Here is a 137,975-nt window from a genome sequence, read left to right on the forward strand (position 1 = left end):
CCAAATTTTGGGGTTTTTATCCTAATTCCCTTTTTTTGCCCCAAATTCCCATTATTCCACCCCAGAATTTCATTTTCCCATCCCAAATTCTCATTTTTCCATCCCAAATCTCTCTTTCCTCACCCAAAATCTGCTTCACCAAAAAGTGACCCAAAAATACCTAAATTCACCCCAAAACCACCCAAACCCTCTGTCCTTCTCCGTGCCCCAGGTAAGTCTGGCTCTGCTCTGGGCATTGAAAAATTCCCTTTTTTTGGCCCAAAATTCACTTTTTTCCCCCAAAATTCCTTTTTTTATTCCCGAAATTCCCTTTTTTCACAAAAAAATTCCTTTTTTTGTTCACCTGAAATTCCCTTTTTTCACCCTAAATTCCCTTTTTTCGTCACAAACTTCCTTTTTATCATCACAAACTTCTTTTTTTTCACCCTAAACTCCATTCTTTTCATCCAAGATTTCCTTTTCCCACCCCAAATTCTCATTTTTCCACCCAAATTCTCCTTTTATCCCCCAAAATCTCCTTTTTCCACCCCAAATCTCCCTTTCCTCACCCAAAATTACCCAAAATCCTTTTTCCTCTTTCCCTGCCCAGGTCAGTTTGGCTCTGCTCTGGGCATCAAAAAATACTGATTTTTCACCCAAAATTCCCTTTTTTTGTCCCAAAATTCACTTTTTTTCACCCTAAATTCCCTTTTGTTCCACCAAAAATCATCTTTTTTTGGTTCTAAATTGCCTGGTTTTGGCCTAGAATTCACTTTTTTTTGTCCAAAATTCACTTTTTTTGGCCTTAAATTCCCTTTTTTTGCTCCGAATTTCACTTTTTTTGGTCCAAAATTTCTTTTTTTTGATCACAATTTCCCTTTTTTATCCAAATCCCCTTTTTTCACCCTTAACTCCATTTTTTTCATCTCAAATTTCCTTTTTTTTATCACACATTTCCTTTTCTTCATACTGAATTCTCCTTTTTCACCCCAAATTCTTCTTTTCTCACACAAAAGCCCCCAAAATCACCCAAATCCTCTGTTCTCCTCCCCTCTGCTCTGGGCATCAAAAAATTCTCTTTTTTCATCCCAAAATCCTCTTTTTTTTGCCCTAAACTCACTTACTTTGCTCTGAAATTCACTTTTTAAAATTGGAAATTTCCTTTTTTTCACCCTAAATTCCTTTTTTTTGCCTAAATTCATTTTTTATCCCCAAATTCCCTTTTTTCGCCCTAAATTCAGTTTTTTTAATCTGAAATTCCCTTTTTTCATCCTAAATTCCCTTTTTTTCTTCCTAAATTCCATTTTCTTCACCTCAAATTCCCATTTTTCCGTCCCAGATTCTCATTTTTCCTCCCCAAAATCTCCTTTTTCACCCCAAATTAGCATTTTTCCACTCAGTTCACCTTTTTTCACCCTAAATTTTCCTTTTTCCACCCTAAATACTCTTTATCATCCCAAATTCTTCATTTCCACCCCAAATTCCCATTTTTCCACACAGAATTCCCAATTTTTTGCCCAAAATTCCCAATATTTTGGGAGTTTTTTGGGGGAGGTTTGGGGTTTTTCCAGAGTCTCAGCAGACATTGCACCTGGAATTCCTCTAACCCCAAAATTCCCAATTTTCCGCCCAAAATTCCCAGATTTTGGGGTTTTTCCGGAGTCTCTCGGCAGACATTGCACCTGGAATTTCCCTGACCCCAAATAAATCCCAAATAAATCCCAAATAAAATCCTAATGTGAATTCCCAGCTCTGCAGTGATTCTTTTGGGGGTTTTGGGGCATTTTCAGGTTTTTTTAGGGGTTTTTTGGGGAGGTTTTGGGGTCCAGGGGGGCAGGAGGGGTTGGGGGTTTGAGGATTTTGGGGTTTGAGCCCAAAATTTGGGGATTTTAGGGAATTTTACCCCAAATTTGGGGATTTTGAGGGGTTTGATCTCAAAATTTGGGTGCTTTGACTCCAAAATTGGGAGGTTTTTGGGGTTTTGACCCCAAAATTTTGGGATTTTACACCAAAATTTGGGGATTTTGGGGAATTTTATCTCAAAATGTGGGTATTCTGGGGGTTTTGACTCCAAAATTTAGGGGATTTGACCCCAAAATTTTAGGATTTCAGGAGTTTTGACCCCAAAAATTAGGCATTTTGGGGAATTTACCCCAAAATTTTGGGATTTGACACCATCTTTGGTGATTTTGGGTGATTTGAGCCCAAAAATTGGGGATTTTGAGGGACCTGACTCCAAAATTTGGGGATTTAACCATAAAATTTGGGAATTTTTGGATATTTAACCTCAAAATTTGGGATCGGAAATTGTAATTTTGGCTCCAGGATGAGTTTTTGGGTTAAAAAATCCCAAATTTTCTCCTTTTAGGTTTTTTTAATTTCATTTCCAGCTGAGACTTCGCAGAATCTTCGATGGTTTTAGATTTAATAAAAAATAATTCAATAAAAAATCCAAAATTGATCAAAATCGCCTCAATTTTTGGGTGGGGGAGGGGAAAGAGACCTCCTGGGTTTTCCCTTTTTTCCTTTATTTTTTGGGGTTTTTTTCTCCCATTTTCCTCCATTTTGCCCCATTTCTTTAATTTTTCCCAAAATCCCCATTTCCCCCCATTTTTCCTGATTTCCCTCATTTTTTTCCTCAATTTTTCTCCTACTTTCCCCATTTTTCCTCATTTTTTCCCATTTCCCCCAAATTTTCCATTTTCCCCCATTTTTTTTCCAAATTCCCCCATTTCCCCCCCATTTTTCCTGCTGTTTTTCCCCCCAAAATTCCCATTTCTCTTCCATTTTTTCCCGAATTCACCAAATTTTCCCCACAATTTTATTCCCATTTTCCCTCTGTTTTTTCCAAAATTTCTCCTTTTTCCCCATTTTCCCCCTTTTTTCCCCTAATTCCCATTTCTCTTCCATTTTTCCTGTTTTCCCCCAAATCCCCATTTTTTCTCCCACGTTTTTATTCCCATTTTCTCCACCATTTTCCCCAAAATCTCTTTGGGTTTTCCATTTTTTCCCCAATTTCCCCATTTGTTCCCAAAGTCCCTTTCCCCCCCATTCTCCCCATTCTTACTCAATTTGTTCCCAAATTCCCCATTTTCCCCCCATTTTCTCCCCGTTATTTTCACACCTTTTTTTCAAAACCGAATTTCCTGGGGTTTCCTCCATTTTCGCCCCATTTCTCCCAAATTGCCCTGGGTTTTCCCCAAATTCCCCTTTTATTGGTTCTATTCCCATTTCCCCCATTTTTCACCCCTTTTTCCCTGGTTTTTTCCGAAATTCCCCATTTTCCCCATTATTTTTCTGTTTTTTCTGAAATTCCTCCATTTTTTCCCCCATTTTTTCCCAAATTCCCCCTTTCTCCCCTATTTTCCCCCATTTTTCCTCGTTTTACCCCATTTTCCCCCCATTTTTTCCCCAAATTCACCCATTTTTCCCACCTTTTCCCTGTTTTTTTTCCTCATTTTTCCCCATTTTTCCCCCTTTGTTCCCTGTCTTTTCCCAAATTCTCGTGGATTTTCCCCATTTTTTCCCCAATTCCCTCATTTTCCCACAATTCCCATGCTTTTCCCCATTTTGCCCAAATTCCCTCATTTTTTCCCAAATTCACCCTTTTTCGCCCCATTTCACCCCTTTTCCCCCAAATTTCCCCATTTTTCCGCCTTTTTTTCCCCAATTTCCTCATTTTCCCCTATTTCCCCCCCTTTTTCCTCCCATTTTCCCACACTTTTCCCGTTTTTTCCCAAATTCCCCCATTTTCCCCCCATTTTTCCCGTTTTTCCCATTCTCCCCATCCAGCCCCGCCGTTGCCATGGAAACACGCCCCTCCCTCCCTTAAAGGGGCCGCGGCTGCATTTGGGAGAATTTGGGAAAAATTTCGGGATTTGGGAAAATCTGAGAGGAATTTGGGGGGAATTGACGGGGATTTGGGTTTTTTGGGGGAACTGTGAGGGGATTTTGGGGAGAATTTGGAGAATGTGGGGGATTTTTGGGGGATTTGGGAAATATTGATGGGTTTTTGGGGAGTTGAAGGGATTTGGGGGATATGGCGGTTTTGGGGGTTTTGGGGTCTGTGAGGGGATTTAGTGTGAAATTTTGGGATTTAGGGGCTCTTGAGGGAATATGGGGGTTTTGGGTGGAATTTGGGGTTTTAGGGAGGTCTATGGGCAATTTGGGGGACTTTTGGGGGGATTTGGGGTGATTTGGGGGGAATTTTGAGGGAATTTGGGGATTTTTGGGGTCCACGAGGGGATTTTGGGGAGGGTTTTGGGGAATTTGGGGAAATCTGATGGGATTTGGTGGTTTTGGGGTTTCTATGAGAGAGTTTTTGAGAGATTTATGGGAATTTGGGGAAAATGTTGATGGTTTTGGGGGGATTTGGGGTTTTTTGGGAGGTCCAGGAGGGAATTTTGGGAAGGCATTTGGGAATTTGGGGGATTTTGGGGGGATTCGGGGGGAATTGGGAAATTTGGAGTTTTTTCGGGGATGTCTGTGAGGGGATTTTGGGGGGAATTAGGGATTTGGGGGGATTTTGTGGGATTTTGGGGGATCTATGAGGGGATTTGGGGGAAATTTTGGGGGAATTCTCCCTAATTCAAAAAAATTCCCCCAAAATTCCCTCAAACCCTCTACGAAATTCCCACGAATTCCCAGAAATTCCCCCAAATCCCCACAGAATTCGGTGAATTTGGGGGGATTCTGTGGATCTTGGAGGAGCATTTTGGGGAGAATTTTGGGGAATTTCAGGAAATTTTGGAGAAATTTCTGGGAATTCCTAGGAATTTGTGGGGATTTTGAGGGAATTTCAGAGAATTTGGGTGAGTTGTGGGAATTTCGGGGTGTTTTGGGGGAATTTGTAGGAATTGCAAAGAATGTTGGTGTCTCTGAGGGAATTTGAAGGGATTTTGGGGGAATTTCGGGGAAATTTGTGGAAATTTCGAGGAATTTTAGGAGGTTTTGTGGTAATTTGGGAAATTGTGGAGGATTTTCGGGGGATTTGTGGAGATTTTGTGGAAATTTTGGGCTATTTTAGGGTATTTGTGGGAATTTAGGGGTATTTGGGGAAATTTTCGGGAATTTTAGGATGTTTCCTTTGGAATTTGGGTGAATTTGGGGTATTTTGGGGGAATTTCCGGGAATTTTTTGGCAATTGCGGGAGATTTTGGGGGAATTTTGGTGGATTTTGGGGAGATTTCTGGGAATTTTGGGGAATTTCGGGGAATTTGGGAGAATGTGGGGGGGATTTGAGGTTATGTTGGGGAATTTCGGAGAATTTTGTGGAAATTTTGGGGGAGTATGTGGGACTTTTGGAGAATTTGGGGGGATTTTGAGAGTGTTTCGGGGAATTTGGGGGAATTTTGGTGTCTCTGAGGAATTTTTTTTGGGATTTCGGGGAATATTTCGGGGGGTTGGGTGGATTTTGTGGGGATTTGGGGGAATTTCGTGGGGATTTTGAGGGAATTCCGATAAATTTCGTGGGAATCTTGGGGAGATTTCTGGAATTTTTGGGGAAATTTCAGGGAATTTGTGGGAATTTCGGGGAAATTTGGGGTGATTTTCAGGAATTTGGTGGAATTTTTGCGGCTCCCTCAGCCCCCTAGCCCCGCCCCTGTGAATGATTGACAGCCCAATCAGCCAATCGCCTCCCGCGCAAGGCACGCCGGGAGCTGTAGTTCCTCTCCCCTCCCGGGACCTGTGGGGATTTGGGGGGAATTTCGGGCTGTTTTGGGGGCATTTTTGGGGAATTTTGTGGGAATTTTGTAGGAATTTCGTCGTATTTTGTGAGGATTTCGAGGGAATTTCGAGGGATTTGGGAGAATTTCGTGGCAATTTCCGGCGATTTTGGGGTCTCCCAGGGAATTTGGGAGTATTTGGAGGGAATTTCGGAGAATTTTGTCGGAATTTGTGGGAATTTTGGGGAATTTTGTGGGAACTCTGGGAGGATTGGGGAGGAATTTGTGGGAATTTTGGGCTATTCCTGGGGTTTGGGGGGTATTTCAGGGGATTTTGTGGAATTTTTGGGAGATTTCGGATAATTTTGTGGCAATTTCGGGGGATTTTGGGGGAATTTGGAGTCTCTGAGGGGATTTTGGGGAATTTTGAGGGTTTTTTGTGGAAATTCTGGGGAATTCGTGGGGGTCTTGAGGGAATTCTGGGGCAATTTTGGTGGAATATGGTAGACTGTGGAAATTTTGGGGAATTTAGGGGGATTTTGTGGGAATTTTGGAGTATTTGGGGGAAATTTGTGGGAATTTTGAGGGAATTTGGGGAATTTGGGGGGAATTTTGGGAGCTTTTGTGTGGATTTTGAGGGATTTTGGGGAATTTTGGGGAATCTTTGTGGATTTTTGGGGATTTCTGGGAATGTTGAGGAATTTTGGGGTCTCTGAGGGAATTTTGAGGGATTTTGGGGGAATTTTGGGGAATTTCGTGGTGTTTTGTGGGAATTTTGAGGGAATTTTGAGGGAATTTTGAGGGATTTGGGGGAATTTTGTGGGAATTATGGGAGAGTTTGGAGGATTTTGGGGTGATTTGTGTGTATTTTGGGAAAATTTGGGGAAATTTGGGGAAATTTGGGGAAATTTGTGGCAATTGCGGGGCTTTTGGGGGCAATTTCGGGGTATTTTGGGGAGATTTTTGGGAATTTTGTGGGAATTTCGGGGAATTTTTGGAGGTTTTGTGTGGATTTAGGGGGGAATTTGGGGAATGTTGTGGGAATTTCAGGGAATTGAGTGCATCTGGGGAGAATTTGTGGGAATTTTGGGGAAATTTGTGGGGAATTTCGGTGTATTTTGGGGGAATTTCGGTGAATTTCGTGGAAATCTTGGGCTGATTTGAGGAACTCCTGGTGGTCCCTCAGCACCCCTAGCCCCGCCCCCTGTGAATGATTGACAGCTCCCTGCTCCAATCCCCTCCCGCGCAAAGCACGCCGGGAGCTGTAGTTCTCTGTAGTTCCTCTCCCCTCCCGGTTACCGGCGGGGATATGTGGGAATTTCGGGCTATTTTGGGGAGATTTGTGGGAATTTCGATTAATTTTGGAGAATTTCAGAGGAACTTGGGGGAATTTTGGGACATTGTGGGGAAATTTGTGGGAATTTGGTGGAATTTCAGTGTATTTCGGGGGGAATTTCGGTGAATTTGGTGGAAATTTCGGGCTGATTTGTGGAATTCTCGGTGGTCCTTAGCCCCGCCCCCTGTGGATGAGTGACAGCTCTCCCCGCCAATCGCAATCCCGCGCAAAGCGCGCTGGGAGCTGTAGTTCTCGGTGGTTCCTCCCCGCCCCTCTCCCCTCCCCTCCGGTTACCGGCGGCGCGCGGGAGGGGCGGGGCGGGGCGGGGGGGGAGGGGCCGCCGGGGCTCCCGGGGGTCTCGGGGGGGTCAGAGAGACCCCCGGGGGGGGCAGGATTTTGGGGAGGGGGAGGGGCAGCCCCGTCGACTCCCGCGGAGCCAAAATGGCCACGGCGCTGCACAAACCCCTCAAATGGTGAGTGGGGGGCGAGCGGGGCTAGCGGGGGGCGACCGGCGTGGGCTGCCGGCTACCGGGAGGCGAGCGGGGCTAGCGGGGCTAGCGGGGGAGGGAGGGCATGGAGCACCGGGAGCGGGGGGAGGGGAGGGACGATCCGGTACCGGCAGGGATGGAGGTACCGGTAGCGGCAGGGGTGGAACCGGTTGGGATGCAGGTACCGGTAGCGGTAGGGATGGAGCTCCGGTAGCGGCAGGGATGGAGGTGTCAGGGTGGAGGATTCGGTACCGGTGAGGGATGGAGGATCCGGTAGGGATGGAGGTACCGGCAGGGTTTGGTCTCCCGGCACCGGCTGGGATGGAGTCGGTGGGGATGAAGCTCCGGTAGCGGCAGGGATGGACCCGGTGAGGGTGGAGGATCCGGTACCGGCAGGGTCGGAGGCACTGGGGTGGAGGCTCCGGTACCGGTAGGGTTTGGTCTCTCGATACCGGTAGGGATGGAGTCGGTAAGGATGGAGGATCCGGGATCGGTACGGTTTGCTCTTAGGGTGCCGGCAGGGATGGAGGTGTCAGGATGGAGCTCCGGTCGCGGCACGGATGCTGTCGGTGGGGATGGAGCTCCGGGAGCGGTGGGGATGGAGCTCCGGTTCGGGCAGGGATGGAGCTCCGGGAGCGGTGGGGATGGAGCTCCGGTACTGGTGAGGGTGGAGGATCCGGTACTGGCAGGGTTTGTTCTCCCGGTACCGGTAGGGATGGAGGTGTCAGGATGGAGGCACCGGTAGCGGCGGGGATGGAACTCCGGTACCGGCAGAGATGAGGCCCCGGTACCGGTAGGGATGGAACCGGTGGGGATGAAGGTACCGGTAGTAGCATGGATGGAGGTACCGGTACCGATAGGGATGGACCCGGTGGGGTGGAGGATCCGGTACCGGTGGGGATGGAGCCGGTGAGGGTGGAAACCCTCGGTACCGGCGGGGTTGGAGCTCCGGCAGTGACAGGGATGGAGCTCCGGTAGCGGTATGGATGGACCCGGTGCGGGTAGAGGCTCCGGGAACGGCGGGGATGGAGGATCCGGTACCGGCAGGGAGGACCCGGTGAGGGTGCAAACACGCGGCACCGGTGGGGATGCAGCTCCTGCAGTTGGAGCTGCCGGTAGCGGCGGGGATGGAGCTCCGGTAGCGGAGAGGGGACTCGGGGACGGTGGATACTCCGGTACCGGTGGGGATGGAGCCGGTGAGGGTGGAAGCTCCGGTAGTGACGGGGATGAAGCTCCGGTAGCAGAGGGGTGGACCCGGTGGAGATGGAGGTGCTGGGACCGGCAGAGTTTGGTCTCCCGGTGCGGGTAGAGGCTCCGGTCCCGGCAGGGAGTGACCCCGTGAGGGTGGAACCCCCGGTGCCGGCGGGGATGGAGCTCCGGTACCGGCAGAGGTGGATCTCCGGTACTGGCGGGAGGGTCCCGGTGGGGATGGAAGTGCCGGGATGGAGCTGCTGGTACCGGTACTGGAGCCAGCGGGGTTGGAGTTCTGGTACCGGTGGGTTGGCGGTTCGGTAGCGGGGTTGGAGTTCCGGTACCGGTGGGTTGAAGGTTCCGGTGGGTTGGAGGTTCAGTACCGGTGTTGGAGGTTCCGGTACCGGTGGGTTGGAGGTTCCCGTTCCGGTGGGTTGGACTCATCTGGGGCACGCCCGGTACCGGCTGGGATGCTGATGAGGTCCTGGTCCAAACCCGGTCCAAAGCTGACCCCATCCCGGTTCCGGTTCCAGTCCCGGTCCCGATCCTGCTCCCAATCCCGGTTCCGGTCCTGACCCCATTCGGGTTCCAATCCGAGTCCCAGTGCTGTTCCTGACCCAATCCCAATCCTGGTTCCGAATCCCAATCCTGGTTCCAGTCCCAGTCCCGACCCCATCCCGGTCCCAATCCCATCCTGGTCCCAATCCTAGTTCCAGTCCTGATCCCATCCCAGTGCTGACCCTGACCCCAATCCCAGTCCCAGTCCCATCCCAGTTCTGATCCCAGTCCAGATCCCAGTCCCAGTGCCGGTCCTGGTTCTGACCCCAGTGCCGCCGCCGTCCTGGTCCCTGTCCCAATCCCATCCCGCTCCCAATCCCACCCCAGTCCCACCCCGGTCCCAATCCCACCCCGGTCCCAATCCCACCCCGGTCCCAATCCCACCCCGGTCCCAATCCCACCCCGGTCCCAATCCCACCCCGGTCCCAATCCCATCCCGGTCCCAGTTCCAGTCCCAGTCCCAGCCCCATCCCAGTCCCAACCCCAATCCCGGTCCCAGTGCTGCTCCTGACCCAATCCCAATCCTGGTTCTGGTCCCGACCCCATTCCAGTTCCAATCCAAACCCCGTTCTGGTCCCAGTTCCAGTCCTGACCCCATCCCAGTCCCGGTCCTGGTCCCAACCCCATCCCAGTGCCGATCCCAATCCCAATCCCAACCTCATCCCAGTCCCAGTACTGCTCCCAGTCCCAATTCCGATCCCGGTTTGGACCCCATCCTGGTCCCAACCCGACCCCATCCCAATCCCAATCCCAATCCTGATCTTGACTCCCATCCCGGTTCTGATCCCAGTCCCACTCCCAGCCCCATCCCAGTCCCGATCCCAATCCCAAACTCGGTTCCAGTCCCAGTTGTTGTCCTGACCCCTTTCTGGTCCCAGTCCTGATTGTGATCCCAATTCTGGTCCCAATTCCAGTCTCATCCTGGTTCCAATCCCATTATCGATTATGATCCCAATCCCAGTCCCAATTCTGGTCCCAGTCGCCACCCCATCACAGTCCCGATCTCAGTCCCAGTCCTGATCCCAAACTCAGTTCCAGTCCCAGTCCCGACCCTTTTCTGGTCCTATTCCTAATCCCAGTCCCATCCCAGTCCTGCTCCCAACCCCATCCCAGTTCTGATCCTGATCCTAATACCAATCCCAATACGAATCCCAATCCTGCTCTTGGTTCCAGTCCTGACTCCATCCCAGTCCCAATCCTAATCCCGGTGCTGGTTCCGATCCCAATCCCAGTCCTGCTCCCATCCCAGTTCCAATCCCAATCCCGGTTCTGACCCTGACCCATCCCAGTTCCTGACCCCAATCCTGGTCCTGATCCTGGTTCTGGTCCCAACCCAATCCCAATTCCAATCCTAATGCTGGTTCTGGTCCTGATCCAGTCCCCATCCCGATCTCAATCCCAGTCCCTGCCCTGGTCCTGACCCCATCCTAGCTCCAATCCCAATCCCAGTTCTGGTTCCACCCCCATCCCAGTCCTGATCCTGGGCCAAATCCTGGTTCCGATCCCAATCCCAGTCCCAGTTCTAGTCCTTATCCCGGTGCTGGTTCCGCTCCAATCCCAGTCCCAATCCTGACCCCGTTCCAGTCCCAGTCCTGATCCCAACCCCATCCCAGTCCTGATCCCGGTTTGGACCCCAGCCTGGTCCCAATCCCAGTCCCAGTTCTGGTCCAAATGCCAATCCCAAAACCGATCCTGATCTTGATCCTGATCCCAACCCCATTCAGGTCCAAATCCTGGTCCTGGTCCCAATACCAGTCCCAGTTCCAGTCCTAAACCAATCCCAATCCCAATCCCAGTTCCAATCTGACCCCGATCACAATCCCAATCCTGATCCCGACCCAATCCCAATCCCAGTGCTAGTTCTGGTCCTGATCCCATCCCAATCCCAATCCCCATCCCGGTCCCTATGGGGTCATTTGGGGTCGCAGGGTGGAGGATTTGGGGATTTGGGGGAGAAATTGGGGTATTTGGGGGTCATTTGGGGTCCTGGGAAGAGGATTTGGGGATTTTGGGGAACCCTGGGAGGATTCTGTGGGTCCTGGGTTGGTTTTGGGGTCCTGGGAAGAGGATTTTGGGGTCATTTAGGGTCCCAGGGAGGGAATTTGTGGATTTGGAGGATTTTGGGGCATCCTGGGAGGATTTTGGGACAAAAGTGGGGAATTTTGGGGTCATTTGGGGTCTCGGGAGGGGGAATTTGGGATTTTGGTTCCTGGGGGGAATTTGGCATCTTGGGGGGAATTTGGGGTTCTGGGTAGAGAATTTGGGGGATCTTGGGGGGATTTGGGTCCTGGGAAGAGGATTTTGGGGGATCCTGGGAGAATGTGGGGGATTTTGGGGTCCTAGTGGGATTTAGGATCTCCTTTGGGGTTTTGGGATCGAATTTTGGGGTTTTGGGGTCCCGGGGGGAATTTTGGGGTCAAATTTTGGGGTTTTGAGGTCAAATTTTGGGGGTTTGGGGTCAAATTTTGAGGTTTTAGGGTCGAATTTTGGGGTTTTGGTCCTTTTGGGGGAGTTGTGATGTATTTGAGGGGAAATTTGGGATTCCCGAGGGAATCCTGGGGGTTTTGGGGGATTTTTAGGGTTTTTGGAGTGGATTTTGGGATTTTTGGGGGAATTTTGGGGTGGATTTTGGGGGAATTTTGTGGCGATTTTGAGGGGATTTTGGGGCAAATTTGGGGGGAATTTTGGGGTGAATTTTGGAAAGGATTTTGGCGTGGATTTTGGGGTGGATTTTGGGATTTCTCTGGGGGTTTGGGGTGGATTTTGGAGCAAATTTCAGGTGGATTTGGGGTATTTCAGGGCAGATTTTATGGGGATTTTGGCGCTGATTTTGGGAAGAATTTTGGGTCAGATTTTGGGAGGATTTAAGAGCCAATTTCAGGGTTGATTTTGGGATTTCTGGGTGGTTTTTGGGGGGAATTTTGGGTGAATTGTTTTTGGATTTTGGGGCCGCTTTCAGATTTGGGATTTCTGGGCAGTTTGGGGGGGATGTTTTTGAGGATTTCAGGTGGGATTGTTTTGGGGATTTTTTTGGTATTTCAGGGCTGATTTGGGGGCAGATTTTGGGATTTCTCTGCGATTTCGGAGGAGATTTTTTTGATTTTTGAGCAGATTTTTAGTGGATTTTTTGGGGTACATTTTCTGGAATTTTTTTGGGATTTCGGGTGGAATTTCGGGGATATTTTGGGTGTATTTTGGGTTCCCCCTGCAACCTGGCAGAGGATTTTTACTGCGAGGCTCTGGAGCATTTCGGGGCTCATTTTGGGGATTTTTTGGTATTTCAGGGTGAATTTTTTGGGGGATTTTTTTGGGATTTCTGGGCCGATTTTGGAGCAGATTTTGCAGGGATTTTGGGTGGATTTCGGGGTGGATGTCAGAGGGAATTTTGGGATTTCTCTGTGGTTTTGGGATGGATTTTGAGTCCAATTTTATTTTATTTTGGGGCTGATTTCAGGTGGGATTTTTGGGGTATTTAAGGGCAGATTTTGGGGTGGATTTTGGGATTTCTCTGCAATTTTGGGGTGGATTTTTTTGGGGTTTCAGGGCTGATTTTGGGTGGGATTTTTTGGGGATTTTGGGTGGGATTTGGTGGTATTTTGGGGCAGTTTTTGGCGTTTCACTGCGATTTCAGAGTGGATTTTTGGGGGGGGGCGGGATTTCTGGGCCAATTTCGCGTGTGATTTTTTTGGATTTTGGGGTATTTTGGGGTTCCCTGCAGCCTTGGGGAGGAGTTTTACCATGAGGCCCTGGAGCATTTCTGGGCACATTTTGGGATTTCTCTTCCATTTTTGGGGGGATTTCAGGACGGATTTTTCAGTGACTTTTCGGGGATTTTTTGGGGATTTCGGGCAGAATTTTGGGGATATTTTGGGTGTATTTTGGGGCTCCCTGCAGCCTCGGGGAGCAGTTTCACCGCGAGGCTCCGGAGCATTTCGGGGCTCATTTTGGGGATTTTGGGGCGGATTTTTTTGGGAATCTTGGGCCGACTTCAGTTGGGATTTTTTTGTGATTTGGGTGTATTTTGGGATATTTTGGGGTTCCCCGCAGCCTCGGGGAGGAGTTTTACCGCGAGGCGCTGGAGCACTGCCGCAGCTACAACGCGCGGCTGTGCGCCGAGAGGAACCTGCGGCTGCCGTTCCTGGACGCTCAGACCGGCGTGGCGCAGAGCAACTCCTACATCTGGATGGAGAGAGCGCACCGCAGGCCCGGTGAGAGAGACAGGGCTGGGAAACTGGGGAAAACCAAAAATGGGGATAGAGAAACCGCAGCGTGACTCAGAGCAACTCCTACGGCTGGGTGGAGAGATGGGGAGAGCAAAAAACACCCAAAACTGGGGAAAAGAGCCCAAAAAATGGGCTGAGGGAACCCAAAAATGGGGGGAGATTGCCTGAAAAAATGGGGGAGAAACCTCAAAAATTGGGGAGAAAAAACCCCTAGAAATAGGCAGAGAGAACCCAAAAATGGGGAAGGAAAAGCAAAAACTGGGAGAGAAACACACTGAAAATCTGGGAGGAAAAGTCCAAAAATAGGGAGAGAAACCTCAAATGGGGGGAAAACCCCAAAAATGGGGAGAGAAATCCTCCAAAAATTCGGGAGGGAGAGCCCAAAAATGGGAGGAGGGAACCCAAAAGTGTGGAGAGAAACTGCCAAAAAATAAGGAGAGAAATCTTCCAAAAATGGGGAGAGAAATTGCCAAAAAGATGGGGGAGAAACTCACCAAAAATGGGGGAAAAAACCCAAAAATGGACAGACAAACCCCAAAAATTGGGCTAATGGAACCCAAAAATGGGGGGGAAATTACCTGAAAAAATGGGGGAGAAACCTCAAAAATTGGGGGAAAATGCACCAAAAATGGGAGAGAAATTTCCCAAAAATGGAGGGGAAACCCCAAAAATGGGGAGAGAAATCCTTCAAAAATAGGGAGAGAGAAGCCAAAAATGGGGGAAAAACCCTCAATAAATTGGGAGAGAAATCCCCCAAAAACCAGGCAGAGAAAAGCCCCAAAAATAGGGAGAAAAGCCCCAAAAATGGGTGGAGGGACCCCAGAAATTGGGGGCAGAAACCCAAAAAATGGGGGAGAGATCGCCTGAAAAAATGGGGGAGAAAGCTCAAAAATTGGGAAATTGTCCAAAAACAGGGAGAGAAACCTCAGAAATGGGGAGAAAAATACTCCAAAAAATGGGGAGAAATCCTAAAAATAGAGAGAAAAGCTCCAAAAATGGGGAGAGAAATGCCAACAATAGGGAGAAAAGGCTCAACAATTGCCTCTCACCCCCCTGGTCAGTTTGGAGTCACTGTGGGGTCATCGGGGTCACCCTGGGGTGATCAGGGTCACTCTGGGGTCATTTGGGTCACTTTTAGGGGGTCATTGGGGTCACTTTGAGCACAGACTGGTCACTCTGGGGGTGCTCTGGTCACTCTGAGGTCACTCTGAGGTCACTCTGAGGTCACTCCAGCCATGTCCACTGACCACTGCCCCCCCAGGCCTAGCCCTGGTCAGCTCTACTCCTATCTGTGGGGTCACTCTGGGCTCACTTTGGGGTCAGTTTTGGGGCTGTCAGGGTCACTCAGTGGTCACTCAGCGGTCACTGTCCCCAGGCCTGGCCCCTGGTCAGCTCTACTCCTACCCTGCCCGCTGCTGGCGCAAGAAGCGACGTCTCAACATCCTGGAGGCGCCCAGGCTGCGGCCGTGTGAGTGCAGCGGCCAGCAGGGGTCACTCGGGGCTCATCGGGGTCATTTGGGGTCATTCTAGGTCATCAGGGCCACTCTGGGCTCATTGGGGTCAGTTTGGGGTCACTCTGGGGTCATCAGGATCACTCTGGGGTCATTAGTACCATCATGGTCACTCTGGGGTCATCTTGGTCAGTTTGGGGGTGTTGGGGTCAGGCTGGGGTCATTTGGCTCATTCAGGGGTCACTCTGGGGTCATCAGGGTCAGGCTGGGTCACTCTGGATCACTCTGAGGTCATCGGGGTCACTCTGGGGTCATTGGGGTGAGTGGGTCGCTCTTAGGGGTCATTTGAGGTCACTCTGGGGTCACTTTGGGGTCATTTGGGTCACTGTGGGGCTGTTTGTGTCACTCTGGGGTCACTCGGGGGTCATCGTGGTCACTCTGGGTCACTCGGGGGTCATTGGAGTCACTCTGGGGAGCTCAGGGTCACTCCAGGTGTGCTGTGGTCACTCTGGGGGTGGCCAGAATGACCCACTGACCCCTGGCTGACCCCCAGACCACGAGGTGCCCCTGAAGAAGGAGGGGTCACTGCCCGAAGGTCCGGTGCTGGAGGCTCTGCTCTGCGCCTCGGACACTCCTGAGCCCAAGGACAGCGAGGAGCTCAGCGAGGGAACGGTCAGTGGCCGGAGTGGCCAGAGTGTCCATCGGTGTGTCCATCTGAGTGTCCATCTGAGTGTCCATCTGAGTGTCCATCGGTGTGTCCATCGGTGTGTCCATCTGAGTGTCCATCCCAGTGTCCATCCCTCTGTGTGTCCATCGGTGTGTCCATCTGAGTGTCCATCTGAGTGTCCATCTGAGTGTCCATCGGTGTGTCCATCTGAGTGTCCATCCCAGTGTCCCATCTCAGTGTCCATCTCAGTGTCCATCCCTCTGTCTGTGTGTCCAGAGTGGCCGAGTGTCCATCTGAGTGTCCAGAGTGTGTCTGGAGTGGCCGAGTGTCCATCTGTGTATCCATCAGTCTATGTCTGGAGTGTCTGAGTGTCCATCCACGTGTCCAGCTGTCCATGTGTCCATGTGTCTGTCTGCCCATCTGTCTGTCTGTGTGTCCAGGGGTCCAGTTGTCCAGCTGTGTGTCCATCTGTCCATCCATCCATTGTCCATTCCTTGTCCATCTGTCCACCCACTGTCCATCCAATGTCCACCCCTTGTCTCCCTGTCCATCCCTTCCCCCAACGTCCAAAACATTGAATTTTTCCCCCAAAATCCCGAATTCCCCTGTTTTCACCCCAAATCCCGCAGAAGCCACAACCCCCCGAGTTCCCCCATGACCCCGACGGGGACGAGCTGGACGATGACCCTCCGCGGCGCAAGAACAAGGCCAAGGGCAAGGTCAGTGTCCGGCCGGACAGATGGACAGAGGGACAGGTGGACAGTGGGGCGGGATGGACAGGGGGGACTGGGGATGGACAGATGGACAATGGATGGACGAGCTGGACGATGACCCTCCACGGCGCAAGAACAAGGCCAAGGGCAAGGTCAGTGTCCGGCCAGATGGACAGATGGACAGTGGGGTGGAATGGACAGATGGATGGACGAATGGACAATGGATGGACAAATGGACAAGGGATGGACAGTGGACAGATGGACAATGGACGGATAATGGAAGGATGGACAGTGGATGGACAATGGGTGGACAGATGGACTGTGGATGGATGGACAATAGATGGACATATGGACAATGGGTGGACAGCTGGATGATGACCCTCCGCAGTGCAAGAACAAGGCCAAGGGCAAGGTCAGTGTCCAGCCAGGTCACCTTGGGATGGACAGATGGACATTGGATGGACAGCGGATGGACAATGGACAATAGATGGACGATAGACAATGGATGGACAATGGGCAGACAGATGGACAATGGGCAGTGGGTGGACAGACAGACAATAGATGGACAGTGGTGACCAGTGTCTGACCAGTCACACACTGACCATCACTCTCCGGCCACCCCCAGGCCATCGGTTTGGTGCTGAAGCGGCGAGTGGACGCTGTCCTGGAGGAGAGGGACAAACCCTACGTGTGTGACAGTGAGTGACCGCTGAGTGACCATTGAGTGACCCTGAGTGGCCTCTTGAGTGACCTCTGAGTGACCACTGAGTGATCGTGAATGACCTTTTGATGGTTTTCACCCCATTTTGGGTGGTTTTATCCCCATTTCTGGGGGGATTTTGACCCAATTTTTGGGAATTTTGGGTGGTTTGTCCCCCGAGTGACCACTGAGTGACCACTGAGTGACCACTGGGGGATCTTATGCCATTTTCAATAGTTTTGACCCCATTTTGGGTCATTTTATCCCCATTTTTTGGGGGATTTTGACCCTATTTTAGGAATTTTGGGTGGGTTGACCTCTGAGTGACCCCGGAGTGACCCCTGAGTGACCTCTGAGTGACTCTGAGTGACCATTGAGTGAACCCTGAGTGACCATTGAGTGACCTCTGAGTGACGTTTTAGTGGTTTTATCCTCATATTTTACCCAATTTTTACCCCATTTTTTCAGGGATTTTAACCCAAATTTCGGGAATTTTGGGCGGGTTGACCCCCGAATGACCCCGAGTGACCCCTGAGTGACCCCTGAGTGACCCCGATTGCTCTTGTGCCATTTTTGGATAGTTTTATCCTCATTTGGGGTGCTTTTGACCCAATTTTTACCCCATTTTTTCCGGGATTTTCACCCAATGTCGGGACTTTTGGGCGGTTTGACCCCCGAGTGACCGCGAGTGACCCCGAGTGACCGCGAGTGGCCGCGAGTGGCCGCTGAGCCCGTTAACCCTTTGCAGTCTGCGGCAAGCGCTACAAGAACCGGCCGGGGCTGAGCTACCACTACAGCCACACCCACCTGGCCGAGGAGGAGGGCGAGGAGCCGGGGGGAGGGGCGGCTGCCCCGCCCCCACCGCGCCGCAACCACCACCGCCGTGAGGCCATGGGGCTGGGGGGGCTGGGGGGTTGGTTTGGGGGTTTGGGGAGCTTTGGGGATTTGTGGGGTTTGGGGGTTGGTTTGGGGTTTGGGGAGCTTTGGGGGTTTGGGTTCTGTTGGGGGCTTTGTGGGGCTTTGGGGCTTTGGGTGCTTTGGGGAGTTTGGGGGGGTTGGTTTGGGGGATTTGTGGGGATTTGTGGGGATTTGTGGGGGTTTAGGGGGTTTGGGGGGTTTGGGTTCTGTTGGGGGAGGATTTGGCGTGTTTGCACCCAAATTTGGGGGTTACTGGGGAGGTTTGGGGTGGTTTTGACCCAATTTTGGGAGGTTTTGGGGAGTTTGGGGGGATTTGGATCCGATTTTGGGAGGTTTTGATGCACTTTTTGGGGAATTTGACCAAATTGGGGGAGTTTGGCCTTATTTTAGGGGGTTTGGATCCCATTTTGGGGGATTTTGGCCCAATTTCGATCCCATCTTGGGGTGCTTTGGATCCCATTTAGAGGGGGTTGGGTGTTTTGACCCGAATTTGGGGGATTTTGACCTACTTTTGGGTGGTTTGAGGGGGGTGGGTGTTTTTTGGAGGGTTTTTGGTGTTTTGGGGGTTTTTGGGATTTTTTGGTGTGGTATTTGGGGGATTTTGTGGGGTTTTTGGGGACCATTGACCTAATTTTGGGGGATTTTTGGGGGGATTTGGGAGGTTTTGACCTAATTTTGGGGAGTTTGGACCCAATTTTGGGGATTTGACCCATTTTTGGGAGGGTTTGACCCAAATTTGGGGGATTTTGATCCATTTGGGGGGATTTGGACCCAATTTTGGGGGTTTCAACCCAAATTTGGGAGGTTTTGGGGTGCTGTGGGATGTTTTGGGTGTTTTTGGGGGGTTTTGACCTTATATTGGGACATTTTTGGGAATTTTGACCCACTTTTGGGGGATTTTGGTGCACTTTGTGGGGGTTTTGGGAAGTTTTTGGGGGGCTTGACCCAAATTTGGGAGGTTTGAACCCATTTTGGGGGGTTCTTGGCGAGTTTTTGGGTGTTTTGGGGTGGTTGAGCCAATTGTGGGGGTTTTCAGGGGGTTTGACCTCATTTTGGGGGGTTGTGACCCAATTTTGGGGTTTTGATGCCATTTTGGGGTGTTTAGGGAATTTTTTGGGTGGTTTTGGGGCGTTTGATCGAATTTGGGGGGATTTTGACTCAATTTTGGGGTGTTTTGATGTCATTCTGGGGGGTTTTGAGGGATTTTCATCCTATTTTGGGGTGATTTTGGGGGGTTTTGACCCAATTTCGGTGGATTTGATCCAATTTGGGGGGATTGGGGGAATTTTGGAGGGTTTTGGGTTTTATTAGGAAAGGATTTGGGGGTTGTTGGGGAGTTTTGGGTGTTTTTGGGGGGTTGAGCCAATTCTGGGGGATTTTGACCCAAATTTGGGGTATTTTTTGGGGAGGTTTTGGGAGATTTGGGGGGTTTGGACCCAATTTTGGGATGTTTTGGGAAGTTTTTGGGGGATTTGGACCCAATTTTGGGGGATTTTGGCCTAATTTGGAGGAGGTTTGGGGCAGATTTGGGGACTTTGGACCTCATTTTGGGGAGTTTGAACCAGATTTTGGGGCTTTGATCCCATTTTGGGGAATTTGGAGGGTTTTGGGGGATTTTGACTTGATTTTGGGAGGTTTTGGGGGCAGTTGGATCTCATTTGGGGCGATTTTGACCCAAATTTGGGGAGTCTGAGTTTCCTTGGGGGGTTTGGGGCGTTTTTGGGGAATTTGACCCAATTTTGGGGCATTTGGACATCATTTTGGGGGGTTTTGATCCAATTTGGGGGGTTTGGGGTTTTTTTTTTTTCTGGTTTTGGGGAGTTTTTGGGTGTTTTGGGGAATTTGGACTTCATTTTGGGGAGGTTTTCAGGGAGTTGGAGCTCATTTTGGGGGATTTGACCCAATCTGGGGAGATTTTGATGCCCTTTTGGGGTTTCATCCCATTTGGGGCAGTTTTGGCTAAATTTTGGGGAGTTTTGGTTTCATTTTGAGGGATTTGATCCAATTTTGGGGGATTTTGACCTGATTTTGGGAGGTTTTGACTCAATTTAGGGGATTCTGTTCCAGTTTTGGGAGGTTTTGGGGTTTTTTGGAGGCTTTGATCCAAATTTTGGAGATTTTAACCCAATTTTGGGGTGTTTGGGGCTTTTTTGGGGAATTTTGTGAGGATTTTTGGGGGTAATTCGGGGTGATTTTTGGGAGGATTTTGGGGTTTTTTTGGGGGGTTTTAAGGGTTTTTTGGGATAATTTTTGGGGTGATTTTTGAGTTTTTTATTGGGGAAATTTGGGGGATTTTCGGATGGTTTTTGGGGATTTTGGGACTATTTTTGGGGTTTATTTGGGGTGATTTTTGGGTGGTTTTTTTGGGGATTTTCACCTCCTCTTTCTGCCTTTTTTCCCCCCAGAGTTTTACAAAGAGCTAAATTGGATCCCCGAAAACCAGCGCAGGAATTCAGGTACCCAGAAATACCCAAAAAACCCCCAAAATCTTCCAAAAATACCCAAAATACCTCCAAAAAATGAATATCACCCAAAAAAACCCCAAAATCGCTCAAAATACCCAAAGGAATCCCAAAAATACCCCAAATTAGCTTCAGAAATCCTCCCAAATACCCCAAATCAGCCCAAGAAAGCCAAAATCTCCCCAAAATCAGCCCAAAAAACCCCAAACCCAAACCCTGCTTGGGATTCTGGGCCTTTTGGGTCTCTGAGAGGATTTTGGGGGATTTTGGGGAATTTAGTGGTTTTTTGGGGATTTTGGGGATTTTGGGAGTGATTTGGAGTCTGTTTGGGGGATTTGAGTGGAAATTTCGGGGATTTTGGGGACTCTGGGGGGTTTGGGGGAAAATTTGGAGGTTTTAGGGGATTTTGGGGGATTTGGAGGATTTTTTGGGGTATTTTGGGGGATTTGGAGTTCTTTGGGGCGATTTTGGGGAAGTTTTGGGATTTTTAATTCATTTCTTATTGATTTCCTTTTGATTTATTTCTTTGGGATTTTCTGTGTTTGGGTTACTTTTGAAAATTTATTTGGAGGAGTTTTTAAATTTTTTTTTTAAATTTCTATTTCTTGGTGTGTTTTTATTTTAATGTTTTCAATTTTACTGGGATTATTTCTTTTATATATAAATTGTTTGTTGTTATAAACTGTTTACCCACATTATGTATCATTGCACATTATTATCTGTTGTTCTTCATTATTATTTAATATTATATTTATTTTTTCTTCTGCTTTTATATCATTTGTTATTATTTATTTCGATTATTTCTCTTTAATTCTGGGTTTCTTTTTCTTGAATTTCAGGTTCTCTTTCGGTTTGTTTCTTTCATATTTTTTGGAGGTTTTTTTGGCTTTTTTTGATTTTTGTTTCATTTTGGTTTTTTGGTTTCTTTTGGGGTTTATAAAATTTTTTTCTGTTGTTTAAAATGTTTTGTTTGTTTTGAGTGTTTTTAATTTTATTTCCTATTTTTAATTCTTTGGGGGTTTTGCTTTGTTCCTTTTTTGATTTTATTCATATTTTTTCGTTTGTTTTTTTAAACTTTTATTCCTTTTTTTTTAATTTTCGTTTTTTTTTTTTAATTTGTTCCTTTTGAATTTTTTTTTAATTTCTTGTTTGGTTTTTTAAAATTTAATATTTTTTGTGTTTTTTTAATTTTGGAGAAGTTTTGGTTTTTGTTGCTCTTTTTGATTTTATTTCTACTTTTGTTTCAATTTCTTTGTTGCTTTTTAAAAACTCTTGGCTTTGCTCTGATTATCTTCAATTTCATTTTTGTTTTTTAAAAAATATTTGAAATTTTTAGGCTTTTTGCTCTTTTTGTGATTTCTTTTCTATTTCCTGGAGCTTTTTAGTTGGTTTTGGTTTTTAAAAAATTTTCTTTCTAATTTTTTGTATTTTTTTTAATTTTTGGGAGTTTTTTGGTTTATTAATTTTTAAATTTTATTTCTTTTTTTTTTAATATTTTTTTGGTTTTTTGTTTGTTTTAAAATTTAATTTTTTTTTGTATTTTTTGAAAATTTTGGTGATTTTGGTTTGTTGGTTTTTTATTTTATTTCTATTTTTGGGGGATTTAAATTTTTTTTTTGCTTTTTAAATTTTTTTTTGTTTTTTCAATTTAATTTCAATTTTTTGTATTTTTTAAAAGTTTGGGTTTTTTTCTTTGTTCCTTTTTCATTTTCTCTCTATTTTTGGGGATTCTTTCTAAGTTTTTTTTATTTGTTTGTTTGTTTTCAATTTTTTTTAAATTTAATTTTTATTTTTTGTTATTTTTAAACTTTTTTGGAGTTTTTGGTTTGTTCCTTTTAAAATGTTATTTCTATATTTGGGGGTTTTAAAAATTTTGGGGGTTTTTATTTTTTATTTGATTTTTTTGTTTCTCTTTTTTTAATTTCTGGAGGCTTTTTGGTTATTTTTAATATTATTTTTAATTTTTTTGGTTTTTAAAGTTTTTAAAAGTTTTTTGTTGTTTAAAAATCCTTTTCCTTTTTGATTTTGTTTTACATCTTAGGAAGTTTTTTTAGTTTGTTTGTTTCTTGAAATTTATTCCAATTTTTTCAGATTTTTTTTTTAAATTTTATTTCAATTTTTTCGTATTTCTTTTTTAACATTTTGTTTGGTTTAGTTCTTTTTATTTGTTTTTTTTTTTAATTTTTAAAAAAATTTTGTTTTTATTATTTCCTTTCTATTTTTTGTGTGTTTTATGTTTTTTATTTAGTTTTTAAAAAATTTTAATTTTTTGGTTTTTGTTATTTCACTTCTATTTTTTTGTTTCTTACGTTTTAAAATTTTTTAAATGTTTTGGGTTTTATTATTTAATTTCTATTTTTTTGTTTTTCTATTTTAAATTTTTTTATTATATTATGTAGGGGTTTTTTGTTTTAATATTTTTTAATATTTTTAATTTTTTTTTGTTTTTATTATTTCATTCCTATTTTTATTCGATTTTATATTTTTTCATATTTTAGATTTTAAATTTTTTTTAAATTTCATTTCTATACTTTTTCTTTTTTCTTTTTTAAAAAAAATTTTTAAAAAATTTTTGGGTTTTTATTATTTCATTTCTGTCTCTTTACATTTTAAAAAACTTAAACTTTTTAAAAAACTTTTTCTTATTTATTATTTAATATATATTTTTTCTGATTTTATATTTTTAAAATTTTTTTCTTTAATTTTGGGGGTTCTAATATTTGATTTGCAATTTTTCAAAAATTGTAATTTTTTCTAAATTTGTTTTAGATTTTTTGGTTTTCATTATTTTATTTCTATTTTTGTTTTCATTTTTTTCCCTTTTAAAATTTTTTTATTATTATTTCATTTCTAATTTTTGGGGCTTTTTTTTTAATCCATTTAAAATTTTCTTTTAACCTTTCAAAATGTTTAAATTTTTTTCCGTTTTTTGCTTTTTATCATTTCATTCCTTTTCCCATCCCTTCATTTCTTCATTTTTCTCTTTTTTCTCCACAAATTTCATTTTCTTTCTTCACAAATTTCTTCATAAATTCACCAAATTCATCCCAAATTTCATCCAATTTCCCCAAAGTTCCCCATTTTTAACCCTTTTCCCCCCAAGGTTTCCCATTTCTCCCCAAATTTCCCCAAATTCTCTGTAGCAGTTAACCCTTTCCTCTCCGTTCTGAAATCGTCCCCATTTTTAACCCTTTGTTCCCCAAATTTCCCCAGAATTTCCCAAAATATTCCCCATTTTTAACCCTTTAGCCCCCAAATCATCCCTTTTTTAACCCTTTATCTGCCTTTCCCCCCATTTTCCCCCAAAATTTCCCCCAAAATTTCCTCCGAATTTCCCCCAAATTTCCCCAAGTTTTAACCCTTTATCCCCCCCATTTCCCCCCAAATTCCCCAAATGGCCTGTAACAGTTAACCCTTTCCCGCCCAGCGCGCCCCGCCCCCCCCGAGGGCCCCTGCGACTTCTGCTCGGGTGGAACCCGCGGGAGAGGGGAGGAGCCTCTGATCGCCTGTGCCGACTGCGGCCGGGCAGGTGACACTGGGGACATTGGGGACAGCACTGGGGACATGGGGACATCATTGGGGACATGGGGACACTGGGGACATCATTGGGGACATCATTGGGGACATTAGGGACATCACTGGGGACATCACTGGGGACATTGGGGACATCACTGGGGACATCATTAGGGACTTCACTGGGGACATCACTGGGGACATTGGGGACATCACTGGGGACATCATTAGGGACTTCACTGGGGACATCACTGGGGACATCACTGGGGACATCATTAGGGACATTGGGGACATCATTGGGGACATTGGGGACATTGGGGACATCACTGGGGACATCATTAGGGACATTGGGGACATCACTGGGGACACTGGGGAGGAGCCTCTGATCGCCTGTGCCGACTGCGGCTGGGCAGGTGACACTGGGGACACTGGGGACAGTGTGGGGATTTGGGACATTGGGGATTTGGGGGCATCATGGGGATATTGGGGATGTTGGGGACACTGCGGGTATTGGGGACATGGGGACACTGGGGACATTAATGGGGACATAGTGGGGACAGCAGGGGACATTGGGGACATTGAGGATTTGGGGACGTTGGGGACAGTTGGGGTTTGTGGTGTTTTGGGTTCTTTCGTGTGGCTTTTTGGGCCATTTTTTTGTTTTTCATGGTTTTGGTGGGTTTTGGCTGTTTTTGGGGACTTTTCTGGGGATTTTTGCAGTTTTTGGGGTATTTTGGGGGTTTTTAATGACATCTTTGGGGTATTTTGGGGCATTTTCTGGGGCTTTCTGTGGGTTTCTTTGGGGTTTTCAGGATCATTTCTTGGCTTGTTTTCATGGTGTTTCTGAGGGTTTTAGGCTTTTTTTGGTATTTTTGGGGTTTTCTTCTCAATTTTTTGGGTATTTCATGGGAGGTTTTGGGGCCAGTTTTGGGGTAATTTTTGCATTTCCCTGTGGGTTTTTGAGGCATTTTTGGGTTATTTTTCCGGGGTCTGGGGGCTTTTGGGGGATATTTTTTTAATGATTTGGGACCATTTTTGGGGCTTTTTTGGGGTTTTTTCGTGGGTTTTTGGGTTATCATGGGGATTTTGGGGCCATTTGTTGAGGTTTTTTCAGGGGGATTTCGGGGCTATTTCAGGCTGGTTTTGGGTTATTTTTTGGGCTATTTCAGGCTGGTTTTGGGTTATTTTTTGGGCTGTTTCAGGCTGGTTTTGGGTTATTTTTTGGGCTATTTCAGGCTGGTTTTGGGGTTGCAGGGCAAACTCCTGCCTGCACTTCTCGCTGGCCATGGCTGCAGACACTGCTGGGATTTGGGGTCATTTTTGGGGCATTTTGGGGCCATTTGGAGTTATTTTTTGGGAGTATTTTGTAGGGTTTTCGACACATTTTTTGGTTTTTTTTCCTGGGGTATTTTAGGCTGTTTTTGGCTGGTTTTGGGGGGTTTCTTGTGGGGTTTTCAGGTTAGGTTTTGGGGCCATTTTTGGGGTTTTCTCCTGGGATTTTTGTGGGTTTTTAGGGCTACTTTTTGGGGCTTTTTCATGAGGCTTTCAGGGTTTTTAGAGCCTTTTGTTTTTGTGTTTTTCGTGGCATTTCTGAGGTTTTCAGGGTCATTTTTTGGGGGGTTTGGTGGGATTTTTTTGTTTTCTCGTGGGGTTTTTGGGGCCATTTTTGGGTTTATTTTCACGGGGATTTTGGGAAAATTCATGGGTTTTTTTGGTGCAGTTTCCGGGTTATTTTTGGGGTGATTCAGGCCGTTTTTGGGGTTGCAGGACATCCCTCCTGCCTGCAGTTCTCGCTGGCCATGGCTGCAGCTGCTCGATCCTATCGCTGGCAATGCATCGAGTGCAAGTCCTGCAGCCTCTGCGGGACTGCCGAGAATGACGTGAGTGAGACCAAATCAGCCCAAACTCACCCCAAAAATCAGCCCAAACACACCCCAAAAATCAGCCCAAACACACCCCAAAAATCAGCCCAAACTCACCCCAAAAATCAGCCCAAACTCACCCCAAAAATCAGCCCAAACACAACCCAAAAATCAGCCCAAACTCACCCCAAAAATCAGCCCAAACACACCCCAAAAATCAGCCCAAACTCACCCCAAAAATCAGCCCAAACTCACCCCAAAAATCAGCCCAAACACACCCCAAAAATCAGCCCAAACACACCCCAAAAATCAGCCCAAATTCACCCCAAATTCATCCTGAATTCACTGCCGAGAATGACGTGAGCGAAACAAAAATCACCCCAAATTCACTCCAAGATTCACCCCAAAATCAACCCAAAAATCCTGAAATTCCACAACAAATTCACCCCAAAAATCCACCAAAATCCACCCAAAATTCACCCTGAAATTCACTCTGAAATACCCCAAAATCCACCCAGAAATCCCTAAAATTCACCCAAAATTAATCCTAAAAGTCCATCCCGAATCCACCCCAAAATTCACCCATAGACACCCAAAATCTCCACATCAAAATCCCCAAATTCCACCCCAAAATCCTGAAATTCCCAAAATCCTGAAATTCCTGAAATCCTGAAATTCCCATATCCACCCCAAAATCCACCTAAAGTAACCCAAAAATTCATCCCAAAATTCATCCCAAATACCTAAAATTCATCTTAAAAATCCAACAAAATCTGCCCCAAAATTCACCCCAAAACAGTCAAATCTGCCCCAAAATCCCAAAATTTCCATCCCAAAATTCCTCCCCAAATCCACCCCAAAATACCCAAATTTCTCTCCAAAACCCCCAAATTCCTCCCCAAATCCCCGAAAATCCCCAAAAATAAAAAACCTCAAAATTCCCTCCAAAAATACCCAAAAATCCCCAACATCCCCTCCAAATCCCCTAAATTCCCCCAAAATCCCAAAAAAAATCACTGAAAATCCCCAAAACTCCACTTCGAAATCCCTGCGAAAATCCCCAAAATTCCCCCCAAAAAATTCCTCCAAAACCCCCAAAAAATCTAAAAAATTTTCAAAAAATTCCCCAAAAAATCCTAAAAAATTACCTAATCACTCAAAAAAAAAAAAAACCAACCCTCTAAAATCCTCCCCAAAAAATTAAAAACGATCCCCAAAAAATAGAAAAAAAATGGAAACATCCCCCCAAAAATGTTTAAAAAATCATTAACTTTGAAAAAATTTTGATTACATTTTTATTTATCTTATTTTATTTATTATATATTAATATAGCGATAGAAATATAGTAATGAAGATAAAAATACGACATTTATAAGTTTATCCATAAATATAGAAATCAATTGAATTAAAAAAACGAAATTGAAAATATAAATACATTTTAAAAATTAAATTAAAATTTATTTATTTATTTATTATTTATTTATTTATTAGAAAAAAAAATTCCCCTCCCCCAAAAAAAAAAGTCAGAAAAGAATTGAAAAAATTTAAAAACCAAATTCCCCAATGGGCTGGAATTGCTGAAATGTTGTTTCCTGCAGGAGCAGCTGCTGTTCTGCGACGACTGCGATCGAGGTTATCACATGTACTGCCTGAGCCCCGCCATGGCTGAGCCCCCCGAGGGTAGGAGAGCCTGGACTGGGGAGGTTCCTGAGATTGGGGATTTGTTTCGACTTTTTTTCTATTCTTTTTCTATTTTTTTTCTATTTTTTTCTGGTTTTTTTCTATTTTTTTTTCTATTTTTTTCTATTTTTTCTATTTTTTTCTATTTTTTCTATTTTTTTCTATTTTTTTCTATTTTTTTCTATTATTTTTAAAATTTTTCGATTTTTTTTCTAAATTCTTTCTATTTTTTTAGGTTGTTTTTCTTTCATTTTCAGGGAATTTTTGGGGGGGTTTAGGGGCATTTTTTTTGGAGCATGGATGGGGGATTTTTAGAGAATTTTTGGGAATTTTTTGGCGTTTGTTGGGGGGATTTTTGCCGATTGTTTGGGATTTTTTGGGGATATTTCTAGGATTTAAAAAACATTTTTGGGGGATTTATTTTATTTTCAGGAGCTTCTGGGGGGATTTTTAAGGGATTTTTTCTGGAATTTTTTGGGATTCTTTGGTGATTTTTTAGGATTTCTGAGGGAATTTTCTTGAATTTTTTTAGATTTTTTGGGGCATTTTTGGTGATTTTTTTGGGATTTTAGGGGATTTGGAGTCCTGAGCCCCCAAGGGTAGGAAGTCAGGAATTTGGGAATTTTGGGATGCTGGGGAGTTTGGGGGATTATTGGGATTTTTGGGAATTTTTTTCGATTTTCTTGGGATTTTTTGGGGGCTTTTTCGATTTTTTTTTTTATTTAAAAAAATTTTTTTTTTAGGATTTAAAAAAAATTTTTGGTGATTTTTCTCCTATTTTTAGAGATTTTTTTCCTTCTTTTTGGGAATTTTTGGGGGATTTGGGAGGTGATTTTAGAGAGATTATTGGGGAATTTTTGGAGAATTTTTAAAAATTTTCTTGAATTTTTAAAGATTTTTTTTTTTTTAATTTTCATTGATTTTTGGGGGAATTTAGGGGCATTTGGGGTCCTGAGTCCCCGAGGGTAGGAATTGGGGAATTTGGGATGTTTGGGGGATTTTTTGGGGATTTTTTGGGGATTTTTTGGGGATTTTTTTTTCAATATTTTCTTTATTTTTTAGGATTTTTTTTAGGATTTTTTAGGATTTTTTTTCTAATTTTTTGGTGATTTTTCTCCTATTTTTGGGGATTTGTTTCCATTTTTGGGGAATTTTGGGGGATTTGGGAGGTGATTTTAGAGAGATTATTGGGGGATTTTATTGGATTTTTTAAGGGATTTTTTGAGGATTTTTGGGGATTTTTAGGGAGGATTTTAGGGAATCTTTTGGGATTTTTCTGGGATTTTTCAGGATTTTTTGGGGAAATTTTTTTAAAAATTTTTTTCTGATTTTTAAAATTTTTTTCTTAATTTTTGGGTGATTTTGGGCTCCTGAGCTCACTGAGGGAATTCTGGGAATTTCAGGAAATTTCAGGAATTTTTGGGAACTTTTTGGGATTTGGAGGCAAACTTGGGGAGATTTTGGGGGACAATTAGGATTTTGGGAGGATTTGAGGGAATTTTGGGAGATCTTTGGGAAATTTGGGGGTTTTTTGGATTCCAGGGTGGTTTGAGGGAATTTTGGGGGAAATTTTGGGCAAATCTTGTGGGAATTTTGTGTTTTTGTCATTTTCTGTGTAATTTGAGGGAATTTTGTTGGATTTTTTCTGCTTCCGGTGGAGGAAATTTGGGGGAATTTTTGGGGAATTCGTTGCAATTCTTAGATTTCATTGGGATTTGTTGGGATTTGGGATTTGGAGTCTCTCGTGAAATTTTGGGGAGAAAATCCTGAATTTTTTGTGGGAAAATCCTGAACTTTCTGGGTGGAAATTCTGAATTTGTTGGGTGAAAATCCCCAAATTTTGGGGTGTAAATCCTGAAAATTTTGGAGTGGAAATCCCAAATTTTTTGGGTGAAAATCCCAAAATTTCTATGTAAAAATCTGAATTTTTGGGTAAAAATCTCAGATTTTCAGCTAAAAATCCTGGATTTTTTGGGGTAAAAATCCGGGATTATTTTTGTGTTAAAACCCCAAAATTTTCAGGCTGAAATCCCCAATTTTTTGGGCTAAAATCCCCAATTTTTGGGTTTTTTTGCAGGGAGCTGGAGTTGCCATCTGTGCCTGAGGCAGCTGAAGGAAAAAGCCTCAGCCTTCATCACCCTCACCTAGGAGCCCCAAAAACCCCCAAAAACACCCCAAAATGACCCCAAAAAATCTCCAAAAATCCCCCAAAAATCCCAAAAAATAAAAAAAACCAAACCCCCCAAAAAAACCAACAAAAGTCTCCAAAAAATCCCCAAAACCCCAAATTTTTTAAAACCCCCCAAAAGTTTTTTAAAACCCCCAAAAAACCCCAAAACCCCCAAATAAACCCAACCCCCCCAAAACCCCCCAAAAACCCCCAAAATTCCTAAAAAAGCCATAAAAGCAGCAGGGGGTTGGGGGGGAAATTTTGGGGTTGAAATTTTGGGGTGAAATGTTGCATGATGGGAAAAATTGGGGGGAAATTCCTCCTGCATCCCAAAAAATTTTTGGGGATTTTTTGGGGATTTTTTTTTTGGGGGGGGGAGACTTTTTTTTAAAAGTTTTAGAGGGATTTTTGGGGATTTTTTAAAAAAAATTTTGTGATTTTTTGGGTGATTTTTGGTGATTTTTTTGGATTTTTTTTGGATTTTTTTAACTTTTTGGTGATTTTTAAAAATTTTCTTGGTGATATTTTGGGATGTCTTTGGAATTTTTTGTGATTTTTAATTCTTTTTGTGATTTTTTTAAAACTTTTTTTCTGGGTTTTTTGCTGATTTTTTTGTGATTTTAAAAAATTCTTTGTGATTTTAAAAATTTTTCTATTTTTTTAAATTTTCATTGATTTTTTAGTGATTTTTGGGGTTTTTTTGAGATTTTTTAGAGATATTTTTAAATTTTTTGTGATTTAAAAAAATTTATTAATTTTTAAATTTTTGGTGATTTTTTTTCTTTATGTTTTGGAGATTTTTGGGGGTTTTTGGTGATTTTTTTAATATTGTTTAAAATTTTTTTGTGATTTTTAAAATTTTTTTTGTGAGTTTAAAAAAAAGTTTCGTTATTTTTTGGAATTTTTTGTGATTTTTTTTTAATTTTACTTTTTAAAAATAAATTATATTTTCATTTTTGGGGGATTTTTTTTTCGATTTTTTGGGGCTTTTTTGGGTTTTTTCCTCCTATTTGGGTTCATGGTGTTTTTAAGGGGAGGGAAAGGAAATTTTAGGGGGATTTTTTGGGGTTTTTTTGGGGTTTTTCCGCCAGTTTTGGGATCCTTTTCCCATTTTTGGGGTGTTTTTTCCCATTTTCGGGCTCTTTTGCCCCAAAACTCGTGTTGTGCTGATTTCTGTGCTGTTGGTGTTTTGTGCAGTAAAAAAATGAAAAATTAAACAATTTTGGGGTTTTTCTGCCCCCCTGAGTCAGCGTGAGAAATCTGCCCGGATTTGGGGAGAAAAAATGAGAAATTTTGGGGGGAAAAAGGGAAATTCGGGGGCAAATGTGAATTTGGGGGGAAATTTGGGGGGGAAATGGGAAATTTGCAGGGAAAATGGGAATTTGGGAAGAAAATTGGAACTTTTGGGGGAAATTTGGGGGGAAAATGAGAAATTTCAGGAAAAAAAGGGAAATTTGGGGAGGAAATCCCAAAATTTGGAGGAAAAATTGGGAAATTTGGGGAGAAGAAGAGGGATGTGAGGGAAAATGCAGAATTTGGAGGAAGAAATCCCAGAGTTTGGGGGGAAAAGTGAGAAATTTCTGGGGGAAATCCCGAAATTTGGAGGAAAATAGGAAATTTGGGGCAAAATGTTGGAATTTGGGGACAAAATGGGAAATTTGGGGAGGGAAATGGGAAATTGGGGGAAAATCCCAAGATTTTGGGGAAAAAACTTCAGAATTTGGGGGGGAAATGAGAAATTTTGGGGAAAAATGGGAAATTTGGGGAGCAAATCCCAAAATTTGGGGGGGAAATGTCAATTTTGAGTCAAGATTGGGTGAAATTGTCCATTTTTGGATAAAATTGGGTGAAATTGTCCATTTTTGGGTCAAGTTTGGGCAAAATTGGGGATTTTTGTGGCAGGATTGGGAGAAATGTTGATTTTTTGGTCAAAATGGGGAGAAATCATTTTTTGGGGGAAATGGGGCAAGATTTGTCTAAAGATGTTAATCTTGGGGGAAAACTGGTCTGGGTTGGGAAAAAACCTCAATTTTTGGGCAAAACAAGGCAAAATTGGTAAAAAATGCTCATTTTTTGGTTCCAGATTGGGGAAAATCACTGATTTTTTGAGCTAAGATTGGTCAAAAGAGCTAATTTTGGGTCAAGAATGCGGGAAATTATTCATTTTTTGGGAAAATGGGACAAGATTGAGCCAATTGGATCATTTTGGGGTCAAAATTGGGTGAAATTGTTCATTTTTGGGGCAAAATTCCTCATTGTGAGGCAAAATTTTGGAGAAAAATCCCCGAATTTTGAGGAAAAGCAGGGTTTGAGAGGCTTTCACCCAATTCCGAAAGGATTTAGGAACGGAAAGGCCGCGAATTCCCAAATTTTTGGGTGTTTTTTCATCACTTTCTGGTGTTTTTTCCCCATTTTTGGACACTCGCGGTGCAGCCAAGATGGCGGCGGCGAGGCCAAGATGGCGCCGCTCTGTCCGTACAGCAAAATGGCGGCGCCACTTGGGAACTACCAAAATGGCGGCGCTCAGGTACCAACATGGCGGAATGCGGTGAATTTCCCGCCTTCTGGGCGTGGCTTTCGCGGTTCGGACCAATGAGCGGCGGGGGTGGGCGTGGCCAAGCGTTGCTATGGCAACGGTAATGCGGAAGAGTGGGACGCGCATGCGCAGTTGGGGCGCGGGAAGGTCGGGTGAGCGATTTTGGGGAATTTATGGGAATTTTGGGGGAAATTTGGGGAATTTTGGGCAATTTGAGGGAAATTTGGGGAATTGGGGGACGCGAGGGGGGTGGGGGTTGGAGGGAGTAGCGGGAGGGATAACGGGGAGGATTAAGGGGGATTTGGGTGGAAAACATGGGATTTTGGGGGAAATAATGGGAAGTTTGGGGTGGAATTGGGGGGAAATGGAGGATTTGGGGGGAATTTTGGGGTGAATTTGGGGTTTATTTTGGGGTGGATTTGGGGAGGATTTCGGGTGATTTCAGGCAGATTTTGGCGCCAGTTTTTCGGCGTGTTCCAGCTCTCCCCGGGCTGATTTTTGGGCTGATTTCGGGTGGATTTTGGGATGGATATTGTGTGGATTTGGAGTAATTTCGGGCTGATTTTGGGGATCCCCGAGCTGATTGTTGGGCTGATTTTGGGGTGAATTTCGATGTGATTTTGGGGTGATTTCGGCGGATTTTGGGGGTGATTTTGGGGTAATTTTGGATGATTTCGGGGTAATTTGGGGCCAATTTTGGAGCAGATTTTTTTGTCCATTCCAGCTCTCCCCGAGCTGATTTTTGGGGTGATTTTCGGTGGATTTTGGGGTTCTCTGAGCTGATTTTTGGGGTGATTTCGGCATGAATTTGAGGTGAATTTTTTTGACCATTCCAGCTCTCCCCGGGCTGATTTTTGGGGTCATTTTGGGGTGAATTTCGATGTGATTTTGGGGTGATTTCGGGCTGATTTTTGGGGTAATTTTGTGTGGTTTTGGGGGTAATTTGGGGTGAATTTTGGAGCCCATTTTGGTGTCCATTTCAGCTCTCCCCGCGCTGGTTTTTGGGCTGATTTGGGGCTCGTTGGGTGACTGGGGCCGATGGCAGAGCTGCACCTGCTGGGGCAGATCGAGGGAGCCTCAGGGTTCTGCCAGCGGCGCCTCTGCTGCAAGTGGGGGCTGCACGCCGGTCAGTGACGTTTGGGGAATTCGGGGATTTGGGGGGGATTTGGGGGATACTGGGGGTTGAGGAGATCTTGGGGGAATTCGGGAGATTTCGGGGGAATTTGGGACATTTTAGGAGGATTTTTGGTGGTTCCGGATGGGATTGGGGGATTTGGGAGTTGGGGATCCCAGGTGGGATTTAGGGTGAGTTTGGGGTTTTTGGGGGGTTTTTTGGGAATTGGGGGATTTTGGGGGTCTTGAGTGGTTTTTAGGGAAACTTGGAGGTATTTTGGGGGTCCTGCGGTGGATTTGGGGGGAATTTGGGGGTCCAGGGGGGATCTGGGGAGTCCCAGGTGGGATTTGGGGTGATTTTGGGGGAATTTGAGAGGATTTTGGGCATCCTGGGTGGATTTTGGGGCAAATTTGGGGGTCCGGGATTGGATTTGGGGGGATTTTGCGAGTTCCAGCTGGGATTTGGGGGGATTTTGGGCGAACTTGGGGGGAATTTGGGCAGATTTGAGGGAATTTTGAGTCTCCTGGATGGGATTTGGGGATCCCAGGTGGGATTTTGTGGCTTTTTTGGGGTTTTGTGGAAATGTCAGCTGGAGTTTTATGAGTTTTTTTTTAGCATTTTGGGGCGGTTTTTTGGTTTTTCTTTGGGGTTTTTTTTTTGGGTTTTTTTATGTTTGGGTTTTTCCGTGTTGCCATGTGGGATTTTGGGGTGATTTGGGTTTGCTGTGCTGTCCCAGGCGCTGCCTGGACGCTGCTGGCCGGGCTGGGCGCAGGGCAGACGCAGCTCGATGACCCGCAGGTGGACGATGAGGCGCACTGGGGCCACCCGCTGGACATCCACCTGGGGACAAAGGGGCTGCAAGGTGACACTGGGGACACTGGGACATCGTGGGGACATTGGGGACGTTGGGGACAATGGCGTCCCCAAGTGTCCCCAGGTGTTCCTAGGATGTCCTTAATGTCCCCAATGTCCCTAAAATTCCCCCAAAATCCCAATTCCCCTGATATTCCAATGATGTCCCCAATGTCCCCAACATCCCCACAATGTCCCCAGTAATGTCCCCAACACCCCAAATGTCCACAATGTCCCCAATGTCCCCAGTAATGTCCCCAACACCCCCAACATCCCCAATGTCCCCAACACCCCAGCATCACTTAAATGTCCCCAATGTCCCCAGGCTGGCCCAAGCTGCTGCTGGAAGTGTGGCACGTGGATTTCTGGGGTCGCCTGGGCCTGTCCGGCTATGGCGTGTGCCACGTCCCCAGCGCCCCGGGCTGTCACCGCCTTGCCGTGGCCACCTGGCGCCCGCGGGGACACTGGGGACACCGGCTGCTGGGGACACAGGCGCCGCCGCAGCTGCGCGTCCCCGAGGCGGCGGTGACAACGGCGGGGGACAGGTTCAGGCTGAGGACAGAGGCGGCGGGGACTGTCCGGCTGAGCCTGGCGGTCATCAGCAGGAACTTCGGCCGCTTCGGGGTGGCGGCGTGACATCGGAATTTGGGGACACTGGGGACATCGGGGTGGTCATCTGATACTGGGGACATTGAACTGGGGACATTAAATGATGTTAAAGGTCGTTTCTGACCATTGGAATGGTTGTGTGACTTCAAAATTGGGGACACTGGGGACATTGGGGACATCAGGGTGGTCATGTGACATTGGGGACACTAAAGGACATCGCAATGGCTTTAGGACCCCAAAACTGGGAACATTGGAGTGATTGTGTGACTTTGATATTGGGGACGTTGGGGATATTTGGGACCTTGAGGTCATTGGGGTCACTCTGGGGACATTTGGGGACATCAGGCCAGGACAGGTTCAGGCTGAGGACAGAGGCGGCTGGTCAGCAGCAGGAACTTCGGCCGCTTCGGGGTGGCAGCGTGACCCTGGGCACACTGGGGACATCGGGGTGGTCATGGGACATTGGGGACATTGAATTTGGGGACATTAAAGGATGTTAAAGGACATTGGGCAGGTTGTGTGAGTTCAAAATTGGGGATACTGGGGACATTGGATGGACATTGGGTGACCATCCGGAATGAGGCCTTGGGGTCACTCTGGGGACACTGGGGACATCGGGGTGGCTGTGTGACATTGGGGACATTAAAGGACATCAGAATGGCTTTAGGACCCCAAAACTGGGGACATTAAAGGACATTGAGGTGGTTGTGTGACATCAGGGACATCAGGGACACTGGGGACAAAGATGAGATTTTGGGGTCACTTTTTGGTCACTTTGGGGTCACTTTGGAATGGGATTTTAGGGTCACTCTGGGGTCACTTTAGGGTCATTTTGTGGTCACTTTTGGGTCACTTTGGGGTCACTTTGGAATGAGATTTTGAGGTCACTCTGGGGCCACTTTGGGGTCACTCTGGTGTCACTCTGAAACCCCAGAATTTGTTGTCCCCTCCCCCCTTTTTCCCCTCCCCACTTCGCGTCCCCAAATTCAGTTTTTGTCACCAATTTTTGTTTGAATTTTGGGGGGAGGAGCCCCAGATTTGGGGGGGAGGGGCCCACGGGGTTTCCCCTGCCCCAGCCGCAGAGCCTCCTCTCCGCCCCCTTGTTCCGGAGGGGAAACTGAGTCACGGCGGAGGGAGGGGAAGGGAAATTTGGGTGTCTGAGCTGCTTCCGGAGGGTGAGAGAGGGGAGGGGAGAGCTCCAAAAAAACAAAATTCTGTCGCCGAAATTGTCGGAAATGTCCCCAAAAATCCTCCTTTGGAATTGCCTGAAAATGACCAAAAATCTCCCCCAAAAATTGTCATTTAAAATCTAAAAAAAAAAAAAAAACCCTGCCTAAAAATCCTCTAAAATCCCCCCAAATTTTTTTTTTAAAATCTCCCCAAAATCCCCCCAAATCCTCCTTTCAAAAACCTCTAAAAATAAAAAGAAATCTCCCCCCAAAATCCCCAAAAATCCTCCATCGAAATCCTCTAAAAATAAGAAAAAAATCCCCAAAAATCGTCCTTTGAAATTGGCTGGAAATGAAAAAAAAATTCCCTTTAAACTCGTTTTTCCAAATCACCTAAAAATTACCAAAAATCCTGCCGGGGCGGGGGAGGGGCAGGGCAGGGGTCTCCCCTCCCCCCGCCGCTTCCTGGGTGGGGCAGCCGGAGGAGGGAGAGAAATCGGCGAAAAAAGGAGAAATCGGCAAAAAACAGAGGAGAAGGAGAGAAAAAGCGAAAAAAGCGAAAATGGACAGGAAAGGAGACGCGGGAAGGCGCGGGACGAACCGGGAGTGAGCCGGGATAACTGGGAGTGAGCCGGGATAACTGGGAGTGAGCCGGGATAACCGGGAGCGAGGCGGGACAGCGAACCGGGATAACCGGGAGTGACCCGGGACAGCGAGCCGGGATAACCGGGAGCGAGCCGGGATAACCGGGACTGACCCGGGATAACCGGGAGCGAACCGCGCCGGGTGAGGAGCGAGCGGGACTGAGCCGGGAAGGAGGAGAGACAAGCGGGACCGAACCGGGACAAGCAGGAAGGAGCGGGGACTACCGGGACTGACCCGGGACTGACCCGGGACTGGTGAGGAACAAGCGGGACAGAACTGGGACTGAACCGGGACAAGCGGGAAGGACCGGGAACCACTCGGGACCAGCCGGGAACGGGACAGGGAGAGCCGGGACCGAAGCGGGACAAGCGGGATCGAGCTGGGGACGAGCAGGACCAGCCGGGGCTGAACCGGGACTGGTCAGGGACAAAGCGGGACCACCGGGGAAGGACCGGGGAGCGAACCGGGACAAAGTGGGGCTGAGCCAGGACCGAAGCGGGACAAGCGGGAAGGAGCGGGATTGGGGAGGGACAAGCGGGACTGACCCGGGGCTGCTCAGGGACTGACCCGGGACCAGCGCAGGTCAGCCCGGAGCACCCGGGAAGGAGCAGAAACAGGCCAGGAGCGAAGCGGGCCGGCCGGAGAAGGAGCGGGAGCAGCCGGGGACATCCGGGAGCAGCCGGGCCAAGGAGGAAGGAAGGAGCGGGACTGGTGAGGGACAAGCGGGACTGACCCGGGACTGACCCGGGACTGGTCTGGGACAGCCGGGAAGCGTTGGGAACCACCCGGGACCACCGGGAACGGGACAGGGAGAGCCGGGACAAACCGGGACAAGACCGGGACTGCTCAGGGACGAGCAGAACCAAAGTGGGACCGGCCCGGGATAACCGGGGACTGGCCGGGAGCGGCTGGGGGCAAGCGGGGCTGAGCCGAGACCGGCCGAGGCCAGCAGGGGCCAGCGGGAAGGAGCGGGACTGGTCCGGGACAAGTGAGACTGAGCCGGGAGTGACCAGAGAGCAGCCGGGACCGGCCGGGGACAAGGGGGAAGGACCGGGAACAAGCGGGACTCAACCGGGACAAGCGGGACCCAACAGGGACAAAGCGGGACTGGTGAGAGACGAACCGGGAGCAGCCGGGAACGGGACAGGGACAAACCGGGACAAGCAGGAAGGAGCGGGACTGAGCTGGGACCGACCCGGGACTGGGGAGGGACAAGCGACACTGAACCGGGAAGGAGCGGGCCAAGCGGGACCAGCCGGGGCTGAAGCGGGACTGGTCCGAGACAAAGCGGGACCGACCCGGGAAGCGAAACCGAGCAGCGGAACTGAGGCGGGAGGGAAATCCGGGGGGTTCCGACTGGGGGGCGTGGCTCGGGTTTGGCCCGGCATTGAGGGGGTTAAACCCCGGGTTTAGGAGCTTTATCCCAATTTTAGGTTTTTTTTTCCCGGTTTTAGGGAGTTTTTCCCCTTTCCAGGGGGTGTGTCCCGATCCAGGATGGTTTAACCCGTTCCGCTCCGGGTTTGTCCCACTCCAGAGCGCTTGTCCCGGTTTCAGGGGTTTTTCCCGGTTTCAGTCCGGGTTTATCCCGGTTTTATCGCGATTTATTCCGGTTTTATCCCGATTTTTCCCTGCTCAAAGGGCTTTATCCCATTCCCGCTCGGCTTTCACCAATCCCGAGGGCTTTTTCCCGGTTTTTCCCGTTTTGTCCCGGTTCATCCCGTTTTCTCCTGCTTTATCCCCATCCCGATACCTCTCTCCCGGTTCCTCCCGGTTTTTCCCATTTTCCCCCAGTTTCTCCCATTCCCTCGAGCTTCATCCCGGTTTTTCCTTTTTTCCCAGGTTTTAACCCATTCCGAGAGCTTTCTCCCTGTTCTCCTAGGGATTTTTTCCTGTTTTCTCCTCCTTTTCCCACTTTATCCCCGTTTCTCCCGCTTTATCCCCCTTTCCCCTCTTTCTCCCAGTTTATCCCACTTTCTCCCGCTTTTCTCCATTTTATCCTGTTTTTTCACACTCCCTCGAGTTTTATCCCGCTTTCTCCCTCTTTCTCCTGCTTTTTCCCATTTTATCCCAGTTTCTCCCACTCCCTCCATCTTTTCCCCGTTTTTCCTGCTTTATCCTTCTTTAACTCATTCCCGAGAGCTTTTTCCCACTTTATCCCTGTTTTTTCAGGTTTTATTCCACTTCCTCGAGCTTTATCCCTGGTTTTCCTGCTTTATCCCACTTTCTCCCGCTTTTTCCCATTTTATTCAGCTTTTTCCCGCTTTATCCCGGTTTCTCCCACTTCCTCGAGCTTTATCCCTCTTTTTTCCATTTTATCCCCCTTTATCCCATTTTATCCTGGTTTTATCCCACTTTATCCCAGTTTTCTCCCCCTTTATCCCATTTTATCCTGGTTTTATCCTGGTTTTATCCTGGTTTTATCCCACTTTATCCCATTTTATCCCCCTTTATCCCATTTTATCCTAGTTTTATCCCCCTTTTCTCCATTTTCTCCGCGATTTCTCCCCCTTGCTCCCCTCGCTCCGCACCATGCCCTTCCTCCTCCTCGCTCTGCTCCTCCTCCTCCTGCCCTGCCCGTCGCTGTCGCTCTCCTCGTGCCGCAGCCTGGACCTGGACCTGGCTCGCCTCAAGCGCATCGAGGCCGTGCGCGGCCAGATCCTCAGCAAGCTGCGGCTGCCCGAGCCGCCCGGCGGAGCTCCGGGAGAGGGAGACGCCGAGGAGCTCCGAGCTCTGCCCGAGGAGCTCCGCGCGCTCTACAACTCCACCCGGGAGCTGCTGCGCCAGAGGAGCAGGGAGAGGATCAGCGAGCAGGAGGAGCAGGAGGAGTACTATGCCAAAGAGCTGATGAGGTTTCCCATGGAGACACCTGGGGAAGGTGAGTGAGAAGGTAAATCCTGGTTTTAAGGGGTTCAGTCCTGGTTTTAGGGGAAAAAAAATCTGATTTTAGGAGGTTTTTTTGCCAGTTTTAGAGGGTTTTTTTTTGGTTTTGGGATTTTTTCCCACGATTTTAGGGAGGTTTTCCGGGTTTCAGGCATTTTCCCCAGTTTTAGGTTTTTCTCCCACGGTCGTATGCTGTTTTTTCTGATTTTAGGAGGTTTTTTCCAGTTTTAGGGTTTTTTCCCCCTGATTTCAGTTGGATTTATCCCAGTTCCGGACAGGTTTTTTGGATTTTAGGGTTTTTTCCCCAGTTCCTGTTGGTTTTAGGGGTTTCAGGGTTTATCTGGAGTTGGGGCCGTGAAAGGGTTAAATCCTCGTTTTAGGGGAAAAAATTCTGATTTTTGGATGTTTATTCCCAATTTTAGGAAGATTTATCCCTATTTTTGGTGGTTTTTTCCCCAGTTTTAGGGAAAAAAAAATCTGATTTTTGATGGGTTTTTTTTCCAGTTGTAGAGGGCTTTTTTTCTGGTTTTTGGATTTTTCCTTCAGTTTTAGTGGTTTTTTTCCCCCTAAACCAGGTTTATCCCGGTTTTAGGGTTTTTATTCCCCTATTTTAGGGTCTTTTTTCCAGGTTTTATGTGTTGTTTTCTCAGTTTTAGGAGGTTTTTCCCCAGTTTTAGTGTTCTTTCCCCACAGTTTTAGGGATTTTTTTCTCAATGTTAGGGTTTTTCCCCAGTTCCAGTTGGGTTGATCCCAGTTCCAGACAGGTTTTTCCAGTTTCAGGGTTTATTCCCAGTTTTAGGGTTTTTTCCCTGTTTTCAGGCAGTTTGTCCCCATTGCAGACTTTGGGGCCATGGGGACACCCTGAAGGGACAGAGGACACCAAGGGGACAAGGTGGCCCCGAGGTGACCCTGAGGTGACCATAGGTGACCTCAGTGACCCTGGTGGCCCTGGTGACCCCAAGGTGACCTCAGTGACCCTATGATGGCCCCAGGGTGACCTCAGGGACCCTGAGGTGACCTTGCTGACCATGGGAGACCTCAGTGACCCATGGGTGACCATGGGTGATCCTGGTGACCATAGGTGGTCCTGGTGGCCATGGGTGACCTTAGTGACCCCAAGGTGGTCCTGGTGACCTCAGTGACCCATAGGTGACCATGTGACCCCAGGGTGACCTCAGTGACCCATAGGTGACCATGGGTGACCATGTGACCCTGATGACCCTGGTGCCGGTAGGTGGTTCTGGTGACCCCAAGGTGACCTCCGTGACCCACAGTTGGTCCTGATGACCCTGAGATGGTCCTGGTGACCTCAGTGACCCTGGTGGCCCCAAGGTGGTCCTGATGACCCCGAGGTGACCTCAGTGACCCCGAGGTGACCTCAGTGACCCTGGTGACCACGGGTGACCCTGGTGACCCTGATGACTCTGGTGGCCATGGGTGACCTCAGGGACCCCAAGGTGGTCCTGGTGACCATGGATGACCCTGGTGGCCCCAAGATGGTCGTGGTGGCCATGGGTGGTTCTGGTGACCCATGGGTAACCCTGGTGACCCCAAGGTGACCCAGTGACCCCTGGCTGACCCCTCGGTGTCCCCTCAGGTCCCCTGGAGCGCTGGCGCCCAACCCCCCGCAGCCTCTTCTTCGTGTTCAACGTCAGCAGGGTGAGGGCGGAGCTTGGCCACGCCCTGCTGAGCCGCGCCGAGCTGCGCATGCTCAGACAGGGGACAGCCGGGACAGCGGTGACAGCAGCGGGGACAGCGCAGGGGACACTGGGGACACTGGGGACAGAGCAGCGAGTCGAGCTCTACCAGGTGGGTACAGAGATTGGGGACATTCGTGACATCGTTGGGGACATTGGGGATGTTGGGGATATCGAGGGTATTGGGATGTTAGGGACACAGGGACACTAGGGACATTGGGGACATTGGGGATATTGGGGACATTAGGGACACTGGGGACATTTAGGGGTTTGGGGACATTGGGGACATAGGGACAACATGGTGTCACAGCTGCAGTGACACAAAATTTGGGGACCACGATGGAGCCCAAGATGAGCTCCTCAAATGTCCCCAATATCCCAGTGTCCCCAAATGTCCCCAATGTCCCCAATATCCCCAATGTCCCAATATCCCAATGTCCCCAAATGTCCCTAAATGTCCCCAATGTCCCCAATGTCCCCAATATCCCAATATCCCAGTGTCCCCAAATGTCCCCAATGTCCCAATATCCCCAATGTCCCCAATGTCCCCAATGTCCCCAATGTCCCCAATGTCCCCAATATCCCAGTGTTCCCAAATGTCCCTAAATGTCCCCAAATATCCCCAATGTCCCCAATGTCCCCAATGTCCCCAGGGCTATGGCAATTCCTCCTGGCGATTCCTCCAAGGTCGCTCAGTCAGTGTCACCGCTGAGGACGAGTGGCTTTGGTTTGATGTCACCGACAGTGTCCAGCAGTGGCTGCGCGGCTCAGGTGAGGGAAAACCCCCAAATCCCCAAAATTCCCACCAAAATTCCTGAAATTCCCATCGAAATCCCCGAAATTCCCAGAATTGCTGTCAAAATCCCCAAAATTTCCACAAGAATTCAAAAAATATCCCAATGAAATAGGACAAAATTCAACAAAATCACCCCAGAAATTCCACCACAATCTCTCCAAAATTCACAACAAAATTCCCACCAAAATCCCCAAAATTCCCATCCAAATTCCCACCAAAATAGGACAAAAATCAACAAAATCGCCTCCCAAAATTCCTGTCAAAATCCCTGAAATTTCCACCAAAATTCAACCAAAATTCCCACTAAAATACAACAAAATCTCCAAAATTCCCACTGAAATACAAAAAGATTCCACCAAAATATGACAAAATTCAACAAAATTCCCCAAAAATCTGACAGTGTCCAGCAGTGGCTGCGTGGCTCAGGTGAGGGAGAGATCCCAAAATTCCCGAAATTCCCAAAATTCCCATTGAAATCCAACAAAAATTGTCGAAATTCCCATCAAAATCCCCAAAATTTCCATGAAAATTAAAAAAAATCCCAACAAAATAGGACAAAATTTGACAAAATTGCCCCAGAAATTCCACAATTCCCATCAAAATCCCCAAAATTCCCGCCGAAATATGACAAAAATTCAACAAAATGCAACAAATTCCCAGTGAAATAAAAGAAATCCAACAAAATTCCCAAAATCTGACAAAATCCCCCGAAAAGCCCCAAAATTCCCCCAAATTCCCAAGAAATCCCAAAAATTCCCCCAAATCCCCCTAAAATCCTTATAAAATCCACCCAATCCCCCAAAATTCCCCCAAACCCCACAAGATTTTGAAAAGCTGCCCAAAAAATCCCAAATCCCCCAAAATTAAAAAAAAATTCCCCAAAATTCTGAAAATCTGCCCAAATCCCTCCCAAATTTCCCCCAAAAAATCAGCAAAATCCCTTTGAAAATCCTGTGAAAAATCCCAAAAAATCCCCCCAAACTTCCCCCAAAAAGTTCCCAAAGAATTTCCCCAAAATCACCCAAAAAAATTCCCCAAAATTCCCCACCAAACCCTGCAAATCAAAAATAAAGGTCCAAAAACTTCTCCAGAAATTCCCAAAACATTCCCCAAGTTCCCCAAACTCTCCCAAACTCGCGGATTCCGCAGAGGCTCTGGGAGTTTTCCGGCTGAGCGTTCACTGTCCCTGCGAGCCTGGAGGGGACGAGGAGCCAAACCTGAAAATCACCATCGAAGGTAAACCCTTTGGGCATTTCTGGGAATTGGGGGAATTTTTTGGGATTTCTTGGAATTTTTTGGGGATTTTTTTTGGAATTTTGTGGATTTTTTTAGGGGGATTTTGGGATTTTTCAGAGGATTTTCAAAGGGATTTTGCTGATTTTTTGGGGGAAATTTGGGAGGGATTTGGGCGGATTTTCAGAATTTTTTTAGGGGGATTTTTTTAGGGGGATTTTGGGACTTTTAAAATTACTTTTTTGATTTTTTTTGGGGGTGGGATTTTCGGCAATTTTTGGGGAATTTTTTTTGGGGTGCTTTTAATTTTTTTTTTTTTTTATTTTTGGGGGGATTTTGTCGTGTTTTGGGATTTGGTTTTTTTATTTCTTCCTTACAGTTGGGAGATATTTTGCCTTTTTTTTTTTTAATTTTTGGGGTTTTTTTTATTTTTTAAAATTTCTTTTTTATTTTTTTATTTCTTGGGATTTTTCAAGATTTTTTTTTTATATTTTGGGGATTTTTTTTTGCTTTTTAAAAATTATGTGGGATTTTTTGAGTTTTTGGGGGGATTTTAAACTTTTTTTTAGGTGGGATTTTTCAAGAATTTTTTGGGATATTTTGGGGATTTTAAAAATTTTTTTAAATTTTGTGGGACTTCTTGAGATTTTTTTTTATTTTTTAAAAATATTTTTTGGATTTTTTTTAATTTTAGGGGATTTTTTGGGGGGCTTTTGGGATTTTTTTGGTGGTTTTTTTTTAATTTTGTGGGATTGTTGGAATTTTTCTGAGTTTGTTTTTCCTTTTAATTTTGCACGATTTTCAGAATTTTTTTTACTATTTTGCAGGATTTTGGGGATTTTTTTTTTATCTTTTGGGAGACTTTCTGGGATTTTTGGGGGGATTTTCTGGGATTTGGGGTGATTTTGGGGAGTTTATGGGTTTGGGGATTTTTAAAAATTTTTTTCTATTTTGTGGGATTTTCTGGGATTTCGGGGGGAATTTTGGGGGATTTTTTTTGAGGTTTCACTGTCAGTGCTGTATTCCCAATGATGTCCCCAATGTCCCCAGTGTCCCCAAATAGCCTCAATGTCCCCAAATTCCCCCCAATGTCCCTAAGGTCCCCAAATTCTCCCCAGTGTCCCCAATGTCCCCAGTGTCCCCAAATAGCCTCAATGTCCCTTAATTCCCCCCAATGTCCCCAAATTCTTCCCAGTGTCCCCAATGATGTCCCCAATGTCCCCAATGATGTCCCCAATGTCCCCAAATATCCTCAATGTCCCCAAATTCCCCCCAATGTCCCCTAATTCTCCCCAAATCCCCAATGTCCCCAATGTCCCCAAAGATGTCCCCAGTGTCCCCAAATATCCTCAATGTCCCCAAATTCTCCCCAATGTCCCCAAATTCCCCCCAATGTCCCTAATGTCCCCAATGTCCCCAAATTCTCCCCAATGTCCCCAATGTCCCCAAATTCTCCCCAATGTCCCCAATGTCCCCAGTGTCCCCAAATAGCCTCAATGTCCCCTAATTCCCCCCAATGTCCCCAAATTCCCTCCAATGTCCCTAATGTCCCCAATGTCCCCAAATTCTCCCCAATGTCCCCAGCATGCCCAACGATGTCCCTGCTGTCCCCCGCAGGGTTCGACCAGCCCCGCGGTGACATGCAGGCCATCGCTCGCCGTCACCGCCGCGTCCCTCATGTCACCGTCATGGCTCTGCCGGCCGAGAGAGCCAAGGAGCTGCGAGGTCATCGACACCGGCGGGGGCTGGACAGGGACAGTGACCAGTCGTGTGCGGGGTGAGGACGCTGGGGGGACACTGGGGACACTGGGGATATTGGGGACACTGGGGACATTAATGGGGACACTGGGGATTTGGGGACACTGGGGACATTAATGGGGACGCTGAGGACACTGGGGATATTGGGGACATCGTGGGGACTTGGGGACATTGGGGATATTGGGGACATCGTGGGGACTTGGGGACATTGGGGATTTGGGGCCATGGGGGACATTGGGGATTAATTGGGATATTAGGGACATTGGGAGTGACTGGAATTGGGAACAATTTTTTTAAAAATCCCAAAAAACGCCCCAGAAAGTTGCGAAAAATCTCCAAAAAGTCGCCCAAATTCCAACCAAAAATTCCAACCAAAAATTCCAGCCAAAACCACCTCTCCCCCAGATGTGAAAAATCAATACAGAAACCCCCAAAAATCCCCCCAAAATCATAGAAAACCAAGAAATCATGAAAAATCCATTTATTTTTTTTAAATCCCCCAAAATTTGTGAAAAATGCCTTAAAATTAAAAAAAAAATCGTGAAAAATCCCAAAAAATTGCAAAAAACCCTGAAAATAAATTCTAAAAAATCGTGAAAAAATCCCCAAAAAATCCCCCAAAAGCACCTAAAAAGTTGCAAAAAACCCCAAAAAACCCCATAAAAAATCATGAAAAATTGAAAAAACATCCCATAATGCAAGAAATCCCCAAATTTCCCATTTTTTCTCGGTTCCAGCGAGCAGAGCTGCTGCATCTGCCTGCTGTGGATCAATTTCTGTTCCCCAAAATCCCTCAAAATCCTCCCGAAAATCCTGAAAAATAGCGAAAAATCACCCAAAAACCCCCAAAATTGCAGGGCAAAAGAATCGCCAAAAAACCCCCAAAAATCCCAAAAATGTAGCGAAAAAAAAAAAAAAAAACCCACCAGAAAAAAACCTCAAAAACTGAAAAAAGAAAAAACCCCAAAATTCTACGAAACCCCCCGGAAAATCCCCAAAAATCCAATATAAATAGCAAAAAAAAGTGGAAAAAAAATTGCCAAAAAATCCTCCAAAAATCACCAAAAAAAAAAAAAATCCCCAAAAACCGCTTAAAAAATCCCAAAGAAATTGCAAAAAAATTGCCAAAAAACGCCCAAAAAAATTGCAAAAAACCCCAGAAAAAATAGTGAAAAATTCCTAAAAAATTCCTGAAAAATCCCGAAAATTTCCTAAAAAATTCCCCAAAGTCCTCAACCCCCGTATTTCCCGTTTTGTCTCAGTTCCAGCGAGCAGAGCTGCTGCGTTCGCCCGCTGTGGATCGATTTCCGGCGCGACCTGCAGTGGAAATGGATCCACGAGCCGCGAGGCTACATGGCCAACTTCTGCGGGGGGCCGTGTCCCTACATCTGGAGTGCTGACAACCACTACAGCAAGGTGAGCCTTCAGAAGGGGCTGGGGCTCTTCAAAACTGGGGAAAAAAATGCGCCAAAAAATTCCCCAAAAATTGGGTCTGGGGAGTTCAAAATGGGTTTTGTCCTTTTATTTGGAGCGCTGAGAATCTCCACAGCAAGGCGAGGGTTAAAAAATGTTCCAAACCCAAAAAAATCCCCCAAAATCGCACAGAAAATCCCCCAAAAATCCCCCAAAAAATCCCCCAAAATCACAAAAAAATCCTCTAAAAAACTTCAAAAAATTCTCCCCAGAAATGGAGTGTTGATAATCACTACAGCAAGGTGGGCTGGAAAATGGGGTTGGGGGTGTCAAAAATAGAGAAAAATCCCGGAAAAAATCACCCCAAAATATGGTGAAAAATCCCCCCCCCCCAAAAAAAATCCCCCAAAAATCGCCAAAAAATTCCCCAAGTTGCCAAACATTCACAAAAAAATCCAAAAAGAATTGCAAAAAAGTCCCCTCAAAATAAACAAATTTCCCCCAAAAAATCAGAGGAAAAGAAAAAAAAAACCCAAAATCCCCCCCAAAATCTCAAAAAAAACTTTAAAAAACCCTCCAAAAATCGCCAAACCCCCACAAAAAATCAAAAAATATCCCACAAAAAATCCCCCCAAAAATAGTGAAAAAAAACCTCCAAAAAATCCCCAAAAAATCACAAAAAATTGGGTCTGGGGTGTTAAAAATGGGGTTTGTCCCTATATATGGAGTGGTGATAAACCTTACAGCAAGGTGAGGGGATTAAAAATGTTCCAAACCCAAAACAATCCCCCAAAATCGCCAAAAAAATCTCAAGGAAATCGCAAAAAAAGGCCAATAAATCGCCAAAAAATACACCTGAAATGATCCCAAAATAACTGAAAAATTAAAAAAAATTCCCCCCAAAAATGGAGTGTTGATAATCACTACAGCAAGGTGGGCTGGAAAATGGAGTTGGGGGTGTCAAAAATAGAGAAAAAAACCAGAAAAAATTGCCCCAAAAATAGCGGAGGAAATCGCAGAAAAAAAACCCCAAAAAATCCCCCCAAAATAGTGAAAAAATCATGAAAAAATAAAAAAAACCAAAATTGCCAATAAATCCCCCCTAAATCACGAGAAAATCCTTTTAAAATTGTGAAAAAAATCGTGAAAAAAATCGTGAGAAAACCCAAAATAAATTCCCTAAGAAATCGCCAAAAAAACCCCAAAAATGGCAGAAAATCCCCCCCAAAGAATCCCCCAAAAATTGGGAAAAAATCCTCAACAAATTCTCCAAAAATAATGGAAAATCCGAAAAAAATCATGAGAAAAACAAACAAAAAAATCCCCTGCAAAATCATTATAAATCCCCTCAAAAAGGGGGCTGAGAGTTAAAAAAATGGGGTTTTCGGCCCAAAAAATGGGTCTGGGGGTGTTGAAAACCCCAAAAAAATCCCCCCCAAAATCGTGGAAACAAGGCAAAAAAATCTCAAGAAAATAGTGAAAAAATCTGCCCAAAAATCCCCCCAAAATGGCAATAAATTTGCTTAAAAATCCCCCCAAAATCACTAAAAAAGTAAAAAAAAATCTCCCCACAAATCACCAAAAACCCCCCAAAAAATCGTGAAAAGTCCCAGAAAAAATGCCCCTTAAATTGCAAAAAACTGCCCAAAAACCCCCAAAAATCACGGAGAACCCCCCAAAAATACCCCCAAAATCACGAAATTTTGAAAAGAAATCGCTAGGAAGAAAAACCCCAAAATCCCCCAAAAACTCAAAAAAAAACCCCAACCCCAAAAATCGCCAAAACAAGCAAAAAAAAAAATCCCCAAAAAATAGGTAAAAAAACCCACGAACAAAAAAAATCCTCCAAAAATCGTGAAAAATCTCCCAAAAATTGCCAAAAAGATCCCAAAATAATCTTGAAAAATCCCGAAAAAATCTCCCCAAAATGGCAAAAAGAAATCCCCCCAAAAATTGCAAAAAATCCCCAAAAAATCGCCAAAAACCACCCAAAAATTCCCCCAAGATTGCCAAACCTCCCAATTCCCCCCTAAATTGCAGAAAATCCCCCCAAAAATCAAAACATAATCCCCCAAAAATCACAAAAAACCCCAAAAATTCCCCAAAAATCGCCCCAAGCCCTTCCCCAAAACACAAAAAACCCCAAAAAATCTCATAAAAAATCCCCAAAAAATCGCAAAAAAATGGCTTTGGGGGCTCCCGAGTTTTGGGTTATTTGGGGATTGTTTTGGAATTATTTTGGGATTATTTTGGGATTATTTTGGGATTATTTTGGGATTATTTTGGGATTGTTTCGAGTGCATTTTGGAGTTCTTTTGGGGTTATTTTGGTGTAATCTGGGGTTGTATATCAGGGTGTGTTTTGGAGTTATGTTGTATTTTGGGGTGGATTTGGGTGAATTTTGGGGTTTATTTCGCGGCTATTTCGGGTGTATTTCGGGTGTATTTGGTGGTGCATTCACAGGCATTTGGAGGCTATTTTGTGGTGTATTTGTGGTCATTTTGTGTGTATTTTGGGTGTATTTGGGTTATTTTGGGTGTATTTCTGAGTGTTTTCTGAGGCTGTTCAGAAGTTGTTTTGGGATGTATTTCCAGGTGTTCTGTGGGTATTTAAACAGAATTTTGAGGGTATTTTCAGCATATTTTTCCGCGTATTTTGGGTGTGTTTTGTGCGTATTTTCTACACATTCCCACCATATTTCTGACATTTCTGTTATTTTGGGTACATTTCCCTACATTTTGGGTCTATTTTCACCCTATTTTCGCCATATTTCACAGTTCTATTTCTAGGTCTATTTTCCCATATTTTATCTGTATTTTGCTGTATTTTGGGCACATTTTGACCTCTTTAACCCCAAAATTTCCATTTTCTCCCCTAATCCAGGTGCTGGCTCTGTACAACCTGCACAACCTGGGGGGGAAATTTTGGGTTATTTTGGGTCTATTTTGTGGTTATTTTTGGAGTCATTTTGCAGTGCATTTTGGGTACATTTTGTGGTTATTCTGGCATTATTTTTGACGTATTTTGAGGTTATTTTTGGTGTATTTTGTGGGTATTTTAGAGCGTATTTGGGGTGTATTTTGCAGCTATTTTGGGTGTGGTTTGTGGTGTGTTCATGGTGGCTTTTGGGTTTGTTTTGAGGTTATTTTGGGTGTATTTTGGGATTATTTTGGGTGTATTTTTGAGGGTATTCTGTGGCTATTTTGGGGTGTATTTTGGATATATTTTGGGTGTAGTTTGAAAATATTTTGTGTCTATTTGGGGAATATTTTTTGTGTATTTCATGGTGTATTTTGAGGTTATTCTGGAACGCATTTTGCAGGTATTCTGAGGGTATTTTGAGACTTTTTCCCAGCATATTGTAGGTGTATTTTTGGGGTAATTTTGGGGTAATCTAAGGGTATTCTGGGGTGTATTTTGAAAATATTTTGGGTGTCTTTTGGATATATTTTGTGTCTATTTTGGCTCTATTTTGACAAGGAATTCCAGGATAATTTCAGCATTATTTCAGGTATATTTCAGCTATATTTTTCAATATTTTTGACCTCTCTAACCCAAATATTTCAAATTTTTCAGTTATTTTGGGATCATTTCAGGTGTATTTTGTGATTATTTTGTGGTGTATTTTGTAGCCATTTGGGGACTATTTTGTGTGCATTTTGCCGATATTTTGGGATATTTTGTGGTGTATTTTGAGGTTATTTTAAGGTGTATTTTCAGGTATTTTGTGGTGCATTTTAAGGTGTATTTGGGGTTATTTCATGGTGTATTTTGTGGTTATTTTGGAATTATTTTGGGTGTATTTCGAGGTGTATTTCACAGCTATTTCCTAGTGTATTTTACCGCATTTTGGCCACATTTTGAAGCAGCATTTCCAGATCATTTCAGCATTATTTCAGGTGTATTTTAGCTGTATTTTGCCATATTTTGGACCTCTCTAGCCCCAAAATTCCCATTTTTTCCCCATCCAGGTGCTGGCTTGTATTGGTTTGAAAACAAAGCAGTGGGAGATCACAAGTTAATATTAAAATTAATAGAAAAAATTAACAATAAGTGAAATAATACAAGGAAAAGCGCTGACTGAGTCAGATACAAGCTGACACCCGGCTAGACAGGGCTAGCTCAGGCAGTTCCAAGGCCAGGTTATATCCAGGTGGGAATGCTTGGCTCCTCCCTCCTGGGCAGAGTATCCCACAGTAGGATAAGTCCATGAGTCACACGGTGGGTCCCTGATGGCCCATTGCCTGTCATGCGGGGTGGGTCATTAGCAGCTGGTAACAGCTAACGGATGGCCCATTGCCTGTCATCCGGAGTGGCTCATTAGCAGGTGATAGCAGCTAACGGCCCACAGCTGGTGGTAATAGAATACTTAACTACATCTATATTGCAACCTAGGACATTATCCACCCCTTATTGTATTACCATCTACACAGTTCTCACTCAAGATAAGGTCTCCTTGTGGTACACAACGGGTTTCCCCATCTGCCTTCATCACCCACCAAGTATAACCAGGTCCTTGGGCAAAAACCACTCCACGGATGGGTTTGCCTTTCCCTGAGGTGGGACTGATCCAAACAGTCTTTCCTAAAAAACCTCTTACATGTACCACAGGGACTTTATCTCCATCCACTGTGTGCAAAGGTTCGGACTCGGCAGGACCGGCTCGATTGATAGAACCCCTTGTGTTAACCATCCAGGTGGCCTTTGCTAAGTTCAGTTCCCAATTTTTGAAGGTTCCCCCGCCAAGTGCCTTCAAAGTTGTCTTAAGTAGTCCATTGCACCGTTCAACTTTCCCAGCAGCTGGTGCATGATAGGGGATGTGGTATATCCATTCAATTCCGTGTTCTCTAGCCCAGGTGCTTATGAGGCCATTCTTGAAATGGGTTCCATTGTCAGACTCGATTCTCTCAGGGGTACCATGTCTCCACAGGACTTGCTTTTCCAGACCCAAGATGGTGTTCCGGGCAGTAGCATGAGGCACAGGGTAGGTCTCTAACCATCCCGTGGTTGCTTCCACCATGGTCAGCACGTAGCGCTTTCCTTGGCGGGTTTGGGGAAGTGTGATGTAGTCAACTTGCCATACTTCCCCATACCTGTACTTTGACCATCGTCCCCCATACCACAGAGGCTTCACCCGCTTGGCCTGTTTGATTGCAGCGCAAGTCTCACAGCTGTGGATGACCTGTGAGATGTTGTCCATGGTCAAGTCCACCCCTCGGTCACGAGCCCACCTGTATGTCGCATCTCTCCCTTGATGACCAGAGGCATCATGGGCCCAACGAGCTAGAAATAACTCTCCTTTGTACTGCCAGTCCAGATCCACCTGTGACACTTCCACCTTGGCAGCTTGGTCCACCTGCTCGTTGTTACGATGCTCTTCATTAGCCCGACTCTTAGGTACATGTGCATCCACATGTCGAACTTTCAGAGTCAGCTTTTCTGCCCGGGCGGCGATGTCCTGCCAAATCTCAGCGGCCCAGATGGGTTTTCCTCTGCGCTGCCAGTTAGCCTTTCTCCAGCGATCTAACCATCCCCACAGTGCGTTGGCTACCATCCAGGAGTCGGTGTAGAGATAAAGCCTTGGCCATTCCTCTCGTTCGGCAATATCCAAAGCCAGTTGGATGGCTTTAAGCTCTGCGACCTGACTCGATCCACCTTGTCCCTCGGTAGCCTGTACAGCTTGTCGTGTGGGGCTCCATACTGCAGCTTTCCATTTCCGATCTGCGCCTACAATTCGGCAGGAACCATCGGTGAAGAGGGCATAGCGTCTTTCACTCTCCGGCAGCTCGTTATACGGGGGTGCTTCCTCAGCACGTGCTACTTTCTCCTCTGCTTCTTCTGAAGATAATTTAAAAGTCTCACCTTCAGGCCAGTTTGTTATAATTTCCAGAATCCCAGGGCGATTCGGGTTTCCAATACGGGCGCGCTGTGTGATGAGGGCAATCCATTTGCTCCACATGGCATCAGTGGCATGGTGGATAGAGGGAACCTTTCTCTTGAAAGGTATCCCAGCACTGGCAGTTGGGCTGCAAGGAGAAAGTGTGCTTCCGTACTAATTACCTCTGAAGCGGCTTGGACTCCTTCATAGGCTGCTAGGATTTCCTTCTCGGTGGGAGTATAGTTGGCTTCAGACCCTCTGTAACTTCGACTCCAGAATCCCAGTGGTCGACCTCGGGTCTCACCAGGCACTTTCTGCCAAAGGCTCCAGGACAGACCATTTCCCCCGGCTGCAGAGTAGAGCACATTCTTTACCTCTGGTCCTGTCCTGACTGGTCCAAGGGCTACCGCATGAGCGATCTCCTGTTTGATCTGGGTGAAGGCTTGCTGCTGTTCAGGGCCCCAGTGGAAATCGTTCTTCTTGCGTGTCACCAGGTAGAGAGGACTTACAATCTGCCTGTATTCGGGGATATGCATCTTCTAGAAACCTATGTCGCCTAGGAAGGCTTGTGTCTCTTTCTTGTTGGTTGGTGGGGACATCGCTGTGATCTTGTTGATGACTTCGGTAGGAATCTGACGTCGGCCATCTTGCCACTTCACTCCTAGGAACTGGATCTCTTGGGCAGGTCCCTTGACTTTGCTCTTCTTGATGGCGAAGAAGAATCCCGATGATTTTCTCTCCTTTCCCAAACACTTCCGTTGCTGTGTCCCCCCACACAATGATGTCATCAATATACTGCAGATGTTCTGGAGCCTCACCCTTTTCCAGTGCAGCCTGGATCAGTCCATGGCAGATGGTGGGACTGTGCTTCCACCCCTGGGGCAGTCGGTTCCACGTGTACTGCACACCTCTCCAGGTGAAAGCAAACTGAGGCCTGCACTCTGCTGCCAGAGGAATGGAGAAAAAGGCATTGGCAATGTCGATGGTCGCATACCACTTTGCTGCCTTGGATTCCAGCTCATACTGAAGTTCTAACATGTCCGGTACAGCAGCACTCAGTGGTGGTGTGACTTCATTCAGGCCACGGTAATCCACCGTCAGTCTCCATTCTTCACTGGACTTACGCACCGGCCATATAGGGCTGTTAAAGGGTGAGTGAACCTTGCTGACCACCCCTTGGCTCTCCAGATCCCGAATCATCTTATGGATGGGGGCCACAGAGTCTCTGTCAGTGCGGTATTGCCGGCGATGCACTGTTGCTGTAGCAATTGGTACCCGCTGTTCTTCAATTCTCAGTAGTCCTACAGCAGACGGGTTATCTGAGAGACCGGGCAGGGTATTCAGTTGTCTTATGTCTTCTGTCTCTACGGCCACATTTTGAAGCAGCATTTCCAGATAATTTCAGCATTATTTCAGGTATATTTCAGCTATATATTTTCGATATTTTTCACCTCTCTAACCCCAATATTTTTATTTTCTCCCCACTAGGTGCTGGCTCTGTACAACCTGCACAACCCGGGCGCCTCAGCCTCTCCCTGCTGCGTTCCGCACAGCCTGGAGCCTTTGCCCATCATCTACTACGTGGGCAGGAAAGCGCGACTCGAGCAGCTCTCGGGGATGGTGGTCAGTGCCTGCAGGTGCAGCTGACAGCCCCAAAAATCCAGAATTCTATCCCAAAAATTCCCAAATTCTATCCCAAAAATTCTGGGATTCCTATTCTCACTGCTGTACTAATAAAAGCTATTTAATTTGTAAGTGGTTCTGGTTTTGAGTTTTTGTGATTTTTTTTTTATTTTAAAAAAAAGTGATTTTTTGGCGAGTTTTAATGAATTTTTAAAAATTTTTCTAGGATTTTTAAAAATTTTTGGAGTTGGCATCTGCAAATTTCTCCAAAAATACCATTAAAAAAAAAATCAAACTTCCACCCAAAGAAACCCAAAATCCAACCCAAAAATCCCTCAGAAAACCCCAAATCCACCCCAAACTCGGGATGATGCTCAGTGCTTGTAGGTGCAGCTGAGAGCCTGAAAATGACAAAAGAATTATGAAATTTCATTCCAAAAATTCCCAGGATTTTCTATTTCTCTGCTGTGCTAATAAAAGGGATTTAATTTGTAAGTTGTTCTGATTTTTTGGGGGTTTTTTGAAATATTTTGTGACTTTTTTTTGGATTTTTTTCTGAATTTGTTGTGATTTTTAAAAATTTTTTTGGTAATTTTTAGTTGGTTTGTGGGATTTTTTTGGTTTTTGTGGGGTTTTTTTAGGATTTTTTTGAGTGTCAGTGGCTGCAAATTCCTCCAAAATCCCATTAAAAAAACTCCCAGATTTCACCCAGATATTCCCAAATCCACCCCCAAAATCCCACAGAAATCCCACCAGAAAATCCCCTAATTCCACCCCAAGAAAACTCCCAAATCCTCCCCTAAAATCCTCACAAAATCCCCGCAAAGAAACCCAAAATCCCCAAATTCCAATCCCAAAAAACCTCAAAAATTCCCCCCAAAATTCCCTAAAAAAAACCCCCAAAATCTCATTAAAAAAATCCCAAATCCACCCCAAAACCCCCAAACTTGGGGATGGTGCTCAGTGCCTGCAAGTGCAGCTGACAGCCTCAAAAATCCAGAATTTTGTCCCAAAACTTCCTAAATCCACTCCAATTCCATCCCGAAAAATCCTGGGATTTTTTCTCTCACTGCTGTACTAAAAAAAGTTATTTAATTTGTAAGCTGTTGTGATTGTGGTTTTTTATTTAATTTTCATGATTTTTAAAAAAGTTTTGTGATTTTAAAAAATTTTTTCTGATTTTTTTTTTTTTTACATTTTATTTTTCCTGGAGTAAATGTCTGAAAATTCCCTCCAAATTCCACCCAAAAATTCCCAAATCCAACCCAAAAATCCCACTGAAATCCCAACAAACGAAACCCCAGAATTCCACCCAGAAAACCTTAAATCCAACCCCAAACCACCACTGAAATACCAACAAAAAACCCCAAATTCCACCCAAAAAACCCTCCCAAATCCCCCCCAAAAATTCCCCGAAATTCCCCCAAAAAACCCCAAAATTACCTCCAAAAAAATCCCAATTTCACCCCAGAAAACACCAAATCACCTCCAAACTCAGGGATGGTGCTCAGTGCCTGTAGGTGCAGCTGACACCCTGAAAATCCAAAATTTCATCCCAAAAATTCCTAATTCCATCCCAAAAATCCTGCCCGAGCTCAAAACCCAACTGCTGTCAATCAAAGTGATTTGATTAGTAAGTTGTTCTGATTTTTTGGGGTTTTTTGTGACTTTTTTTTAATGTTTATTTTGGGGGGGGAATTTTTAAAAAATTTTTCTTTATTTTTCTGGGAGGAAATGCCTGCAAATTTCCCACAAAATCACATTAAAAACCCCCAAAATCCCTCCCAAAAATTCACCATTAAAAAAACCCCAAAATTCCCCCAAGAAGCCCCTGAAAAAGCCCCAAATTCCACCCACCAAAACCACCAAAACCCCTCCCAAAATCCCCCAAATCTCACCCAAAAAATTCCCAAATCCTCCCAAAATTCCCTCCTAAAAAATCTCAAAATCCTCCCCAAAATATCTTCCAAAAAACCCCAAATCCACCCCAAACTTGGACATGATGCTCAGCGCCTGAAAGTGCAGCTGACATCCAAACAAAATCCCCAAAAATCCCAAATTGCATCCCAAATCCACCCGAAAATCCTCACCCAACTCAAAACCCAACTGCTGGCAATAAATATTTAATTTCTAAGTGGTTCTGAATTTTTGTGATTTTTATTGGATTTTCTTTGAATTTTTTGCAATTAAAAAAAAAATTTTTGGTGATTTCTTGGTCTTTGGATTTTTCTGATTTTTAATTTTTTTAAAATTCTTTTAAAAATCAATTAAATTTTTTTAATTTTAAAAATTAAAACTAAAAATTAAAAATTTGAAAAATTAAAATTAAAATTAAATTTTTTGGGGGGGAGTCAGTGTTTGCAAATCATCCCAAAATCCCATTGAAAAAAGAAGAAAATTCCACCCAAAACCCCTCAAAATCCACCCCCAAAATCCCCTCCAACTCCCCAAAATTCCCACAAAAGAAATCCCAAAATCTCACCCAAAATTCCCAAATCCTCCCCAAAAAATTCCCCCAAAATTCCACCAAAAAACCCAAAATCCCCCATCAAAAATCTGAGATTCCACCCCAAAAACTCCCCCTGAAATTCCCAAAAAAGAAACCCAAAATCAACTCCAAACATATCCAAAATTCTCCTAAAAGATGCCAAAATCCCCTCCAAAAAAAATCCCAAATCTCACCCAAAAAAATTCCCCCAAATCCTCCCAAAAAATCCTCCAAAATTCCCCCCAAAAAGACCCCAAAACCCAACCCAAATATCCCCTGAAATTCCCCCAAAAGATGCCAAAATCCAACCCAAACCCACCGCATTAGCTGGGAATGTGTCTTGGTTTGAAAGACAGGTGCTGCTAGGAGAGGTGGAACCTCCCACGGGACAGAGAATGTGATCTCCCTTCCCCCCGAATTACTTTAACTTTGGAACCAAGGGCTTTCAGGCAAAGGTGTGTCGCTGTTGAACCGCTAACAGAGAGAAAGAGTCAGGCTCTTGAATGTGGCAAAATTGTAATTTTATTGATTAATTCCAACTTATGTAGACTTTCACAGATCATCCGGATTGGGTCAGTTCAAAACCTCCCCCCAGGCTGATTGGCCAGGCTTGAACCATCTATGTTTCCAGAGACCCTTTCAGTAACATCCAAACTTTATCTTTGTTTATAAAACACAGGAAGGAAAAGAGAAAATTCCCATGGGAAAGAATCTGTGCTTGCCACAAAGGTATGGGAAAAGGAATAACAGTTCTTTACTAGTATCTATAAACAAGCAATAACAAGAATAACAAAACAAACAAAACCAGAAACCAGCAGCAGATGTCCTTTGAGCTGCCGAGCACTTTCCCGTGTGGTGCAATGCCAGTCACAGCCAGCAGGGGCGCTGTCGAGCTCCAGGCCGGGCAGGGCAGGTGCAATGACGGGCGGGAGGCTGCAGGTGGCGCTGTGGCGCGGAGTGACTCCGCAGCTCCAATAGCGATGCAGTAGGTCTGTGTTTGTCCCAGCTGGGGAGCATGGCGTGTCTGCATGAGAGACAGGAGCCTGAGGAGTTTCTGCAGTTTGCAGGTCTCTGGCGACAGATTAGGGTAGCTAGCACCCCAAGGCTCGGTCCCGTCCGCAAGGTTCTTTGATATTCGGCCAGTTAGTCTAATATGATGTAAAATACCATTTATTAGACACAGAAAATAACAAACATACAAACATACAACAGATTGACATACATACACACACAATGAATGCATAATTGCAAAAATGTTATCGTGAAAATGCAGTTATGGGGTAAATGCTTGCTTGAACTACAAAAATAGTTAGAAATGCAAGTTTCAGCTGAAATGCAAGTTAAGAAAGGTACCTATAAGTTAGCCAGAATAATAGAATTTAGGAAAGCAATGAACTTTCCAAAATCCAATTTTGGTGCTGGGATACATTAGAATCCTCCCTCAACCTTGCAAGAAGTTACCACAGAGCTGCATCCAGACTCTGGGGAGAGGCTTTCCTCACACTCAGTGTCCATGTAGAAAAGCTTCTACCTTTTCTGAGATTTCATGTGTGTTTTACAGGATAAGAAAAGTGTGGCTTTGTGGTCACTAAAAGTTTTTCACATTCTCTCTTCATTCCACCTTAGACTTTCGGGCGCCATCAGATAACCCTGGTTAGGTTGTCAACCTAATCTGAGCCATCCATCTCCTGTGACTGACTAGGGAGAGAGAGAAGGGGGGAAATGTCTTGCCACAGGCGGCTACCCATCAGTGGCCTTTAGGACAAATCTGCAGGTTTGGTGCTGATAACTGTCCTGATTTGTGAGAGGATATCCCAACCTATTAGTCCTTCCAGCCAGTTCGGCAGGGACATCACCTATGGGTGTACTGTGACACACTGTCCTTCCTGAAATCAGAGTTGGATGGGGAATCTACTCAATAGAGGAGCTTTCCCTAGGACTTGGAAATCGGAATTGGATAGGGAATCTACTCAATAGGGGAGCTTTAGTGACTCTGACCCCTAGGACTTTGAAATCAGAATTGGATGGGGAATCTACTCAATAGAGGAGTACTGCTTAGTCTCCCGAAAAGCTGCCGGCCGCCAAAAGCAGCAACAAAAAGGCCACTGGTTACGCTGAACACTGCCCGGGAGTGTCGCGGCTGTGACGCACACCGCCGGGTGCTTCGCCCGGGGGAAACGGTAGCCTGTTAGGAAAGTGGTAAAGATGAAAGAGGCGTAGGCTTCTGTGTTTGGGATTCCAGTAGGTTTATTGTAGGAACGCTGTGGGGGCTTGCAGGGCGGAGAACGAGGGAAAGGACCGGGGTGCCCGGAATCCAAAGCCCAGAAGCCCCAAACTCGGGACTTGCACAACATTAAAAGGGGGAGGGAACAGGGCGTGCCCAGCCCCGGAGGGTCAATTAGGAAGGGTCTGAGGGAGAAGGGCAAGGTTACAAACCAATAACAGTATTGCAAGGGAAGGTACACAGTTTTTAACCAATGGAATGTTTCACTGGGGGAATAATCCGGAACAGAAATCATAAATTTAATAAAGGCAGGGTGTTATATAGGGCTAATCCGCTGCAGCAGAGGAGCTTTTGCACCTCCGACCCCTAGGACTTGGAAATCGGAATTGGATGGGGAATATACTCAATAGAGGAGCTTTTGTGCTTCTGACCCCTAGGACTTGAGTCGTGAGCTGTTGGAGTGGCCATTGATTAGGCCATTTAATAATGGTGACATCAGCTCCTGTGTCCAACAGGGGACAAAGTTCAATGGTCTTGGCGCCAGCAGACAACAGGATCTTCTGCGTGGGCCTTGATTGCAGCTAAACATCACCACGGGAGCTGTGGATCTGAAACCTCCGGACCCTCGAGTGACCATCCCACAGGCCGGGCGCTGCTACAGCTGGGCTGCTCGTTGGACAGCGCAACAATTTGGGCGATTTTACTTCCTGCTGGGATATGCACTGGGGGAAACAGAGTGTAGGCCATGATGTTAATATTAACCGGTGTAGTCGGGATAGGTGACTCTGGGCAAAACAATTCAGCCTTGTTTCCTGGCGGAGGATCGCCCGAGCAGGAGCTCCCAGTGCGAGAGTCCTCATTGAAAAGAGGTCCATTAGCGTTTGTGGGAATGAGGGATACTCTCAAATCAGTGAGAATTACATCTACTGTGGTTTCCACATCGAATCCCAGGCTGAACCAGGCTGTGGGTTTGTGGCGAAGTAAGAACCTGTCGGGAACTCCGGAGCCAGGGCATTGACTTGTGTCTTGGCGTGATGCCCCTCCTTCGGCTCTTCTTCCCGTTTCCCGATTTCCGGCACGCTAACGTGGAGTGATTGTCGACATTACACTTATGGCACCATACAGCCCTTTGACAGCCTTTTCACGTGTGACCCGCTTCTCCACACCCATAGCAGGCGAGCCCTTCCACGCCTCTCTGTGTCCTCCTCGACCCTTTCACCGTGCCCTTGTGCAAGGCTGCCGCGATCACCTTGGTTTGCTGTTCCATGGTGCCTTGCACGGTGTTACGAGTGGAGACAGAGGGTGGATAGATTTTACCAGCTGCCTAGGCCTATGACAACTAGTGATCAAACCTATTCAGAGCGAGCAGCACCCCAAAACCCAGTCTCACTCACAAGTCCTTATATTGATGGCCTATTTAGGTCTAATATAAACTCGATTACTGTTTATTAGACACAAGAGAGAACAGAGCAAAGAACCAGACAACTTATTACTGCACAGTACATGAAAAGCTACTCATAGCTAAACAAACATATATATATGTTGCCCAAAATAGGCAGACTAAACACAATAACGCACTTAAAAGGTACCTATTAATGTTGTTATGTCTAGCAAAGAAGAATACAATTTAGGAAACCAATGATCTTACCAAAATCCTATTTTGGTGCTGGGATGCATTAGAATCCTCCCTCAACCTTGCAAGGAGTTACCACAGAGCTGCGTCCAGACTCTGAGGAGAGGCTTTCCTCACGCTCAGTGTCCATGTAGAAAAGCTTCTACTTTTTCTGAGATTTCATGTGTGTTTTATAGGATAAGAATATGCCGAGTGGGTCACTAAAAATTTCCCACATTCTCTCTACATTCCACAGGGTAGTGGTTTTTTTAGACTTTCAGGCACCATCAGATAGCCCTGCTTTAGGCTGTTAACCTAATTGGAGCCATCCATCTTCTGTGACTGAGCAGGGAGAGAGAGAAGGGAGGAAAATGTCCTGCCAAACACGGCATCCTGGACGGCTGAGGCGATTATTGTGACATGACAGTGCTGTTCAGCACCCTGGATGGCAGAGGCGATTATTGTGACATGACAGTGCTGTTCAGCACCCTGGATGGCAGAGGCGATTATCGTGACATGACAGTGCTGTTCAGCACCCTGGATGGCAGAGGTGATTATCGTGACATGACAGTGCTGTTCAGCACCCTGGATGGCAGAGGTGATTATCGTGACATGACAGTGCTGTTCAGCACCCTGGATGGCAGAGGCGATCATCGCAACAACAGAGTGCTGTTCCGCTTGCATGGCTTGTACCAACAGCTCATCCACAGGGCAGCCTTGAGGGGCATTAACCAATACAGCCTTTGTCTTTGCATTAGCATTTTCAAAGGCTAATGTTCAAAACAGATCACCTTGCATTTCCGACGGCATTTCAGCATGTTGCTTCACAGCTTGGCTCAGCCTGTTGATAAATGCATTGTACAGTTCAGTAACCCCTTGTTTAATGGCAGCAAAAGCTGGAGCACGTTGTCCATCTGCATTTCATATATTGCCTGATGTGCCAGTGTTTGGGTGAGTTGATGGAGGATGGTGGGGAAAGTCAATTGAACATCTGTGGTGGCAAATTGCCCTTCTCCCCAAATCATATTGATGGTGACGCCGTAAAGAGGGTCTGTGTTCGGATCTCGGGGTTGTTGGCCTCTTTGGTTGCCAATTTCTTACACAACATTTCCCATATAAGGTATTGCACGGGGGTCAGCAAGAGACCGGCAAAGTTTCAGCAATCTGTTGCGCTCGTAATGGAGGTGGTGAAGACATATTTAATCATGCTCTGGGCTGCCTCGGATTTTGATCCAAAAATGGAGACTACGTGTTTCACCTGGTTGAGGAGCTTCCAGTCATGAGCCTTCCAGGAGGCTTGATCACCAACCACCTCCACAGGGAGAGCCAGCATGTTTGCACTTTGCCAATTCTCCTTCAGTAATCACACCAGGGATTACTCCTGACCATCGCTGGGCTATGGGGTTTTCCTGGCTCAGCTCAGCGGGTCTGATCGGTGCTGGGGGCGCGCTAGCACAAGGGCATTGTCGTTCTGGTAGGCTTTGGAGGCTGTGAAGTTGACGGACAGGAGCAGCAGGTATTGACTCTGGGCGCTGGCTGCTCCACCAGGATCCTGAGGCTCGAGGCTCAGCAGCAACACTGCACGACTTTCTGTGCTCCACTGTGAGGTCTTCAAGCTTACTTATCATGTTTTAGAGCATTTGTTCTACTGAGTCACTGCCTTTCCTCCGGTCACCCGTGGTTGATCTACCAGCTGACTCACTCGAGTTGGATCCCGAGGGCGCAGACGACCTCTTGGGTTGACAGCTCGCTCCGCCTTCAGTACTCTGCTCCTTGGGCGTGACTTCTCCTGCACTGGGTGATGGTGGCACTTCCGTACTGGTGGCAATGGCAGAGGTGGCTGCAGGGCTGTCACTTCTGCTTTTTGTGGTGGCAGTGGCAGAGGCGGCTGCAGGGCTGTCACTTCCTCCTCTTGTCCTCAATATCTCAGTTACTGAGGACACTGGCGGACAGTCATCCCTTTCACTGGCAGCAGCCGGCCGACCCCAAAAATCCTGGTTTTGCTGTTTCTGTTGCTGTCCCCAAAAATCGAGGTGATTTTGCTTGGTTTTGCTGTTTCGGTCGCCGTCCCCAGAAAACAAGGCAATTTTCCTTGGTTTTGCTGTTTCAGTCGCCATACCCTCGCACCCTGGGCGTAGCACATCGATTGCCGCTGCAGCCACCTTTCTTTCTGCTCTCATCTCACTCAAGGCATTAATAACTGCTCGCCATGTCATTCCCAATCTTTTCGCTACTTTTGCTTCATCCCCTCCATCAATGGTAATTTCCCATGGCAAAGTTCCAACTTCTCTCCATTCCCTGGGCTAAACACCAGCGAAGTGTCCAGGCAGCGCCCCTTTTTCCAAGCCCACTGAACGAGACTTTCTGTCTCTTTTGCTGACCTCGCTGCCTCTCTCAGAAAGGATCCCTGCAAGCAGCTGAACCGCGGCGTCTGTTTCCATCGCGGCTCTCACCTTGCAGTGATACAAACAAATTCACAAGGTGACATTTTTGGGAACATAATATTGAACATTTATTAGGAGAACAAAGACTTACGGCCGGGCAGGAGTGGCAGGTTCGCCTTATTCTCAGTTGCATGCCCTATTCATTTTAACGTGCGCTGAAGTACTTTCTTAACTGTTACATGTTCATTAAGTAAAAAACCACTATTTACATTTCAGTCATTTCTTTTTCTTTGATCTTTGCCCCTTTCTGCCAGGCCGGCTACATCTCGGTCTTCTGGTTTGTCTCAGGGCTGAAGGCTGAAGTCTTCTATAGCCCTAATTCAAGCTGTGGCTGACAACTTCCCAGGGAGGTGTGACTGTAGATCACACATGTCCTGGGTTGCATGAGGTCTGTTTCTTTTCATTCCCTCAGGGTGTCTTGATCTCTGGCTTTGTGGCTTATCAGTTTAAAAGATGTCTATTACCATGTATTTCTTGCCACATTTCTAGCATACTACAACTATTACATAGATATAATTCACTCTAACTTTGTTTCTGCTTAACTACATTTTATCCTAGTGCTACTTTACACAGTACCTTATCACTTCTAAATGCTAAATTCATATCTGCAAAAGCCAACATTCGCTATCCACTCATTTACCACACAGAGGGTTGAGCGGCCGACTCAACCTTCCAGGCTCTGAGATTTTCTCGTCCCTGTCGCCTCTCCTGCTCCTGCTGTCAGACACTCTGCTGCTGTGGAGTCTCACACATCTAAGCCATCACTGCTGCCCCACCTTGGGCGCCACATGTAGAAGTTTTCATATTGTCACAGAATCTGCAGGAAAAACAGAAACCCTCCAAAACATTTTTAATGTTAGAGAGTCAAGGCGTTACTTTATTATCTGACCTGGACGTTGTTCTGGCCAGGATGTGCCACAGAAATCATCTCATCCACACATAGCCCTGCTGTGCAGAGAGAATCATTCCATGATACATGGCTTTTACCTGATTTTCAGATATTTTATACAGTAAAAATACATAGGAAAGCATTGGGTCAGTGTTCATTGGTCTATAGTTGAGCAAACGCCCAGTATTCAGTTTTGCATTGGATCTGAATCTCCTCGCCTCTGATGTTAATTAGATTCTTCATTCTTCAGTTTCCTTTCTGGGCCAGGATGTCTTCACCCCTGCTGGAGGTGGTCTGGGGTTGTAGATATCCACTGATGTCCTGCTGATGCTCTGCTGATTGCCTCTATCTTTGGGTTACTTTATCTTATCTTTATCATCTTTATCTTTTACCTTTATCTTTGGGCTCCTCCCAGTCTGTTGATATGCTGAGTCCACCAGACCTCACCTGGCAGAACAATGCCTTGGAAAGAAACCTGAAATTCCTGTTTTGGCAGGGAATAAAGACAAACAAAACCTTTGACTAAAGTTATACAAAATTTTTAAATGGGTATATTTTCCAGCAAGTCCATCAACTCTGGGTTGTGCATTAGGTTCAACTCCTCATGGCCATTTTCCCTGAGGAAATCCTCCACGTTTTTGGATTCAAACTCTCCATTTTTGAGGTCAAACTCTCCATTTTGGGTTTTTTCTCTTCATTTTGGGGTTTCTCTCTCCATTTTTGGGGTCAGACACTCATCCTTTGGGTTTTTTCCCTGACTTTTTTTGGGGTTTCTCTCAATTTTTGGGGTTTCTTTCTCTATTTTGGGGGTTTCTCTCCATATTTGGGCTCAAACTCCCAATTTTTGGGGTTTTCCCCTAATTTTTTTGGGGTTTCTCTCCATTTTTGATCTCAAATTCCCAATTTTTGGGGTTTTTCTCTCAGTTTTTTTTTTTTGTTTCTCTCCATTTTTGGGCTCAAACTCTCAATTTTTGTGGTTTTTCTCCATTTTTGGGATCAATCTCTCCATTTTTAGGGTTTCTCTCTCCATTTTTGCGCTCAAACTCTCAATTTTTGCAGTTTTTTCCCTTTTTTTTGGGTTTTGTTGTGTTTTTCCCTTAACTTCTCCCAGCTATGATGGCGACAGAAATCACAGCCCTGGGTTCCTCCAGGGACACAAAGCTCATTGGGCTCTGCTGAATGGTAAGGAAAAGTCCTGAAATCCCCCCAAATAACCTCAAAAATCCCAAAACCACCTGACATGGAAAACCCTAAAAAGCTCCCAAAAGACAAACAAAAATCCCCATAAAAAATCAACAAAAAAATCCCCAATAAACAAACAAAATGAAACCCAAACTAAAAAAAACTCTCAAAACCCCCAAAAATCCTCCCTTAAAACCCCTGAAATGGAAAACCCAAAAAATCCTTAAAAACCCCAAAAAACCAAAGAAAAAACTCCCAAAAAAGCCCCCAAAAATCCCCCCAAATAAACCCCAAATCCAACCTGAAACCCCCCAAAATCTTCCCCAAAATACCCCAAAAAACCCAAAATGCCCCCCAAAACCCCACAAATCCTTCTGAAAAATACCCCAAAGATCTTCTGGCCAAAACCCCAAATTCCTTAAAATCCCCTCTTCCCCCCCCAATCCTCAAATTCTCTTCCAACCACTCCAATTAAAGCTATTGGGGATATTGGGGAATTTTGGGTGTAATTTGGGGGAACTTTGGGGGTAATTTGGGAAGGATTTTGGGGGATTTAGGGGGAATTTGGGGTGGACTTTGTGAGGATTTTTGCGGATTTGGGGTGGATTTGGGGTAAATTTGGGGTGGATTTTGGGTGGATTGAGGGTAATTTGGGGTGGATTTGGGGAGAATTTTGGGGTAATTCAGGGGAATTTTGGGTGGATTTGTAGTGGATTTGGGGGATTTTGGGGCATTTGGGGTGGATTTTGGGGTGGGTTTGGGGAGAATTTTGGGGAAATTCAGGGGAATTTTTGGGGAATGTAGAGGATTTGGGGTGGATTCGTAGTGGATTTGAGGGATTTTGGGGCATTTGGGGTGGAATTTGGGATGGAATTTGGGATGGAATTTGGGGTCAATTTCAGGCAGATTTTGGGGGAAATTTCAGGGGGAATTCGGGGTGGATTTTGAGGAAATTCAGGGGAATTTGGGGAGAAATTTGGGGTAATTTGGGGGGCAATTTGGGGCAGATTTTGGGCTAATTTCAGAAAGATTTTGGGGAATTCCAGGGGTACTTCTGATTTAGGGTAAAATAGAAATTACTAATGTGAAAGAACTAGAAGCTGGACCATGGTAATAATAATATTTTTTAAGTGATTTAGAGAGCCAGAGATTGGATAATGATTTACTAAGATATGCCAGCTACGATCCATTTATTATTCACTTAATGAATTTTTGTCTACCTGGTATCGGGGAGGATGGAGAGAAGAGAGCCAAATAATTGAGAGAAACCACCAAGTGTAACTGACCATCCTGCCCTTGGACCCCAGAACTGGTACAAGTTGGTTCTCAGGCTTGGACTTGGACCAAGAACCAAGGGAGCGTGCGCAAGGGAACAGGGTGAAGAGTTCATTGTGATGAAGAGTATGGAGCATGTCATAATTAATCATCGGGACCCCTGCCCACAATTAATCTGAAGACACTGCGCTTGCGCGAGCATATTTAAATGAACTTTGAACTCATTATAATACGAAGTGGGGATAGGTAATGAATATGTATAGGGGATTTGTCTAACTTTATGCATATGTAACCTGTAACCTGATATAAACCAAGTGAAGTGCTGCTGATGGTGTGCATGCCTTTGGAGGGGCTACCCGCCATGCACCCCAGCTGGAATAAACACATACCTACTTCACAGCTATCTGAGTTGTGGAGTCAATTCCGTGCTTCACTTCGGGGAAAATTTGCAGGAATTTTGGGGGGATTTGCAGGAGAAATTTTGGGGGAATTTGGGGGGGATTTCGGGTTGAATTTGGGGGAATTTGGGAGAAATTTCTGGGGAATTTGTGGTTGAATCTGGGGGAACTTTGGGGTTGGATTTCAGGCAGATTTTTGGGCAGATTTTGGGGCTTCTCCTGACGCCCTCTCCCCATTTCCAGGGCTGATTTTGGGGATTTCTCCGGAAGTCTCAATTGGACCAAAATTCCAGGGGATCCGGAAATCCCAAATCTCTTCCATGCCCCCCAGGAAAGGGGAGGAGAGATTTTTGGGGAGGGGGAGATCCTTTTTGGAGAGGAAAAATCTGAATCACCTCCGATGATTCCCGACCCTTTTCCAGGCAATCCGGAGATTTCCGATTCCCCCCCCCCCCGATGATTCCCAGCCCTTTTCCGGGAATTCCTGCCCCTTTCCCGGCGATTCCCGCCGCTGTTTGGTGCTGGCTCTGCAGGGCAGGAGTCCTCGGCCGCAGCTTTGGTCTCTGCGCTCGCTGAGCCTCAGCAACGCTCAGCTGCTCCGCCTGGAGCCGCGGAGGAGAGCGGGGGGATTCGTGCTGCCCTCTGGTGGTGTAAAGGAGGGACTGCAGGGCCACACTGTGCTGCTCAGCCAGACCTAATTAATGAATTAACCCCAATCCTAATTAATTAACCCCTAATTAACCGCACACCCTGCTGCTCAGCCTGCCTACAGACCCTGACCCTAATCCAATCCGTGCCATTTTTGGGGCGATTTTGGGGTTTTTAGGGCAATTTTGGGATGTTTTGGTGGGAGACCCCTCCCCGAATAAAAACCGATCATGCCTTTTTTGGGGTCTCCAGTGTGGTTTTTGGGGTTTTGGGGGGGATCTAGGAGGGTCTCGGTGGGAATTTGGGGAGATTTAGGTGGATTTTGGGGAGGATTGTGGGGGGAATTTTGGTGACACAAAGAAAGGGAGGGAGAGAGGGAGGAAGGAAGAGATAGCGAGAGGGAGGAAAGAGAAAGAAAGAGAGAAAGAGAGAAAGAGAGAAAGAGAGAAAGAGAGAGGAAGGAAGGAAGGAAGGCAGGCAGGCCCGAGTCAGGGATTGGGACAGACAACCAGAATTCCTGAAGAGCAGATGGGCTCAGGTGGACATGTTCTGCCACCACAGCTATGAGAACGTCACCCCGTTCCCTGGCCTGGGCAGCCCCAGAACACCCAAATCCTCATTAATTTTCCCCTGAACCCCAAATTCACTCCAAATTCCCCAAGTCACTCAGTAAAATGGTGCAGCTTTACATCTCTTTGTTTAATTTCCTTTATTTTACCTCAGTTTTGGTTGCTCTGACAGGATGGAGAAGGAAATTATTTAGATTGGAAAAGACCTCCAAGATCACCCAGCATTGCTTGATGACACCACAAGAAACAATTACACAGCAGGTGAGATTTTTTGGGGTGTAACATTAATAAATCAGCTCTTCCCAATGAATTTCCAGTGTCAATCTGAGTCCCGATGGATGTTCCTGCAACTGTGCTTGTCCAGGTGGCCACAGGGAATCAGGAGGACATGGAAGCCACCAGCCAGGTGTCTTCGCAGCGTTGGTCACTGGGAGTGAGGGTCACCAGGGCTCTTCCCAGTGTGGGTCCTCTGATGGGGATGAAGTTGGAGCAGCACATGAAGCTCTTCCTGCACTCGGGGCACTTGCAGGGCTTCCCTTACCGGTGGCTCCGTTGGTGTTTGGTCAAGTGAGAACTGCTGGAGAAGCTCTTCCCACACTCAGGACACTCGTAGGGTCTCTCCCCTGTGTGGATGCGCTGGTGGCAGATCAGGGTGGAGCTCTGCCTGAAGCTTTTCCCACATTCATCACACTTGTAGGGTCTCTCTCCGGTGTGGATCCTCCGGTGGGTGATGAGGTGGGAGTTCTGTTTGAAGCCCATCCTGCAGTCAGGGCAGCGGAAGGGCAACTCGTCTGTGTGAATGACCTGGTGCTTGAGGAGGTTGGAGCTGCTCTGAAACCTCTTTCTGCACTCAGAACACTCATAGGGTCTCTCCCCGGTGTGGATCCTCTGGTGGATGATGAGGTGGGAGTTCTGTTTGAAGCCCTTACTGCACTCAGGGCAGCGGAAGGGCCTCTCCTCTGTGTGAACTTGCTGGTGCTGGAGGAGATCTGAGCTGGTCACAAACCTCTTCCCACACTCGGAACACTCGTAGGGCAACTCCCCTGTGTGGATTCTCTGGTGGATGATCAGGTTGGAGCTGGTAATGAAGCTCTTCCCACATTCCCCACACTCATAGGGTCTCTCCCCTGTGTGGATCTTCTGGTGGCGGATCAGGTTGGAGCTCTGTCTGAAGCTCTTCCCACATTCCCCACACTCATAAGGTCTCTCCCCAGTGTGGATGCACTGGTGGCAGATCAGGTTGGATCTCTGGCTGAAGCTCTTCCCACACTCCAAGCACTTGTGGAGCTTCTCCCCATCATGAAGCTGCTCAGGAACATGCAGTTCTGAACTCTTATTAAGGCTCTGGTTGCCTTCCCGGCTCAGGGTGGGTCTTTGCTCCTCAGAGCACCCTGGGCTGGGTTTGCAGCCCCTCCTCGTGCAGCATCTCTGGGCCTTTTCCTCCCTCTTCAATTCCTGGCTCATGGAGCTGCTCAAAACAGCCTCTTCCATGAGGTTCTCCTGCAAGGATTTGTCCTCCCTGGTCTCCACCCTTAGCTCACTGCCTGCAGGAGGAAGGACAAGGAGAGGATTTGGGATTTGCCTCCATGCCAGAGGGAAGGGGAAGGAGATCGCCCCAGTCCATTCCCCAACAGCAGCAGGGCTGTCCTGCAGCCAGGGGTGATGCTGGGCTGGGAGATGGAGGAGAAGAGAGGGGGAAAGGGGCAGTGACTTCCTCCTCACCTGCCTGGGGGTCCTGGGGCATCTTCCTCTTCCTCGCAGCTTCCTCCTTCATCCAGCTGAGGTTTGGGAATGGGAAATCCTGGTTTGGGGAAAAACAACGAGTGACTACCTTGGGTTTGAAGGTCACCCTGTCCAATTCATCTCTAGAAGTCACCAGGGCTTTGGGGTTCATAAAAACCTCCAGACCACCAGGATTCAGCCCCAGAAAAGACTCTCCCAGCAGTTCTCCCTCTCTGGCCTCTCCACTCTGGGGTTCTGGGTTTCCCCCTGTCAGGGCTGGAGGGGTCCCATGTCTACTGGGGGTTCCCCTCTCCAGCATCCCCACTCTCCCCAGACTGACTGAGATCCCAGGAATCCCAGGGGTTCCCCCTCTCCATGTTCCCCACTTTGGGCTTCTGGGGGTCTCCTCTCTCTGGGGTCCTGCTTAGGGGAGTCAATGGGTTTGGGGGTCCTAGGGATCCCCTCTCCCCTCTTCTCTCACCAGGCTGCCAGGGGTTCCCCAGCTCTGCCATTGCCCCTCTCCATTCTCCCCTCCCATACCTCTCCCAGGAGTCCCCAAAACCAGTGTCCCTCACCCCCCACTGGGTCCCACATGGTCCCCATGTGACCCCAGGCAGAGCCCAACCCCCACCACGCTGGGGATCCACATCCCCCCCACCCCCCACCAGGGCTCTGCCAGCACCGCCATGGGAACCCCCAAAAACACCTCCTGGGGACACCCCAATGTCCCCCCGAGGGGCATTTGCATCACCTGACTGGGGCTTACTGGGACCATGTGGGGAGGAAACTGGGGACACATTGGGAGCAACTGGGATCATACTGGGAGCAACTGGGACCATACTGTGGGCAACTGGCTGAAACTGGGGTCATGCTGGGGGCAACTGGGAGTAACTGGGAAAGACTGGGATCATTCTGAGGGAACTAGAACCTTACTGGGGCAGCTGGGAGTGCCTGGGAATGACTATGAGCATGCTGAGGGCAACTGGGATATACTGGGAATGTTTGTAACCAAACTGGGCTGACTGGAACCACACAGGGAACAGTTGGAACCATGCTGGGGACAACTGGGAGCAATTGAGTGTGTCTGGGGCCACCCTGGGCAGGACTGGGACTATAGCAGGAGCCAATGGGGGCAAATGGGATCATACTGGGAGGAACTGGGAACAACTGGAACTATGCTGGGGGAAACTGGGATCATACTGGGATCACAGTGGGGGCAGCTGGGCCCATGCTGGGAGAGACTGGAATCATACTGGGATTGACTGGGAGTGGCTGTGGGCAACTGGAATGATGCTGAAAGCAACTGGCAGGAAGTGGGAATGACTGGCAGCATGCTGAGGGCAACTGGGATATACTGGGAGAGACAGGGAGACACAGGGATCATACTGGAAGCTAATGGGCTCATGCTGGCATTGACAGGGAGCAACTGGGATCACACTGGGGCCACTGGCATCATACTGGGAGGAACTGGGATCATACTGGGATTACAGTCAGTGTCAATGGACTCTGAGTGGGGCTTACGGGGATCTACTAGCCCCATGCTGGGAGCCAACTGGGAATACACTGGGAGCAACTGGGAATGACAGGGTGCATGCTGCTGACAACTGGGATCTACTGGCAGTGACTGGGATAATCCTGGGGGCAACTGAACCATGCTGAGGCAACTGGGAGTGCCTGGGAATGACTATGAGAATGCTCAGGGCAACTGGGATATACTGGGAGTGCCTGAGGCCATGCAGGTGGTGACTGGGACCATACTGGGAAAGACTTGAATGTGCTGGGGGGAACTGGGACCATACTGGGGGCAAGTGGGAGTGACTGGGGCCCTGCTGGGAGAGACTGGCATCATCCTGGACTCATACTGGGATTGTACTGGGAGTGACTGGGACTATGCTAGCAGCAACTGGGAGAACTGGGAACACACTGGGCAGAAGAGGGAGGAACTGGGAGCAACTGGGACTGTGCTGGGGGCAAATTGCACCATAATAGGGAATGAGTGGGAGTGACTGGGTTCATACTGGGAGCAACAGGGACCCTAGAGGGAGTGAGGGGAAGTGACCAGGGTCAGACTGGGATAGACTGGGCTCATACTGGGAGTGAGGAGGAAACTGGAAACACACGGGGCTGGGGGGGGCAACTGGGCTCATACTGGAGTAGCCACTTGCAGGACCCGGGAGCCCTGAGCCCCTTTCCCGGCCATCCTGCCCCCAAGCCACCAGACTCCCCCACCAGGGCTCCCAGCAATCCCAGGCACTGCCCCTCGCCGATTCCCCGCTCCGGGCTGCTGGCGCTCTCCTCTCCCTGCGCTTCTGCTTAGACAAGCCGCGGCTCCCGGAGCTCCCCAAAAGCCGCTGTGCCCCCCTCCCCCGCCGGTCACCCGCTGGCCCCGGGCAGAGCTTGGAGGGCCCGGGCAGACCCCAACCCCCACCGCGGGGGGACCCGCATCCCCCTGCCCCCCATCGGGGCTCTGCCCGCACCGCCACCGGGACCCCCAAAAACACCTCCCGGGGAACCCCCCATGTCCCCCCGAGGGGCAGCTGCGGCTCGGCTTTGGAGTCCCGAAAACTCCAAACATCCCCAAAAACCCCAAACGCAGGGACCCCCCGGATATTTGGGGCGAGCTCCCCCTCCCCGCTCACCTGCGGGATGGGGGCGGCGATGCTCCAGGGGGGCTGCGAATTCAGGGAGACCCAAACCGCGTGGCTCCTGACCGATCCTCCTTCGGCCCTCCTCTTCCTCTTCCTCCCGCTGCTCCCGATCTGTCTCTCCTCCTCCTTCCCCGCCCTAATCCCACCTCCTTCTCCTCCTTGCCCCAATCCCTTCTCCCACTCCTCCTCCTCCCTGCTCCTCCTCCGCCGTTGGCGAGTCGCTCGCAGCCCGCGGGAGGAGCGGGGATGCAGCCGGGACAGCTCGGCATGGGCAGCGCGGGGCTCTCGGCTGCTCCCAGCCCAGAGCTGGGGACAGGGGGAGCCCGGCCTGGGGAAAAGGAGAGGGAAACAGGGAAAACTGGGGGCTGCAGATCCACAGTGGCCTTGCTGGGGAGCCTGGGCAGGGAGTTGCAGCCCTTGGGGCTCCTGTGGGGAGCCTGGAGATGCGGGAGGGGGGAACGCAGAGAGGGGTGGGGGATCCCAGCAGTGCAGCACTGGAGTGACTGGGCTGTACTGGGATCGTACTGGGATCATACTGGCAATGACTGGGCTGTTCTGGGATCATACTGGGATCGTACTGGGATCATACTGGCAATGACTGGGCTGTACTGAGGCACCTGGAACCTTCCTGGGGTTGCTGGGAGTGACTGGGCATGACTAGGAGCATGCTGAGGGCAACTGGGATATACTGGGAGTGTCTGTAACCATACTGGGCTGACTGGAACCACACTGGGAACAACCAGGACCATGCTGGGCAGAACAGGGACCACACTGGGAGCAACTGGGATTGAATGGGAGTGACTGTGTCTACACTGGGGACAAGTTGGCCTGACTGGGACCATGTTGGGTGGGACTGGGATGATACCAGGGGACACTGGGTGTAACTGGGATGAGTCTGGGAGGAAGTGGGAACAACTGGAACTATGCTGGGGGCAACTGGGATCCTGTGGGGATGAGAGAGGGAGCAGCTGGACCCGTGCTGGGGTAGACTGGGATCACACTGAGGGTGACTGGGATCATACTGGGATTGACTGGAACCATAGTGCAGGTGAATAGGAGCAACTGGAACCACAGCTGGGTCAACTGGGAGCAACTGGAGCCATGCTGGGATCATACTGGGAGTAACTGAGAATGACTGGGATTATACTAGGGGCAGCTGGGAGAACTGGGAACACACTGGGCAGAAGTGGGAGGAACTGGGAGCAACTGGGATTGTACTGGGGACAAATTGCATCATAATAGGGTGTGACTGGGAATGGGTTCATACTGGGAGCAACAGGGATCCTAAAGGGAGTGAGGGGAAGTGACCAGTGTCATACTGGGAGTGCCTGGGAGTGCCTGGGCTCATCTTCGCTCTTACTGAGGTCCAGGGGGATCCCATTCCATTCCCAGAGGGTGCCAGGGGGTCCCAGCATGGTCCCAAAGGGGATCCCGGGAATTCCCAGGGATTCCCCTTTCCCCCTGTTGCTCCCTCAGGCACTGTCGTGTCTCCCAACCTGCAGCTCCAGGATCTGCCCCTTCTCACAGCCCCCAGACCCTCCCTGTTTCCTGACCCTGGCAGCCCCTGGAGCCCCATTGCTGCCTCTCCCAGTCCCCAAAGCCTCCTTTCCTCAGCCCCAGGGACTCCCTGAACCCTCCTTCCTGGAGGTGCCCTTTGTGCCACCTGTAAGCCCAGCATTGCATGGGAGCTTGGGAGGAGACACAGGTGACCACAAGTGACCCCAGGGATATCGCAGAGCACAGGACATCAGGCTCAGTGTATAAAGTGGGGGAACAAGGAGGAAGGCCGCCCAGCAGAGCTCCCTGCTCCAGCTGGCAGGGCCTCAGCGCCCGCCCTGTGTCCTCCCACCCCGATGGCCGCGCCAGGCCCTGCTTGCTGCCCTGATGGTGGCACTGCTGGCCCCCAGTGCTCTCTAAGGGCTTCTCCGGGGCACCTTCCTGCGGCCTGTCAGTCCCTGCACCACCAGAGACCTGCAGGGGCAGGGGCTGTTTACAAGGGCCTGCAGGGACAGCACCAGGGCCAGTGGCCTCCCGCTGACACAGGGCGGGCTGAGGCCGCAGGTGTGGCACAAACTGTGGGCTCTGAGGCTGCAGAGGCCCTGGCCCACACTGCCCACAGAAGCTGTGGCTGCCCCTGGATCCCTGGCAGTGCTCCAGGCCAGGCTGCATGGGCCTTGGAGCAACCTGGCAGAGTGGAAGGTGTCCCTGCCCACGGCAGCAGCCTTGGAACAAGAGGATTTTTAAGGACCCTTCCAAGCCAAGGCATTCTGTGATTCTGTGATCACAGGGTTGGGGCAGCTGGGCTCAGATTGTGATTAGAACCAGTTCAGCACTGCAGGTTTGGTTGAGTTCAAGGAGACTGTTGACGAGCCCAGATTGACAACTTGTGAGATTTACCAATATAGAGGTCTGGCTGAGATCAATAAAAGCTTGCACGATCCAGATTCTGCAATATTGTAGTTTATTGATTCAATGTGTTCCAACAGATAGTGACACAATATATGGCTTTATTTGTATATAAAAATAGTATTATAGAGGGAATATATGATATATATGTTATCGATGTAATAAATAGATCTACTTTATGAAGATCTTTCCAGACCTAAATACGCCAAGAGTGTTACTGTCACAACAGATAGTGACAACACTAAATATGTGCTCTATTGTTATTGTTTAATCATAATTTAAAATCTTCATAGTAATACAGAATTAATACATAATCTTAGTAAATCTTCAAATATTTATAATTATTATTTCTCATTATATACTAATCACAGATTTCTTACTTTTGATATTATTTAGTATATGGTTTTGTTTTCTTGTCTTTTAATATTATATATGACAATATATGAACCATATAATATATAATATGTATGAATTAGATATATTTATCAAGGAAATAAAAGTCTAGATACTTCTATATACAAGATTTCAGGTCAGCTCCAACACAGTTGGTACAATGCTGACCTAAAGGTGTCCCTTCTGGGGACAGGGAGAGACACAGTCCATTGTCTGATCCCAGGCCAGCAGAGCTAGTTTTTCCTCTCAGTCATTTCTTCCCTGTTTTTTTGTCTTTTTCTGCCCCACTTTCCCACTTCCTTCATACTGTAACTTTAGGTCCTTCCCATAGGGCTGGACCAATTGCATGTTACAGGTGGGGTTTGGTGGCTTTGGCCATGCGTGTAAGGCATGTGCTCTCTTCATCTGCATTCTTAGGAGTGGGAAAGTTTGTATGCAAGTAGGGCTTAATGCGGATCTGGGTGACTTGTTTTGGAAAATGAATTGATACCAGGAGGTAGAATAAACACTCCCATGGTCCCCCAGCTGCTAAGGCAGCAGGAGAGGCTGTGGGACCTTTGCCAGAGTCTTTGCACGCATCCTCCTCTCCTTTAAGGAGCAGATTTGTACAATGAGCTGCTTCTCTGCCGCCAGCTGTGAGCATCTCAAGCACAGCTCTGTGCAGCAGAACCTCTTCCAAGGTGTCAAGGCTTAAGGATTTCCAGGAGACGATGTTGCAGATCCAGGTACTGACTTATCACCTGGGAATGGACAACCGGATCCACAGCCGTACGATGGAAGAGATTGAGTGTCTCAGCCGTTTGGACATCTGGGGGCAAAGTGATCTCCTCAGGAAGCCTCTGGTTGCCCACAATAAAGTGGTTGAGACGTTTGTCTTCCAGGCTTAAGCGCAGGCTGTTGTTGATATCCACAATTCGCCTCAGGAAATGTCTCATTTGCCACTGTGACACCGGTACAGCGTTCAGGAGGTGCATGACAATGGTCTTCATGGTGCAGCTGGAAAAGCCTAGGCCCTGCTGAAGACAGGTGAAGAACTGCAGGTACTTGAGGTGCAAGCTGTAAGGGGGAGCCTGCCTGGCGATGTGCCTGAAGAACTTCATCTCTGCCACGGCGAAGGTCTCGAGCCACCTTGTTCTTGGGGTGAGGGGCTTTCTAGACTCGCTGCTAACAAAGACGTCTGAGTCGCCTCGCTGCACCCCAAAGAGCATCTCAATCCTGAAGCTTTTTCTGCCGTTGGTCACCTTGAACTGGCAGGAGCGTCTGGAGGGCAGCAGCACTAGACGCCAGTTGTGTGACTGAGGCAAAGCTGGCCAGATGGCTCTCAGCAGTTGGTAGAACCAGAGGCCTGTTTTCTGCACATCAAGGTAGGAGCCGGTGCACAGGGTGTGAAGGAGGCTGGGATCCTGATTCCACCTCAGCTCCTCCTCAGGGTGGTGCAGGAAGCACAGCATGTTGTCAGCCTGCTGCTCCCTTGTGCAGGTGCACTCCAGCTCCACGCGGACATGGAAGCTCCTGCCGGGCCTCCACATTGCATTGGCCAACTCCAGGCGGAAGGAGTGCCCTTGGGGAGGAGTCATGGGTACGAGAAAGCGATACACAACATCCTCCTCTCGGGCAGTCCAGCCTTCAAAGGCATTGCCCACCTGGATGGCTCGTTGCAGCACCGGGTAGAAACTGTTTGACAAGACGCGTCCAGAGAAATTGATGAATCTGTCCATCAGGTCAGTTGTCCACATGCAGCCTGTCTCCAGGTCCTGTACAGGCCACTGGATGCGCCACATTAGCCTCCATCCTATGAACACGTGAATAACATCGTGTACTACATTTGCATCTACCATTCCAAATGCATTTCCACCATCATTTTCTTCTTCATGCTCTTGTCTCCTCAGGCTCCTTTCCCTCCAGGTAAACCATAAGACCAAGAGAGAGACCAAGATGACAGGAAATGGCCAGAGCTGCCAGTACTGCAAGGCAGACCCCAGCAGGTCTCCCCAGGCCAAGCCACTCTGCTCCAGGAGTCTGAGCTGCTCCAACTCTTGCTCCAGCCGAATCCTCTCCTCTTCCAGGCGCTTTGCACGCAACTCCACGTGCAGTCGCAGTGTCTCTGCATCCATACCATCATCCATGGGCTGTGGGTACTGAAGAAGGCTATGCAGAGCAAGGACCAGGAATATCCAGGACTCCATGGTCTGCAGGAGGATGGAGAGAAGGCCTTGAGTGGGGCTGGGAGGGAGGCAGCTGGCAGAGGGGGCAGCAGGGGCAGGAATCACAGGGATGTGGGGGCAGGAAGGAAAGGGTCCCAGAGAGCTGTCAGGAAGCAAGGCCTGTCCTGCTGCCCCAGCAGCAACAGCAGCAGCAGAAGCGTGCCCTGCCCAAGGCTCCCCTGTGAGGGGCTGTCCCTGCATGCATGGGGAGAAGCCACCCCCGGGTGCAGTGTTTCTGCCCCAGCCCTTGTCCAGCCCAGCCTCCCCTCCACCTCCAGTGTGCACTCACCACTTGCCCAGGCTCAGCCGGGGCAGCATTGTCTGCTGGGGCCTTTTATAGCTGCCCCCATTGTGACACGTCCCCTGTGATGTCACAGGTGCCACAGCGCATCACAGCCAGGCCAGCCCCACTCTTTGTCCCCAGCCCAGCTCAGCCACTCAGAGTGGCTCTTGTTCATTGCTTAAGGCTGCCTTTTAGTAAATGTTCTTCAAAGAACTTCCTCTGGTCCTTCTTTTAAATCTTTCTGAGGGTGGTAACTCTGCTGTTTCATAGGGCAGTCTGTTCACAACCTTCATATCATTTTTGGTGAAGGAATAGAGATCAAATCTAAACCTCCCGTGGAGAAACTTGAGGTAATTTCCTCTGGTTGTATGGTTAGTCTTCTGGAAGAATACACTGACCCCCCCTGGCTACAACCTCCCTTCAGGGAGCTGGGGAGAACCATAAGGTCCTCCCTGAGGCACCTGTCAGACGTGACCATTGCAGCAATACCACTGCTTTTATGTGCTCGCAAATTCCATTTCCATCCTTCCCTGACCTCTCAGCTCTCCCTTAACACAGGAGCTTGATCCCTTTCCAAACCTGGCACTCCAAGCACTGTGAGGAGGTGACCCACTCTTCACCTGGACAGCAGGCAGCCAACTTCCACCAACTTACAGGTGTTAGTTCCCCATCTTTTATTCAACACTGATTGGGATCAGCCAGGTTGAGTAAATTGCTTTAGGTTTACACCCTGTGCCATGATGCTGAGAGCTACTGAAGGGGAAAAACTTGTGGCTGCCTAGTGTGTGTGGTCCTGACAACAGGAGTCTTTGCTGATCAAAGTGTAGAAAACTAACTTGCTCCTGTGGCTTTCTTGGGGCTAACTTGGAGCTGCATCAAAAGACTCTCCCCATGGACTTGGATGAACACATCCGAAGAGCTGAGCAAATTCCACAATCCACTTTTTGAGGCCAGCAGCTGTGTCATCTGGCTCTCCGTGTCTGAGGGGGAACTACAGGTCTGGGAGGGTAAGCCAGGTTTGCTTTTCCTGTTGCAGACAATATCTTTGTGACTATTTGTCAGACTTCATTACTGGCCATTCTGGAGAATCCATGTGCAGTGGGTTCCCTACTGCAGAAACTTTCTCCATCCCATGCGTACTGAAGCGTTAGTAACAGTGAAACAAGCAGGCTGTCATGGCAGGGTGGAGACTGAAAATGGGTTGGTCTGATAAGTATATGAGTGCAAAAAGGAATGAAACCCCCTCATTTTTCTTTTATTAACCTTGTTTAATAGAATGGTGAACTTGGAGAGGAGGGTCAGTACTTGCAACTGCTTTTTAGGGGAGAGGGAAAGGGAAGAAAGTGCCAACTGTGTGAACCTTACTTGAGAGCTGACGGAAGATGAATAACCTTCATGAATTCCAACTTGTATCAAGAAACCCTTGTGACTTGTATCTCTCTGGGCTTCCAGATATCTTGTCACAGTGGAACAGGAACAAGATCCTTGATGAAGCCAAAGAAAGTGAGTTTGACATCCAAATATCACAGAAGGAAATTGAGGAGTTGAGTACAAAGGTGGCAGAGATGAAGAAACCATGAGCTGGCAGAGCTTTGCCTCAGACCTTCCCTTCCCTGACCTTGCCTTCCCTTTATATGATAGAGTAAACATGGGAAAGTGCCTGTGTTGCTGAGCCCTTGGGTACAGCTGACCCTCAGCCCTCCCACTGCTGAAGCCTTCCCTCCATGCACCTCCATGCACCTCCGTGCTTTTTTGGGAGGGATGTGTGTTTTGTTTACAGAAGATACACACAGTTGGGCACAATGTCCCTTCTTGGCAGCTTTTCTGTCTCAGAATTGTGTACAGTGTCAGCAGAAGCTGGAACTCTTCCATCCAACTGTATGGATGATCAGGATGGGCCAAGAGACAGGAATTTTCCAATTTTTGTTGGACTTTTTCTGGTTTTGTTGAACTCTCTAAACACTCACAGGAGTAAAATACAGAGTTCTGTAGAGACATGGAAAGGCAAGAGTAGGTAAGGCAGCTTAGTTCTTCAGTCTCCTAGAAAAACTAGAAATGGTTAAAATCCAATTCCAGGTTCTGCCAATCTACACAGTACTCTCAGTAGGCTTCACATCTAACACTTAGGATTTTGTGTTCAGCATTGGCTTGGGAGCAGGAAATTAAATACCAAACCTGAGCAAGACATTTCAGTGCAATACAGAATTGAAGCAGGGATTTTGCTTCTAATGTTTAAGCCGTGACTATACATAAAACACTCTTAAAGGTTATGCAATTTCCTAACACAGTAATTATGGCTTGAGGTAAAGAACAGTGAAGCAGAGAGGGTTTTTGGATCTTTTGGATATTTGGGAGAATTTTGGGGTTTTGGTGGTATTTGGTCTAGTTTTCTGCATTGCTTTGCACTCCAAAATATAAGAGGGATCAATCTGTCACCTCAAAACCACTCAATGCCCCTGAAAACCACTCAATGCCAGCCCAAAATTACTTGATTCCTCAGCCCCTCAGGGTGGAATGGGGTTGGAAGGGGATTGGGTGAAGTGGGATGCAAATCAGGAGGGGTGAGTTTGGCATTGGGTGGGGCAGGATGGGTGGGATGGGGATTGGGAGGGATGGAATCGGAAAAATAGGGCTTGAGAAGTGCATATTGATTTCCAAGAGGGGTGGGATGTGTTTTTGTGGGGGTTGGGAGAGTGGGGCAGGGTCTGGAATGAGACAGCTGAAGGAAGGTTGGGGGTGATGAAGGGAGGGAGAACCAGTTCCTCAGTGGATGTTTGAGTATTCCACCTTCCTGAAGGGCTTTTCGGGTATCCCACATTTAGGAGGCAGTTTTGTGCTCCTCAATTCTTGGGGTGTTCCTGTGAGCAGCTCCATGGAGCCCCAATGCCAGGGGTGCTTGCCATGGGCACGAGCTCAGAGCTGTAGCCAGAGTCCATTGCCTCAGTGCTGGAGAGCAGAGAAATGCTGGATGGCCCCAAACATCTGGAGTGTGTGTTTGGGGTTGCAGGGCAAGTTCTGCATAGGTGGGGCATTTGGTCACTGCCCCAGCCCAGCCACTGCAGCCTCTGCTCCAGCCCCAAAGTGGATGCCAAGCCCCTGGCTCCCCAAAAGCCCCACCTGTGAGAGGGAGCAGAGCAGGTAAAGGCTGTGACACAGGTGTGACACTGACACGTCCCACGGCCCCGCAGCTCACAGCAGCTGAGATGGAGCTGGATCCAAGGCCCTGACTGTGGATCTCAATCTCTCACTCTCTCTATTTTCTCCTGACTTCCTCTTCTCAAAATCTGCATAGCTTGAAGTTGGATAGGTTAGAGTTTGCTGTGACAGTGCTTTGTGAATTGCATTACTGTAATTCCATCTTTAATATAAGCTATCAGCTAAGTGAAATACTCTTCCTCTGTTCAATTGTTAGATCATTGGTTATAAGTTAGGTTAAATATTGTTAAGTGCTGTTCTTTTTCTAACTTATTAATTTTAAGATATAAATTAAGGTTACAATATAAGTTAAGTTCTGTTGAGTTTGAGGGCTCTCAAGCTTTTAGGCCATACTCATCTCTTCCCTCACTGTCTTTTTTCAGAGGCACCCACACACACACACACACAGTGCCGGTTCTCAGTTCCTTTCTGGTTTGATTGCCTGAATTTCCTTGGTTTCATTGTTGCTTTTTTCCCCTGGTGTGCCTGAACTGTCCAGTCAGGAGCAGAGTGACTCTTGCCAAGGAATTTTCTCATGCTGTCGCTTAGTATTAAACCTGATTTTTACTGATCCCTCGCTGGGGATATAAGTGCTCTCAAGCCCTCATTTGTAAGAGGTTGAAGGAGCCCCGGGCCAGGCTCTCACCCTGGGGGACACGGGGACACTGCTGGGGGGTCCCTGTCCCCCTCTCCCAGCCCCCAGAGCCCTGTCCCCCCTGTCCCTGTGTCAGGCTCTGGGGGTCTATCTCATGCAACATCCTCTGGGGGAGGCTGTGGCACTGGGGGGCAGGAGGGACCTGGGGGGACAGGGGACCCTGCTGTGCACAAGCAGCGTTGGACTTCTCTGGGGGAAACTGTGAGGGGGGGCTGGGGTGGAGTGACCTCCCCAGTGACCTCACACAGCTACCCTGTGATGTCACAGAGCCACTCTGGGATGTCACAGTTCACACTGTGATGTCAAACAATATGCCCTCAGGTGTCACACCAGCATTCTGCGACATCACAACCTGCTCTGTGATGTCACAACCCAGCTGGGATGTCACCCAGCAACCCTGTGATGTCACAACCCACTCTGGGATTTCACAGCCTTCTCTGTGACATCACACAGCCTGCTCCATGATGTTACAAAGCCACACTGTGATGTCACATCCTGCTCTCTGATGTCCAACAGAGCCATCCTCTATGATGGCAGAGTCTGCTCTGCAGCCGCACAGCCCTCTTTGTGATGTCACAACCTACTCTGTGCCACAGCCTGCTTTATGATGTCACATCACCACCATGGGACATTACATCCTGCCCAATGATGTCACACAACCAACCGGTGATTTCACAGCCCAGTCTATGATGTCACAGCCAGCTCTGTGATGTCTCAACCCACTCTGTGACCTCACAGCCCTCTGTGACTTCACAGCCAACCTGGGATGTCATACAGCCACACTGTGATGTCACAGGCTGATCTGTGATGTCACACAGTCCCCTCTGTGATGCTATAGCTGCTCCATGACCTCGCATAACCCACTCTGTGACGTCACACAGCTCCTTTCTGACATCACAGCTGCTCTGTGACTTTACAAGCATCTCTGGCACTTTACAGCAGAGGAACATATTTTTCTATCATCTCAGCGTTGTAGCTCATAAGCCCTGCCACATGCTCACAGCACCAGACTCCGCTCTCGCTGCTCTGGCCTTTGCTGATCTGGAGCTCCTGTCCAGCTGCTGACATGCTTCTCCAGCTGAGGAACGAGCTCCAGCTGCCATTGGGCATTCTGCAAAACCTGCTCTTAGACATCAAAACCTCTTTTTCTTCTCCAGTCCAAGGAAGGAGTATCAAGCCAACCCTCAGTACTTTGGGATGGGCCAGGGGAGTCCTCACCGCGCAGGTGAGGGGGAGCATCCTGCCTAAGCCCCCTTTCCATCCCCTCCCACCAGGGAGAAAAGCAAAGAGAAAAGCAAGCCAAGGGCCAGGTTCCCTGTGCCCTGGCCAGGGCTGCCTTAGAGTGGCTGAGCAGGAAGAGCTTCCCCAGAAAGGAGGGAGCCAGGAGTGCCCATAACAAAACTAGGACATGGAAGATGTCTGACCTTCCAGAAAATGGTGCTATCTTTGGACTATTCCTGACTAGTCACTTGAAGGTATGGACAGGTTTTTATTTCAGCTCTCAGCTATTCATGTTTAAAAAGTGAAAGGAACTTGGTACACAACTGGGCATTTTTTTAAGTTGCTTGCAGAGTAAGGAAATGGTGCCCACGGGGCTGTCCTCGCATGGGCAGCTTTCTGAGGCACTTGATAAGTGCTCCTGTTAAAAGACTGTGTCCTTTTGTTTTTAAAACCTTGTTGATTTGTTCAGATTTTAAAAGCTGAAAAAGTGTTTGTAGTGGAAAGGAAAAAGTAAAGTATGTCTTGCTGAGGTTTCCAGGATCAAAATGACTCGTGTGGCTTCCAGAAGTGGCAGACTAGGAGATGACTTACACTCACACCTAGGGCTCAGGGAAGGAGAAGGTAGTGGCCAGAGTGGAGAAAGAAGGAGCCCAGCAGTGCTTCTGCCTGTTTTGCTTGACTTTCTAACCTCCTGTGAAGACAGAGTTGGGGATGCTCAGGCTGCAGGAGAGAAGGCCATGGGAAAGCCTCACTGTGGCCATGCAGGACTTGCAGGGACCACTGGGAAAGATGTGGGGAGAGGAGAAGGGGGAATGACTTTCAACTGCAAGGTGGTCAATTTAGCTGGTGTCTAAGGAAACTGGTATTTTACACTGGGGGTGCTGAGGCACTGGCCCAGGCTGTGCACGGAGGCTATGGATGCCTCACCCCTGGGAATATCCAAGGGCAGCTGGGACAGCACTCTGAGCAACCTGCTCTGCTGGGAGCTTGCTCAGCTCGGAACAAGATGATCTTCAGGGTCCATCCCAAGGCAAACCATTCAGGGATTCAATCATTCTGTGGTTGCCATGGTCCACAGGGGTGTGGTCCTGGATCTGCTGTCATGTCACAGTTGGTGTTCCAGCTGGGACTGCCATCGCCCAGCCAAGGGCACAACACAACCAGTCGCCCCTGTGTGAGCACGTGCTTTGCCCTGCTCTGAGAGCACCCCTGCAACCCTGCTGGTCATCCGTTCCCAGATACTGCCGTCAGTCCTGAACGCTGCCTGCTGCCTGGATTTTACCATCCATCCCTGAAGGATGCTCCCATTTGTCCCAATGGAGGTACAGTGCCATTCCATGGAGGTGGACACTCCCTGAGAGCCCGGGCGGGCTGGAGCTCTGAGGGGATGCTGTGGGACAGGGACCCCACTCTGAGGTTTTGCTCCGTATGCAGGCTGCCACAGACCATGAAGAGGAGATGGAAATCGATAAAAAGATGGATGAAGAGGAGAGCATGGATGTGGATATAGAAGAGAATGGAGGGGAAGAGATGGAGGTCGACATGGAAGAGATAGAGGAAGAGATGGAGGTGGATGAGGAGGAGGTGGATGAAGCGATGGAGGTGGACGAGGATGAGACGGAGGAAGAAATGGAGGTGGAGGAGGAGGAGATGGAGGAAGAGATGGAAGTTGATGAGAAAGATGAGGAGGGGGACATGGTCTTGGGATGAAGACTGACACCGGCAGCAGGACAGGCACGTGCTCCCCACGCCCTGCCCACAGGCACAGCGGCTCCCCTGCCGCCAGGCTGGGGCTGGGCTGGGTGGCCCTGCTCAGGGACACGGGGACCCGGGGCATCCCGGCATTCTGGTGGATTCACAAGCTCCAGCCCCGGCCTGCCCTGCGCTTGCTTTGGGCCACGCCAGCCCCGTCCCAGCAGCTGGGCCCAGCTCCCAGCCCCAGCCGGGCTCAGTGCTGGCGGCACAGTCCTGCTCTGCCAGCGTGTGCCAGCCTGGGGGCACAGGGAACAAACCCTCAGGGCCTGACTGCAGTGACCATGCTGCTTGCTTTTCTTCCAGGACTGACGGCGATCTGAGGCGTGGATGCCACCCATCTGTATATACGTTTTGAGAAAGTTTTCAGCAGTTTTATCTACGTCGATTTTAGAAAATATTATCTTCTGTAAATACGATTTCTACTTTGGATTTAGATAGGTGTTATGTAAATACGTTCTATAGATTGTTGTTGTTATAAAGATTCTTTCATTGTAAATACATGATGGAGTCCATTTTTGTTGCTTCAGCAGAATAAGTCCAATCACATTTGAAAAGGACTTGGAGCCTGGCTCCCACTTCTACACACAGGGCTAGAGCAGACGAGAGGCAGCCTGCATTAAAGCACTAGTTATTATTGCTTTTAGTCCAGAACACTCAAAGCCCCAACATCTTCCATCGATGGTTACAAGTGGGTGGGCAGTTTCAGCTACCAAAGTGCAGCTAGCAGGACTGTCTGCAACACTGGTCACAGCAGAGGTAAAAACAGCTCTGCTAGAGGCTCATCAATAAATATAACAGTGAACAACCACCACCTTGAGAAACGAGCCAGGCTTTAGAGGACTCTGGTTTGCCATGAACAGGCAGGCTGGAAAAGGTTCTCCACATTGCTGAGCAGCTCCAGCCTTGTCCTATAGAGCTGTTGCACACAGAATCTGCCTCTCCCTGGGAGCCCAGCATGGGCACCCTCCACTGATCAGCCAATGGAGACTTCATCACTAGGATGAGAAGGAAATTCAAGAGCCTCCATGGAAGCAACTCTGGCACTTTACAGCAGAGGAACATATTTTTCTATCAGCTCAGCGTTGTATCTCATGAAGCCTTCCACAGCAGCCAGCCTTTGGCTCCCACACAGTGCCTGTCACCCTCACCAGGCTGTCCCTGCTCTTGTGCACCACACTTCCCTCCCTGATCCCCCCAAGTGCATAAAGGAGCAGCTCTGTGCTCCAAGCAGCACAAAGCAGCAGCAGCAGCTCCCAGCAGAGATGCACCTGGCCACCTTTTCTCCCCCAGCAAAAACTGCCTGAGCTGCCTGAAACATGCTTCCAGGCTGGGGAGGACCACAGGCATCTCACAGTCCACTTGGCCACATCATGCTCTCCTGATGCACTAGGAACTCCTTCCCCTGCCAGAGGAGCATGAACCATCAGCTGTGGGGGCATGGAGAGGACACCTGGCCCCACAGCACTTGCCCAGCCCTGCCACATGCTCACAGCACCAGACTCTGCTCTCGCTGCTCTGGCCTTTGCTGATCTGGAGCTACTCTCCAGCTGCTGCCATGCTTCTCCAGCTGAGGAACGAGCTCCAGCTGCCATTGGGCATTCTGCAAAACCTGCACTTAGACATCAAAACCTCTTTTTCTTCTCCAGCCCAAGGAAGGAGTATCAAGCCAACCCTCAGTACTTTGGGATGGGCCAGGGGAGTCCTCACCCCGCAGGTGAGGGGGAGCATCCTGCCTAAGCCCCCTTTCCATCCCCTCCCACCAGGGAGAAAAGCAAAGAGAAAAGCAAGCCAAGGGCCAGGTTCCCTGTGCCCTGGCCTAACGGCAAAGTATAATGCTGTTGGGTTTGCCAAGGGCACCCTGAGTGTCCTTGCAGAAGGGAGTGCTGAGACCTTGCTGAGAGACCTTTGGAGAGGGTTAGACATTCAGTGATCCCTCTGCTCTCTGCAGGGTCTGCTTTCTTCCCAGGGTGACACAGGAATGTGATTGTGCTCTGATTGCTGCCAAAGATACAAACCCAGAGCAGTTGGGAACAAGCCCATCCAGCCCCTCACCTTGCCCTGAGCCACAGGGAATCCCTTTGCCTCTCACATCTCTCAGCGTCAAGCTCTGAGTGCAGCAGAAGTGCTGGGGATTTCTGACCACAGAGAACCAGGAATGGTGTAAGGGGAGGAAAACAATTCCTTAATCTCTTTCCTGTCTTCCATATCCTGTAAAACTGGGAGTAAAAATGCTACCAAATATTTCTACTTTAGGAGTGATTCCACTGACAAATCCTGAATACCCAGCCTTGTCCCAATGCCAATGGCCACAAACCCAGGGCAGCAGGGCAGGGATGGCTCCTGGAGAGCCCCATGCACAGGCCTGGCTGCTCATGGCACACTCAGACAGCACAAGTGGAGCTCAGGCACAGACCTGGATGAAGGTTTTCCCAGAGAAGGAACGAGGGTGGATGAGTCCCAGCAGGACAGTCTGCAGGAAATGGCAGTGGTTTGGCTCAAAGCAGTCTGTCCTGACTTGTCACTGTCCTTTTCTCCATCAACAGGTCCCCATGGCCAGAGGCAGAAAATGTCCAACAGCAGCTCCATCAGCCACTTCCTCCTCCTGCCATTCGCAGACACATGGCAGCTGCAGCTCCTGCACTTCTGCCTCTTGCTGGGCATCTCCCTGGCTGCCCTCCTGGCCAACAGCCTCATCATCAGCGCCGTAGCCTGCGGCCACCACCTGCACACCCCATGTTCTTCTTCCTGCTCAACCTGGCCCTCACCGACCTGGGCTCCATCTGCACCACTGTCCCCAAAGCCATGCACAATTCCCTCTGGGACACCAGGGACATCTCCTACACAGGATGTGCTGCACAGGTTTTCTTCTTTCTTTTCTTCATCACAGCAGAGTATTGTCTCCTCACCATCATGAGCTATGACTGCTCTGGGTCCATCTGCAAACCCCTGCACTATGGGACCCTCCTGGGCAGCAGAGCTTGTGCCCACATGGCAGCAGCTGCCTGGGCCAGTGGCTTTCTCATTGCTCTGCTGCACACAGCCAATACATTTTCCCTGCCCCTGGGCCAGGGCAATGCTCTGGGCCAGTTCTTCTGTGAAATCCCACACATCCTCAAGCTCTCCTGTGCACACTCCACACTCAGGGAATTGGAGGTCTCTGTTTTCACTACCTCCTTAGCACTTGGTTGTTTTGTGTTCATTGTTTTCTCCTATGTGCAGATCTTCAGGGCTGTGCTGAGGATCCCCTCTGAGCAGGGATGGCACAAAGCCTTTTCCACATGCCTCCCTCACCTGGCTGTGGTCTCTCTGTTTCTCAGCACTGGCACATTTGCCTACCTGAAGCCTCCCTCCCTCTCCTCCCCATCCCTGGATCTGGCACTGTCAGTTCTGTACTCACTGGTGCCTCCAGTATTGAACCCTCTCATTTACAGCCTGAGGAACCAGGAGCTCAGGAATACCCTCTGGAAACTGAAAACTTGATGCTTATTACAAGTGAAAAACTTCCTTTATCCTTCTGCACATCACTTTTAATGCAAGTTATTACAGGCCCAGCCTGCATTCACAGGTTATTGGCAGTAGTTATGGTAGTTTTTCTGTTTTATTTTTTAATTCTTCAAAATGGGTGTGCAACTAAATTTTATGATTCACCCTATTTTTTCATTGATTGTCTACCTTTTAAATTGTACTCAGAGACTGTGCAAATGAGGGACTGTGCTATGTATTTAAATAAAATAAAGGGCCTTGCATTGACTTGTTTGTCCAATATCCTTCACCTGATGCCATAGGAAAGCTGATGGCAGGGCCAACGTGCAGAGACAGAGAGAAAAGAGTCCCAGCACAGCAGCACAGCCAGGGAGCAGTATGCTTGCTCTTTCCAGCTCTGCTCTTCCCAACTCCCCACTCCCCTTCCCAGCCCTTCTGTGGCTGTAAGGCCTGAGTGCTCTGGCAGCTTGGTCACAGTCCTGCTGCATGGCTGTGCTGTGAGCACAGGCAGGGACAGGCCATGGGCACTGCTGGGACACAGCTGGCCTCCAGCACAGCAGTTCCAGCAGCAAAGGGCATCTCCTGAGGGCACTGCAGGAAGGCTCTGCTCTCCCTCCAAAGTCACTCTTGGGAACAGAGATATTCTATTTTATACTACATTTTATCCTAGTGCTACTTTACACAGTACCTTATCACTTCTAAATGCTAAATTCATATCTGCAAAAGCCAACATTCGCTATCCACTCATTTACCACACAGAGGGTTGAGCGGCCGACTCAACCTTCCAGGCTCCGAGATTTTCTCGTCCCTGTCGCCTCTCCTGCTCCCGCTGTCAGACACTCTGCTGCTGTGGAGTCTCACACATCTAAGCCATCACTGCTGCCCCACCTTGGGCGCCACATGTAGAAGTTTTCATATTGTCACCCAATCTGCGGGAAAAACAAAAACCCTCCAAAACATTTTTAATGTTAGAGAGTCAAGGCGTTACTTTATTATCTGGCCAGGATGCTGTTCTGGCCAGGATGTATCACAGAAATCATCTCATCCACACATAGCCCAGCTGTGCAGAGAGAATCATTCCATGATACATGGCTTTTACCTGATTTTCAGATATTTTATACAGTAAAAATACATAGGAAAGCATTGGGTCAGTGTTCATTGGTCTATAGTTGAGCAAACGCCCAGTATTCAGTTTTGCATTGGATCTGAATCTCCTCGCCTCTGATGTTAATTAGATTCTTCATTCTTCAGTTTCCTTTCTGGGCCAGGATGTCTTCACCCCTGCTGGAGGTGGTCTTGGGTTTAGATATCCACTGATGTCCTGCTGATGCTCTGCTGATTGCCTTTATCTTTGGATTACTTTATCTTTATATTTATATTTATCTTTATCTTTGGGTTACTTTATCTTATCTTTATCTTTAACTTATGTTTATCTTTTACCTTTATCTTTGGGCTCCTCCCAGTCTGTTGATATGCTGAGTCCATCAGACCTCACCTGCCAGAACAATGCCCTGGAAATAAAACTAAAATACCTTTTTTGGGGGGTAAAGACAAACAAAACCTTTGACTAAAGTTATACAAAATTTTTAACCTGATATATTTTCCAGCAAGTCCATCAACTCTGGGTTGTGCATTAGGTTCAACTCCTCATGGCCATTTTCCCTGGGAGGACATGTGCTTTAGCGTGGGTGACCCCCAAATGGGACACTTTCTCAGTCATGTCCCACAGTGGAACTCAGTAACACTTCAAGGAACTTCAATGTTTCTTTTTATGTTTGACTTCTTGAGAAGTTTTTTGCACACACTCTGAGGGACTGAGTGTGATGCAAACAGCACCAAAGCCCCGCGAGGGTCATTCCAGTCCCTGTGCGGTTGCTGTGCTGCTGAGCTGGGCTGGGCTCCTGGCACAGAGGAGCTCCTGGCAAGCGGCAGCGCTGCAGAGAGACAGCTCTGCCCAGGAGCAACTCCTGTGCACAGCCCAGCAGGGCTGGGGCACTGCCAGGCCATCTCAGGGACACCAGCAGGGCACACCCAGAGCTCACAGCTGCTCAGCATTGGCAGGGGCTGTGCCATGGCCCAGAGGGGCTGTGTCATAGCCATGGGCACCTCTGGGGCTGTGTCAGAGAGCCTCAGAGCAGCTGTGATGTCAGAAAGGAGCTGTGTGACGTCACAGAGTGGGTTGTGCGAGGTCATGGAGCATCTATGGCATCATAGAGGGGACTGTGTGACATCACAGATCAGCCTGTGACATCACAGTGTGGCTGTATGACATCCCAGCTTGGCTGTGAGGTCACAGAGGGCTGTGAGGTCACAGAGTGGGTTGAGACATCACAGAGCTGGCTGTGACATCATAGACTGGGCTGTGAAATCACCGGTTGGTTGTGTGACATCATTGGGCAGGATGTAATGTCACATGGTGGTGATGTGACATCATAAAGCAGGCTGTGGCACAGAGTAGGTTGTGACATCACAAAGAGGGCTGTGCGGCTGCAGAGCAGACTCTGCCATCATAGAGGATGACTCTGTTGGACATCAGAGAGCAGGATGTGACATCACAGTGTGGCTTTGTAACATCATGGAGCGGGCTGTGTGATGTCACAGAGAAGGCTGTGAAATCACAGAGTGGGTTGTGACATCACAGGGTTGCTGGGTGACATCCCAGCTGGGTTGTGACATCACAGAGCAGGTTGTGATGTCGCAGAATGCTGGTGTGACACCCGAGGGCAGATTGTTTGACATCACAGTGTGAACTGTGACATCCCAGAGGGGCTCTGTGACATCACAGGTAGCTGTATGACATCACAGGGTAGCTGTGTGAGGTCACTGGGGAGGTCACTCCACCCCAGCCCCCCCTCACAGTTTCCCCCAGAGAAGTCCAACGCTGCTGGTGCACAGCAGGGTCCCCTGTCCCCCCAGGTCCCCCCTGCCCCCCAGTGCCACAGCCTCCCCCAGAGGATGTTCCACCAGATAGACCCCCAGAGCCTGACACAGGGACAGGGGGGACAGGGCCCTGGGGGCTGGGAGAGGGGGACAGAGACCCCCCAGCAGTGTCCCCGTGTCCCCCAGGGTGAGAGACTGGCCCAGGGCTCCTTCAACCTCTTATGAGTGAGGGCTTGAGAGCACTAAAAATATCCCCAGCAAGGGATCAGTAAAAATCAGGTTTAATATTAAGTGACAGCATGAGAAAGTTCCTTGGCAAGAGTCACTCTGCTCCTGACTGGACAGTTCAGGCACACCAAGGGAAAAAAGCAACAATGAAACCAAGGAAATTCAGGCAATCAAACCAGAAAGGAACTGAGAACCGGCACTGTGTGTGTGTGTGTGTGCCTCTGAAAAAAGACAGCGAGGGAAGAGATGAGTATGGCCTAAAAGCTTGAGAGCCCTCAAACTCAACAGAACTTCACTTATACTGAAACCTAAACTTATATCTTAAAATTGATAACTTATTAGAAGAACAGCACTTAACTGTATTTAACCTAACTTATAACCAATGATCTAACAATTGAACAGAGGAAGAGTATTTCACTTAGCTGATAGCTTATATTAAAGATGGAATTACAGTAATGCAATTCACAAAGCACTGTCACAGCAAACTCTAACCTATCCAACTTCAAGCTATGCAGATTTTGAGAAGAGGAAGTCAGGAGAAAATAGAGAGAGTGAGAGATTGAGATCCACAGTCAGGGCCTTGGATCCAGCTCCATCTCAGCTGCTGTGAGCTCCGGGGCCGTGGGACGTGTCAGTGTCACACCTGTGTCACAGCCTTTACCTGCTCTGCTCCCTCTCACAGGTGGGGCTTTTGGGGAGCCAGGGGCTTGGCATCCACTTTGGGGCTGGAGCAGAGGCTGCAGTGGCTGGGCTGGGGCAGTGACCAAATGCCCCACCTATGCAGAACTTGCCCTGCAACCCCAAACACACACTCCAGATGTTTGGGGCCATCCAGCATTTCTCTGCTCTCCAGCACTGAGGCAATGGACTCTGGCTACAGCTCTGAGCTCGTGCCCATGGCAAGCACCCCTGGCATTGGGGCTCCATGGAGCTGCTCACAGGAACACCCCAAGAATTGAGGAGCACAAAACTGCCTCCTAAATGTGGGATACCCGAAAAGCCCTTCAGGAAGGTGGAATACTCAAACATCCACTGAGGAACTGGTTCTCCCTCCCTTCATCACCCCCAACCTTCCTTCAGCTGTCTCATTCCAGACCCTGCCCCACTCTCCCAACCCCCACAAAAACACATCCCACCCCTCTTGGAAATCAATACACTCTTCTCAAGCCCTATTTTTCCTATTCCACCCCTCCCAATCCCCATCCCACCCATCCTGCCCCACCCAATGCCAAACTCACCCCTCCTGATTTGCATCCCACTTTGCCCAATCCCCTTCCAACCCCATTCCACCCTGAGGGGCTAAGGAATCGAGTGATTTTGGGCTGGCATTGAGTGGTTTTCAGGGGCATTGAGTGGTTTTGAGGTGACAGATCAATCCCTCTTATATTTTGGAGTGCAAAGCAATGGAGAAAACTACACCAAATACCACTAAAACCCCTAGATCCTCCCAAATATCCAAAAGATCCAAAAAACCCTCTCTGCTTCTCTGTTCTTAACCTCAAACTGTAATTATTGTGTTAGGAAATTGCATAACCTTTAAGAGGGATTTATGTATAGTCAAGGCTTAAACATTAGAAGCAAAATCCCTGCTTCAATTCTGTATTGCACTGAAATGTCTTGCTCAGGTTTGGTATTTAATTTCCTGCTCCCAAGCCAATGCTGAACACAAAATCCTAAGTGTTAGATGTGAAGCCTACTGAGAGTACTGTGTAGATTGGCAGAACCTGGAATTGGATTTTAACCATTTCTAGTTTTTCTAGGAGACTGAAGAACTAAGCTGCCTTACCTACTATTGCCTTTCCATGTCTCTACAGAACTCTGTATTTTATTCCTGTGACTGTTTAGAGAGTTCAACAAAACCAGAAAAAGCCCAACAAAAATTGGAGAATTCCTGTCTCTTGGCCCATCCTGATCATCCACACAGTTGGATGGAAGAGTTCCAGCTTCTGCTGACACTGTGCACAATTCTGAGACAGAAAAGCTGCCAAGAAGGGACATTGTGCCCAACTGTGTGTATCTTCTGTAAACAAAACACAGATCCCTCCCAAAAAAGCACGGAGGTGCATGGAGGTGCATGGAGGGAAGGCTTCAGCAGGGGGAGGGCTGAGGGTCAGCTGTACCCAAGGGCTCAGCAACACAGGCACTTTCCCATGTTTACTCTATCATATAAAGGGAAGGCAAGGTCAGGGAAGGGAAGGCCTGAGGCAAAGCTCTGCCAGCTCATGGTTTCTTCATCTCTGCCACCTTTGTACTCAACTCCTCAATTTCCTTCTGTGATAATTCCTTCTGGATGTCAAACTAACATTCTTTGGCTTCATCAAGGATCTTGTTCTTGTTCCACTGTGACAAGATATCTGGAAGCCCAGAGAGACACAAGTCACAAGGGTTTCTTGATACAAGTTGGAATTCATGAAGGTTATTCATCTTCCATCAGCTCTCAAGTAAGGTTCACACAGTTGGCAAATAGTCACAAAGAGATATTGCCTGCAACAGGAAAAGCAAACCTGGCTTACCCTCCCAGACCTGTAGTTCCCCCTCGGACATGGAGGGCCAGATGACACAGCTGCTGGCCTCAAAAAGTGGATTGTGGAATTTGCTCAGCTCTTTGGATGTGTTCACCTAGGTCCACGGGGAGAGTCTTTTGATGCAGCTCCAAGTTAGCCCCAAGAAAGCCACAGCAGCAAGTTAGTTTTCTACACTTTGATCAGCAAAGACTCCTGTTGTCAGGACCACACACACTAGGCGGCCACAAGTTTTTCCCCTTCAGTAGCTCTCAATATCATGGCACAGGGTGTAAATCTAAAGCAATTTACTCAACCTGGCTGATCACAGCCAGTGTTGAATAAAAGATGGGGAACTAACACCTGTAAGTTGGTGGAAGTTGGCTGCCTGCTGTCCAGGTGAAGAGTGGGTCACCTCCTCACAGTGCTTTGAGTGCCAGGTTTGGAAAGGGATTAAGCTCCCGGGTTAAGGGAGAGCTGAGAGGTCAGGGAAGGATGGAAATGGAATTTGTGAGCACATAAAAGCAGTGTTATTGCTGCAATGGTCACGTCTGACAGGTCCCTGTGGTGGCAGGAAGGAACTGAGAACACAGAACAAGCAGTGCTGTTTCCCTGGGGGAATCCCATCTCTGTGGCAACCACAGACCTTTCCCAAGTGAAATTTCTCTCTTCTTCTTCCTGTGTTTTATAAACAAAGATAAAGTTTACATGTTTGTTAAAACAGTCTCTCAAGATATGGACAGTTCAAGCCGGCCAATCGCCCTGGGGGGGAGGTTTTCAACCGACCAATCTGAGTGACATTTGAATGTCTATATAAGGTGAAATTGATTAATAAAAATAGACATTTTCTGCCACACTGAAGACCGGTCTCCTTCTCTCTGCTAGCGGTTCAACAGCGACACACCTCCAGGAGTTCCACATTACAATCTGTTCATTACATTCCACCAAATTTCATTTGCCTGCACTAGCAGATTGAACTGCCAGCCTGGCAGGAGATTCACCACTCCTGTGAATGCTTCAGACAGCACCAGCTTAACATGACTTCAAACCCTCTCTGTGCTCCCAGGTGCTCAGATGGGACAGGAAGTTATTACACGTAACATTCAATACTCCTCCAAATTTTATCTTACTGGTTTCAAGTCTAACTTGGTTTTGCAGAGGACTAATTGAGCAGCCCTGCAGAAGGTGACAGAGTCTCTTCTAAGCCCAGATTACTTAAGGAAAGAGAGGTTTACAGGAAGCTTTAAATTGCCTTCCTCCTCTGGATCATCACTTCTCTTTTCCCCTGCTTGTTCAGTGGCCTTCAGTTAAGCAGGAGACCATCAGACATGGCCTTAATGGAGTCAGGAGTCCTGAGGGCAGAACTCTTGTGCCATGGTTTAGTTGAGGTGGTGTTAGGCCATGGGTTGGACTCGGTGATCTTGAAGGTCTCTTCCAACCCCGTGATTCTGTGATTCTGTAACTGCCAAGCTCAAAACAGGAATCCAAACTTCTCTGGCAGCTGTGGGAGGCTCCAGTCCTCATCCTGTTTGCTATTCCCAGCAGCCTCATTCAGGGCTGTACCTGGGGCTGTCAGAGCCACTGGGCTACAGAGTCACATTCCTCCCGGACAGGTGAGGCCCAGACTTGCCAACTGTGTGCTCTGCTTGCCTTCACCTTCTCCTCCAGGCTTCCCACAGCTAGGACTCATGTCAAACTCCAGCTGTTGATCCTTTTATAGAAGAGTTTCTGTGTAAGAGACTAAAGCTGGTGGTGGGTGGAGATTTTTGGCCAGGTTGGACAGGGCTTGAAGCAACCTGATCTAGTGGAAGGTGTCCCTGCCCATGGCAGGGACTTTGGAACTAGATCATCTTCAACGATCCTTCGACCACAAACCATCCCATGACTCCATGACCTTTTTATCAGATTCAGCCTATAATTTAAAGGATTCAAATCAACCATCCTTATCAACCTTTCGTTTTCATTGTTTCCAATCCATGTACCAAGCTGGGATGCATAAGTGTGCTCAAACAGTGTGATGAGCAGATTCTCATTGAATTCAAAAGCACATGGGAACTGACAAAAGATTTGCTGGATGCAATCCAAAAAGAGCCCCAGAAGCTGCTGAGGGAGCTGGGGGAGCTCAGCCTGGAGAAGAGGAGGCTCAGGCAGGACCTTCTGGCTCTGCACAGCTCCCTGAAAGGAGGGTGCAGCCAAGTGGGGCTCAGGCTCTGCTCTCTGGGAACAAGGGACAGGACAAGAGGAAATGGCCTCAAGTTGTGCCAGGACTGGTTTCAATTGAGTATTAGGGAAAAAATTCTCCACTGCAAGGGTTGTCAAGCACGGGCACTGGCTGCCCATGGACTTGGTGGAATTGCCATGCTTGGAAGCATTCAAAGAATGTGTGGATGTGGCACATGAGGACATGGGTGTTAGGTGGACTTGTCAGTGTCAGGTTTGTGGCCTCCAACTTGACGGCAGCATGAATGTGGGGCAGGACACAGCCCAGATGCTGGCAGCTGGGAGCTGACTCAAGCCATACAGATGAGCCTTCCACACAGGCCAGCACTGGTGCTGGCAGCTGAGCCAGCAGCAACATGCCCTGTTCCCCTATTGCAGAACCCTGCCAGGTTCAAGCTGGGGCAGGGCAGGAGGAGTCTGTGGCTCTCCCAGCTGCTGAGCACAAGGTGAGAAAACAGAAAGGGTGTTTCCCATCAATCCCTCCAAAGACACATCGTAACAGAGGAGAGAGAGGGGCAAAGGCACATTTTTGGCACTGATCTAGGCAGCACCGAGAGTGGACCTCTCAAACCCAGATGTGCAACATGGAAAATGCCACAGATCTTCCAGTGGGGGAAAGAGCTGCAAACAAAACACAACACAATCGCCAAACCCAAGCATTAACATTTGAATTTTCTCCTCCAGAGATACAAGGACAGAAAGCTGGAGCCTAAGCTGCATTGCATTAGCACCTTGTTGAGCTTGTCTTGTCCTCTGTCATCCTTCAGGCCAGTGTGAACCGGACCTGCTTTCACAGGGAATTCAGGGTTTGCCCAACCTGGGGCCTTGCTGAAGGCAAAGGCCAAGGAAGGGCTCTCACTTGTGCTGCCAGTGCCATGGAAGGCCCCAGAGCAAGAGGGCATTGCTTGGGTGCAGGGATCCCATCTTCACAGTCTGGCCTTGCAGGTTAGTAAAATCCACACCAACATCCTGGGACATTCCTGCACTGACTTCCATTCCAAAGCTTTCCATTTTGTACCCGGAAAATTCACATTTTTCCTTCTGCTTTGAAAGGGGATGGATTCCCTTGGTTGATGTATGTGGCAGAAAGGTTCTCCTCACATGGAAATGCTTCCTGGCAGCCTGAATCTCTGCTGCCCACTGACAACCCATTTCTCTCCTCTGAGAGGAGCTACCTTTGCAGCCCAAGCCTCCCAACACCATGCAGATGATCCCCTGATCTCATACTGCAGGAAAAAGAGGGGAGGATGTGGGACTCAGCAAGGAAAGGGAATCCCTGCACAGCAGCCCTCTGACAAGAGCAGCAGCTTCCTCCTCTCAGTGGTCTCCCTGGCACAGCAGGTGCTAAAGACCACGGTGGCTACAAAGATAATTTCACCCTATGTCTCCCTGGCCTGGCTGTGGTGTGCTGTGGCACCTTGAAATCGCAGTGAAAGTGTCACCATGCAGGCAGCTGTAAAAAGCCACAGCAGGTAATGCTGCCCCAGGACAGCCTGGGCAAGCAGTGAGTGCATGCGTGGAGGCGAGGCTGGGCTGGATGAGGGCCTGGACAGAAACACTGCCTCGAATGCTCGTGCCTTTCTATTAGGGATGTTTCCATAGAGCACAGGAGCAGGCAATTGCAAAGTGTTGCAAGCCAAGCAAGAGGGCTGGAAGGATGGCTTGGCTGCCAGGGAATCTCCTTCAGCAACTTAGGTGGCAAACAGAAGTGTATGTGCTCTGGAAAGGGATCTGGGCCTTTTGCTGGACGGTAAGGTCAGTAGGAGTCAACCAAGTGCCCTGGCAGCCAGAAGGGCCAGGCCTGTCCCAGGCTGCATCAGGCCCAGTGGAGCTCGCCAGTGCAAAGAAGGGATTGGGCCAAGTGCCCTCAGGACTGCTGTGGCCTCACCTCGAGCACTGTGTGCAGCTTTGGCAGCCACACTGCAAGAAGCATAGAGCAATGTTAGCTGCTGTCCAAAGGGGGCAAGAAAGATGAGGAAAGGACTGGCAGGCTGCTCTTATGAGGCACGGCTGAGCATGCTGGGCTTGTTCAGCTGAGAGGAGAGCAGCCTGAGGGGTCACCTCACTGCTGTCTACAGCTGCCCCACGAGGGGAAGCACACTGGGAGGTGTTGATTTTCCTCTGGGATCTGGTGAAAGGATGCAAAGCAATGGCTTAAAGCTGCACCGAGGAAAGCTCAGGTTGGTGATTAGGGAAAGCTTCTTTCTTCACTGTGGGGATGGCCCAGCAGTGGAACAAACTCCTCCCAGGAAAGGCTACTGGCCCCAAGCCTGTTGGTCCTAAAGAAGCAATTGGACACTGCTCTTAGATCTAGGAGATAGCATGGTGGTGAATGGAGTTCAATCTAAATGACAGTGAGTAAGGCAGGAGTGTTGATCTGCCTGAGGGTAGGAAGGCTCTACTCAGGGCTATGGAAAGGTGTCATGGGTGGGTCAAGTCCACCTGTATGAGACAGAAGAAGGCAAAATGCTGAGTCCTGCCCTTTGGTCACACCCACCCCGTGCAGTGCTGCAGGCTGGGGCAAGAGGGTTGGGAAAGCTGAGAAAGAAATGGCCCTGGGGGTGCTGGTTGATGGATGGCAGTGTGCCCGAGTGGCCAAGAATCCAATGGCATTGTGACTTGTGTGAGAACCAGTGGGGCCAGTGGGACCAGAGCAGTGATTGTCCCCTGCCGTGGGGCACTGGTGATGTTGTTCCTCCAATCCTGTCTTCAGTTTTGGGCTCCTCACAACAAGAAAGACATGGATGTGCATGAGTGTGTGCACAGAAGGGCAATTGAGCTGGGGAATGGTGTGGAGCACAAGTCTGATGAAGAAGGGCTGAGGCAGGTGGGGGTGTTTAGCACACAGAAAAAGTGCCTCAGGGAGGACCTTATGGTTCTCTCCAGCTCCCTGAAAGGAGGTTGTAGCCATGCGGGGGTCAGTGTATTCTCCCAGGAAACCAACCATACGACCAGAGGAAATTACCTCAAGTTACTCCACGGGAGGTTTAGATTGGATCTCTATTCCTTCACCAAAAATGATATCAAGGTTGTGAACAGACTGCCCTATGAAACAGCAGAGTTACCACCCTCAGAAAGATTTAAAAGAAGGACCAGAGGAAGTTCTTTGAAGAACATTTACTCAAAGGCAGCCTTAAGCAATGAACAAGAGCCACTCTGAGTGGCTGAGCTGGGCTGGGGACAAAGAGTGGGGCTGGCCTGGCTGTGATGCGCTGTGGCACCTGTGACATCACAGGGGACATGTCACAATGGGGGCAGATATAAAAGGCCACAGCAGACAACGCTGCCCCGGCTGAGCCTGGACAAGTGGTGAGTGCACACTGGAGGTGGAGGGGAGGCTGGGCTGGACAAGGGCTGGGGCAGAAACACTGCACCCAGGGGTGGCTTCTCCCCATGCATGCAGGGACAGCCCCTCACAGGGGAGCCTTGGGCAGGGCACGGTGCTGCTGCTGCTGCTGCTGCTGGGGCAGCAAGACAGGCCTTGCTTCCTGACAGCTCTCTGGGACCCTTTCCTTCCCGCCCCCACATCCCTGTGATTCCCGCCCCTGCTGCCCCCTCTGCCAGCTGCCTCCCTCCCAGCCCCACTCAAGGCCTTCTCTCCATCCTCCTGCAGACCATGGAGTCCTGGATATTCCTGGTCCTTGCTTTGCATAGCCTTCTTCAGTACCCACAGCCCATGGATGGTGGTATGGATGTGGAGACACTGCGACTGCACGTGGAGTTGCGTGCAAAGCGCCTGGAAGAGGAGAGGATTCGGCTGGAGCGAGAGTTGGAGCAGCTCAGACTCCTGGAGCAGAGTGGCTGGGCCTGGGGAGACCTGCTGGGGTCTGCCTTGCAGCACTGGCAGCTCTGGCCATTTCCTGTCATCTTGGTCTCTCTCTTGGTCTTATGGTTTTACTGGAGGGAAAGGAGCCTGAGGAGACAAGAGCATGAAGAAGAAAATGATGGTGGAAATGCATTTGGAATGGTAGATGCAAATGTAGTACACGATGTTATTCACGTGTTCATAGGATGGAGGCTATTGTGGCGCATCCAGTGGCCTGTACAGGACCTGGAGACAGGCTGCATGTGGACAACTGACCTGATGGACAGATTCATCAATTTCTCTGGACGCGTCTTGTCAAACAGTTTCTGCCCGGTGCTGCAACGAGCCATCCAGGTGGGCAATGCCTTTGAAGGCTGGACTGCCCGAGAGGAGGATGTTGTGTATCGCTTTCTCGTACCCATGACTCCTCCCCAAGGGCACTCCTTCCACCTGGAGTTGGCCAATGCAATGTGGAGGCCCGGCAGGAGCTTCCATGTCCGCGTGGAGCTGGAGTGCACCTGCACAAGGGAGCAGCAGGCTGACAACATGCTGTGCTTCCTGCACCACCCCGAGGAGGAGCTGAGGAGGAATCAGGATCCCAGCCTCCTTCACACCCTGTGCACCGGCTCCTACCTTGATGTGCAGAAAACAGGCCTCTGGTTCTACCAACTGCTGAGAGCCATCTGGCCAGCTTTGCCTCAGTCACACAACTGGCGTCTAGTGCTGCTGCCCTCCAGACGCTCCTGCCAGTTCAAGGTGACCAACGGCAGAAAAAGCTTCAGGATTGAGATGCTCTTTGGGGTGCAGCGAGGCGACTCAGACGTCTTTGTTAGCAGCGAGTCTAGAAAGCCCCTCACCCCAAGAACAAGGTGGCTCGAGACCTTCGCCATGGCAGAGATGAAGTTCTTCAGGCACATCGCCAGGCAGGCTCCCCCTTACAGCTTGCACCTCAAGTACCTGCAGTTCTTCACCTGTCTTCGGCAGGGCCTAGGCTTTTCCAGCTACACCATGAAGACCATTGTCATGCACCTCCTGAACGCTGTACCGGTGTCACAGTGGCAAATGAGACATTTCCTGAGGCGAATTGTGGATATCAACAACAGCCTGCGCTTAAGCCTGGAAGACAAACGTCTCAACCACTTTATTGTGGGCAACCAGAGGCTTCCTGAGGAAATCACTTTGCCCCCAGATGTCCAAACGGCTGAGACACTCAATCTCTTCCATCGTACGGCTGTGGATCCGGTTGCCCATTCCCAGGTGATAAGTCAGTACCTGGATCTGCAACATCGTCTCCTGGAAATCCTTAAGCCTTGACACCTTGGAAGAGGTTCTGCTGCACAGAGCTGTGCTTGAGATGCTCACAGCTGGCGGCAGAGAAGCAGCTCATTGTACAAATCTGCTCCTTAAAGGAGAGGAGGATGTGTGCAAAGACTCTGGCAAAGGTCCCACAGCCTCTCCTGCTGCCTCAGCAGCTGGGGGACCACGGGAGTGTTTATTCTACCTCCTGGTATCATTCCATGTTCCAAAACAAGTCACCCAGATCTGCATTAAGCCCTACTTGCATACGAACTTTCCCACTCCTAAGAATGCAGATGAAGAGAGCACATGCCTTACACGCATGGCCAAAGCCACCAAACCCCACCTGTAACATGCAATTGTTCCAGCCCTGTGGGAAGGACCTAAAGTTACAGTATGAAGGAAGTGGGAATGTGGGGCAGAAAAAGACAAAAAAACAGGGAAGAAATGACTGAGAGGAAAAACTAGCTCTGCTGGCCTGGGATCAGACAATGGACTGTGTCTCTCCCTGTCCCCAGAAGGGACACCTTTAGGTCAGCATTGTACCAACTGTGTTGGAGCTGACCTGAAATCTTGTATATAGAAGTATCTAGACTTTTATTTCCTAGATAAATATATCTAATTAATACATATTATATATTACATGGTTCATTAGTTTTCATATATAATATTAAAAGACAAGAAAACAAAACCATATACTAAATAATATCAAAAGTCAGAAATCTGAAATTAGTACATAATGAGAAATAATAATTATAAATATTTGAAGATTTTTAATTATGATTATGTATTAATTCTGCATTACTATGACGATTTTAAATTATGATTAAACAATAACAATAGAGCACATATTTAGTGTTGTCACTATCTGTTGTGACACTTAGTAACACTCTTGGCATATTTAGGTCTGGAAAGATCTTCATAAAGTAGATCTATTTATTACATAGATAATATATATATTATATAATCCCTCTATAATACTATTTTTATATACAAGTAAAGCCATATATAGTGTCACTATCTGTTGGGAGGCATTGCTTCAATAAACTACAACAATAAAAAATCTGGATAGTTCAAGCTTTTATTAATCTCAGCCAGACCTCTAGCATTGGTAAATCTCATGAGTTGTCAATCTGGGCTCGTCAACAGTCTCCTTGAACTCAACCAAACTTGCAGTGCTGAACTGGTTCTAATCACAATCTAAGCCCAGCTGCCCCAACCCTGTGATCACAGAATCACAGAACGCCTTGGCTTGGAAGGGTCCTTAAAAATCCTCTTGTTCCAAGGCTGCTGCCGTGGGCAGGGACACCTTCCACCCTGCCAGGCTGCTCCAAGGCCCATGCAGCCTGGCCTGGAGCACTGCCAGGGATCCAGGGGCAGCCACAGCTTCTGTGGGCAGCGTGGGCCAGGGCCTCAGCAGCCTCAGAGCCCACAGTTTGTGCCACACCTGCGGCCTCAGCCCGCCCTGTGTCAGCGGGAGGCCACTGGCCCTGGTGCTGTCCCTGCAGGCCCTTGTAAACAGCCCCTGCCCCTGCAGGTCTCTGGTGGTGCAGGGACTGACAGGCCGCAGGAAGGTGCCCCGGAGAAGCCCTTGGAGAGCACTGGGGGCCAGCAGTGCCACCATCAGGGCAGCAAGCAGGGCCTGGCGCGGCCATCGGGGCGGGAGGGCACAGGGCGGGCGCTGAGGCCCTGCCAGCTGGAGCAGGGAGCTCTGCTGGGCGGCCTTCCTCCTTGTTCCCCCACTTTATACACTGAGCCTGATGTCCTGTGCTCTGGGATATCCCTGGGGTCACTTGTGGTCACCTGTGTCTCCTCCCAAGCTCCCATGCAATGCTGGGCTTACAGGTGGCACAAAGGGAACCTCCAGGAAGGAGGGTTCAGGGAGTCCCTGGGGCTGAGGAAAGGAGCCTTTGGGGACTGGGAGAGGCAGCAATGGGGGTCCAGGGGCTGCCAGGGTCAGGAAACAGGGAGGGTCTGGGGGCTGTGAGAAGGGGCAGATCCTGGAGCTGCAGGTTGGGAGACACGACAGTGCCTGAGGGAGCACAGGGGGAAAAGGGAATCCCTGGGAATTCCCAGGATCCCCTTTGGGACCATGCTGGGACCCCCTGGCACCCTCTGGGAATGGAATGGGATCCCCCCGGACCTCAGTAGGAGCCAAGATGAGCTCAGGTACTCCCAGTATGACCCTGGTCACTTCCCCTCACTCCTTCTAGGATCTCTGTTGCTCCCAGTATGAACCCAGTTATTCCCAGTCATTCCCTATTATGATGCAATTTGTCCCCAGTACAATCCCAGTTGCTCCCAGCTCCTCCCACTTCTGCCCAGTGTGTTCCCAGTTCTCCCAGTTGCCCCTAGTATAGTCCCAGTCATTCCCAGTTACTCCCAGTATGATCCCAGCATGGCTCCAGTTGCTCCCAGTTGACCCAGCTGTGGTTCCAGTTGCTCCCGTTCACCTGCATTATGGTTCCAGTCAATCCCAGTATGATCCCAGTCACCCTCACTGTGATCCCAGTCTCCCCCAGCATGGGTCCAGCTGCTCCCACTCTGATACAGGATCCCAGTTGCCCCCAGCATAGTTCCAGTTGTTCCCTGTTCCTCCCAGTCTGATCCCAGTTACACCCAGTGTCCCCTGGTATCATCCCAGTCCCTCCCAGCATGGTCCCAGTCATGCCCAGTTGTCCCCAGTGTAGACACAGTCACTCCCATTCGCTCCCAGTTGCTCCCAGTGTGGTCCCAGTTCCGCCCAGCATGGTCCTGGTTGTTCCCAATGTGGTTCCAGTCAGCCCAGTATGGTTACAGACACTCCCAGTATATCCCAGTTGCCCTCAGCATGCTCCTTGTCATGCCCAGTCACTCCCAGCAACCCCAGTAAGGTTCCAGGTGCCCCAGTACAGCCCAGTCATTGCCAGTATGATCCCAGTACGATCCCAGTACAGCACAGTCACTGCCAGTACGATCCCAGTACGATCCCAGTATGATCCCAGCACAGCCCAGTCACTCCAGTGCTGCACTGCTGGGATCCCCCACCCCTCTCTGCGTTCCCCCCTCCCGCATCTCCAGGCTCCCCACAGGAGCCCCAAGGGCTGCAACTCCCTGCCCAGGCTCCCCAGCAAGGCCACTTTGGATCTGCAGCCCCCAGTTTTCCCTGTTTCCCTCTCCTTTTCCCCAGGCCGGGCTCCCCCTGTCCCCAGCGCTGGGCTGGGAGCAGCCGAGAGCCCCGCGCTGCCCATGCCGAGCTGTCCCGGCTGCATCCCCGCTCCTCCCGCGGCCTGCGAGCGACTCGGCAACGGCGGAGGAGGAGCAGGGAGGAGGAGGAGTGGGAGAAGGGATTGGGGCAAGGAGGAGAAGGAGGTGGGATTAGGGCGGAGAAGGAGGAGGAGAGACAGAGCGAGAGGAGAGGGGGGAAGAGGAAGAGGAACAGGATGAGGAAGAGGAGGGACAGAAAAGGATCGGTCAGGAACCGGGTCTCCCTGAATTCGCGCGGTTTGGGTCTCCCTGAATTCGCAGCCCCCCTGGAGCATCGCCGCCCCCATCCCGCAGGTGAGCGGGGAGGGGGAGCTCGCCCCAAATATCCGGGGGGTCCCTGCGTTTGGGGTTTTTGGGGGATGTTTGGAGTTTTCGGGACTCCAAAGCCGAGCCGCAGCTGCCCCTTGGGGGGACATGGGGGGTTCCCCGGGAGGTGTTTTTGGGGGTCCCGGTGGCGGTGCGAGCAGAGCCCCGATGGGGGGCAGGGGGATGCGGGTCCCCCCGCCGTGGGGGTTGGGCTCTGCCCGGGCCCTCCAAGCTGTGCCCGGGGCCAGCGGGTGACCGGCGGGGGAGGAGGGGACAGCGGCTTTTGGGGAGCTCCGGAGCCGCGGCTTGTCTAAGCAGAAGCGCAGGGAGAGGAGAGCGCCAGCAGCCCGGAGCGGGGAATCGGCGAGGGGCAATGCCTGGGATTGCTGGGAGCCCTGGTGGGGGAGTCTGGTGGCTTGGGGGCAGGATGGCCGGGAAAGGGGCTCAGGGCTCCCGGGTCCTGCAAGTGGCTACTCCCACTATGAGCCCAGTTGCCCACACCAGGCCCCCCACAGCCCCCGCCCCGTGTGTTTCCAGTTTCCTCCTCACTCCCAGTATGAGCCCAGTCTCTCCCAGTCTGATCCTGGTCACTTCCCCTCACTCCCTCTAGGATCCCTGTTGCTCCCAGTATGAACCCAGTCACTCCCAGTCATTCCCTATTATGAGATGCAATTTGCCCCCAGCACATTCCCAGTTGCTCCCAGTTCCTCCCTCTTCTGCCCAGTGTGTTCCCAGTTCTCCCAGTTGCCCCTAGCATAGTCCCAGTCACTCCCAGTACAATCCCAGTATGAGTCCAGGATGATGCCAGTCTCTCCCAGCAGGGCCCCAGTCATTCCCACTTGCCCCCAGTATGTTCCCAGTTCCCACCAGCACATTCCCAGTCTTTCCCAGTATGGTCCCAGTCACCAACTGCATGGTCTCAGGCACTCCCAGTATATCCCAGTTGCCCTGAGCATTCTCATAGTCATTCCCAGGCACTCCCAGTTGCCTCAGCATGGTTCAGTTGCCCCCAGGATTATCCCAGTCACTGCCAGTAGATCCCAGTTGTCACCAGCATGCACCCTGTCATTCCCAGTTGCTCCCAGTGTATCCACAGTTGGCTCCCAGCATGGGCCTAGTAGCTCCCAGTAAGCCCCAGTCAGAGTCCATTGACACCCACTGTAATCCCAGTTCCTCCCAGTATGATGCCAGTGGCCCCAGTGTGATCCCAGTTGCTCCCTGTCAATGCCAGCATAAGCCCATTAGCTTCCAGTATGATCCCTGTGTCTCCCTGTCTCTCCCAGTATATCCCAGTTGCCCTCAGCATGCTGCCAGTCATTCCCACTTCCTGCCAGTTGCTTTCAGCATCATTGCAGTTGCCCACAGCCACTCCCAGTCAATCCCAGTATAATTCCGTCTCTCCCAGCATGGGCCCAGCTGCTCCCACTGTGATCCCACTATGATTGCAGTTGCCCCCAGCATAGTTCCAGTTGTTCCCAGTTCCTCCCAGTATGATCCCACTTGCCCCCATTGGCTCCTGCTACAGTCCCAGTCCTGCCCAGTGTGGTTCCAGTCAACCCAGTATGGTTACAAACATTCCCAGTATATCCCAGTTGCCCTCAGCATGCTCCCAGTGTCATTCCCAGGCACACCCAGCTGCCCCAGTAAGGTTCTAGTTTCCTCAGAATGATCCCAGTCTTTCCCAGTTACCTCCAGCATCACCCCAGTTTCAGTCAGCTGCCCACAGTATGGTCCCAGTTACTCCCAGTATGATCCCAGTTGCTCCCAATGTGTCCCCAGTTTCCTCCCCACGTGGTCCCAGTAAGCCCCAGTCAGGTTATGCAAATGCTCCTCGGGGGGACATTGGGGTGTCCCCAGGAGGTGTTTTTGGGGGTTCCCATGGTGGTGCTGGCAGAGCCCTGGTGGGGGGTGGGGGGATGTGGATCCCCAGCGTGGTGGGGGTTGGGCTCTGCCTGGGGTCACGTGGGGACCATGTGGGTGTGGCTAGCACAGGTTTTTCCCATGAGAAATTTTCTTGTGTTTTATAAATAAAGACAAAGTTTGGCTGTTGTTGGAACAGTGTCCCAGAACTCGGACAGTGCAGACCTGGCTAATCAGGCCTGGGGGAAGGCTTCTGACTGACCAATCTAGGTGACTTTTGAGAACTCTATATATGTGATGAAATCAAAACAATAAAGGTCATTCCTTCTTGCCACTGAGAACTGGTGCCTTCATTACTCTGCTAGCTGCTCAACAGCGACATGTGGGACCCAGTGAGGGGTGGGGGACACTGGTTTTGGGGAGTCCTGGGAGAGGCATGGGAGGGGAGAATGGAGAGGGGCAATGGCAGAGCTGGGGAACCCCTGGCAGCATGGTGAGAGAACAGGGGAGAGGGGATCCCTGGGACCCCCAAACCCATTGACTCCCCTAAGCAGGACCCCAGAGAGAGGAGACACCCAGAAGCCCAAAGTGGGGAACTTGGAGAGGGGGAACCCCTGGGATTGCTGGGACCTCAATCAGTCTGGGGAGAGTGGGGATGCTGGAGAGGGGAACCCCCAGTAGACATGGGACCCCTGCAGCCCTGACAGGGGGAAACCCAGAACCCCAGAGTGGAGAGGCCAGAGAGGGAGAACTGCTGGGAGAGTCTGTTTTGGGGCTGAATCCTGGTGGTCTGGAGGTTTTTATGAAGCCCAGAGCCGTGGTGACTTCTAGAGATGAATTGGACAGGGTGACCTTCAAACCCAAGGTAGTCACTCCTTGTTTTTCCCCAAACCAGGATTTCCCATTCCCAAACCTCAGCTGGATGGAGGAGGAAGCTGCGAGGAAGAGGAAGATGCCCCAGGACCCCCAGGCAGGTGAGGAGGAAGTCACTGCCCCTTTCCCCCTCTCTTCTCCTTCATCTCCCAGCCCAGCATCACCCCTGGCTGCAGGACAGCCCTGCTGCTGTTGGGGGATGGACTGGGGGGATCTCCTTCCCCTTCCCTCTGGCATGGAGGCAAATCCCAAATGCTCTCCTTGTCCTTCCTCCTGCAGGCAGTGAGCTAAGGGTGGAGACCAGGGAGGACAAATCCTTGCAGCAGAATCTCATGGAAGAGGCTGTTTTGAGCAGCTCCATGAGCCAGGAATTGAAGAGCCTTAATCAGAGTTCAGAACTGCAGGTTCCAGAGCAGCTTCATGATGGGGAGAAGCCCCACAAGTGCTTGGAGTGTGGGAAGAGCTTCAGCCAGAGATCCAACCTGATCTGCCACCAGCGCATCCACACTGGGGAGAGACCTTATGAGTGTGCGGAATGTGGGAAGAGCTTCATTAACAGCTCCAACCTGATCATCCACAAGAGGATCCACACTGGGGAGAGACCTTATGAGTGTGGGGAATGTGGGAAGAGCTTCAGGCACAGGTCCCACCTGATCATCCATCAGAGGATCCACACTGGGGAGAGACCCTACAAGTGTTCCGAGTGTGGGAAGAGGTTTGTGACCAGCTCAGTTCTCCTCCAGCACCAGGTGATTCACATAAATGAGAGGCCCTTCCGCTGCCCTGAGTGCAAGAAGGGCGTCAAACACAACTCCGTCCTCATCAACCACCTGCGCATCCACACTGGGGAGAGACCCTACGAGTGTAAAGAATGTGGGAAGAGCTTCAGGCAGAGCTCTAGCCTGGTTGTCCACAAGAGGATCCACACTGGGGAGAGACCCTATGAGTGTTCCGAATGTGGGAAGAGGTTTCCAGTCAGCTCAGATCTCCTCAAGCACCAGGTGATTCACACAGACGAGAGGCCTTTCCGCTGCCCTGAGTGCAGGAAGGGCTTCAGAAGGAACTCCCACCTCATCAGGCACTGGCGCATCCACACCGGGGAGAGACCCTATGAGTGTCCTGAGTGTGGGAAGAGCTTCTCCTGCAGTTCTCACTTGACCAAACACCATCGGAGCCACCGGTAAGGGAAGTCCTGCAAGTGCCCCGAGTGCAGGAAGAGCTTCATGTGCTGCTCCAACTTCATCCCCCATCAGAGGACCCACACTGGGAAGAGCCCTGGTGACCCTCACTCCCAGTGACCAACACTGTGAATACACCTGGCTGGTGGCTTCCACGTCCTCCTGATTCCCTGTGGCCACCTGGACAAGCACAGTTGCAGGAACATCCATCGGGACTCAGATTGACACTGGAAATTCATTGGGAAGAGCTGATTTATTGAATTTACACCCTAAAATTCACCTGCTGTGTAATAGTTTCTTCTGGTGTCATCAAGCAATGCTGGGTGATGTTGGAGGTCTTTTCCAATCTAAATAATTTCCTTCTTCATCCTGTCAGAGCAACCAAAATTGAGGTAAAATAAAGGAAATTAAACAAAGAGATGTAAAGCTGCACCATTTTGCTGAGGGAATTGGGGAGCTGGGAGTGAATTTGGGGTTCATGGGGAAATTAATGCGGATTTGGGTGTTCTGGGGCTGCCGAAGCCAGGGAACGGGGTGACGAGCTCATAGCTGTGGTGGCAGAACATGTCCACCTGAGCCCATCTGCTCTCCAGGAATCCTGGTTGTCTGTGCCAATTCCTGGCCTCAGTGTTCCCTTCCCTTCCCTTCCCTTCCCTTCCCTTCCCTTCCCTTCCCTTCCCTTCCCTTCCCTTCCCTTCCCTTCCCTTCCCTTCCCTTCCCTTCCCTTCCCTTCCCTTCCCTTCCCTTCCCTTCCCTTCCCTTCCCTTCCCTTCCCTTCCCTTCCCTTCCCTTTTTTCTTTTCTCCCTCCCTCCCTTTCTTTGTGTCACCAAAATCCTCCCCATAATCTCCTCAAATTCCCACCGAGACCCTCCTAGATCTCCCCAAAAACCACACTGGGGACCCCAAAAATGGTGCTATCGGTTTTGATTTGGGAAGGGGTTTCCCCCAAAACATCCCCAAATTGCCCTAAAAACCCCAAAATTGCCCCCAAAATGGCATAGATTGAATTAGGTCAGGGTCTGCAGGCAGGCTGAGCAGCACGGTGTGCAGTTAATTAGGGGTTAATTGCTTAGGGTTGAGGTTAATTAATTAGGTCCCGCTGGGCAGCACGGCATGACCCTGCAGTCCTTCCTTTACACCATCAGGGGGAAGCACGGGGCTAATTAGGCATTAATTAATTAATTAGGGTTTAATTAGGTCTGGCTGAGCAGCACAGCACAGCCCTGCAGTCCCTCCTTAAAACCACCATGGGGCAGCATGAGGCCCTGTCAATTCAGGGCAGCGTAATTAGGAGTGCTTAATTAATTAATGAGGGTTTAATTAGGTCTGGCTGAGCAGCACGGTGCCACCCTGCAGTCCCTCCTTCACACCAACAGAGGGCATGACAGGGCAATTAATTAATTAGGGGTTAATTAGGGGTGGCTGAGCAGCTCTGCACAGTCCTGCCTTTACACCACCAGGGGGCAGTAGGGAGTTAATTAGGAGCGTTGATGAATTAATTAGGTCGGGCTGAGCAGCACAGGGTGGCCCTGCAGTCCCTCCTTTACACCACCAGCAGAGGGCAGCACGGGGTTAATTAGGAGCAGTTAATTAATTATTTAGATCAGGCTGAGCAGCACGGCACAGCCCTGCAGTCCCTCCTTTACACCACCAGAGGGCAGCACGAATCCCCCCGCTCTCCTCCGCGGCTCCAGGCGGAGCAGCTGAGCGTTGCTGAGGCTCAGCGAGCGCAGAGACCAAAGCTGCGGCCGAGGACTCCTGCCCTGCAGAGCCAGCACCAAACAGTGTTGGGAATCGCCGGAAAAGGGACGGGAATTCCTAGGAAAGGGCTGGGAATCATCAGGAACAGGTTGGGAATCTCTGGATTGCCTGGGAAAGGGTCAGGAATCATCTGAGGTGATTCGGAAGTCCCCGCAGGTGATTTGGGAATTTCCAGATAGTCGGGAAGCGCTGGAAAAGAGTCGGGAGTCATCGGAGGTGATTCGGGAATCCTCGGAGGAGATTCGGGAATCCATCAGTGCTGACTCAGGAATTTCCGTGATTTAGGGTAAAATAGAAATTATTAATGTAAAAGAACTAGAAGCTGGATAATAGTAATAATAATATTTTTTAACTGATTTAGAGAGCCAGAGATTGGAATGATTTACTAAGATATGCCTGCTGCAATCCATTTATTATTCACTTAATGAATTTTTGTCTACCTGGTATCGGGGCAGATGAAGAGAAGAGAGCCAAATAATTGAGAGAAACCACCAAGTGTAACCGAGCATCCCGCCCTTGGACCCCAGAACTGGTACAAGTTGGCTCTCAGGCTTGGAGTAGGACCAAGAACCAAGGGAGCATGCGCAAGGGAACAGGGTGAAGAGTTCATCGTGATGAAGAGTATGGATCATGTAGTAATCAATCATTTGGGACCCTTGCCCACAATTAATCTGGGACACTGCGCTCGCACGGGCATATTTAAATGAACTTTGAACTCATTATAATCTGAAGCAGGAATAGGTAATGAATATGTATAGGAGCATTGTGTAACTTTATGCATATGTAACCTGTCACCTGATATAAACCCAGTGAAGTACTGCTGAGGTGTGCATGCCTTTGGAGGGGCTACCCGCCATGCACCCCAGCTGGAATAAACACATACCTACTTCATAACTATCTGAGTTGTGGAGTCAAGTCCGTGCTTCATTTGGCACCCCAGATGGGACAAGATTTGCCTGGCTGCAGGATCGACTGAGGGGCTGACATCCTAGGCGTGCCCCGGGATTTTCCTGGAGGACCTCCGCTCCTCGGTCACCCACTGCGGGGGCAAACAACGACTGCCTGATACAGCGGAGAAACAGTATAGGGAATAGGGTATATTTTGGGTATAGGGAAGCCTGTAAGTCATATATGCGTGGCTAGGGCTGCTGGTAAGACACAGAGAGACGTCCTGTGCGCAGCGTTGTCCCTGAGTGGGGAGCTTGCAAGTGACTGGTTAGGGCTGGCTAGGGGAAATCGGCAAAGTAATTCGTTGTCCTTAGCTGGCAGGGGGGGATTCGCTGTCCGGTAGAGTGGCCGCGAGTGATTCTGGTGGTGAATCGAGTGGATCCCTAAGGAAACTAGTTTGAAAGGGAACTAGTTTGAAGTATTGTTAACACCGGTGTTGTGTATGTGTGTGGGGTGCAGATTAGTCTGCACGAGCAAATGAGAAATTGATTGATTAAGTGTGAGGCAAGTGGTCTAATAGGAATGAATATTTGGGTATGGTTATGAATTATTAGCTTTGGCATATGAGTGTGGGTTTATTGGAATTATTGTTGTACTTTGTTGTTGTGGTTGTAAAAGCACTTGTTGTATTGTATGACATGTTTATTGTTGTGTTAGGGTGAGTGAGTGTATGCAGTTGTTTGAAATTGTTGTGGTAAGTGAATAAAAAGAAACTTTTTACCGCAGCCAGTTAAAGACACTGGGGTTTTTTCAGTGGCTACGTCAAAGGAGCATAGCCCCAGACCTTTGGGTTTATGTGGATGTAGTACAGCAGCTGTGCCACAGTATGATTAGTTGGTTTTAACATGGTGTCAGCTTTGCAGGCTTGCAGAGTTAAGAGATACTATTTTTTATCGACCTGTCAGAAAACAACTGGGCAAGTTGTAAAGAGAATATAAAAGTTTTGTGTGGACAAAAACACCAAGTTCCTTCTTAGCAGTGTAATCTTAGAAAATATTGGGAATATTGAGTTAATTTACTTAGTGAAAACAAGAGCATATAAAGAGTGGCTGCCTTTTTATTTTTCTCTTCTTTCTCCTTCTTCTGTCTCAGTGACTAATCTTGATTTTTATTTTTTTCTCTCTCTCATAGTAGCTTGGCTTTGAGTGAAATAAATGAGATGCTTGTCTGATGCCAAAAATACCTTTTGGTTTGAATGTAAAAATAATTACTGTAAGGTTTGGGCATTGTGTGAGTGTGCTGCATGTCACAAAAAGTGGTATTGCGTGTTTCATTTGAGATCAAAGTGGTGTCCAGCGTGTGAGGATTCTGAAATTCAGGCTCAATATAAGATAGCCGAAATAAAAAGCAGAGATCTTAACGAAAGGGACACTGTTACTATTGTGACTGAGTGGTCAGAAGCAGCTGTTATTGCCTTAGTGTGTGGAAAAAGTCATTTAGTTCCTGAAATCTGGTCAGTGTGGGAGGAAAACTGGGAAAAAACAGTGAGGCAGTGTGAAAAGAGGTTTGCCTGGAAGAGAGATAAAACCAAGTGAAGGAAATAGATAAGATGGGAACTGGGCAAAGCAAAGAGGTTCCTAAAAAAACTCCACTTGGCTGTGTTATAGCACATTGGAAGGAAACTGCAGGGAGTAGAGGTACAGAAGATAAAAGGACTCTTAGCAAATTTTCAACTCAGTGGTGGCCTTTGTACAAGCTAGATGATGGAATTAGGTGGCCTCCGCATGGGTCTCTAGACTATAACACTCTATTACAGTTAATGTTGTTTTTAAGATGGGAAGGAAAATGGGGTGAGGTCTCTTATGCTGATATGTTTTTCTCTCTTCGAAATCACCCCGAATGGCAAAGAGATTGTGGGATTAGACCTCCCACCGACCCTATGGTATTAGCCCTTGAAAAGGAAGACAAAAACAGAAGGGGAAAAATTAAGAGGTGTTGCTCCTCCTGCAGCATTGGAGAGCAGTGTATAAAATCAGATAAGGTTTATCAAGAAATGCATTACACGAGAACAACAAGGATTTATCTGTGAGAGTAACACAATTAACGCCAAAGATATATGCTTAGATGTTGAGCAAAGCATTTGCCACTTTGAAGTTCACCCGGATACTAGTCAGAAAACAGTACTTGTATATATTGGTCAGGGCTGTATTTGCTTAAGAACATTGTGTGTTTTCATAGAAATAGATAATGACAATGTTACTTTGGATGTTAGGTGTTGGAAAATGCAGTTTTCCAGCAAAACTTATGCTAACTAAACAGGCCTGAACAAAGCCTCAGCATAGTCAGGACTCAGTAAAAATCCGAACAAGCTGTTATGAGAAACTAACACCTGGGAACCACAACTGTGTTTCTGAGCTGTGGGAAGAATGTCATGGGAAAGATTAGGGAGTCAGAAGTGTTATGAGAAAGAAAAAAGGGAGTCACCAAGAGGATCCCTGAATGTGTGAGAACAGACTGCAGATACGTGTGTAACTATAATTAGTAACATCTGTAACAGTATATAAGTTTCTTGTTTGGTGAAATAAAATGGAGCTTACTCTATATCTCATATTGAGACTGCCGTGAGTTCCCTCTCGTCGTTATGTCAGTTAGGAATCGTTCTAATTTTTGTATTTGTAATTTTGTGAAAATCATTGGGTGTGACTTTTTGTATTTGGCACCAGTTGTATCTCATCAGTTGATAAAATCCAATTACACAATGTATCATGACTTATCATCAACACCTATTGGGATGAACCTTACGCTGGTGAGACAACTGGTAGAGCACCAAGACTTAATTAACATCCTAAAAGGAATTCAAAAAAGTGGAAAGAAAATTTTAATAACCATTCACCATGATACAGAGGAAATAAGCAGAGTCTTGCAAAGAGCCAGACAGGATGCGGATCACCACTGGTGGGATGTGCTTTTTGGATAGTCACCTACTGCAACTGGTATCCTTAATACATTATGTCAGCCCATAATTGTTTTACTAATTTTGGTAGGTATTAGTTTTGTGTTATCTGTTCTGCTATTTGTTTGGAATTGTAGGATGTTAAAGAGGCTATCCATTTTAACTACCTTATCAAATGTACATGGTAAGGCATTGAGAGATACTTATCGCAGAAGCTTGCTAGAAGAAGACTCCATTTACTAGTAAAAGAATTTACTAATCATATAGAAAAGGGGGGACTGATTTAGGGTAAAATAGAAATTATTAATGTAAAACAACTAGAAGCTGGATAATAGTAATAATAATATTTTTAACTGATTTAGAGAGCCAGAGATTGGATAATGATTTACTAAGATATGCCTGCTGCAATCCATTTATTACTCACTTAATGAATTTGTGCCTACCTGGTATCAGGGAGGATAGAGAGAAGAGAGCCAAATAATTGAGAGAAACCACCAAGTGTAACCGAGCATCTTGCCCTTGGACCCCAGAACTGGTACAAGTTGGCTCTCAGGCTTGGACTTGGACCAAGAACCAAGGGAGCGTGCACAAGGGAACAGGGTGAAGAGTTCATCATGATGAAGACTATCAATCACGTCATCATTAATCATTTGGGACCCCTGCCCACAATTAATCTGAGAAACTGCGCTTGCGCGAGCATATTTAAATGAACTTTGAACTCATTATAATACGAAGCGGGGATAGATAACGAATATGTATAGGGGATTTGTCTAACTTTATGAATATGTAATCTGTAACCTGATACAAACCAAGTGAAGTGCTGCTGACGGTGTGCATGCCTTTGGAGGGGCTACCCGCCATGCACCCCAGCTGGAATAAACACATACCTACTTCATAACTATCTGAGTTGTGGAGTCAATTCTGTGCTTCACCAGAACACCCAAATCCGCATTAATTTTCCCCTGAACCCCAAATTCACTCCCAATTCCCCAATTCCCTCAGCAAAATGGTGCAGTTTTACATCTCTTTGTGCAATTTCCTTTATTTTACCTCAATTTTGGTTGTTCTGGCAGGATGAAGAAGGAAATTATTTAGATTGGAAAAGACCTCCAAGATCACCCAGCATTGCTTGATGACACCACAAGAAACAATTAAACAGCAGGTGAGATTTTTTAGGGTGTAACATTTATAAATCAGTTCTTCCCAATGAATTTCCAGTGTCAATCTGAGTCCCGATGGATGTTCCTGCCCCTGTGTTTGTCCAGGTGGCTACAGGGAATCAGGAGGACATGGAAGCCACCAGCCAGGTGTCTTTGCAGTGTTGGTCACAGGGAGTGAGGGTCACCAGGGCTCTTCCCAGTGTGGGTCCTCTGATGGGGGATGAAGTTGGAGCAGCACATGAAGCTCTTCCTGCACTCGGGGCACTTGCAGGGCTTCCCTTACTGGTGCCTCCGTTGGTGTTTGGTCAAGTGAGAACTGCTGGAGAAGCTCTTCCCACACTCAGGACACTCATAGGGTCTCTCCCCAGTGTGGATCCTCTTGTGGACAACCAGGCTGAAGCTCCGGCTGAAGCTCTTCCCACATTCTCCACACTCATAGGGTCTCTCCCCAGTGTGGATGCGCCGGTGAGTGACGAGGTGGGAGTTCTTTCTGAAGCCCTTCTTGCACTCAGGGCAGCGGAAAGGCCACTCGTCTGTGTGAATCACCTGGTGCTGGAGGAGATCTGAGCTGATTGGAAACCTCTTCCCACACTCAGAGCACTCATAGGGTCTCTCCCCAGTGTGGATCATCTTGTGGCGGATCAAGTAGGACCTCCGGCTGAAGCTCTTCCCACATTCTCCACACTCATAGGGTCTCTCCCCGGTGTGGATGCGCCGGTGGGTGATGAGGGTGGAGTTGTCCTTGAAGCCCTTCCTGCACACAGGGCAGCGAAAGGGCCTCGCATCTGTGTGAATCACCTGGTGCTGGAGGAGATGGGTGCTGCTCTGAAACATCTTCCCACACTCAGAACACTCATAGCGTCTCTCCCCAGTGTGGATCATCTTGTGGCGGATCAGGTGGGAGCTCTGCCTGAAGCTCTTCCCACATTCTCCACACTCATAGGGTCTCTCCCTGGAGTGGATGCGCAGGTGAATGATCAGGTGGGAGTTCTGTTTGAAGCCCTTCCTGCACTCAGGGCAGCGGAAGGGCCTCTCATCTGTGTGAATCACCTGGTGCTTGAGTACAGCTGAGCTGGTCAGAAACTTCTTCCCACATTCCTCACACTCATAGGGTCTCTCTCCAGTGTGGATCCTCTTGTGGACAACCAGGCTTAACCTCTGGCAGAAGCTCTTCCCACACTCGGGACACTCATAGGGTCTCTCCCCAGTGTGGATCCTCTTGTGGACAACCAGGCTTAACTTCTGGCTGAAGCTCTTCCCACATTCTTCACACTCATAGGGTCTCTCCCCAGTGTGGATGCGCTGGTGGGTGATGAGGGTGGAGTTGTGTTTGAAGCCCTTCTTGCACTCAGGGCAGCGGAAGGGCCTCTCGTCTGTGTGAATCACCTGGTGCTGGAGGAGATCTGAGCTGGTAACAAACTTCTTCCCACACTCGGAACACTCGTAGGGTCTCTCCCCACTGTGGATCCTCTGGTGGATGATCAGGTGGGACCTGTTAATGAAGCTCTTCCCACATTCCTCACACTCATAGGGTCTCTCCCCACTGTGGATGCGCTTGTGGCAGATCAGGTGGGAGCTCTGCCTGAAGCTCTTCCCACATTCTTCACACTCATAAGGTCTCTCCCCAGTGTGGATTCTCTGGTGGCAGATCAGGTTGGATCTCTTGCTGAAGCTCTTCCCACACTCCAAGCACTGGTGGAGCTTCTCCCCATCATGAAGCTGCTCACGAACCTGCAGTTCTGAACTCTGATTACGGCTCTGATTGCCTTCCTGGCTCAGGGTGGGTCTTTGCTCCTCAGAGCACCCTGGGCTGGGTTTGCAGCCCCTCCTCGTGCAGCATCTCTGGGCCTTTTCCTCCCTCTTCAATTCCTGGCTCATGGAGCTGCTCAAAACAGCCTTTTCCACGAGGTTCTGCTGCAAGCATTTGTCCTCCCTGGTCTCCACCCTTAGCTCACTGCCTGGGGGAGGAAGGACAAGGAGAGGATTTGGGATTTGCCTCCATGCCAGAGGGAAGGGGAAGGAGATCCCCCCAGTCCATCCCCCAACAGCAGCAGGGCTGTCCTGCAGCCAGGGGTGATGCTGGGCTGGGAGACGGAGGAGAAGGGAGGGGGAAAGGGGCAGTGACTTCTTCCTCACCTGCCTGGGGGTCCTGGGGCATCTTCCTCTTCCTCGCAGCTTCCTCCTCCATCCAGCTGAGGTTTGGGAATGGGAAATCCTAGTTTGGGGAGAAACAAGGAGTGACTACCTTGGCTTTGAAGGTCACCCTGTCCAATTCATCTCTAGAAGTCACCACGGCTCTGGGCTTCATAAAAACCTCCAGACCACCAGGATTCAGCCCCAAAACAGACTCTCCCAGCAGTTCTCCCTCTCTGGCCTCTCCACTCTGGGGTTCTGGGTTTCCCCCTGTCAGGGCTGCAGGGGTCCCATGTCTACTGGGGGTTCCCCTCTCCAGCATCCCCACTCTCCCCAGACTGATTGAGGTCCCAGCAATCCCAGGGGTTCCCCCTCTCCAAGTTCCCCACTTTGGGCTTCTGGGGGTCTCCTCTCTCTGGGGTCCTGCTTAGGGGAGTCAATGGGTTTGGGGGTCCCAGGGATCCCCTCTCCCCTGTTCTCTCACCATGCTGCCAGGGGTTCCCCAGCTCTGCCATTGCCCCTCTCCATTCTAACCTCCCATGCCTCTCCCAGGACTCCCCAAAACCAGTGTCCCCCACCCCCCACTGGGTCCCACATGGTCCCCATGTGACTCCAGGCAGAGCCCAACCCCCACCACGGTGGGGATCCACATCCCCCCACCCCCCACCGGGGCTCTGCCAGCACCGCCATGGGAACCCCCAAAAACACCTCCTGGGGACACCCCAATGTCCCCCCGAGGGGCATTTGCATCACCTGACTGGGGCTTACTGGGACCATGTGGGGAGGAAACTGGGGACACATTGGGAGCAACTGGGATCATACTGGGAGAAACTGGGACCATACTTTGGGCAACTGACTGAAACTGGGGAAACATGCTGGAGGACACTGGGAGTAACTGGGAAAGACTGGGATCATTCTGAGGGAGCTAGAACCTTACTGGGGCAGCTGGGAGTGCTTGGGAATGACTAGGAGCATGCTGAGGGCAACTGGGATATACTGGGAATGTCTGTAACCATACTGGGCTGACTGGAACCACACTGGGAACAGTTGGGACCATGCTGGGGGCAACTGGGAGCAATTGAGAGTGTCTGGGGCCACCCTGGGCAGGACTGGGACTATAGCAGGAGCCAATGGGGGCAAGTGGGATCAGACTGGGAGGAACTGGGAACAACTGGAACTATGCTGGGGGCAACTGTTATCATACTGGGATCACAGGGGGAGCAGCTGGGCCCATGCTGGGAGAGACTGGAATTATACTGGGATTGACTGGGAGTGGCTGTGGGCAACTGGAATGATGCTGAAAGCAACTGGCAGGAAGTGGGAATGACTGGCAGCATGCTGAGGGCAACTGGGATATACTGGGAGAGACAGGGAGACACAGGGATCATACTGGAAGCTACTGGGCTCATGCTGGCATTGACAGGGAGCAACTGGGATCACACTGCGGCCACTGGCATCATACTGGGAGGAACTGGGATCATACTGGGATTACAGTGGGTGTCAATGGACTCTGACTGGGGCTTACTGGGAGCTACTAGGCCCATGCTGGGAGCCAACTGGGAATACACTGGGAGCAACTGGGAATGACAGGGCGCATGCTGGTGACAACTGGGATCTACTGGCAGTGACTGGGATAATCCTGGGGGCAACTGAACCATGCTGAGGTAACTGGGAGTGCCTGGGAATGACTGTGAGAATGCTCAGGGCAACTGGGATATACTGGGAGTGCCTGAGGCTGTGCAGGTGGTGACTGGGACCATACTGGGAAAGACTGGGAATGTGCTGGGGGGAACTGGGAACATACTGGGGGCAAGTGGGAGTGACTGGGGCCCTGCTGGGAGAGACTGGCATCATCCTGGACTCATACTGGGATTGTACTGGGAGTGACTGTGACTATGCTAGCAGCAACTGGGAGAACTGGGAACACACTGGGCAGAAGAGGGAGGAACTGGGAGCAACTGGGACTGTGCTGGGGGCAAATTGCACCATAATAGGGAATGACTGGGAGTGACTGGGTTCATACTGGGAGCAACAGAGATCCTAGATGGAGTGAGGGGAAATGACCAGGGTCAGACTGGGAGAGACTGGGCTCATACTGGGAGTGAGGAGGAAACTGGAAACACACGGGGCGGGGGCTGGGGGGGCCTGGTGTGGGCAACTGGGCTCCTACTGGGAGTAGCCACTTGCAGGACCCGGGAGCCCTGAGCCCCTTTCCTGGCCATCCTGCCCCCAAGCCACCAGACTCCCCCACCAGGGCTCCCAGCAATCCCAGGCATTGCCCCTCCCGGATTCCCCGCTCCGGGCTGCTGGCGCTCTCCTCTCCCTGCGCTTCTGCTTAGACAAGCCGCGGCTCCCGGAGCTCCCCAAAAGCCGCTGTCCCCCCCTCCCCCGCCGGTCACCCGCTGGCCCCGGGCACAGCTTGGAGGGCCCGGGCAGAGCCCAACCCCCACCGCGGGGGGACCCGCATCCCCCTGCCCCCCATCGGGGCTCTGCCCGCACCGCCACCGGGACCCCCAAAAACACCTCCCGGGGAACCCCCCATGTCCCCCCGAGGGGCAGCTGCGGCTCGGCTTTGGAGTCCCGAAAACTCCAAACATCCCCAAAAACCCCAAACGCAGGGACCCCCCGGATATTTGGGGCGAGCTCCCCCTCCCCGCTCACCTGCGGGATGGGGGCGGCGATGCTCCAGGGGGGCTGCGAATTCAGGGAGACCCAAACCGCGTGCCTCCTGACCGATCCTCCTTTGGCCCTCCTCTTCCTCTTCCTCCCGCTCTGTCTCTCCTCCTCCTTCCCCGCCCTAATCCCACCTCCTTCTCCTCCTTGCCCCAATCCCTTCTCCCGCTCCTCCTCCTCCCTGCTCCTCCTCCGCCGTTGCCGAGTCGCTCGCAGGCCGCGGGAGGAGCGGGGATGCAGCCGGGACAGCTCGGCATGGGCAGCGCGGGGCTCTCGGCTGCTCCCAGCCCAGCGCTGGGGACAGGGGGAGCCCGGCCTGGGGAAAAGGAGAGGGAAACAGGGAAAACTGGGGGCTGCAGATCCAAAGTGGCCTTGCTGGGGAGCCTGGGCAGGGAGTTGCAGCCCTTGGGGCTCCTGTGGGGAGCCTGGAGATGCGGGAGGGGGGAACGCAGAGAGGGGTGGGGGATCCCAGCAGTGCAGCACTGGAGTGACTGGGCTGTGCTGGGATCATACTGGGATCATACTGGCAGTGACTGGGCTGTACTGGGGCACCTGGAACCTTACTGGGGTGTCTGGGAGTGACTGGCAATGACTAGAAGCATGCTGAGGGCAACTGGGATATACTGGGAATGTCTGTAACCATACTGGGCTGACTGGAACCACACTGGGAACAACCAGGACCATGCTGGGCAGAACTGGGACCACACTGGGAGCAACTGGGAGTGAATGGGAGTGACTGTGTCTACACTGGGGGCATCTGGACATGACTGGGACCATGCTGGGAGGGACTGGGATGATACCAGGGGACACTGGGGGATACTGGGATCAGTCTGGGAGGAACTAGAAACAGCTGGAACTATGCTGAGGGCAACTGGGATCCTGTGGGGATGAGAGTGGGAGCAGCTGGACCCATGCTGGGGGAGACTGGGATCACAGTGAGGGTGACTGGGATCATACTGGGATTGACTGGAACCATAGTACAGGTGAATGGGAGCAACTGGAATCACAGCTGGTCAACTGGGAGCAACTGGAGCCATGCTGGGATCATACTGGGAGTAACTGAGAATGACTGGGATTATACTAGGGGCAACTGGGAGAACTGGGAACACACTGGGCAGAAGTGGGAGGAGCTGGGAGCAACTGGGATTGTACTGGGGACAAATTGCATCATAATAGGGAATGACTGGGAATAACTGGGTTCATACTGGGAGCAACAGAGATCCTAGAGGGAGTGAGGGGAAGTGACCAGGGTCATACTGGGAGTGCCTGGGAGTGCCTGGGCTCATCTTGGCTCCTACTGAGGTCCAGGGGGATCCCATTCCGTTCCCAGAGGGTGCCAGGGGGTCCCAGCGTGGTCCCAAAGGGGATCCCGGGAATTCCCAGGGATTCCCCATTTCCCCTGTTGCTCCCTCAGGCACTGTCGTGTCTCCCAACCTGCAGCTCCAGGATCTGCCCCTTCTCACAGCCCCCAGACCCTCCCTGTTTCTTGACCCTGGCAGCCCCTGGAGCCCCATTGCTGCCTCTCCCAGTCCCCAAAGGCTCCTTTCCTCAGCCCCTGGGACTCCCTGAACCCTCCTTCCTGGAGGTGCCCTTTGTGCCACCTGTAAGCCCAGCATTCCATGGGAGCTTGGGAGGAGACACAGGTGACCACAAGTGACCCCAGGGATATCCCAGAGCACAGGACATCAGGCTCAGTGTATAAAGTGGGGGAACAAGGAGGAAGGCCGCACAGCAGAGCTCCCTGCTCCAGCTGGCAGGGCCTCAGCGCCCGCCCTGTGCCCTCCTGCCCCGATGGCCGCGCCAGGCCCTGTTTGCTGCCCTGATGGTGGCACTGCTGGCCCCCAGTGCTCTCCAAGGGCTTCTCCGGGGCACCTTCCTGCGGCCTGTCAGTCCCTGCACCACCAGAGACCTGCAGGGGCAGGGGCTGTTTACAAGGGCCTGCAGGGACAGCACCAGGGCCAGTGGCCTCCCACTGACACAGGGCGGGCTGAGGCCGCAGGTGTGGCACAAACTGTGGGCTCTGAGGCTGCTGAGGCCCTGGCCCACGCTGCCCACAGAAGCTGTGGCTGCCCCTGGATCTCTGGCAGTGCTCCAGGCCAGGCTGCATGGGCCTTGGAGCAGCCTGGCAGAGTGGAAGGTGTCCCTGCCCACGGCAGCAGCCTTGGAACAAGAGGATTTTGAAGGACCCTTCCAAGCCAAGGCATTCTGTGATTCTGTGATCACAGGGGTTGGGGCAGCTGGGCTTAGATTGTGATTAGTGTAATAAAAAGAATACTGTTTGTTCATCAAAACATTGCTAAAGCCTCCTGAACAAAAGGAAATTGCAAATCTTGCTAACACTGCTTAAAAACAAAAGGAAAGTTGTTTTGGGTGAGAAAAAGCTCGCTGGCAAAATAAGAAGTAATCTGTAACCTTGGCATTCTGCAAGATGTACTGTCTCAGCAGAAGAAGAGCAGAAGCAGCCCAGAAAGGCGCACAGCACAGGATACACGTAACCCAGAAGGCCTATAAAAGGACTGTTGCGCGCCTTTGGCTGCCCAGCGCTGCTATCCTCGCTACTGCTTGCTAATAAATTGTACATTTTTAATGGGCTTGACTCCGCATTGGTTCTGTGAGTCCAATCTATAACACTGCAGAAGCCCTTGGAGAGCACTGGGGGCCAGCAGTGCCACCATCAGGGCAGCAAGCAGGGCCTGGCGCGGCCATCGGGGCAGGAGGGCACAGGGCGGGCGCTGAGGCCCTGCCAGCTGGAGCAGGGAGCTCTGCTCTGCGGCCTTCCTCCTTGTTCCCCCACTTTATACACTGAGCCTGATGTCCTGTGCTCTGGGATATTCCTGGGGTCACTTGTGGTCACCTGTGTCTCCTCCCAAGCTCCCATGCAATGCTGGTGTTACAGGTGGCAGAAAGGGCACCTCCAGGAAGGAGGGTTCAGGGAGTCCCTGGGGCTGAGGAAAGGAGCCTTTGGAGACTGGAAGAGGCAGCAATGGGGCTCCAGGGGCTGCCAGGTTCAGGAAACAGGGAGGGTCTGGGGGCTGTGAGAAGGGGCAGATCCTGGAGCTGCAGGTTGGGAGACACGACAGTGCCTGAGGGAGCACAGGGGGAAAAGGGAATCCCTGGGAATTTCCAGGATCCCCTTTGGGACCACGCTGGGACCCCCTGGCACCCTCTGGGAACGGAATGGGATCCCCCTGGACCTCAGTAGGAGCCAAGATGAGCCCAGGCACTCCCAGGCACTCCCAGTATGACCCTGGTCACTTCCCCTCACTCCTTCTAGGATCTCTGTTGCTCCCAGTATGAACCCAGTTATTCCCAGTCATTCCCTATTATGATGCAATTTGTCCCCAGTACAATCCCAGTTGCTCTCAGTTCCTCCCACTTCCTCCCAGTGTGTTCCCAGTTCTCCCAGTTGCCCCTAGTATAGTTCCAGTCATTCCCAGTTACTCCCAGTATGATCCCAGCATGGCTCCAGTTTCTCCCAGTTGACCCAGCTGTGATTCCAGTTGCTCCCGTTCACCTGCACTATGGTTCCAGTCAATCCCAGTATGATCCCAGTCACCCTCAGTGTGATCCCAGTCTACCCCAGCATGGGTCCAGCTGCTCCCTCTCTCATCCCCACAGGATCCCAGTTGCCCCCAGCATAGTTCCAGTTGTTCCCAGTTCCTCCCAGACTTATCCCAGTTGGCCCCAGTGTCCCCTGGTATCATCCCAGTCCCTCCCAGCATGGTCCCAGTCATGTCCAGATGCCCCCAGTGTAGACACAGTCACTCCCATTCGCCCCCAGTTGCTCCCAGTGTGGTCCCAGTTCTGCCCAGCATGGTCCTGGTTGTTCCCAGTGTGGTTCCAGTTAGCCCAGTATGGTTACAGACATTCCCAGTATATCCCAGTTGCCCTCAGCATGCTCCTAGTCATGCCCAGTCACTCCCAGCAACCCCAGGAAGGTTCCAGGTGCCCCAGTACAGCCCAGTCATTGCCAGTATGATCCCAGTACGATCCCAGTACGATCCCAGTACAGCCCAGTCACTCCAGTGCTGCACTGCTGGGATCTCCCACCCCTCTCTGCGTTCCCCCCTCCCGCATCTCCAGGCTCCCCACAGGAGCCCCAAGGGCTGCAACTCCCTGCCCAGGCTCCCCAGCAAGGCCACTTTGGATCAGCAGCCCCCAGTTTTCCCTGTTTCCCTCTCCTTTTCCCCAGGCCAGGCTCCCCCTGTCCCCAGCGCTGGGCTGGGAGCAGCCGAGAGCCCCGCGCTGCCCATGCCGAGCTGTCCCGGCTGCATCCCCGCTCCTCCCGCGGGCTGCGAGCGACTCGGCAACGGCGGAGGAGGAGCAGGGAGGAGGAGGAGCGGGAGAAGGGATTGGGGCAAGGAGGAGAAGGAGGTGGGATTAGGGCGGGGAAGGAGGAGGAGAGACAGAGCGGGAGGAAGAGGAAGAGGAGGGCCGAAGGAGGATCGGTCAGGAGGCACGCGGTTTGGGTCTCCCTGAATTCGCAGCCCCCCTGGAGCATCGCCGCCCCCATCCCACAGGTGAGCGGGGAGGGGGAGCTCGCCCCAAATATCCCGGGGGTCCATGCGTTTGGGGTTTTTGGGGGATGTTTGGAGTTTTCGGGACTCCAAAGCCGAGCCGCAGCTGCCCCTCGGGGGCACATGCGGGGTTCCCCGGGAGGTGTTTTTGGGGGTCCCGGTGGCGGTGCGGGCAGAGCCCCGATGGGGGGCAGGGGGATGCGGGTTCCCCCGCGGTGGGGGTTGGGCTCTGCCCGGGCCCTCCAAGCTCTGCCCGGGGCCAGCGGGTGACCGGCGGGGGAGGGGGGGACAGCGGCTTTTGGGGAGCTCCGGGAGCCGCGGCTTGTCTAAGCGGAAGCGCAGGGAGAGGAGAGCGCCAGCAGCCCGGAGCGGGGAATCGGCGAGGGGCAATGCCTGGGATTGCTGGGAGCCCTGGTGGGGGAGTCTGGTGGCTTGGGGGCAGGATGGCCGGGAAAGGGGCTCAGGGCTCCCGGGCCCTGCAAGCGGCTACTCCCACTAGGAGCCCAGTTGCCCCCCCCAGCCCCCCCGCCCCCGCCCCATGTGGTTCCAGTTTCCTCCTCACTCCCAGTATGAGCCCAGTCTCTCCCAGTCTGACCCTTGCCACTTCCCCTCACTCCATCTAGGATCCCTGTTGCTCCCAGTATGAACCCAGTCACTCCCAGTCATTCCCTATTATGAGATGCAATTTGTGCCCAGTACAATCCCAGTTGCTCCCAGTTCCTCCCTCTTCTGCCCAGTGTGTTCCCAGTTCTCCCAGTTGCCGCTATCATAGTCACAGTCACTCCCAGTACAATCCCAGTATGAGTCCAGGATGATGCCAGTCTCTCCCATCAGGGCCCCAGTCACTCCCACTTGCCCCCAGTATGGTCTGAATTCCCCCCAGCATATTCCCAGTCTTTCCCAGCATGGCCCCAATCACCACTGGCATGGACTCAGTATATCCCAGTTACCCTGAGCATTCTCATAGTCATTCTCAGGCACTCCCAGTTACCTCAGCATGGTTCAGTTGCCCCCGGGATTATCCCAGTCACTGCCAGTAGATCCCAGTTGTCACCAGCATGCACTCTGTTATTCCCAGTTGCTCCCAGTGTATCCCCAGTTGGCTCCCAACATGGGCCTAGTAGCTCCCAGTAAGCCCCACTCAGAGTCCATTGACACCCACTGTAATCCCAGTATGATCCCAGTTCCTCCCAGTATGATGCCAGTGGCCTCCAGTGTGATCCCAGTTGCTCCCTGTCAATGCCAGCATGAGCCCAGTAGCTTCCAGTATGATCCCCGTGTCTCCCTGTCTCTCCCAGTATATCCCAGTTGCCCTCAGCATGCTGCTAGTCATTCCCACTTCCTGCCAGTTGCTTTCAGTATCATTCCAGTTGCCCACAGCCACTCCCAGTCAATCCCAGTATAATTCCAGTCTCTCCCAGCATGAGCAAAGCTGCCCCACTGTGATCCCAGTATGATCCCAGTTTCCCCCAGCATAGTTCCAGTTGTTCCCAGTTCCTTCCAGTATGATCCCACTTGCCCCCATTGGCTCCTGCTATAGTCCCAGTCCTGCCCAGGGTGGCCCCAGACACTCTCAGTTGCTCCCAATTGTCCCCAGCATGGTCCCAACTGTTCCCAGTGTGGTTCCAGTCAGCCCAGTATGGTTACAGACATTCCCAGTATATCCCAGTTGCCCTCAGGATGCTCCTAGTCATTCCCAGGCACTCCCAGCTGCCCCAGTAAGGTTCTAGCTCCCTCAGAATGATCTCAGTCTTTCCCAGTTACTCCCAGTTGCCCCCAGCATGACCCCAGTTTCAGTCAATTGCCCAAAGTATGGTCCCAGTTGCTCCCAGTATGATCCCAGTTGCTCCCAATGTGTCCCCAGTTTCCTCCCCACATGGTCCCAGTAAGCCCCAGTCAGGTGATGCAAATGCCCCTCGGGGGGACATTGGGGTGTCCCCAGGAGGTGTTTTTGGGGTTCCCATGGCGGTGCTGGCAGAGCCCCGGTGGGGGGTGGGGGGATGTGGATCCCCACCATGGTGGGGGTTGGGCTCTGCCTGGGGTCACATGGGGACCATGTGGGACCTAGTGGGGGGTGGGGGACACTGGTTTTGGGGAGTCCTGGGAGAGGCATGGGAGGGGAGAATGGAGAGGGGCAAAGGCAGAGCTGGGGAACCCCTGGCAGCATGGTGAGAGAAGAGGGGAGAGGGGATCCCTGGGACCCCCAAACCCATTGACTCCCCTAAGCAGGACCCCAGAGAGAGGAGACCCCCAGAAGCCCAAAGTGGGGAACTTGGAGAGGGGGAACCCCTGGGATTGCTGGGACCTCAATCAGTCTGGGGAGAGTGGGGATGCTGGAGAGGGGAACCCCCAGTAGACATGGGACCCCTGCAGCCCTGACAGGGGGAAACCCAGAACCCCAGAGTGGAGAGGCCAGAGAGGGAGAACTGCTAGGAGAGTCTTTTGTAGTGCTGAATCCTGGTGGTCTGGAGGTTTTTATGAACCCCAGAGCCGTGGTGACTTCTAGAGATGAATTGGACAGGGTGACCTTCAAAGCCAAGGTAGTCACTCCTTGTTTTTCTCCAAACCAGGATTTCCCATTCCCAAACCTCGTCTGGATGGAGGAGGAAGCTGCGAGGAAGAGGAAGATGCCCCAGGACCCCCAGGCAGGTGAGGAGGAAGTCACTGCCCCTTTCCCCCTCTCTTCTCCTCCATCTCCCAGCCCAGCATCACCCCTGGCTGCAGGACAGCCCTGCTGCTGTTGGGGGATGGACTGGGGGGATCTCCTTCCCCTTCCCTCTGGCATGGAGGCAAATCCCAAATCCTCTCCTTGTCCTTCCTCCTGCAGGCAGTGAGCTAAGGGTGGAGACCAGGGAGGACAAATCCTTGCAGCAGAACCTCGTGGAAGAGGCTGTTTTGAGCAGCTCCATGAGCCAGGAATTGAAGAGGGAGGAAAAGGCCCAGAGATGCTGCACGAGGAGGGGCTGCAAACCCAGCCCAGGGTGCTCTGAGGAGCAAAGAGCCACCCTGAGCCAGGAAGGCAATCAGAGCCTTAATCAGAGTTCAGAACTGCATGTTCCTGAGCAGCTTCATGATGGGGAGAAGCCCCACAAGTGCTTGGAGTGTGGGAAGTGCTTCAGCTGGAGATCCAACCTGATCTGCCACCAGTGCATCCACACTGGGGAGAGACCCTATGAGTGTCTCGAATGTGGGAAGAGCTTCAGGCACAGCTCCAGCCTGATCCAGCACAAGAGGATCCACTCCGGGGAGAGACCTTATGAGTGTGAGGAATGTGGGAAGAGCTTCACTCAGAACTCCCACCTGATCTACCACAAGAGTATCCACACCGGAGAGAGACCCTATGCATGTGGGGAATGTGGCAAGAGCTTCATTACCAGCTCCAACCTGATCATGCACCAGATGATCCACACTGGGGAGAGGCCCTATGAGTGTTCTGAGTGTGGGAAGAGGTTTCAGACCAGCACCCATCTCCTCCAGCACCAGGTGATTCACACAGATGAGAGGCCCTTCCGCTGCCCTGAGTGCAAGAAGGGCTTCAAGAACAAGTCCACCCTCATCAGGCACCGGCGCATCCACACTGGGGAGAGACCCTATGAGTGTGGGGAATGTGGGAAGAGCTTCAGCCGGAGGTCCTACCTGATCCGCCACAAGATGATCCACACTGGGGAGAGACCCTATGAGTGCCCTGAGTGTGGGAAGAGGTTTCTGACCAGCTCAGATCTCCTTAAGCATGAGCGCTTTCACACAGATGAGAGGCCTTTCCACTGCCCTGAGTGCAAAAAGGGCTTCAAGGACAACTCCACCCTCATCAGGCACCGGCGCATCCACACTGGGGAGAGACCCTATGAGTGTTCTGAGTGTGGAAAGATGTTTCAGACCAGCTCAGATCTCCTCCAGCACCAGGTCATTCACATAAATGAGAGGCCCTTCCGCTGTCCTGTGTGCAGGAAGGGCTTCAAACAGAACTCCCACCTCATCATCCACCGTCGCATCCACACCGGGGAGAGACCCTATGAGTGTGGAGAATGTGGGAAGAGCTTCAGCCAGAGCTCCAACCTGATCCGCCATAAGATGATCCACACTGGGGAGAGACCCTATGAGTGCTGTGAGTGTGGGAAGAGGTTTCCAGTCAGCTCAGATCTCATCCAGCACCAGGTGATTCACACAGACGAGAGGCCTTTCCACTGCCCTGAGTGCAAGAGGGGCTTCAGAAAGAACTCCCACCTCGTCACTCACCGGCGCATCCACACTGGGGAGAGACCCTATGAGTGTGGAGAATGTGGGAAGAGCTTCAGCCGGAGCTTCAGCCTGGTTGTCCACAAGAGGATCCACACTGGGGAGAGACCCTATGAATGTCCCAAGTGTGGGAAGAGCTTCTCCAGCAGTTCTCACTTGACCAAACACCAACGGAGGCACCGGTAAGGGAAGCTCTGCAAGTGCCCCGAGTGCAGGAAGAGCTTCATGTGCTGCTCCAACATCATTCCCCATCAGAGGACCCACACTGGGAAGAGCCCTGGTGACCCTCACTCCCAGTGACCAACACTGTGAATACACCTGGCTGGTGGCTTCCATGTCCTCCTGATTCCCTGTGGCCACCTGGACAAACACAGGGGCAGGAACATCCATCGGGACTCAGATCGACACTGGAAATTCATTGGGAAGAGCTGATTTATTGAATTTACACCCTAAAAAATCTCACCTGCTGTGTAATTGTTTCTTCTGGTGTCATCAAGCAATGCTGGGTGATCTTGGAGGTCTTTTCCAATCTAAATAATTTCCTTCTTCATCCTGTCAGAGCAACCAAAATTGAGGTAAAATAAAGGAAATTAAACAAAGAGATGTAAAGCTGCACCATTTTGCTGAGGGAATTGGGGAATTGGGAGTGAATTTGAGGTTCAGGGGAAAATTAATGCGGATTTGGGTATTGTGGTGAAGCACAGAATTGACTCCACAACTCAGATAGTTATGAAGTAGGTCTGTGTTTATTCCAGCTGGGGTGCATGGCGGGTAGCCCCTCCAAAGGCATGCACACCATCAGCAGCACTTCACCTGGTTTATATCAGGTTACAGATTACATATTCATAAAGTTAGACAAATCCCCTATACATATTCGTTATCTATCCCCGCTTCGTATTATAATGAGTTCAAAGTTCATTTAAATATGCTCGCGCAAGCGCAGTTTCTCAGATTAATTGTGGGCAGGGGTCCCAAATGATTAATGACGACGTGATCGATAGTCTTCCTCAGGATGAATTCTTCACCCTGTTCCCTTGCGCACGCTCCCTTGGTTCTTGGTCCAAGTCCAAGCCTGAGAGCCAACTTGTACTAGTTCTGGGGTCCAAGGGCAGGATGCTCGGTTACACTTGGTGGTTTCTCTCAATTATTTGGCTCTCTTCTCTCTATCCTCCCCAGTACCAGGTAGGCACAAATTCATTAAGTGAATAATAAATGGATTGCAGCAGGCATATCTTAGTAAATCATTATCCAATCTCTGGCTCTCTAAATCAGTTAAAAAATATTATTATTACTATTATCCAGCTTCTAGCTCTTTTACATTAATAATTTCTATTTTACCCTAAATCAGTCCCCCCTTTTCTATATGATAATTCTTTTACTAGTAAATGGAGTCTTCTTCTAGCAAGCTTCTGCAATAAGTATCTCTCAATGCCTTACCATGTACATTTGATAAGGTAGTTAAAATGGATAGCCTCTTTAACATCCTGCAATTCCAAACAAATAGCAGAACAGATAACACAAAACTAATACCTACCAAAATTAGTAAAACAATTATGGGCTGACATAATGCATTAAGGATACCAGTTGCAGTAGGTGACCATCCAAAAAGCACATCCCACCAGTGGTGATCCGCATCCTGTCTGGCTCTTTGCAAGACTCTGCTTATTTCCTCTGTATCATGGTGAATGGTTATTAAAAGTTTCTTTCCACTTTTTTGAATTCCTTTTAGGATGTTAATTAAGTCTTGGTGCTCTACCAGTTGTCTCACCAGCGTAAGGTTCATCCCAATAGGTATTGATGATAAGTCATGATACATTGTGTAATTGGATTTTATCAACTGATGAGATACAACTGGTGCCAAATTCAAAAAGTCACACCCAATGATTTTCACAAAATTACAAATACAAAAATTAGAACAATTCCTAACATCCAAAGTAACATTGTCATTATCTATTTCTATGAAAACACACAATGTTCTTAAGCAAATACAGCCCTGACCAATATATACAAGTACTGTGTTCTGACTAGTATCTATCTGGGTGAACTTCAAAGTGGCAAATGCTTTGCTCAACATCTAAGCATATATCTTTGGCCTTAATTGTGTTACTCTCACAGATAAACCCTTGTTGTTCTCGTGTAATGCATTTCTTGATAAACCTTATCTGATTTTATACACTGCTCTCCAGTGCTGCGGGAGGAGCAACACCTCCTAATTTTCTCCTTCTGTTTTTGTCTTCCTTTTGAAGGGCTAATACCATAGGGTCGGTGGGAGGTCTAATCCCACAATCTCTTTGCCATTCGGGGTGATTTCGAAGAGAGAAAAATATATCAGCATAAGAGACCTCACCCCATTTTCCTTCCCATCTTAAAAACAACATTAACTGTAATAGAGTGTTATAGTCTAGAGACCCACGCGGAGGCCACCTAATTCCATCATCTAGCTTGTACAAAGGCCACCACTGAGTTGAAAATTTGCTAAGAGTCCTTTTATCTTCTGTACCTCTACTCCCTGCAATTTCCTTCCAATGTGCTAAAACACAGCCAAGTGGAGTTGTTTTAGGAATCTCTTTGCTTTGCCCAGTTCCCATCTTATCTATTTCCTTCACTTGGTTTTATCTCTCTTCCAGGCAAACCTCTTTTCACACTGCCTCACTGTTTTTTCCCAGTTTTCCTCCCACACTGACCAGATTTCAGGAACTAAATGACTTTTTCCACACACTAAGGCAATAACAGCTGCTTCTGACCACTCAGTCACAATAGTAACAGTGTCACTTTCGTTAAGATCTCCACTTTTTATTTCGGCTATCTCATATTGAGCCTGAATTTCAGAATCCTCACACGCTGGACACCACTTTGATCTCAAATGAAACACGCAATACCACTTTTTGTGACATGCAGCACACTCACACAATGCCCAAACCTTACAGTAATTATTTTTACATTGAAAACAAAAGGTATTTTTGGCATCAGACAAGTATCTCATTTATTTCACTCCAAGCCAAGCTACTATGAGAGAGAGAAAAAAAATAAAAATCAAGATTAGTTACTGAGAGGGAAGAAGGAGAAAGAAGAGAAAAATAAAAAGGCAACCACTCTTTATATGCTCCTGTTTTCACTAAGTAAATTAACTCAATATTCCCAATATTTTCTAAGATTACACTGCTAAGAAGGAACTTGGTGTTTTTGTCCACACAAAACTTTTATATTCTCTTTACAACTTGCCCAGTAGTTTTCTGACAGGTCGATAAAAAATAGTATCTCTTAACTCTGCAAGCCTGCAAAGCTGACACCATGTTAAAACCTACTAATCATACTGTGGCACAGCTGCTGTACTACATCCACATAAAGCCAAAGGTCTGGGGCTATGCTCCTTTGACGTAGCCACCGAAAAAAACCCCAGTGTCTTTAATTGGCCGCGGTAAAAAGTTTCTTTTTATTCACTTACCATCACAATTTCAAACAACTGCATACACTCACTCACCCTAACACAACAATAAACATGTAATACAATACAACAAGTGCTTTTACAACCACAACAACAAAGTACAACAAAAATTCCAAAACCCCACACTCATGCCAAAGCTAATAATTCACAACCATACCCAAATATTCATTCCTGTAAGACCACTTGCCTCACACTTAATCAATCAATTTTTCATTCGCTCGTGCAGACTAATCTGCACCCCACACACATACACAACACCGGTGTTAACAATACTTCAAACTAGTTCTCTTTCACACTAATTTCCTTAGCGATCCACTCAACTCACCACCAGAATCGCTCGCGGCCGCTCTACCGGACAGCGAATCCCCCCCTGCCAGCTAAGGACGATGAATTACTGTGCCGATTTCCCCTAGCCAGCCCTAACCAGTCACTTGCAAGCTCCCCACTCAGGGACAACGCTGCACACAGGACGTCTCTCTGTGTCTTACCAGCAGCCCTAGCTATGCGTATACGACTTACAGGCTTCCCTATACCCAAAACACATACCGTTTCTCCGCTGTACCAGGCAGTCGTTGTTTGCCCCCGCAGTGGGCGGCCGAGGAGCGGAGGTTCTCCAGGAAAATCCCGGGGCACACCTAGGATGTCAGCCCCCCAGTCGATCCTGCAGCCAGGCAAATCTTGTCCCATCTGGGGTGCCAAATGAAGCACGGAATTGACTCCACAACTCAGATAGTTATGAAGTAGGTATGTGTTTATTCCAGCTGGGGTGCATGGCGGGTAGCCCCTCCAAAGGCATGCACACCTCAGCAGTACTTCACTAGGTTTATATCAGGTTACAGATTACATATTCATAAAGTTACACAATGCTCCTATACATATTCATTACCTATTCCTGCTTCAGATTATAATGAGTTCAAAGTTCATTTAAATATGCCCGTGCAAGTGCAGTGTCCCAGATTAATTGTGGGCAAGGGTCCCAAATGATTGATTACTACATGATCCATACTCTTCATCACGATGAACTCTTCACCCTGTTCCCTTGCGCATGCTCCCTTGGTTCTTGGTCCAAGTCCAAGCCTGAGAACCAACTTGTACCAGTTCTGGGCTCCAAGGGCGGGATGCTCAGTTACACTTGGTGGTTTCTCTCAATTATTTGGCTCTCCTCTCTCCATCCTCCCCAATACCAGGTAGACAAAAATTCATTAAGTGAATAATAAATGGATTGCAGCCGGCATATCTTAGTAAATCATTATCCAATCTCTGGCTCTAAATCAGTTCAAAAATATTATTATTACTATTATCCAGCTTCTAGTTCTTTTACATTAATAATTTCTATTTTACCCTAAATCACGGAAATTCCTGAATCAGCACTGATGGATTCCCGAATCTCCTCCGAGGATTCCCGAATCACCTCCGATGACTCCTGACTCTTTTCCAGCGACTCCCGACTATCTGGATATTCCCGACTATCTGGAGATTCCCAAATCACCTCCGGGGACTTCCAAATCACCTCCACTGATTCCCGACCCTTTTCCAGACAATCTGGAGATTCCCAACCCTTTCCCAATGATTCCCAACCTTTTCACGGCAATTCCCACCCCTTTCCCGGACATTCCCAACACTTTCCCAGCCATTCCTAATGCTTTCCCAATGATTCCCCACCCTTTCCCAGCGATTCCAGTCCCATTCCCAGAAAATCTGGAGATTCCCGACTACATCCCGATGATTCCCAGCCCTTTTCCGGGAATTCCCGCCCCTTTCCTGGCGATTCCCGCCGCTGTTTGGTGCTGGCTCTGCAGGGCAGGAGTCCTCGGCCGCAGCTTTGGTCTCTGCGCTCGCTGAGCCTCAGCAACGCTCAGCTGCTCCGCCTGGAGCCGCGGAGGAGAGTGGGGGGATTCGTGCTGCCCTCTGGTGGTGTAAAGGAGGGACTGCAGGGCCGTGCTGTGCTGCTCAGCCTGATCTAAAGAATTAATTAACTGCTCCTAATTAACCCCGTGCTGCCCTCTGCTGGTGGTGTAAAGGAGGGACTGCAGGGCCACCCTGTGCTGCTCAGCCCGACCTAATTAATTCATCAACACCCCTAATTAACTCCATACTGCCCCTTGGTGGTGTAAAGGCGGGACTGTGCAGAGCTGCTCAGCCACCCCTAATTAACCCCTAATTAATTAATTGCCCCATCATGCCCTCTGTTGGTGTGAAGGAGGGACTGCAGGATGGCACCGTGCTGCTCAGCCAGGCCTAATTAAACCCTCATTAATTAATTATTCCTAATTAATTAAGTGCTCCTAATTATGCTGCTCTGACATGACAGGGCCTCTAACTGATCCCATGCTGCCCCCTGGTGGTGTAAAGGAGGGACTGCAGGGCTGTGCTGTGCTGCTCAGCCAGACCTAATTAAACCCTAATTAATTAATTAATGCCTAATTAGCCCCGTGCTTCCCCCTGATGGTGTAAAGGAAGGACTGCAGGGCCATGCCGTGCTGCCCAGCGGGACCTAATTAATTAACCTCAACCCTAAGCAATTAACCCCTAATTAACTGCACACCGTGCTGCTCAGCCTGCCTGCAGACCCTGACCTAATTCAATCCATGCCATTTTGGGGGCGATTTTGGGGTTTTTAGGGCAATTTGGGGATGTTTTGGGGGAAACCCCTTCCCAAATCAAAACCGATAGCACCTTTTTTGGGGTCCCCAGTGTGGTTTTTGGGGAGATCTAGGAGGGCCTCGGTGGGAATTTGAGGAGATTTTGGGGAGGATTTTGGTGACACAAAGAAAGGGAGGGAGGGAGAAAAGAAAAAAGGGAAGGGAAGGGAAGGGAAGGGAAGGGAAGGGAAGGGAAGGGAAGGGAAGGGAAGGGAAGGGAAGGGAAGGGAAGGGAAGGGAAGGGAAGGGAAGGGAAGGGAAGGGAAGGGAAGGGAAGGGAAGGGAAGGGAAGGGAACACTGAGGCCAGGAATTGGCAAAGACAACCAGGATTCCTGGAGAGCAGATGGGCTCAGGTGGACATGTTCTGCCACCACAGCTATGAGCTCGTTGCCCCGTTCCCTGGCCTGGGCAGCCCCAGAACACCCAAATCTGCATTAATTTCCCCATGAACCCCAAATTCACTCCCAATTCCCCAATTCCCTCAGCAAAATGGTGCAGCTTTACATCTCTTTGTTTAATTTCCTTTATTTTACCTCAATTTTGGTTGCTCTGACAGGATGAAGAAGGAAATGATTTATATTGGAAAAGACCTCCAACATCACCCAGCATTGCTTGATGACACCAGAAGAAACTACTACACAGCAGGTGAATTTTAGGGTGTAAATTCAATAAATCAGCTCTTCCCAATGAATTTCCAGTGTCAATCTGAGTCCCGATGGATGTTCCTGCAACTGTGCTTGTCCAGGTGGCCACAGGGAATCAGGAGGATGTGGAAGCCACCAGCCAGGTGTCTTTGCAGTGTTGATCACTGGGAGTGAGGGTCACCAGGGCTCTTCCCAGTGTGGGTCCTCTGATGGGGGATGAAGTTGGAGAAGCACATGAAGCTCTTCCTGCACTCGGGGCACTTGCAGGACTTCCCTTACTGGTGGCTCCGATGGTGTTTGGTCAAGTGAAAACTGCAGGAGAAGCTCTTCCCACACTCAGGACACTCATAGGGTCTCTCCCCGGTGTGGATGCGCCGGTGCCTGATGAGGTGGGAGTTCCTTCTGAAGCCCTTCTTGCACTCAGGGCAGCGGAAGGGCCTCTCGTCTGTGTGAATCACCTGGTGCTGGACGAGATCTGAGCTGACTGGAAACCTCTTCCCACATTCGGAACACTCATAGGGTCTCTCCCCAGTGTGGATCCTCTTGTGGACAACCAGGCTGGAGCTCTGCCTGAAGCTCTTCCCACATTCTTTACACTCGTAGGGTCTCTCCCCAGTGTGGATGCGCAGGTGGTTGACGAGGACGGAGTTGTGTTTGAAGCCCTTCCTGCACTCAGGGCAGCGGAAGGGCCTCTCGTCTGTGTGAATCACCTGGTGCTGGAGGAGACCTGAGCTGGTCACAAACCTCTTCCCACACTCGGAACACTCGTAGGGTCTCTCCCCACTGTGGATCCTCTTGTGGATGATCAGGTTGGAGCTGTTAATGAAGCTCTTCCCACATTCCCCACACTCATAGGGTCTCTCCCCAGTGTGGATGCGCTTGTGGCAGATCAGGTTGGATCTCCAGCTGAAGCTCTTCCCACACTCCAAGCACTTGTGGAGCTTCTCCCCATCATGAAGCTGCTCAGGAACCTGCAGTTCTGAACTCTGATTAAGGCTCTTCAATTCCTGGCTCATGGAGCTGCTCAGAACAGCCTCTTCCACGAGGTTCTGCTGCAAGGATTTGTCCTCCCTGGTCTCCACCCTTAGCTCACTGCCTGGGGGAGGAAGGACAAGGAGAGGATTTGGGATTTGCCTCCATGCCAGAGGGAAGGGGAAAGAGATCCCCCCAGTCCATCCCCCAACAGCAGCAGGGTTGTCCTGTAGCCAGGGGCGATGCTGGGCTGGGAGACGGAGGAGAAGAGAGGGGGAAAGGGGCAGTGACTTCCTCCTCACCTGCCTGGGGGTCCTGGGGCATCTTCCTCTTCCTCGCAGCTTCCTCCTCCATCCAGCTGAGGTTTGGGAATGGGAAATCCTAGTTTGGGGAGAAACAAGGAGTGACTACCTTGGCTTTGAAGGTCACCCTGTCCAATTCATCTCTAGAAGTCACCACGGCTCTGGGGTTCATAAAAACCACCAGGATTCAGCCCCAAAACAGACTCTCCCAGCAGTTCTCCCTCTCTGGCCTCTCCACTCTGGGGTTCTGGGTTTCCCCCTGTCAGGGCTGCAGGGGTCCCATGTCTACTGGGGGTTCCCCTCTCCAGCATCCCCACTCTCCCCAGACTGATTGAGGTCCCAGCAATCCCAGGGCTTCCCGCTCTCCAAGTTCCCCACTTTGGGCTTCTGGGGGTCTCCTCTCTCTGGGGTCCTGCTTAGGGGAGTCAATGGGTTTGGGGGTCCCAGGGATCCCCTCTCCCCTGTTCTCTCACCATGCTGCCAGGGGTTCCCCAGCTCTGCCATTGCCCCTCTCCATTCTCCCCTCCCATGCCTCTCCCAGGACTCCCCAAAACCAGTGTCCCCCACCCCCCACTGGGTCCCACACGGTCCCCACGTGACCCCAGGCAGAGCCCAACCCCCACCACGCTGGGGATCCACATCCCCCCCACCCCCCACCGGGGCTCTGCCAGCACCGCCATGGGAACCCCAAAAACACCTCCTGGGGACACCCCAATGTCCCCCCGAGGGGCATTTGCATCACCTGACTGGGGCTTACTGGGACCATGTGGGGAGGAAACTGGGGACACATTGGGAGCAACTGGGACCATACTTTGGGCAACTGACTGAAACTGGGGAAACATGCTGGAGGACACTGGGAGTAACTGGGAAAGACTGGGATCATTCTGAGGGAGCTAGAACCTTACTGGGGCAGCTGGGAGTGCTTGGGAATGACTAGGAGCATGCTGAGGGCAACTGGGATATACTGGGAATGTCTGTAACCATACTGGGCTGACTGGAACCACACAGGGAACAGTTGGGACCATGCTGGGGACAACTGGGAGCAATTGAGAGTGTCTGGGGCCACCCTGGGCAGGACTGGGACTATAGCAGGAGCCAATGGGGGCAAGTGGGATCAGACTGGGAGGAACTGGGAACAACTGGAACTATGCTGGGGGCAACTGGGATCATACTGGGATCACAGGGGGAGCAGCTGGGCCCATGCTGGGAGAGACTGGAATTATACTGGGATTGACTGGGAGTGGCTGTGGGCAACTGGAATGATGCTGAAAGCAACTGGCAGGAAGTGGGAATGACTGGCAGCATGCTGAGGGCAACTGGGATATACTGGGAGAGACAGGGAGACACAGGGATCGTACTGGAAGCTACTGGGCTCATGCTGGCATTGACAGGGAGCAACTGGGATCACACTGGGGCCACTGGCATCATACTGGGAGGAACTGGGATCATACTGGGATTACAGTGGGTGTCAATGGACTCTGAGTGGGGCTTACTGGGAGCTACTAGGCCCATGCTGGGAGCCAACTGGGGATACACTGGGAGCAACTGGGAATGACAGGGTGCATGCTGCTGACAACTGGGATCTACTAGCAGTGACTGGGATAATCCTGGGGGCAACTGAACCATGCTGAGGTAACTGGGAGTGCCTGGGAATGACTGTGAGAATGCTCAGGGCTACTGGGATATACTGGGAGTGCCTGAGGCCGTGCAGGTGGTGACTGGGACCATACTGGGAAAGACTGGGAATGTGCTGGGGGGAACTGGGAACATACTGGGGGCA

At 49.3% G+C, this 137,975-nt stretch overlaps 10 protein-coding genes and 1 long non-coding RNA gene across 21 annotated transcripts in view; 7 read left to right on the forward strand and 4 right to left on the reverse strand.

The window, feature by feature from the left end:
• Positions 1 to 1,706, forward strand: part of SNRPA (small nuclear ribonucleoprotein polypeptide A) — an 11,145-nt gene extending 9,439 nt beyond the window's left edge. For 2 of the 3 annotated variants that reach the window (XM_085043912.1, XM_085043914.1), the window contains exon 7: positions 212 to 1,706. The gene's annotated coding sequence lies outside the window, so the exon portion shown is untranslated. The remainder of the gene's footprint in view (positions 1 to 211) is intronic. The other variant, XM_085043913.1, reaches the window with a different exon arrangement.
• A 5,638-nt stretch (positions 1,707 to 7,344) lies between these two features.
• LOC146424092 (zinc finger protein neuro-d4-like) lies at positions 7,345 to 29,587 on the forward strand. The gene is made up of 12 exons (XM_085043907.1): positions 7,345 to 7,454; positions 13,266 to 13,426; positions 14,817 to 14,909; positions 15,446 to 15,564; positions 16,189 to 16,278; positions 16,898 to 16,970; positions 17,721 to 17,855; positions 20,296 to 20,346; positions 23,780 to 23,881; positions 25,633 to 25,745; positions 27,326 to 27,407; positions 29,485 to 29,587. Exons 1-12 carry the CDS (start codon positions 7,423 to 7,425, stop codon positions 29,553 to 29,555), a joined length of 1,122 nt encoding a protein of 373 aa, XP_084900033.1. The 5' UTR covers positions 7,345 to 7,422; the 3' UTR covers positions 29,556 to 29,587.
• A 2,600-nt stretch (positions 29,588 to 32,187) lies between these two features.
• On the forward strand, positions 32,188 to 53,912 carry TGFB1 (transforming growth factor beta 1). 8 transcript variants are annotated; one of them, XM_085043891.1, is made up of 8 exons: positions 38,841 to 38,869; positions 38,943 to 39,377; positions 40,980 to 41,191; positions 41,733 to 41,850; positions 43,025 to 43,111; positions 44,726 to 44,885; positions 46,129 to 46,282; positions 53,646 to 53,912. In XM_085043891.1, the coding sequence occupies exons 2-8, from the start codon at positions 39,032 to 39,034 to the stop codon at positions 53,802 to 53,804; spliced, it is 1,236 nt and encodes a 411-aa protein (XP_084900017.1). In that variant the 5' UTR covers positions 38,841 to 38,869; positions 38,943 to 39,031; the 3' UTR covers positions 53,805 to 53,912. The 8 variants fall into 8 exon arrangements, 5 of the variants coding, with proteins under 5 accessions (XP_084900015.1, XP_084900017.1, XP_084900016.1 ...); XR_014847134.1 differs by lacking the exons at positions 44,726 to 44,885; positions 46,129 to 46,282; positions 53,646 to 53,912 and adding exons at positions 32,188 to 32,260; positions 33,097 to 33,239; positions 33,964 to 34,089 and having other exon boundaries at positions 38,342 to 39,377; XR_014847133.1 differs by lacking the exons at positions 44,726 to 44,885; positions 46,129 to 46,282; positions 53,646 to 53,912 and adding exons at positions 32,192 to 32,265; positions 33,097 to 33,239; positions 33,964 to 34,089 and having other exon boundaries at positions 38,342 to 39,377.
• A 13,706-nt stretch (positions 53,913 to 67,618) lies between these two features.
• LOC146424094 (uncharacterized) lies at positions 67,619 to 71,975 on the reverse strand. The gene is made up of 3 exons (XM_085043927.1): positions 71,871 to 71,975; positions 69,232 to 69,310; positions 67,619 to 69,053 (listed from the first exon to the last, which is right to left on the reverse strand). The coding sequence occupies exons 2-3, from the start codon at positions 69,281 to 69,283 to the stop codon at positions 68,047 to 68,049; spliced, it is 1,059 nt and encodes a 352-aa protein (XP_084900053.1). The 5' UTR covers positions 69,284 to 69,310; positions 71,871 to 71,975; the 3' UTR covers positions 67,619 to 68,046.
• A 2,572-nt stretch (positions 71,976 to 74,547) lies between these two features.
• On the reverse strand, positions 74,548 to 76,864 carry LOC146424095 (inositol 1,4,5-trisphosphate receptor-interacting protein-like 1). Its single transcript, XM_085043901.1, has one exon. It carries the CDS (start codon positions 76,862 to 76,864, stop codon positions 75,362 to 75,364), a length of 1,503 nt encoding a protein of 500 aa, XP_084900027.1. The 3' UTR covers positions 74,548 to 75,361.
• A 19,196-nt stretch (positions 76,865 to 96,060) lies between these two features.
• On the forward strand, positions 96,061 to 101,488 carry LOC146424096 (inositol 1,4,5-trisphosphate receptor-interacting protein-like 1). Of its 2 annotated transcripts, none has more exons than XM_085043895.1 (2): positions 96,061 to 96,248; positions 98,917 to 101,488. In XM_085043895.1, the coding sequence occupies exon 2, from the start codon at positions 98,920 to 98,922 to the stop codon at positions 100,420 to 100,422; it is 1,503 nt and encodes a 500-aa protein (XP_084900021.1). In that variant the 5' UTR covers positions 96,061 to 96,248; positions 98,917 to 98,919; the 3' UTR covers positions 100,423 to 101,488. The 2 variants fall into 2 exon arrangements, with proteins under 2 accessions (XP_084900021.1, XP_084900020.1); XM_085043894.1 differs by lacking the exon at positions 96,061 to 96,248 and adding an exon at positions 96,796 to 97,483.
• A 4,763-nt stretch (positions 101,489 to 106,251) lies between these two features.
• On the forward strand, positions 106,252 to 108,299 carry LOC146424097 (uncharacterized). The gene is made up of 2 exons (XM_085043906.1): positions 106,252 to 106,790; positions 106,969 to 108,299. The coding sequence occupies exons 1-2, from the start codon at positions 106,472 to 106,474 to the stop codon at positions 107,871 to 107,873; spliced, it is 1,224 nt and encodes a 407-aa protein (XP_084900032.1). The 5' UTR covers positions 106,252 to 106,471; the 3' UTR covers positions 107,874 to 108,299.
• A 3,488-nt stretch (positions 108,300 to 111,787) lies between these two features.
• Positions 111,788 to 114,371, forward strand: LOC146424098 (uncharacterized). The gene is made up of 2 exons (XR_014847146.1): positions 111,788 to 112,789; positions 113,170 to 114,371. It is a non-coding gene; the product is annotated as an uncharacterized LOC146424098 (long non-coding RNA).
• Positions 114,372 to 114,509: 138 nt separating this feature from the next.
• Positions 114,510 to 119,552, reverse strand: LOC146424099 (uncharacterized). The gene is made up of 3 exons (XM_085043876.1): positions 119,425 to 119,552; positions 116,767 to 116,845; positions 114,510 to 116,588 (listed from the first exon to the last, which is right to left on the reverse strand). The coding sequence occupies exons 2-3, from the start codon at positions 116,816 to 116,818 to the stop codon at positions 114,910 to 114,912; spliced, it is 1,731 nt and encodes a 576-aa protein (XP_084900002.1). The 5' UTR covers positions 116,819 to 116,845; positions 119,425 to 119,552; the 3' UTR covers positions 114,510 to 114,909.
• A 6,957-nt stretch (positions 119,553 to 126,509) lies between these two features.
• On the forward strand, positions 126,510 to 128,788 carry LOC146424100 (uncharacterized). The gene is made up of 2 exons (XM_085043887.1): positions 126,510 to 126,602; positions 126,781 to 128,788. The coding sequence occupies exons 1-2, from the start codon at positions 126,551 to 126,553 to the stop codon at positions 128,373 to 128,375; spliced, it is 1,647 nt and encodes a 548-aa protein (XP_084900013.1). The 5' UTR covers positions 126,510 to 126,550; the 3' UTR covers positions 128,376 to 128,788.
• Positions 128,789 to 134,926: 6,138 nt separating this feature from the next.
• The window catches only part of LOC146424101 (uncharacterized), a 3,955-nt gene continuing 906 nt past the window's right edge, over positions 134,927 to 137,975 (reverse strand). Inside the window, exons 2-3 of the mRNA XM_085043931.1 lie at positions 136,196 to 136,274; positions 134,927 to 136,017 (exon numbers count right to left, since the gene is read on the reverse strand). Coding sequence (XP_084900057.1) covers positions 135,197 to 136,017; positions 136,196 to 136,247 — 873 coding nt within the window. The 5' untranslated portion in view covers positions 136,248 to 136,274 and the 3' untranslated portion in view covers positions 134,927 to 135,196. The remainder of the gene's footprint in view (positions 136,018 to 136,195; positions 136,275 to 137,975) is intronic.

The sequence above is a fragment of the Lichenostomus cassidix genome, unplaced genomic scaffold (genome assembly GCF_008360975.1).
Source record: "Lichenostomus cassidix isolate B80296 unplaced genomic scaffold, HeHo_3.0 HiC_scaffold_42, whole genome shotgun sequence".
In the NCBI taxonomy this organism is placed as follows: domain Eukaryota; kingdom Metazoa; phylum Chordata; class Aves; order Passeriformes; family Meliphagidae; genus Lichenostomus; species Lichenostomus cassidix.

What these genes read in the sequence shown, in the direction of transcription:
- LOC146424092 (XM_085043907.1), top strand. Translation starts at nt 7,423, where the DNA reads ATGGCCACGGCGCTGCACAAACCCCTCAAATG. An exon ending in CTGCACAAACCCCTCAAATG is followed by an intron (nt 7,455 to 13,265) that starts GTGAGTGGGGGG and finishes GGTTCCCCGCAG; the next exon opens with CCTCGGGGAGGAGTTTTACC. An exon ending in CATGGCTGAGCCCCCCGAGG is followed by an intron (nt 27,408 to 29,484) that starts GTAGGAGAGCCT and finishes GTTTTTTTGCAG; the next exon opens with GGAGCTGGAGTTGCCATCTG.
- LOC146424097 (XM_085043906.1), top strand. Translation starts at nt 106,472, where the DNA reads ATGCTGGAGAGGGGAACCCCCAGTAGACATGGGACCCCTGCAGCCCTG. An exon ending in GCCCCAGGACCCCCAGGCAG is followed by an intron (nt 106,791 to 106,968) that starts GTGAGGAGGAAG and finishes TTCCTCCTGCAG; the next exon opens with GCAGTGAGCTAAGGGTGGAG.
- LOC146424099 (XM_085043876.1), bottom strand. Translation starts at nt 116,818, where the DNA reads ATGGAGGAGGAAGCTGCGAGGAAGAGGAAGATGCCCCAGGACCCCCAG. An exon ending in GCCCCAGGACCCCCAGGCAG is followed by an intron (nt 116,589 to 116,766) that starts GTGAGGAAGAAG and finishes TTCCTCCCCCAG; the next exon opens with GCAGTGAGCTAAGGGTGGAG.
- LOC146424094 (XM_085043927.1), bottom strand. Translation starts at nt 69,283, where the DNA reads ATGAAGGAGGAAGCTGCGAGGAAGAGGAAGATGCCCCAGGACCCCCAG. An exon ending in GCCCCAGGACCCCCAGGCAG is followed by an intron (nt 69,054 to 69,231) that starts GTGAGGAGGAAG and finishes TTCCTCCTGCAG; the next exon opens with GCAGTGAGCTAAGGGTGGAG.
- LOC146424095 (XM_085043901.1), bottom strand. Translation starts at nt 76,864, where the DNA reads ATGGAGTCCTGGATATTCCTGGTCCTTGCTCTGCATAGCCTTCTTCAG.
- LOC146424100 (XM_085043887.1), top strand. Translation starts at nt 126,551, where the DNA reads ATGGAGGAGGAAGCTGCGAGGAAGAGGAAGATGCCCCAGGACCCCCAG. An exon ending in GCCCCAGGACCCCCAGGCAG is followed by an intron (nt 126,603 to 126,780) that starts GTGAGGAGGAAG and finishes TTCCTCCTGCAG; the next exon opens with GCAGTGAGCTAAGGGTGGAG.
- LOC146424096 (XM_085043895.1), top strand. Translation starts at nt 98,920, where the DNA reads ATGGAGTCCTGGATATTCCTGGTCCTTGCTTTGCATAGCCTTCTTCAG.
- TGFB1 (XM_085043889.1), top strand. Translation starts at nt 33,152, where the DNA reads ATGGCAGAGCTGCACCTGCTGGGGCAGATCGAGGGAGCCTCAGGGTTC. An exon ending in CAAGTGGGGGCTGCACGCCG is followed by an intron (nt 33,240 to 33,963) that starts GTCAGTGACGTT and finishes GTGCTGTCCCAG; the next exon opens with GCGCTGCCTGGACGCTGCTG. An exon ending in GGGGACAAAGGGGCTGCAAG is followed by an intron (nt 34,090 to 38,341) that starts GTGACACTGGGG and finishes CTTTTTTCCCAG; the next exon opens with GTTTTAACCCATTCCGAGAG.